Source organism: Scatophagus argus, chromosome 19 (genome assembly GCF_020382885.2).
Source record: "Scatophagus argus isolate fScaArg1 chromosome 19, fScaArg1.pri, whole genome shotgun sequence".
NCBI classification, from domain to species: Eukaryota; Metazoa; Chordata; class Actinopteri; family Scatophagidae; genus Scatophagus; species Scatophagus argus.
The window spans coordinates 5832960-5938048 of NC_058511.1; the positions used below are offsets into that span (position 1 = coordinate 5832960).

General features: G+C 42.3%; 6 protein-coding genes and 1 long non-coding RNA gene across 16 annotated transcripts; 4 read left to right on the forward strand and 3 right to left on the reverse strand.

The window, feature by feature from the left end:
• Nucleotides 1–689: 689 nt before the first annotated feature.
• On the forward strand, nucleotides 690–14318 carry syt14b (synaptotagmin XIVb). Of its 5 annotated transcripts, none has more exons than XM_046373886.1 (10): nucleotides 739–764; nucleotides 3391–3438; nucleotides 6491–6558; nucleotides 7165–8163; nucleotides 8406–8537; nucleotides 9734–9993; nucleotides 10444–10881; nucleotides 11460–11640; nucleotides 12029–12085; nucleotides 12923–14318. In XM_046373886.1, exons 4-10 carry the CDS (start codon nucleotides 7221–7223, stop codon nucleotides 13237–13239), a joined length of 2328 nt encoding a protein of 775 aa, XP_046229842.1. In that variant the 5' UTR covers nucleotides 739–764; nucleotides 3391–3438; nucleotides 6491–6558; nucleotides 7165–7220; the 3' UTR covers nucleotides 13240–14318. The 5 variants fall into 5 exon arrangements, with proteins under 5 accessions (XP_046229846.1, XP_046229847.1, XP_046229842.1 ...); XM_046373887.1 differs by lacking the exon at nucleotides 739–764 and adding an exon at nucleotides 4857–4940; XM_046373890.1 differs by lacking the exon at nucleotides 7165–8163 and having other exon boundaries at nucleotides 690–764; nucleotides 6412–6558.
• Nucleotides 14319–15475: 1157 nt separating this feature from the next.
• On the reverse strand, nucleotides 15476–42613 carry extl3 (exostosin-like glycosyltransferase 3). The gene is made up of 6 exons (XM_046372995.1): nucleotides 42382–42613; nucleotides 22904–25527; nucleotides 21532–21659; nucleotides 20108–20252; nucleotides 19853–19981; nucleotides 15476–18519 (listed from the first exon to the last, which is right to left on the reverse strand). Exons 2-6 carry the CDS (start codon nucleotides 25040–25042, stop codon nucleotides 18310–18312), a joined length of 2751 nt encoding a protein of 916 aa, XP_046228951.1. The 5' UTR covers nucleotides 25043–25527; nucleotides 42382–42613; the 3' UTR covers nucleotides 15476–18309.
• Nucleotides 42614–43262: 649 nt separating this feature from the next.
• Nucleotides 43263–48025, forward strand: riox1 (ribosomal oxygenase 1). Its single transcript, XM_046373331.1, has 15 exons — nucleotides 43263–43420; nucleotides 43646–43792; nucleotides 43972–44120; nucleotides 44388–44487; nucleotides 44962–45075; nucleotides 45406–45512; nucleotides 45645–45752; nucleotides 45855–45889; nucleotides 46111–46289; nucleotides 46596–46700; nucleotides 46801–46942; nucleotides 47077–47197; nucleotides 47318–47417; nucleotides 47515–47601; nucleotides 47761–48025. The coding sequence occupies exons 1-15, from the start codon at nucleotides 43334–43336 to the stop codon at nucleotides 47818–47820; spliced, it is 1641 nt and encodes a 546-aa protein (XP_046229287.1). The 5' UTR covers nucleotides 43263–43333; the 3' UTR covers nucleotides 47821–48025.
• A 47-nt stretch (nucleotides 48026–48072) lies between these two features.
• Nucleotides 48073–49638, reverse strand: LOC124050614 (NADH dehydrogenase [ubiquinone] 1 beta subcomplex subunit 1-like). 3 transcript variants are annotated; one of them, XM_046373332.1, is made up of 3 exons: nucleotides 49509–49638; nucleotides 48437–48581; nucleotides 48073–48264 (listed from the first exon to the last, which is right to left on the reverse strand). In XM_046373332.1, the coding sequence occupies exons 2-3, from the start codon at nucleotides 48574–48576 to the stop codon at nucleotides 48228–48230; spliced, it is 177 nt and encodes a 58-aa protein (XP_046229288.1). In that variant the 5' UTR covers nucleotides 48577–48581; nucleotides 49509–49638; the 3' UTR covers nucleotides 48073–48227. The 3 variants fall into 3 exon arrangements, with proteins under 3 accessions (XP_046229288.1, XP_046229289.1, XP_046229291.1); XM_046373333.1 differs by having other exon boundaries at nucleotides 49497–49594; XM_046373335.1 differs by lacking the exon at nucleotides 49509–49638 and adding an exon at nucleotides 49275–49439.
• A 135-nt stretch (nucleotides 49639–49773) lies between these two features.
• cpsf2 (cleavage and polyadenylation specific factor 2) lies at nucleotides 49774–57768 on the forward strand. 3 transcript variants are annotated; one of them, XM_046373330.1, is made up of 16 exons: nucleotides 49776–49934; nucleotides 50213–50239; nucleotides 50316–50482; nucleotides 50617–50776; nucleotides 50886–50991; nucleotides 51087–51216; nucleotides 51331–51446; nucleotides 51744–51931; nucleotides 52113–52403; nucleotides 52584–52684; nucleotides 52980–53183; nucleotides 53296–53448; nucleotides 53771–53993; nucleotides 54269–54583; nucleotides 55670–55804; nucleotides 57345–57768. In XM_046373330.1, exons 3-16 carry the CDS (start codon nucleotides 50334–50336, stop codon nucleotides 57435–57437), a joined length of 2364 nt encoding a protein of 787 aa, XP_046229286.1. In that variant the 5' UTR covers nucleotides 49776–49934; nucleotides 50213–50239; nucleotides 50316–50333; the 3' UTR covers nucleotides 57438–57768. The 3 variants fall into 3 exon arrangements, with proteins under 3 accessions (XP_046229285.1, XP_046229286.1, XP_046229284.1); XM_046373329.1 differs by lacking the exon at nucleotides 50213–50239 and having other exon boundaries at nucleotides 49774–49934; XM_046373328.1 differs by lacking the exon at nucleotides 49776–49934 and having other exon boundaries at nucleotides 49959–50239.
• A 7604-nt stretch (nucleotides 57769–65372) lies between these two features.
• LOC124050637 lies at nucleotides 65373–68429 on the reverse strand. Its single transcript, XR_006841665.1, has 2 exons — nucleotides 67998–68429; nucleotides 65373–67754 (listed from the first exon to the last, which is right to left on the reverse strand). It is a non-coding gene; the product is annotated as an uncharacterized LOC124050637 (long non-coding RNA).
• A 456-nt stretch (nucleotides 68430–68885) lies between these two features.
• On the forward strand, nucleotides 68886–101077 carry slc24a4b (solute carrier family 24 member 4b). Of its 2 annotated transcripts, none has more exons than XM_046373369.1 (17): nucleotides 68886–69584; nucleotides 74020–74127; nucleotides 84553–84629; nucleotides 86969–87043; nucleotides 87148–87232; nucleotides 87344–87447; nucleotides 87746–87820; nucleotides 87929–87954; nucleotides 88504–88557; nucleotides 90465–90553; nucleotides 93093–93262; nucleotides 93488–93629; nucleotides 94150–94316; nucleotides 95634–95748; nucleotides 96485–96597; nucleotides 96782–96847; nucleotides 97736–101077. In XM_046373369.1, the coding sequence occupies exons 1-17, from the start codon at nucleotides 69422–69424 to the stop codon at nucleotides 97883–97885; spliced, it is 1779 nt and encodes a 592-aa protein (XP_046229325.1). In that variant the 5' UTR covers nucleotides 68886–69421; the 3' UTR covers nucleotides 97886–101077. The 2 variants fall into 2 exon arrangements, with proteins under 2 accessions (XP_046229325.1, XP_046229326.1); XM_046373370.1 differs by having other exon boundaries at nucleotides 93494–93629.
• Nucleotides 101078–105089: the final 4012 nt, after the last annotated feature.

Consider the following 105089-nt stretch of genomic DNA (forward strand, 5'->3'; position numbering starts at 1 on the left):
TTTTTGATGTTTGCTATACATAGCAATATACTACTAATAATACCCAAATTTCTCCAGTGTAAATTGCCATTAAATACTGAGTTACACAGTTTTGACCCTTTTAGAGAGAACTATTTAAATTTATTCTGTTGTAATGGGAGCTACTGCTGCTTTCAGGATGTTACCAGCCTGAGTTATTTTGAGTACTTTACCCCTGAATGTATACAATAACCCAACATTTTGGGAGACATGCTTATTCACTGTCTTGCCAGAGTCGAGTTGTATGAGAAGATTGATACCAGTGATGTCTGTCCATTAAATACTTCATGAAGAACAAGGAGAACATTAGCTTAGCTTAGCATTAAGACTGGAAGTAGTTGGAAACTGAAGGCTTGGTTAAAGCTAATACCACCATGTAATACACATATCACATTGTGCACCCGTGTAGGCTAATGTTTGTAGCCTATTCAATTAAATTAATTCTTAATGTAATAATAATTAAATTAACGATTAGATATATTCTAGGAATCAGTAAAGACTTCTGTTATGTTATCTTATGTTTACATTTTGAAATGCTGTGTTTAATATTAACATCTCACATCGCACCCCAGTTTTTTAAATAGCAAACGCTTACACAATCTCTGTCACACACACACACACACACACACACACAGGCACATGAATGACCTCCCTCCTCCATCACACACACACACACACACACACACACACCCCACCTCCCCCTCACAGTTGGTAGAGTCCGGGACGGAGCATCATGGCGATTGACGGTAAGAACTCGGTCTCAGGTGTACTGCGGGACTCGTGTGAAACTTTGCTCGGGACAGAATGAGAGCGTTGTGTATTAATCACATTTTATATTTAGTCAGTCCTTTTTTCCCCTCTCCACCCAGTTTATTTTATTTATTTATTTATTCTGTAAAATCTCGCCCTGAGTACCGCAGTGCTCCGGAGGTGGGACAGCTAGCTGTGCGGGGCTGATGCTGACACCTGCACCAATGCAGGAATGTTGTGATCCCTTTCACGGGATGCGCGCCTTGAAGTGACCGTGGACAGAGACGAAGACAGTCCCGGTGTCCCCGCTTGACACGCCTTTGAGAGTGAAACGATTTATGTTTTTAAACACCGAAAATCAGTGAAGGATCTTACTTAGCATCACATGGCCGCTACTTTGTTTTGCTGCTGTTACAACTACATCACTTGGCGGATTAATAATGTGGTGCGATATTATCGATCAAAGGTAAAATAAAATGAAACACGTTTGAGTGGGAAAACGACTCGCTGTGCTTTGTTTTATTTATAGTAATTCGTTTATTATAATAATAATAATAATAATAATTATTATTATTTTGTGGGTGCACGTGCGCCGTTGACGCTCTCCCTAATCGTCACGCGTCTTGCGTACAACCAATACGGCTGCACGGCGATGGTGTCTCCTCAAGGTTTTAGTGAAAGTGACCGGAACACGTCGCCGAGCAGCAGTGGGGAGTTGGCGCGTGCCTCATCCGTTGTCCCGTTAGTTCTGATGGTGTCACGTGCAGCCGAGCGTGCAGCGGTGTTTGTTGACACCTGACAGAGAGGGAGAGGGTCCAAGGTTTCGTAAAGACATGCCAGCAGTGCCACGCCACGGGCACCAGCGGTACAGGCACGATGCAACTGGAATTTGCATATAGTAACATGTGATAAGTTGGATTCAGTGTTTACTTACAGATACATTTAAATTTTGTGTATAGTCACGATGCAGCTAAGGATGTCTTGAATTAAAGTTGTATAGTTGTAAGTGCTGTTTCTCATAGCTATTCGTTTACCGAAGGGGAAAAGTTTTTATTATCCGGCTTTGCAGTTTGCTTCCGGTGTGATGTGGAAGCTTGAAACCTCAAGTGCACATTAGAGAATTGACTTTGCAAAAATATAAAAATATGCAAATCAGAGTATGTTTTGTAACAGGGCTTGTTAGATGTTAGAAGGGCCTGTCATTATGATGCTGCACTTCAGAGCTGGACTTGATTTGACTTTTACTGTTTTATAGTCGTGTCATGTCAGAAATCAATTTGGAAAAGGTTTTCCTCTAAACTCAGTTGGCAAATTGGATTATGTTTTAAATATCAGTGGCTTCTTACAGCTGATCTCAAATAATTCACATAATTGAATGTCTTTTATATCTTTTCCTTCATGGAGCTTTTCCTGTTTGAGGTAATTCACATAGCTTATCTTTATAATTCTTCTTTCCCAATTTAAAGACGCTAATATATCCTCTCCCCTTATTACAGTAAGAGAGCCCTCTTGTAAGAATAGCAGTGATTTTATGGAAAGCAGTGATCAGCATATTATCGATTGTGACATTTTGGCAAGTCTTTTGGCTCTGCGAGAATACCCAACGAAGAGTTTCTCTACCATTAAACGAATTGGTCCAGAGAGCGTCTGTCTCCCGCGTGACAAAAAGACAAGACTGCTTCGGAGGTTTCTTTCTATTTGCTCTGGCGACGATTCGTCACCTCAGGCCATTTTCAGCATCCAATCCTTGAGGGAAGGAAGGAAGTGAAGGGAAAAGTCCCCAGATGATTTGTTTACATTTTATGAGTGGAGTTCAGGGGCGTACAATATTGTTTGTCAAAATCAAGACAGGTAAATGAAATGAAATGGAGACACCAACCAAATTCCTCCAGTGTGAATTGCCATTAAATACTGAGTTACACAGTTTTGACCCTTTTAGAGAGAACTATTTAAATTTATTCTGTTGTAATGGGAGCTACTGCTGCTTTCAGGATGTTACCAGCCTGAGTTATTTTGAGTACTTTACCCCTGAATGTATACAATAACCCAACATTTTGGGAGACTGTCTTCCCAGAGTTGAGTTATATGAGAAGATTGATACCAGTGATGTCTGTCCTTTCAATACTTCATGAAGAACAAGGAGAGCATCAACTTAGCTTAGCTTAGCATTAAGACTGGAAGTAGTTGGAAACTGAAGGCTTGGCAAACAAACAAACCACACGAGGCAAACTGTGGCCTTTACGCTTTTGTTTTTGTGTGATTGTCAGCTAGCTGTTTCCATTTGTCTTTGTGCTAAGCTAAGCTAACTATCTCCTGACTTACAGATTTGTATTTATTTACACGCAAACGTGGGAGTGGTGTCCATCTTCTGTAGCTTTCGGCAAGAACATCAATTAAAACACTGACTTTTTGGCCAGAGCTCTTGAACGTTCATTCACCTTTTTATCTCCCTCTTATGGCACATTTATGTCACGAGTTTTCCTAGTTGGTTCCAGCTAATCAGTTTTGTTGGCATAACCATCTGTCAGCCTCTGCTAACCGGAGGCCTGAACATATGCTTCTTCAACACACAGAATCATATTTTAACCTCTGACTCCCAACTTTCATCTCTTTCTCTCCCAGGAGGGGGGAGGAACTGTGGTGTTCACGAGCTCATCTGTGCCAGACGAGGTAAGGCCGCGTTACAACTGAGCGTGTGCTTCCATTCGTGAGATAGCATTACAGGTGATAGCATAAGAGGCGCATTTGAGTTGACGTGCATTCGTTTTAATTCAGTTTCTGGATGGGTCTGTTTGGTTGTACGCTGCTACATCCACGCTACATCCAAATGTGTAGGCCAAACTCTCAACCTCCCTCTTTAATGCGAATTTTCACTGAAGTTATGTGTATAGAAAGTGTCTCCATATAGACTTCAGAGAGCATAATGTCTGTGTGTGAATTATGCATGGCATATCAAGTTTTGGCTCACTTCAGCAAAAGAAGGCAGCTGTTTGTTCATGATTTATTCAGCGCCGAGGTTTTGTTTCGTATCAGAGGTCCATGTGTAAGCAACATTTCCAGATTGCCTACCTACTTTTTAAACAAACGTGCCCTATAAAGTACAGCCAAGTTAAGTACGCGCTGGTCTGCAAGCTTAAAAGTGGGATAAGTTATTACATAAATAAATTAACGGGGGGCTAACTTTCACAGTGAGGAAGGGTGACATGATTTGTTTCTGTGTTGTGTTCCAAAGGCGCAGAAACATGACAGGATCCTTTGTTTCCATTTGTTTTATTTGAAAACCTTTCATCCAAACGAGCTCGTATTTCTTTGAGGTTATTATTCTTATGCTGTTTTCACATTGAATGCTCCAGTGGCTGCGTTTTCATGTTTGTGAGTCAGCTTGTGCTGGAGTTACTGCTTAGAAAAACACAATGCAGACTGAATCCTGAGGCTCAGCTCAGCATCCCGAGTTCAGCCTCGGTTCACATGCTGAAAATAAAACAAACAAACAAACAAACAAAAAAACCAGATTGATTCTGTCATATTTTCTTGTTTGTTCTGTTCAGACACACAGATCGTACATGCACACCGTCAGAAAGGGTGAGGTGGAGTGAAAGAGGGGAGTTAAAAAGGCAGAAAAAGAGAAAGTGGCAGAGAATAGAAAAATCTATTTTAATCTGCTCTGCTGTTAAGAGACATATCAGACTTTGCTGAAAAGGACGGTTATTAAACTAAAGATAACTGACAGCGGGGCGAGCTTTCTCAAAGGCCATCTTGCCACCGTTCCACTTTCCAGTGTACGATGACGGAGGGATCGGGTTACCTCAGGTGTTTAAATTATTCAGCTGTCATTGACATTTACAGAGCAGGGCCATGTATGAAGTGTCATCACACGCCGGGGCACGGGGCCATAAGCTGTTCATCTGGACAGGCGGCTGCCGTGCCCGTGGCTGCAGAGGTCATTCTGGCTCAATCAACACAACTGTCAGCAGTGAGAGTTGATACGTAAGCCTGGCAAGTGCTGGACCTGACTAAGAGTAAGGGATTTATTACATGTCGGATTACTTCAGAGCGGGACAACTGTGTTTTTTCCCCCCTCTTATTAGATCATTTACTATGTACAGAGGCAGAAGTACTGGTAGTGCTTTTTAGGAACAGCTGGCTCTAAAGAGGATATTCATTTTGAGAAGGTAAGCCTCAGCTGCCTCATCAGCTGCTCTCTTATCTCTCTCTGCTGCTGCTCGTGCTGTTCTCGGGGAATTCATCTTTGTGTTCGTCTGCAGCAGGCAGCAGCACCGGCTGGGAGGCTGCTGTGGTCTCAGCCAGTTGCCACGAGGTTTCAGAAGCTATTCCTCTGTTTTCCTCTCTTTCCCTCTCATTTGTGCTCTCAGGGAGATACCAGTTTTTACACTGCTGACCGATTTAGTCAATGACCGGTGATTAAACTGGTTGTTTATTAAAATGTGCACCTGCTACAAAGCACATGCTACAACATTTGGGCTGCGTCAGCTTCACCGGACGCATTGGCCTAAAATTCACCACCATGTTTCTTTTGACAGGGCCAGTGAATATTTTAATTTTCACATAAGGCAGAAAAACAACAAAATCTTGAGCTTCAGCTGACTGTCGTTGCCCCATGTGACTTAGCTCCCTATCAGTCACTACACATATCATATGAGTCTACAATAACACGAAATAAATCACACAAAATCTGTTGCCTTATCAAAAACAAATAAAATTGTAGTTATAAGTCATTGATTCACTTACAAGTCGGAAGGATCAGTTAAACGACACAGTTTAGCCCATTCGTATTTTTGTGTTTTTTATGTTTAAAGGACAACAGCTTCCAGATTGGTTTCTCTAATAAAATACTGGGCGGATTCACTGCTGAATATGTCCATGTAATTGCAGGATCAGAAAAAGGGTATTATGTGCCCCAGGTACTTAAACTTGAAATTCAGATACCTCGTTTCACAAAGCCCCACTTGCAGTGTGCTTCATTTTACAAGCTGCCCTTTCCACTGAGGCATTTGGTCTTTAGAAATGTCGTTCATGCTTCATTGTGCTCCTCTTCTTCGACTGTTGCGCTGCGGCGTGTCTGCGTTGTAGCCTATTAAGCGCAGGCCCGACGCCGTTTGCATGGCGCTCTGAGTCTACGTTTGAGCAAGATACAGTCCCTTTGAGGCTTTCATAAAAATAAAAATAGCACATCGGCAGTGCAGGGCTGCTTGGTTACATGAAGTATGGCTGGCCTACATACGCTGCTGTAGACTGTATCTGGTATGCCTTTGAAGTAGAAAAACCACTGAGTGTTTAAAAGTACCGTAGCTATCACTCCCCTCACAAGCCAGCATCTGAGGAGCCTGATTCCAAAACGAGATGCCCATCATCAAACAGAAGTATTTGTGGTATCAGAGTGGAGTTATTTACAGCCTTGAAAGTAATTTGTTAAAAATAGCATTTTTCAGCCTGCAGCCATCTGCGTTTCTGTTTATTTATAGTCACTGAGACACTGAAAGGCTTTTTTTGGTTTGGGAAGTTGCATACCTCCATGATGTTTGTCTAATTTGGGTTTTCTCTCTTTCCGTCTGTCTCTCCTTCTCCCCACCCCCCATCTCTCCCCTTCCCCTCCCTCTTTATTTATGTTCTTCTTCTCCCCAGTCTCTCCTGAGCTTCTGGGTGTCCTGTCTTCCATTGCAGCCTTCATGGCGTTGATAGCTCTGTTTTTTCTTTACCTCAGCAACAAGCTGTCAGTGGAGAGTCCTGACAATCTCTCACATCTCAGCGGCTATAAGACCAACCAGACAGGTACTCAGCACACTGACAGATTTACTGCATTTTACACACAAACATGAGGACGACTGTTGGCTTTGTTCTGGGTTTATATGAAGACCTCACAGTTGTTTTTCATCCTCAGACACTTGTTGCATGTGAAACTAAATCACATTTAATAAAACTGAGGTCTTTATGATCCATGTTTTAATTTTACAGATTCACAGTACATTAAGGTTGACATTAATGTCCGTATTTACACATGAACCTGCTCTGAGTGAAATGCGTACTTGGAACAATACTCCAAAAACAGAAAAGTATTTCATAATGTGGCCAAATTTTATTTCCTCTCCTGGCCCCACATGCTTCGACTAACTAGCCCGTGTAAAAACAGATTTAAGTCGAGGCGGTTTTGAGTTTTTTTGTGTTTTTTGGAGTGCTGCTCTTCCAGCTCATAAATGAACGTACATTTCATTGTGGTTTCTTTCTAATAAACGTTATGTCTGAGCTTTGGACTCCAGGGTGAGAAAGCTCTTGTTACAAAACACGTATTATTTTAGCCACAATCACCATATTGTTTGGCCTCGGCACACACTGTGATGCTGGCTTCACACTCTGCTCACAACCACATGTCCGTGTCAGTGCCTCTGATGAGCTAATCTAGAGGTCAGCGTGGTGACGGGATCCCTGACTGAGAGATGGCCTTCTTCAAGAGCTTCCAGCACAACCTCCCATCTGTCAACATTTCCTCCATCTTGGACTCGGTCACCAGTCGTGTGGACGACCTGGCCAACGCCGTCAGCGACGTCACTTATGCTGTCAGCGACCAACTGACCGAGCAGGTGACCACCATCATAAACAAGGTGCAAGATGAGGAAGATGTGGGCAACAGCAGTAGCCAGGAGTCGGGTCAGGCTTCCACAGCACAGGACGGGCCACAGACCAGCAATAAAAGCATGTGGCAAAGGTCCAGAGACTCAGAAACGAGCAACACAACCTCAAAGACCAACCAAGCCGGTGATAGTACAGAGGCAGAGTACACTGCGAGCCAGCTGGAGTGGGAGTGGAGGGACGGATGCTGGCGAGTTAAAAAGACGGAGGCCGAGTTAGCAGAGGAAGAGAAGAGGAAGAAAGAGGAGAAAGAGCTGTGGGAGAAGAGGGAGCAGAGGAGAAAAGAAAGGAGACAGAAGCAGCTAGAGAAAGAAGCCAGGTTACAAGAAAACAAAGAGGAATCCCAAGATGGAGGGCAAGAGGAGGAAACTGGCGACAATGGAAAAGATAGACAGGCGAGTGACAGCGGAGAACAATCGGCTGCTCAGCAAAGAGAAGATGACTGCTCGGATGAAGCTCCTCGGCCACCTGCCCACCCCGACGCTGAAAGCAGCTTATCAGAACAGAAAGAGCGAAAAGTGGGGGAGGGAGAAGGAGAGGACGCGAAGGAGGACAGCCTCGAGAGAGAGGGAGACGATGAGGAAGAGGCCGAGCTTTCAAGAGCTTCCTCCACAGTAAAAAAGAAAAAGTCAGACAAGAAGAAAGGGAAAGGAGCAAAAGGGGTTTCGAAGAAATCGGAAGAAGTGTCGGATGTGGAGAAAAAGAAGGAGAAAGGGAGGAAGAGCAAGAAGAAAAAGAAAAGCAGCCAAGGTTAGATGGTGTGCTGCTTTTATTTCACTGCCTGGATCTCCGCCTCTGCTTCTTCTTCTTCTCTCTTCTTCTTCAGATGTCAGGAATCGTAGTTCTTACCCTAAGATTCACCTTTCCAGAGTGCCACTTTAGAGCATCTGCTTCTTCGCTCTTGTCTGCTGCACTTCTGTAAACGCTGCTCATATTATGTTTTGTGAGATTCATGTAACGTCTGAACTGAAGTCTCCATGTGCTCTGTCCAGATGTGGTTTTATCAGACAGCGAGGAGGAGAAAGGCCCCGAGGCTGTAGCCCAGCCGAACACAACCTCCGTGTGGAGTAACAAAGAGTCCACCGAGCAGGGGGGCTACAGCAGCGAAGCCTGCAGGGAACAGGGTGAGAGCGTGGGCTGTGCTGTCTGTGGAACCTGAAAAACTAAGGTTACAAAACACCCAAGACTCCCTTATAATGAATCAGATGAAATAATCAGGGACCACAAAACACAGTATAAAAGGATGGTGTGAGATCGATAAAACAGCAGTAATAATATGCCACAACATGCAGTTTAAAAAGAGATGTGCAGTAGGTTAAAACTCTTATGGATGAATATATAAAATGTGGCTTTATGGGGCCGTGTAGAGTTAAACCTCCAACAATAGGTACCTGTTGGTATGTAAACATTTTACACTTCCTGTCAGTGTATCATATTTCTATGCTCTCGCTACGTTCGATTATTTTGAGTCTCCGTTGAGTTATTTAAGATCTTTTTTTTACAACTTCATCGTGTAAAACCTCTTTAAATATCTCAGAAGTGCTCCATAAATAAAATGTCTTATAAATTTCTGTTTATTTTTTACTCACGTGTGAATTTCAGGTGAATTTGTTATTCGCTAAGCTTCAATAATAACTGATTTACCCCTTAAATTAAAGCAAAGGTTCAGCATTATGGTAAGTGCAGTTACTTTATTCAATATTTAATACGGAGCTTTAGATGAGAGGATTTCATGTCTCAAAATAAGATGATTAGCTTTGCTTAAAGACAGGAAGCAGGAGGAACCCGCTAGCCTGGTTCTTTCCAAAGGTGACGAGCACCTCTGAAGTTCACTGATGGACACATTTAAATGCTTTTGTTTAATCAAAACCAAAGCGCAGCAGCAACAATTTGCAGTTTTAAAGGAGGTTAAGTTCCCCACTATTTCTCCGCCAGAAGGTGCTTGCAGGCAGATTTTAAACGATATTGAGCTTCTCATCTGAAATGTCAAACAGCCTACCTACTGACCTACATGATGATTACACAAAGTAAAATATTCAAAGTCAAGATGCCAGGTTTTTTGACATTCACCCCTTGAAACTTTGGAAAGTTGACAAGAATTGGAACTTGGACTGAGACAGAATTACAACTTGGAAAGTTGTAATTCTGTCTCAGTTTGAAGTTCTGGTCTCACCTGTGGGCGCAGCACAGTTTAAGATGTTAACTTGACTCCATTGGAGTCTTTATGTTGCAAACATAATGAGGGCAGAGCACAGTATGTCTCCAGTGACGCGCCGTTTCATATCACATTACTCCTTCTCCCTCGCTGTCATGGATGCAGGCAACAGCATCCAGAGGATAAAGAAGGATCCCTCCCTCAGTGAGCCCCAGCCTCCTCCGTACCAGGACGAGGTCTCGGCGGCGCACGCGTCCTCTCGCTCCCGCTCGGAGAGAGGGGTCAGGAGGGGGTCGTCCCCACAGCGCTGCGACAGCCCCCGCTGCTCCAGTGAGGCCAGCGTGGAGCAGGACACCGAGAGCTACCTCAACAAAGGCTGCGAGGAGGACATACCCAGTGACAGCACCGCTGTGCTGGGTCCAGAGGTCAGCTCCAGCTCCCTCCACGTTACCTTTTCTGTGTCCTCCTTAAGCAGCAAGTCGCAATTCTTTTATGTCCTGTTTTGCTTGTATCTGCTTTGTAGTTTGCCGTAAGCATCGTATAAAAAGACGGATTTTTTTGTTTTTAGCAATGAATTAGACATTTATGTTAGAGCACAACTGTAACCACATAACATAATCACTGAAAAAAATGTTCCTAAATATTTTTTATGTTGTTTCGGGAAAATTGGTAAAAACCGACAATCTTTAAACCATCAGTGCCAGAAAGCCACCACAAACAAAGTCTAGTGTTTGAAATTAACTGTTTTATTCGGTAATAAGATGTGGCCAACTGATGTAATGCTGTTCAGACGCAGGATTCAGATTCACTTGTCTTTTATACTCAAACTCTCTCTCTTTCTTCACTACTATTCTGATTCTCTCTTTTCCATCCAGGATGGCTCTGGTCCTCAGCTCCCCACAGCCTACGAGCCAGAGCCACTCGCCAAATACGGCACGCTTGACGTGGCGTTCGAGTACGACTCCAGCGAGCAGTATCTGGCCGTCACGGTCACAGCGGCGACAGACATTCCTGCCCTTAAACAGACGGGCAACATCGCGTGGCAGGTCCACCTGGTCCTGCTGCCCACCAAGAAGCAACGGGCCAAGACGGGCGTGCAGAAGGGCCCGTGTCCTGTCTTCACGGAGACATTCAAGTTTTCCAGGGTGGAACAGGAGGCCCTGGGGGACTACGCTGTTCGCTTCCGTCTGTACAGCATCAGGCGGATGAAAAAGGAGAAGGTCCTCGGAGAGAAGGTGTTCTACCTGACTAAGCTCAACCTGCAGGGCAAGATCGCTCTTCCTGTCACGCTGGAGCCGGGCTCTGAACTCACAGTGAGACCACTTTGTGAATTTTCCCTGAGGCACTGGAATATTGGTTTGACAATGAACATGTCAGCCGTAGAGTTTCATTCAGTTGCAAAGTAGTTTGGGGCTTCAGCTAAGGAATATTTTTTTCTCATCAATTAATCTTATTTTTTTCTGTTAGTTTTTTGATCTTTAAAACTATAAAACAGTGAGTTCCCAGAGCCCAGATGTGGCGTCTTCAGGTGCCTTCATTTGTTCAACCAGCAGTCCCAATCCCAATAATATTCAGTTCACGATGTGTAAGACAAGGAAATGCAGAAAATCCTCACATTTGAAAAAATCATTGCTGTTCATAAATATTTCTGTTTAAAATTTTGTGGCACATCTCAGCTAATAAAAGTTGAGATTTTTCTCTCTGAACTAAAAACCAACCTTCATCCCGAGAGCCGTACTGCTCAAAAGTTCTTTATGTAAATGGGTTCTGCGATTCCCCGAGTTGAAGGCCAAACCTAATCCGAATGCCTTCTCTCTGTACAAACTGTACAATCCCACTGACGCTTTCTTTCTTCTTTCAGTAACTCCTCTTGTGTGTTTCATCTTGCCAGGGTTGCGGCTCTCTAGTGAGCGTGTCTCGCAGCGCTGGAGCTCTGTCCTATCGCTCCACGGAAGACTCGTCCTTGCCAGAGATCCTCTTGGGTCTCATTTACAACTCCGCCACGGGACAGTTATCAGCCGAGGTCATCCAGGGAAGCCACTTCAAAACCGCAGCGTCTGATAAACCCGTCAGTACGTACAAAAGCTTCCACGTTAAATTGTTTTAATTCCTGGGCTTTGTGGCAGCTTGGATTGAGGTGCTGAGTGACAATGTAAACTCTCCTCCTTGTAATGTGCCTTCCCGGGAGTGTGATGACACACTAGGCAATTGTTTTGGCAAAGCAGATGGGCAAGACTCTGAGCAGCGTGTAACAAAGGCAAATTTTACACCATTATGCTTAATGTTTTCTGGCAACGGCAACAGCTTTTTAATAAGCTAAGTGATTAAAGAACAATACTGGAGCGATTGGCGCTTATCAGAGTTTTCCCATGAAAGCTCACCTTCTGCTGTGTATCACAAGCTTTAAACTGTCAGTTCTGACTGCTTCCTCTTTCTTCTTTCCAACCTTGTGTGCCACAGATGGTCTGTTCTGTTGTATAAAACACTTTGTAGGGGGGCAGCTTTACATCATGAGAGGTAAGACGGCAGTGAATTCCTTGTTGTCTTTTGGGTATATTTTTGCATAAAACATCTGATCTACTGGCTCAAGTTCTATCAGTGCGTAAATAAAAATAAAACACTCAAAATATTTGTAAAAGGCTGCTTCAACAGGGCAACATGTTTTCTCACTTACCTCCTCTGGGACAGCTGCACGAAATACTTTACTTTAATACTTATTTGTCCTGTTTGTGGTGCTCTCAGTACTGAAATTCTGAATTTATCTGTCATGTCTGTACAGTAAATATGAAGCTAGAGCCTGGAGACTCTAAGCTTAGCTTAGCATAGAGACTAACAGGAAACAGCTAACCAAGCTCTCTACTGTTAAAACACCATCACTGTGAACAATTCTTACTTTTTCATGGTGGAAAGAAGTCCTGTAAAAGAAGAACTGTTCACATTAATGTCTGTGGATTATCAAGGATTATCAAGTTCCTGTGGATTTGTAATACTTTTGTTTTAAATGCTGTAAGCACTACAGACAAAACAGAAATTCTCTTGGACAGATTTATTTTATAAACCTGGACAAATAAAATAGAATGTGTCTTCATGGTTAGGAAAATAGAACTGAGACAATATATACTTTTTTTATTTTTTCAAGTGAACTGAATGTGCAGTAGTGCCCCTCAGCGTCTTCACCGAGACCAAGAGTTCTGGTTTACGTCCATACACTGACTGTGCTTCCGAGGTTTAACCTGTTCTTTGTTTCAAGTGGAAGAAGACAAAACTTGTGCTGCAGTTTGTCATGTTTATTGCAGTACTGATATTCCACCACTTGATGGCACTCTCTCACCGCTCTCCCACACCTCCTTTCAGACACCTACGTGAAGCTGACCATGCTGGACTCCAAGGGGAAGGAGATGTCCAAGTGTAAGACGGCCGTTTGCCGCGGGCAGCCCAACCCCACCTACAAGGAGACGTTTGTGTTCCAGGTGGCGCTGTTCCAGCTGTCCGAGGTGTCGCTGGTGCTGACGGTGTTCTGCCGCCGGAGCAGCATGAGGCCCAGGGAGAGGCTGGGTTGGGTCTCTCTGGGGCACAACAGCTCCAGCGAGGAGCAGCAGGCCCACTGGACAGAAATGAAGGAGGCGGAGGGACAGCAGGTGTGCCACTGGCACACGCTTACTGACACATAGGAGGAGGATTTATGAAGACTGAGCTTGCGTTCACAGCATTCACAGTGTGTGTGATGAGTGTGTGTGTATGTGTGCTGCATACAGGTGTGAGGACAGGCATGGATTCCCAGTCTTCACTGCCAGAGACTGCATGATTACCCTTTAATCTGCCACTTTCCTCTGAGGGAGAGATTTAATTGTTGGAGGTGGGAGGTGGAAGCTCCAGCGTTTTTACCGACGGGGAAAAAAGGAAACGGCAATTAATGACTTTATTATCGCTGAACTAACCAAAAACAGAAGGAAACGGTTTGTTTCCCTGTAATTCTGCCTACAGCGAGACCTGCATGTACACTTACTGTTTACAGGACAATTTCAAAGACCTAACATTTTCTGTCTCTGAATCTTGGACCAAAGAGCTCGGTCCGGGTCTAGCAGACTCCTCCTTGTTTTCTTCTTGGGCTCCTCTGGACTTCAAGCTGCCACCAGCATACCAGACATTTCTCTGTCCGTCACAGGCATTGACAAAAGAGAAGGCGATGAAAAGACTGTTACAAAGGGCCTGCGACATGCTGCATCTGTGCTTACAAGCTACGCTTTGTGCAGTTTGTTAACGTGCACATGACATTATGCAAGATCCAGTGGTTCCCTCTTTTCATGTTTTTGGATTATCAGTCAAATGGTTTACCAGTTTTATGAGCGTCTCTCTGGGGTATGTCCCACACAAAAAGAGATTTTTTTTTTTATGGTGGTCTTGCATAACTCGGTACACTATGCATCTGACGCCACTTTAAACGAGAGGAATGAAATTGTGTCTTGTGCTTGTTGAGTCTCTTACAGAATTGGACACAGCTCTGCATGCCACTCGTATCAAAGAGCAGCTTCCTTTTCCTGTGTAATACAGACTGAGCCTCTTACACCATTCAGCCTTCTGACAACTCAGCCATGTTCATTCATGTGGAAACACGGTGCTTCCCGCTGAGGAGTAATATGCAAAAGCCTGTGCAGTCCAGTAAACCTGAGTGTTTCTGTGAGGCAGTGCTGATGACAGCCAAGGCTGTGCTGGTTGTGATGCGAGTTGGAGGGGCAAAATGACATTACGGGGGGGGTAAAAAAGGTAAATCATATTTTCTCATTACATGTGAATGGAAGCTGTATTATTAAATAAAGGCTAAAATAAATGAAAACATTGTCCAGTGTGAGAAATCATGGTGCTATCTGCCCTGTCCTCATCTGGAACAAAGCCTGTTTTTAATCCTCATCAGAACAAGAGAAAGCTATGAGTCAGAAGAAAAGATTACTGAAGACCACAGAGCCACACCCGTGTTTCAGTAAAAAAGTATGGAAGCCTTTCTCCTCTCTCTGCTGGCTGAAGTGGAGGGGGTGGGACACATTTCTCTCTCTCCTCGTCCCACCGATGTCAGAGCTGAACCCCTCCTCTGGGTTTATGGTGCTTCAGCCACACCTTCAGTTCTTCTGCAGGGCCAAATTTCTACAATGTCAAATTTTATTCACTGAAAGACAAATGAAAACCAGACGTGCAGCATTCCTACCAGTTAAACAACTGGCTTGGTTTCAAATTGTGCATGACCAGCTTTTAGCGTCAGAATAAGGAGATTTCCTGTACAAAGTTAAATAAAGACACCGATACCCCTTCCATGTCTGTATGATAAATCTGGGCGGCACAGTTAGTGCTGTCGCCTCACAACACGAGGGTTCCGGGTTTGAGTCCCGGTCTTGCATGTTCTCCCTGTGCCTGTGTGGGTTTTCTCCGGGTACTCCGGCTTCCTCCCTTAGTCCCAAAAACATGCACATTAGGTTACCTGCCAACTCTACATTACCACTATTTGCAAATGTGCGTGATTGTCTGTTTCTGTGTGTCTGCCCTGTGACTGAACGGCAACCAGTCCAGTCTCACTCACTGTCAGCTGGGATGGGCTCCAGCGCTCCCACGACCCTGCATGGACGGACAGATGGATGGATGATAGCTTTTCTAGCTACAGACAGTAGACTGTTAACTTGGCCTAAAGAACGAACGCCGACCAGCCGCTTTGTTTTTTGTATGAACAAAAGAGATGTTACAAATAATAAATAAAAAACATAAGTGAGCTTTAGGGGTGCTGATAAGAAAGCAGCTTATGTTTAAAAGTCTAACAATGTCTTTAAAGTAATGATGTACTCTTCTTATTTTAAGGCATTGCCACAAAGTACACAAATGCATCTTGTAAAAATGGACAAATGAATGAGTCAACAAGTCAGATAATGTTTTAACAATGTTGCCAATTTTTATTTCCATTTATCTGGCCTTCAATGGTTTGTTTGATGCTGTCATCAGTCTGGTACAGCTCAAGCAGCGCTGCAGGTGGCTGGAAGCCTCGCCCACGGTTGTGGATCAGACCCAGGAGCACATAGTTTCACAAATCTTTACACCTAGCGGAGGGACTGGAGCCTGCCAGGGGAATTTATTCTGCTCTGAGCCACGGAAAACCAGCTGTGCCACAGATCCTAGAGGGGAGGGTGGGAACCAGTTATTGGAGGAATGTGAGGGTTCAAAATACCAGCTAACCCTGTGCATGACCTGAGGAGAGGTTGAGAATCAGCCAGGTAATTTATATGGCCCCTGAAGCTCCAATAAAAGTTTTCAGATGCGATCAGGAGGGGTGGGGGGTGGCGGCAGAGGAGGAGATCTGAATCTGTTTTAGTTGTATTGTTAATTTACAGTTAATAGAGAATATAGTTAATTTTTCTATTGCACTGGTGGGACCAGAGAGCAGCAGCCACCTGGAGCAGGTAGGGACTCAAATGCAAGTCCAATGGCTGCAGCAGAAGCTCAGCTCATCACATTACAGGGCTCCCTTTGAAGAACCACATCGTCTTGCTGTCTGTAAAGCACATTTGCCTTACTGAGTGCTGATCTCAGGTCAGTTACGCTCCCCTTCAAGCATTCAGTGGCACAGGTTTAGTTTAGCACGGCAATGAAGTAAGCAGCCGGCTCAATCAGGTCGGGATCTCTTAATCAGGAATCATAATAACAAAGTACAGTATCTCGTCATGTGTCATGAATAGCTTTTAAAAAATTCTTTTTTTTAATAATATATTTAATAAATATACAGGAACTATGAACTTATGAGAGTTTTTGTTTCATAAAAGCATCCTTACAGTTAGAACCTACTTCGGGGACAAAAGTCCTAAACTTTTCTCAATCCTTTTTGTTTTTAAAGGGATCCTTCTAGATTAATCTTTTGTTCAGATGACAGTAACTAAATCTGATTAGGTCAAAAAAAGGACTTTGGATTTACAATACATGACAGGGAGGGCTATCCAATGGATTCAATCCTGGTAAAGTACCATGCAGAGTGGATATGGGTGTACCAGACTGCATCCCTTCAGCAATCATTCACACTGTGCACCCTGAAAATCGTACTGTAAAGCAGCAGACATCGTACCTATTTGGCAAAGAAAACATTCAACAAGCAATGGTATTTAAACAAACAAAAAGAAAGCAAAGTGAAACCAATATGGCGGCACTGTGAAGTAACGTTTCTGCCTGGATCTTTCTCTGCAGGAGGGTAACATGAACATGGCAAGACATACCTAATACTTATGTTGCAAAGCCAGATCTGACAATTAATTAAAGAGAACAATTTGGGGGAATACGCTTACCCGCTCTCTGCTGGAGAGTTTGATGAGAAGATCTGATCTGATTGTGCCTGTTCATTAAATATAAGGATGAAAGTTACAGCCTACGGCCAGTTAACGTAGGAGGACTGAGAACTGCTGGCCATGGCTTCATATTTAATGGACACATTCAAGAGAGGCATCCATCTCCTCATCAATCTCTCCACCAGAAAGCTAAAAGTTTTCTTTCCTCCAAAATGTCAAATCATTCATTTTAAACCTAAACTTTTTACCTTAATCCTAGCAGTACATTTAACGACACTGAAGACTTTCCTCCAAATTACCATCCTAATTGGACATCCAAACATATTACTGATTTTGGCAGCTGCGATTCTTGACTTTGTTGCACTTCAGTAAGGGACACTGTAACTGTTGACTGGTTAATATTTTTACATTTAAACATGACTATTTCAACCTTGGACCAATTTTACAAACATGAATAAACACTCTATATCATAAAAAACAGGCCATTTTAAACACTCATCACAGAGTGCAGATCCTGTAAGCAGAACAAAATGACAAAATGGTGGCTGGCTGGTTTTCATGACAAGTTCGAGGCATTATGGTGACCGCTGAAGTGAATTCCTTCTGGAAAGCGTCTAACACTACTAAACATGATTAGGCCAACCTATTTTAACTCTTCAGTGGAGGTCGTGTCTCGTTCTCAGACTGAGAAGTCTATGTCTGATCTCCCACAGGCAGAGGCTCTGGAAAATGTTTGTTAAACATAAAGATTTACACTTTTAAAGGACATTATTTTTTTTTTAAAAAAAAGAAAGACTGTTCAATAAAATACTTCTGACCATCAGTGCTTCTCTCACGTACATGTACAAGAAGTACAGTCTGTAAAATAGGGGGGAAAAAAGTGCACTGGCAGCCATGTGCCGTTGCCACGTTTTGATCTCCCAGATGAAACTGTCAACAGGCTGCTGGGCTGAAAGCGGCCTGACATCAGTCTGTCAGCGATTCGGTAACTGATAGCTCCATTGTCAGGAAGGGTTTATTGTGGGAGAGTTTCTGTACACTGTGTACAACCGCCCTCTTTCCTCAGCAGGGCGTTAAGAGGTGCAAATGACATCTGTAGTGGTCGATGATTGAGCGTGATTGAAGAACATGAAAAAGAAGGAGTGACATCCACTGAAAAGGCTTATTTTGTTGGCAGTGGTTCCTTTCAGCTCCCACTCTTCAAATTTTCAGTAGGGTTGTGGATTAGACCACAAGCCAACAGTTTTTAAGGTGAACTTGTCCATCCCCCCCGGGCAAAATCACAACCGCACACTTTCCTTCTGTGCTTTTATCCGGCACGCCATCCATCCATCCTTCTGCATCACTGCTTGCAGTGCTGTTCTTTTGAATACTCTCAGTCCTTCAATCCTTTCTGCTCTTGGCTCTTTGCTTGGTCACTCCAGCCCGATGCTAGATGAACTTGAAGCACTTGGTCTTGTCATGGGGTAAACGAGTCTTAAACAGCACGGAGTCCACGCGAAACTGCGTATAGAGCAGCGGCATGTAGCCGTACACCTTGACGAAAAAGTTGATGCACTTGTGGCGCTCGTGGAAATGCGAGTCATCATGTGAAAGGGCCTGAGGGCAGCCTGGACAGCGGAAAGTCCAGCGAGATGTTACCTAACATAGACACAGAAAGAGTCTATCTGTGAGTTTGAAATGTATTGGTATGTCATTTGTGCATGTGTGCTTTGGAGATTACAAAACAGGAGCAAGAAATCAAATAAACAGCATTAGTCTGCTGCAACTGTTAGCATGTCCAGCTAACTAGCTCATTACATACCAAAGTAACCAATCGTTACCAAGGAACGAAGGCCAAGGAACATTTTATTAGCCAACCACATTAATTTGTGGGGATTCATGGGTCAAGTTAAAAAAAAAATGCACACCCACTGTGTAGCAGTGATCTACTGAAGAGATCTAGATCTACTCAACTGAGAACCGTAAAAAAACAATACATTTAATGATTTACGTCATCAACTTCATTAATTTTTGTGAATACATGCCTATTTTGGATTTGATGCCCTCAACATATTTCAAGTTGGGACGGGGGCATCAAAAGACCAGGAAAATTGTGGAATGTTCTTTGAAGCATTAAACAGGGAAATAGGTTGTGCACGGATGCTAACTTTTTGCCTGGGACACAGCTTTAGTATGCAGCCATCGAGTGCATAATGAAGCCCTTCTTTACAACGTTTTAGTTGTCATTAAGACCACAAAATCAACAGTCACTGACTAGACATGAAAGTCTGCTTTTGTCTGCCTCTGTCTAAAAGCAAAGACTCAGCGCTTTAAAAAGTTACTATCTGCTTCAATTGTAGTATGTAACTATAAACTGCCCATGTGCCACCCAGTACGGCACAGGGTTTAACAAATGGCAAATTAAGAAAAGCAAACGTTTGACTGTTTTTAATTCAGCACCACTGATGCACAAAAAACTTTTTGGACTAAAGAAAAGAAATATAGTCGCCCACCATTTAGGACTCCACAGTCAAACTTGCCCTATATTCATTATTCACAAGGCTTATTCCTTAGCAGTGAAATGCTGTCATGCAGCACACTCCATCAAAGCCGTCCTTAATTCCCCCCTGAAACACCCTGAATATTAACATTCCACTAAATCAAAAAGAACTTTAACTGAGAGTAGTAATGACATTTCTGTTCCAACAGCTTCCCTGCTTGATTGCTATAGTTATTTGTGTAACCATAAATATGCACAGTAAGAAATGTCCTTCCTGTAACAAAATCCGGGGGGGGGGTGTTAATAAATCAGAGGTGACGTAACACACCAATTCGATCTTGTGTTTTTGATTTATCATTTGTGTGGAATATTAGATATGTCAGTTTGAGTAATGGCAGAGCTAAGTGGGCAAAAATATAAATACACGGGCCTGAGGGAGGGAATTTTCTCAATGCTGAGCTGAGCAGCTGGACTCCTTGTTCTGTCACTGACCTTGATGGGTGGTTTGCGGGTGATGTGAGAGACCAGGAAGTTCATGGCGATGTCCTCGCAGTTTATGTATTCATCCACCATGTCCCTGATGGCCTGGGGCATCACGTAGGAGTATAGATAGGCGTAGTACTACAAACCACGAACACACAGGGGAACATGTGAATCATATCGCTATGAGACAGCAACAAGATAAAGTTGGCTGAATGTTGTAGGTTTATTTTATTTTATTTTTAATCTGGGACTACAGGATCTGACCTTGTGGAAGAAAGCTGCTCCTGTCAGGACCATGGAGAGCTCACAGGAGTAGTTGGAGTTGTAGAGCCAGGACTGATGATTGACGTCCCAAGCGTGATACCTCCCAGGGAAACCAACGATGCGATCTCTGGCCTCACGCCACACTCTGTCAGACGCCACCAAACGCACAGTCAGCAGAAAGCCTCTCATTTTAAGTCAAATTTATTGAGACTGACGATGGAGAAGTGGCTACATGTTAAGCAGGTATGTTATTTTTTTTTTATGGTCAGCTACTTGGTTTCCAAGTGTCTCTCTGTGCTTACATCACTTTTATTTTATCCACCCGTTTCAACTTGTCAGCGATACAAACAATGTGATACATATTTACCTCTCGTGAGTAATTCAACAGATCATTCTGCTGTCCTCCATTAGTATGTGATTTGTTTTTAACGATATTTAAAACTAACATGTAACACTTGGCTCATTGTGATGCCCAGTCACTGCTAAAAATTCTTGGACCCAAAAATGTGTTTCAGTTCATCTAAATAGATACTTGGAAGTCCTTCTACAGACATGGAAGATGCGAGAAATTACAAATAGAGGCATTTCATGTCTCAGAAGAGCTCATGTGAGAACACTCAGATGTCTAACACAGTCAGCTGCTACGTAATTTTCCCTCTTGGCGAGACTGGAGGTGAGGAAACATTCCTGGGTAATTCTGGAGGGCCTGAGATAATTCTTGACAAATGACCCCAATTTGTGCCTGCCTGTCTGGACAAGCTGCTGCAGCACCAAGTTGCAGACAAGTTTGAGAGAGGCAGGGGTGGTGCACAAAAATAACATAACGCAATACTTAATCATTTGATGGTTTAAACATGGCCTTCCCGCTCAGCTTATCAGAGTACAGTTAAAAAATGAATCATAAATACGAGGCACTGACAACTTGTTTCCGTTTTATTTTCACTGATTTGGTCTCTTGTGATTGGTTCAGTCTCTCTCTCTCTAACTCAGTTTTTCAGGAATGTGGTACGTCCACATTTTTTGGACATTCTCACTTCCCATGGGAGATGACGCTTCCACTGTTCTTTTGTACAGCATTGTTTGTTATTATCAACTTTCTTCACAGCACTTATGTGAAACAAAAACAAAATTATACTAAATGATGTCAAACAAATAATAGCAATAATTATATTAATATATAACTTTTAAATCAATTAAATTAGTCAACAGAGTTCCTTAAAAATGTGATTAATGCAAACAAGAATCCACTTTAATTCCGTGTTGTACGTCAATACAACATGAACACTTCAAAAGGCGAGTGAATACTTTTCAAAGACACTGTAAAATGCCAAAAATAATTAACAAACGCTTACACTTTGTCAGCAGGTATGTAATGCATATATACGAATCCCTACAACCCCATGTGTTCTGTCATGATCACTGACCTGAACCCAAACATGATCTCATCATGGCGAAGATGAGCATCATCATCAATCGACAGGATGGCCTCGGTTTCCACGGCGTCCCAGGGAAGGAAGCGGTTGTTCAGGCTGTTCTTTTCTGTGCGGACAACCTGCAAGCGCAAAACAAGATTCGTCTTAGCGGCAACATTTCTGGCAGACATTTCACAGGTAACTACTCACAGCAGCTTTAGTTAGTATACCTAAGTACATTATGAGTAATGCTCCACACATTTTGTGCTTCAACCTGCACGTTCTGATTTTTTGGCCACTAGGGGGCAGTGGAAAAAAAGCTGTGAAGCCAATATTAATGCTATTACCTATCACTTTTTACGTATATACTTGTTAACAGCTGATTATATTTACATCGAGGGGGAGAAAAGTACTGATGGTATTCATTTCAAGTTTGTGGCCAGGTGGAAAATGTTCAAATCAAATATTCCTGTATTGCTCTTCTTTCAGCTATTTTGCTCTCCAACAACTCCTGAGGGGAATATTTGTCTTATTAGCTGCTAAGTGCTCCACTGTGTTCAGCAGGTGGTCATTAACTACTGGTTTGGTGCTGGGCAGGTAGCATAGACAGGATTTTGGGAGTTTTTTGCTGAAATCAGCTTCTTTCTGTGGCTGAAAATGACCCTCAGGAGAGAAGCTAGACCTGTTTGAGGGTGAGTAATAATTCTCTGTGGGTTCATTACTACAAGTAAAACTTTTTGACATGCACATATGCATTTGATCCATTGCTATTCTAACAAATCTGAATAAAGCAGCTTTAAGTAGCATCTCTACTGCTGTTGTCCTCTTGTGAGCTTTGTACAGAAGAATTCCATACACACATTTAATTGCTCTTTAGGCTGTCATATGATCTGGGTATGCATGTGCCATATATAAATCATACTGTATAAGCCTGGCCAATCATAGAGATAGGTAGCCGCAAAGACTCTCTTAGCACTGACAAATTCAGAAGCAAATTCACTAGTTTCAGTCTCCTAGCTTAGGACTTGTCCACAAACTCAAACTATTGGCATGAACATGAAAAACATTTTTAAAAATATTTTATTTTTAAGGCTTAATTCAGAAGCACAAATTTTATTATTCATGGACATCTTCACATCCTTTTAGTAAAGCTGCTGCTAATTTGCATGAACTCTTGCAAAGTCTCAAAGAGGTACTGACCCAAACAGCTCAATGTACCTTGCACCATCTGACACATCAGATATGTTATAGATTACCTTTTTTTTCCATTTCAGAGAGACAGGATGATTAGAGAGATGTTTCTTTTTAAATAAAGAACCACACACAATTTATATGAATATGTGAGCATTTGATGAATTAAAGATCCTGCAGAAGGAGCACTCACCACAATTGGCAAGCCGATGTCTGGCCATAGGAGGTCATCTGAAGGAGGCTTGGGTGAGTTCCAAACCACCACCACCTTGTTGAGGTATGGCAGCCCATTCAACCTCTCCAGTGAGTTCATCAGCACCTCCTCCCTCTCATATGTCAGCATGACCACAGTGAATTGTTCTCGAGGTACATTCCCTCCTAGGGCTGCCTGAAACTCCTTCCCTGAACCTCCTGTACCTCCACCGATAGGCCTGAAACCAGTACCCGAACCAAGGAATTTGGCTTCAGATGGCAGCACAGGGTCCAGAGGAGTGTGAGGAAACAAATGAAAAGGCCCAGGAGCCCGATTCCACGCTCCGTATGTGTCTGAAGCTGTGTACGTGAAGTTGCGGAGAAAACGTGGAGAGGCATATGGGGGCTCTGTCTCAACAGGACCCAAATCCAGGTCACCGTTGTCAGCCAGATTGGCATCAGTTCCTGCCAGCTTCCCTGCTTTGTGAGGAATCTCATGGGCTGGCTCTTCTTTGATGGGTGCAGCAGGAACCTGGATGCTGGTTCTGATACTGGCCAAAAGGGTGTTAAGAACGTTCTCTGAGGTGGAGAAGTAGGTCTCCCACAGAAAGCGGCCTTGCCGCCTCATAGCCAACATGTCATTGTCTGACAGGCTGCGCAGCAGGAAGTGTAGCTCTGTGACACGAGGCTTGGGCACTATAATGGCAGCTTCACTCCATCGAATAAACTGGTGATATGGTAGCCTGGAGTGGTCGCCCAATACAACTGGAATGGTCCCTACCTCGAGGGCCTCAAAGAGCCTCATTCCACAACCTGCTGAGGCCACCAGCTGTCCATCCCCTGGAGCTATTACTAAGGAAAAAGTTGAAGCCTTGAGCACCTCCAGCCTGTCCTCTCTCTCTCCACAAAGAGCCCACTCAGTTGAGAGACTGGGCTGTGGGTTCTTGCAGGTGAACTCTACCAGCACCTGATCCAAGTGGCTGTCTTGCACTGCCTTTAAGGTACCAATAATGCGATCATCATAGTCGGCTGGTGGGTCTCCTTCCATTTCTTCCTCAAAAGACTGAGGGGGTGCCTCCTGTAAGCTGCTCCTCAGTGACTCCACCCTCTCCCCCTGGAAGGTGAAGAGGTATTTCCTCTTGACAGGAACTTGAGGAGGCACCTCCAAAAAGTTTGGCTCTGAGAGGGCATGAACCAGAGGGGAAACAACCAAGTCAAAACCCTCACGGTACTGTTGCTCCAGGAAAGTGGACTGGGCGACTGCGGCCCGCCCTGTACTCACATTATACAGGAAGTTCTGTGTCATTGACTTTCTCGAGAGATGCACCAGTACATGATTGTGTCCATCAGATCTCCAGTATGGAAGACCTTTTAACTGCTTCTCTAGCTCTGAAGGAGATGGCAGTGTGGAGGAAGTGGACTCCTGCAGCTCTCCAACCAGCACCAAATACAGGCAGGCAATGCTCGGGTTATCAGTTACATAAATGTTGCTCTTAACAGAAGCTGCAAAAGCCTGCTTCACCAGCGGGTCAATATAGTCCGCCCAAGGATAGGAGCCTGTGTCATAGACATACACAGGAAACCCAGACGTAAGAGGGCAGCGCGCATAGTCAAAGCAGGAGCGTAGACGGCAGGACCGCGCAGACTTGGGTGGTGGCAGTCCTGGGTCCTCCTTGTCTGGCAGCAGTCTGACCGGCAACGATAGCTTGGGCTGGTTCTGGGCCATTAGCTCCTTATAGGAATGCTCTGTCTGGCTGATGACATTCTTCAGCTGCAGCAGATCCTGCTTTGCGCTGTCAATGCTGCGCTTGCAGGCCTCAATGCGCAGATTGAGTCGGGCGATCTCACCGTTGAGCTCCTGCCTCTTAGCCTCTAGCTGCAGCAGCTCCTCGCTGACTGACTCCCGGATTCGGCACAGATCCTGCACATGTTTGGCCTCACAGAGTTCACCACCAGGCCTCGGCCCAAAGATGCGCTTGTCGGGACCCCCAGCTTCGTCTATGGTAGTGAGGTAGTAGTGGGCAATGAGTGGGAAGAAGACCAAAATGAAGAAGAGCATAAAACTGAGCCACGTGAGACGCACACGCCGCAACACCCATGGCTGTCCACCGGCACCCACCCCACCTCCGTTACGCTGCATTGTTGACTCTCTCAGTCTGCTCCTCGCCCCACCAAGGAACCGTTGCTCAGGGGATCAGCAGCAGCCATGGTACGACCTTGTCAGCAAGGCAGTGGGATGATACTAAATCATCAAAGCTGGGCTGTAGCTCTGTCCTTCTGTAAAGGTCATCTGAGGCGGTTAACCTCCTCTGCAAAGTCCTGTGGATATTGGCTCAGCCTCACCTGTATTCTAATATGTACTCTATTGTGTCATAACCCACACTAACTAATGCCATTTCTACTATGAGATTCAGCAAATGTTCCAAACCTATGACAGAAAACAATCCAGCATCTGCAGAGGGAATACCCTCACTGTGTGAAACAGGGACAGCATTGCTGCTCACAGGTCAGTGAGATAGCTGAGTAGGCCAGTTTCTTCCATCTGGGTTGTGCTCATTTTCTGGCCCCCATCAGGAATTCATCTAAAGGTATGATGTCTGGAGTCTTCCTTCTTAAAACAGGAACCTGGGAGAGAATAATAAAAAAAAAAAAAAAAACAATGAGTACAATGATTCAGTAATGATATCAATCACAATCAAAATAACTCATGTTTGCCCATGTGAAAGAATGAGCTGCTCTTAGCTCTCAAAACTTTGACTGAAATTAAAATGTCTTCAATGTATACAAAACAGCATTTAATAAAACAAACACATTAGATACTGCCTAGATGTTGGTAACTTTTTGCTTTTCACTGCACTATGTGCATGACTTCCCTTGTTTTTCTCATCATCCCTGTGCTGCAGAATACCAGGGGGGTATCTGTTTCTTTCAATTTGCTCTCTCCACGTCTCACAGACAGGGTATGAAACTTGGGAGAGCCATCACTGGTAAACTGTGCACAGTAGGCGAGCCAACACCAACAGCACCTCCAGCAAATCTCATTAAAGGCCTCTTCCTGCATCTCAACCTCATCACTGACTCAAATTACTGCACATCCCTGATAAGAGTCCATCTCAGAAAGTGATGGAGAATTATCTTCACCAGCTCAGAAGAGAGAAGGGCTCAAGCTTTCAGCTCAACATTCTGATGTAGACTACTGTACTCTTGCTGGTTTTACTTCAAAGTTTTCAAGATGTTCCCGAAGCCATGGAAGATTAGCTTTCGTGATATAATAGCTCTGGTTTTATCTTCAGATTATTGAAAGACTCAACCACATCCTCCTCTTCAGCTCTTTTCCATCATGTGTTAGGAATTGGTTAGAAAATAACAAGAATGTAAGAAAAATCTGCATTGCTGCGTTGCCTTTTCAGTGTTCAGATGTTTTGAAAAGAAAGCTCTACGCTAAAAGCCACAGCAATACTAGAAGTTTTAGGAGCTCCCCTGAGAGGCGTCTGAAAAATTCTTACATCATGAGCAAAATCTAAATTTCAGCAAAGATAGTTTCTTTCTGTGAGCAGCAGGCAGGCGGCGTTCTGATCTCACGTCACTGCACAAGCCCCGCGGATGTCAACCGGCAGGCCAAGTGCCAAACAGACCTTATCAAATACATCACTAAACTCACATCATCGAGAGCTTGACTTTATTGAGCGGTGTAGTTCAGAGTGACACAGACACCAGGGGCAAAAAGGAAGGCAGGTGGGTGTTTACCTTTTGCCAACATAACAGCTCCTCTTGATAAGAATGTCATTCCCTTCGCTACTGATGAATTCAAACCTCTGTGGTTGTTATGCTTTCATTATAGCCTGGGTTAGATCAAAACGGAGGCAGATACCATCTTAAAAAGAAAAAAAAAAAACATATGGGAAAAAAAAAAAACATCTTTCATTCTGTCTGAGTGAAGTAATCACTTTTCTCTGCTACCGCCATGTAACTGGCATTTCTGACATTTGGAGATTACTGCTCCCCCAACACTCCTGAAAAACAGCGTTTGTCTGCAATACAGCTGATGTGTGCGCGCCTGTCAAGGAGAGAAATGAGGAAAGGCATCGGCCAATCATGTGAGGCCTACCTGTGGGCTTGAACTCATTTCCGTCATCACTGCAATTTTTTCTTTTTTTTTGGTAGGGTCAATTCCACTGCGCACTGCGTTTGAGATCAGAGCCATCACGCAGGCATGCACATCCGGAATACAGTTTCTGACTGGTCGGCAAATCAGGAACACAGCCTCTGATTGGTCGGGAGACTCACGTTAAGGCATCATAGGAATGACTGGCAAACTGCACACTTTTTCAACACAGAAAAATTGATAAATAATCACTCACGAAGTTAGTTTCCAAAGCTTCTGAGAGGGATGCGACAGCACTAACCACCCAGCAGTATTGTTAGCCTCTCCTACTTTGCTTCCAGACCTTACTTTTCCAGCAGTTGGGAAATAACAGACTAGAATTTTCTTGATCTTAATGCTTATTTGCTGCCCTGCGCTCCCCCCCTCTCACTTTCTTGCTCAACCACACACTCAGCAAAACAAGCCATGCTCCACTTTAAACAGCATCCCATGGATAAGACCGTAATTATTTTTTATTTTTTCTCTCTGCAGGAGGTGCAGTAATCCACCCAACGATTTTACACTAGGGTAAGAAAAAACCCATACTGTCACAGCCCTACAGGCATGGGAATTTATCTCCTATAAAATCACTGACTTCCTGCTGGTACTTGTTTCCTCGTTTCCTCTGCATGTCTGAATGAATCTTAAACTTTACATACTATCAGGCTGGATGATGACAACAAACACACCTCTGCCCACACATTTTCCTTTTCATCGCATAAAAATAAGGCCTTCAGTTAATAAATATTTTCATTCTCAAGTCATCTCTTGAGTATTTTCTTGGTTAATGGATTAAACGTTTTGGCAGAACATTATGAAAACTTCACATTATTGCTTATTTTCTCCAACCAAGAATCCAAAATCCAGAGATATTCAATTAACAACCATATAAAACAAAAAAAGGTAGATTATCCTCACATTTGAGTGCCTGAAATCAGAGAATTTTTAACATTCTGCCTTGACAAGTTAATGAAAAGAACAGTTGAATGTTAGAGTTGGCAATTCATTTTCTGATTAACTGACTAATCGTTTCAGCTGGGGTGCAATCAGCATTATTATGTCAGATTAGTCTGACTTTTGTTTTTGCAATAGTTGGTTAATCATTTAGTCATAAAAATATCAGAAAACTGTGAAAATTGCTCATTGTGCGAAATCTATGAATGTCAACACCCAAGGGTATTCACTGTACCATTATATAAAACAGAAAATCATACTGAAAATTGAAAGAAACATTCCCAAACTAGTTGCCAATGGCTCATAAGAATTTTCCAATTGCCAGTTTCGGCAGCAAAAGGGCACCAGTACGCAATAGATAATGAACTTGATCTACAGTGCATTACTAGGTACAAATTCTGCAGTTGCAGTCAAATGAGGAATCAGAGCAATGCAGCTTAACATTAAACAAGAGGTTCTGTAACTGTAAAAGTAACTACAGGCAGGAATTTTTTAATGTCTTTATGAAGGAACATGTACAGTAAAAACCCTCAGGACATGTGACCCTTTGAACATTGACCCTCACCCTGGTGTGTACCAATATGCCTGAGGTGCAGAGTGACCGAGAAGCAACCATGAAAACAGTCTGATTAATTGCTGCATGACTGCCAGTGTCAAAGGGGTAATGGCAGACAGATGTTGGCAAACGTTATTGCTAAGCCTAATCTGGAGCCAAAAACATGCTGGTTTAAAGCTCTGAGCATGGCTGCTTCTGTGGGCACCAGAGCAAACACACACAGACAAAAACTAAATCTCAATCTCTTCGGTTGTAGCTTTCTAATCTGCAGAATGTCTTCTCTCCGCTACAGTCAGCTTAATCTGACTGCTGTCAGCTGCATGGGACAAACACAGGAAAGCTCTGATCGCGCTGGACTTAGTTTGCGTGGATCAATGATAATGCCAGCATTACCTACCACTGAGCTGCGAGGCGGTTTGTTGTTAAGCACCTAAAGGGCTGCTGTTGCAGCCATTTTCACTTGCAGGTTTTAGTTATACAAGGCAGCACAGGTGTAAGAGAGAGCTATAAAAAACGGAGAGAAACTGACATGCCTGTCCTTGCCTTCACATTATACAACACATTCTGCAGTTACAGCATTACGTGAAGCCACTGAGTAACAGTCACTGGATGGCTGCAGTAGCCAAGTAACACTATTACTTTGAATCATTTTGCCAAGGTAAATCACTTGCTCACAGATGACAACTAATCTCTGTTTATCATACTATAAACATTCCATTACTCGTATTGAAAATCAGTACAAATTTGATATACAGTCCTGCCCCTTTTCAGAGGGCAAAACCCTCCAACACTTTCAAATCAAGTGGTCCCTATTTTCTCAGGGCAAAGGAGAAGTTTAAGCACAGCTGCCTCGCTGATGACCCAGATGGAAAACCTTTTGCTCCACATGGCAAGCACTGAGCAAGCAATTACTTAGTCAGCAGATTACTCGTCAGGCCTATGAATAACGCAGTCTGCATTAGTCTGGTATGCTGTTAATTTGATTTAGAGGTATAAGAACTGACGAGATGCATTTAACACCAACTTTAACATCGATCAAGATCAAGTTCTGAGCTCATGCCAAGAGTATGAAAGAACGTAACAGTCGCAAGCACCCAGACATGCATCATGTTGTGAATAATATGAAGCAGGTCTGGGCAAAATATCTTCATCTGAAGTCAAAAGAATAACAGCAGCAGGTGCTGAGCTCAGAGCCCGAATGAAGAAGTGGGACGTTGCTTCCAAGTTCCCAGACATTTGAGAGAAAGTGTTTGCATAAATGTTTGCACAGTCTCTGGCTGTGCTTTCTGAGACAGTCCTGAAATTCCTCCATAAAGAAACAGGGAGCCTGGACAGAACTGACGTCCAAATTTAACCGGCTCTGACATGACCACAATCAATTCACTTTAAAGGTTGCATCTTATGTGGGGAAGACGGTGAAGGGCAGCAGGAGCGGCTCATGAATGAGTGAATGCTGAAATTTCCAGCTTTTCCAGCGACAAAGTTGAGAGTGAGGGTATCTTGCATTTTCCTGCCAGCATACGAGCCATCTTACTGAGCTTTGGACAGACACAGTGAGACGAATTGAGGGATTTGAAGGCCGACAGAAAGATCACTCAGCCTGTATTTTTAATAAGGCCCCAGGCAGCGAAGCTGAAAGAGGTAGCTACGGTACTTCACCAACTGAAATATTAAGAAGACAGATCTTTGATTTTTCTTTTTATGTCTCAAGAAAATATACCTAACTTCTAATGATAAGACTGACAGAGAATTTCCACACCACTTCAAATGCTCTGTTCCACCGTTACCTATGACTCACCGCTAACGAGAAAATAAACTGATTAACAAAGACAAGCGAGCTCTCGTTTGTCAGACAGTGTTCTTTGAAAACAGCCTGGTTGAAATTCTGGTCTTGAGGCTGTACAATGCTTTTAGCTAAACGCTCACATCCTCATGGTAACCATGGTGACCCGTTGATGCTCAGCGGGTATAATGTTTATAATAATTCACCATCTTAGAAATCACATGGAAGCTTTCCAACACAAACTACGGCTGAGGGTGAATCTCATCGGGTTTACAGATAATCAAATAAAAGTATTGGAAAGCTTGTTCATGGTGCTAGTTGAGTCCGGAGATCAAAGTTATTACAATTCATTCTGAGGGGAATATGAATGTCTGTACCAAAATTCATGGCCATCCATTCAAAAGCTGGACCAACATTCTCACATTTCATTCATGTATCTGTGACACATATGAGTTGTGTTCATATATGCCACAACTCAACGGTCTATCCAAACCACAACTGTCTCAAACGAAACTGTGCGGTGTTAGACATCTTTGTAGCAGGGTATTTGTCTTAGGTCTGCTACTTAACACTTTCACTGCAGCAGTAGGAGGGTTATATGTACTGTAGGGCTGGGACCACTTATCTTAAACAATGTGAAATCAATAAGATTTTTTCTAATTTTTCTAAAAATTATTGTTCTGCAGCCATATTACAATAGGTGCTGAGGAAACCGAAAGTGTTATTTTCTTCTTTTTTACATTTTTGACAAATTTTCTGGTCAATGGTCTGAATCAACATTCGTATGGTCACGAACGGTCTTCCTGTCTGCAACATGGAGCTGTACTTGCACAAAAACAATTAATCGATTAGTCAAAATCAAACAGCACCAAGTCTGGAAAAATGATGATTTGTTAAAGTAATTTACAGACAACCCTTCCCACAATTAATTATGATTTCATGGAGAGAAATCGAAGTAGAGCGTTCCCTGTGGAGGTGACTGGAAAAAAAAAAACATGGAGGCAGCTGCGGGGGGAAAAGCACAGTCACAGGGCTGTGTGAGGGGAGCAGCTGTTGCAGCCATGGATCACGGCTCATCTGCAGACGGCTGACTGAACCAGCTCAAGGACCCCTTTTTCACTGGTGAATTACAGAGGTGACTGTAGGGCTGTGGAGTGCTACTCAGGAAAGTAATGAAAAGAAGTCAGATCTCAATCTTCTTCAGGACTTTGTCGAGTAAAACAACTTTGATTTGATTTACAATATATGGACAAAAGTATTGGGGTGGGGCTGTTTTTCAGAGGTTGGGTTTGGCCCCTTACTTCCAGTGAAGGGAAATCTTAATGCTTCAGCATACCAAGACATTTTGGACAATGCTATGCTTCCAACTTTGTGGCAGCAGTTTGGGGAAGGACGTTTTCTATTCCAGCATGACTGTGCCCCAGTGCACAAAGCAAAGCTCCATAAAGACATGGTTGGATGAGTTTGGTATGGAAGAACTTGACTGGCCCACACAGAGTCCTGACCTCAACCCCATCAAACACCTTTGGGATGAACTGAAAGAGAGATCGCAAGCCAAACTTTTTGGTCCAACATCAGTGTCTGACCTCACAAATACTGCTACCCCAATACTTTTGTCCATAACTGAATGAAATTTTATCAGCGACAATTTTTAGAATTCACATCATCAAATGCAACTTCCTTATTTCTATTCATTATATTTCTTAAATACATCATCATCGTCATCATCCTCAAAGGCCATACAGGCCTTAAATAGTTTTCTGAATTACCGTACACTTTTAAATACGGCAACAGCACTGATGTCTTCAAAGAGACGCTGGATCTGCTGCTTTCTGTCGTTGCGTTTATTATCTAATAACGCTATAGAGATGACACTGTGGCTGTTATGATCATCAAGAGTATCGCCGCATTGATGACTTAGTGCAAGAGCAATTAAGATCGCCCTCCATGTGGACAACCTCCTACTCGGTGAAAAATTTACAAGGGTGCTGACCTTTATCTCCCAGTGTGCTCATTACAAAGAAGGAGGAGACAAAGACAAAACGGATGTGGACAGAAAAACCCGACCCTCATTGCTGTATTATTTGGAGACAAACATCACACACAACTTGTCTGCTGGTGCGGTATTTTTAACTTTAGTGAACACCATTTTGCATGAGTAGACACTGAGAGACACTGACAGACAGAAAGAAAAAGAGAGGTGAGAGAGAGAGAGAGAGGGAGAGGGAGAGAGAGAGAGAGAGAGAGAGAGAGACAGACAGAGAGAGAGAAAAGGAATGAGCTCATAATGGTCGCCTTCCAACCTCCAAAGCTCCCGCAATATGACAAAGATTACACAGGAGAGCAAATAAAGAAAAGGTACCCAAGTCCTTGCAGGACTGCACATGTGCGTCTTTCCCAGTCCAATTTAAAACAAGTATAAAATGCATACAAAAAAAAAGTAGCCCAAAATATCATTCTGCAAACTTGAAGGCATCCGTTGATCAATCTGTGCTCATCTTCAGAGACGAGTTCTCGGGGAGTGATCAGCAAAATGCATCACACTGCACTGCACACGGCGAGTGCTAATCTGTCATCGAAGCCTCTGCTGTGAAACTGCTGTGGCACGAGCTGCCCCACAGGGGCGAGGAGAGACTCTCACGGTGTTGGTGAGAATTGAGAATGTGACAGCCAATTAGAGTCAGAGCAGACGTGCAGACTCACAGGACTCCCCCATTTTCAGCACACAACAGCTCTCACACTTTTCTAATGAGCTCCAACTTCTAAAAACCTCTGGAGGGACACTCTGACATTTTTAATGTTTACTTGTCTTTTCTCTACCATAAACTCTCACAGTAGGCAAAAAATTAATTATGTATCCCTTCTGTTTCCCAAAAATGGTTAGTTAGCATTGTTAATTTGCCACCCCTCCTAAAAACAAAAGGACAGAGTTAGCAATTTGCAGCTGATTTTCACTCTTTCCCGTAATTGCTGTTCCTCTGGTATCGCTTTTTGAAGTCCAACGCCAGTGATGACTACCGATTCTTATTTGTAAACCAAATAGCAGTCAAAACATATTCATTTAAGCATAAAAAAAAACAGCAGTTAATTCTTTGAAGGAAGGGCAGGAACGAGAAGTGCATGTTTAAGTTACAGACTAAATGTGCATTAAAATGTATGATACAAGGCTCTGTCAATGTTTTTTCCCTCTACCTATGCACACATATGTTTAACTTCAGAAATTTATGTACCAGCAAGATGGCTTGTTAAGCATCTTTGAGCTCACATAACGCATGTCTGAAGGGATGAAGTGCCAGTGTACACTTTCTGTAATGTCTTCCATCTCTGCAAGAAGAACTGATGTAGCACTCAACCTTGGACTGATTAGAGAGTCAATACAAGCCAGTAGCCATTTATTTACTTGCCTTTCAGTCATTTTCACTTATTCAGTGCTGCAGAAAATGTCTGACAGGGTGACAGACGGAAAGGGGGAGGAAATATAAACTGTTTCCTATGTGTGTGATAAACAGTAAGTTTCTGTGTTATTTTTGGCATGTACATGTTGTTGATGTGTACAAGTTTGCTTTCTGATCCCACAAATAAATCAGCTGACCTAGCTTTCTTGATGAGTTTACAAAGCCGGTGTTGATGAGCTTCCTGAGTTAATCAGTGATGCGGCAACAGATACTGATGACTGATCAGGGGAAGAAACTGCATGGGTGTGTAGTTACAGTCGAAGTCACCGTTGTTGCAAAAATCTCCATGAACATTGGATTTTCAGTAGGGATGAATTGCCTTTTGAAACATACAGGAGAAGCTAGACAAGTCAAGTCTTGTTTCCTTTGAAATTACACTTAGCTTAACATCTCATTTTCACATGACGAAGCTTAATTTACAGGCTTTTCATACCGACTTTTACAAAGTAGTCGTTTACAATGAAATGCGTAGCACTGACCGATAAATATTTACTCCATGGAAGGAAGATTCCAAACATCTGAATAGTAGCAGAGGTCTCTTGAATGTGAAACATCAAATAGAAGCTTTTCGCAAGCCAAAGTTCAAACAAACTTGTCATCCTTTTCCTGTGATAGGGCAAGACCGTGCTCCCGTTGTGGCGAAACAACTGTAGCAAACAGAGGGGAAATTCTGTTCTTGAATGTCTGCAAATGACGTCTGACCCATTCATTACCAAAAATCTAATTACAGGCTGCCACACGGTACTCATTTAACCACTTGTGTCTGCATAATTACTTAAGGCAGAGATGAAAAGGGACAGAGGAGTCTGAGGCTACAAACAGGCCTCTGTCATACACCGTCCATCGCCCTGGCAGAAACGAGTTAAGCGTCACCTAAAATGGAAACGAAAGCCAGTTTCAGGATGAGCGTGGCTGTGTTTACGAGCACCGTGTACGACAACTCTGTGGCCCACATCAGAGCAGCATGTTACTGCCTACATTTATTTTCATACTTTAGACTATGCTGTATTTACACTTTGTACACTGAGGCTGTCACGACACCAGAATTTTAAACGCTGACATGAAACTTAAGATACTTGGTACCTTTTTCGATACCACCGCAGAAAGAAACAAAAAAGTCCCGAGCTACAACAGTTTTTTGCAGACCTTTGCCTGATTCAAAAACTGATTTGGAGATCGATTACCATGGCAACGGGCAAGGCTTCAAAACACTCAAGATGGCCCTAATTAACATTTTGCACACTGTGCTGGTATAGATGTCATACCTGTCTAGCCCTGTGTTGAAAATCTGATTGATGATCTGTTTTCTGTACTTTCGATACTATCAAATGTGGTATCAAAAAAGCATTATATGCTGATTAATGCCAAAATGAGGCAGGTTCTCTGAATTTTTCCATCCCAGTACATATTAGTAAGACCTTGCTACAATTAAACGAAATTCCTGTCATTAATCAAAAATTTGGGACATTCCACAAGTAACATCACAATTTCAAAGGGCAGAGCCAGCCTTAATTAGTCGCCTGGGGTATAATAATGCTTTATCTGGGGCAAAGCGAATCCAGTCATCACAACTACAAGAGCTTCAACTGCTCAGTGTTTTACAGCAGTTTGTTCAAGACAGGAAGAAGAATGAGTGCAAAGAAAATGAAGCCTTTTTCCACTCCAGAGTGGAAGCTGCTGTGATTGAATAGATGTCGAGTTCACTATGACAGAGGCTCTCGTGTGGCAAAAGAAACTTTTCTTTCCTTCTTTCACTGTGACAACATCCAACATAAAAGTGAATAATGTGCACCAGTGTCCAACACATCCTGTCATTCTTTATGGAAGCAGGGTGCACATTAAGAAGAGTACAGGGAGGATGGAAAAACATACACGTCACAACAGAGCCTCCGTCTTTATACGACAATATTGATTATATTAATCAGGAAAATCAACTGAGAAACTGTTGATGGGTAAAATAATCAGAAAAAAGTCTGTACAAAACACAAAAATCATATGATATATACCAGAATATGTCGAGACAAGCAGAGATATTTGAAGCTACTGTGGTATAAATTATATGGAACAATCTCAAATTTATTGACAAATCCCAGTACAGAGTATTAAACATTAATAAAATAACACAAAGAACAACTCTACAAATGTTTTAAGAAGGAGAGTCAAGGTTAAAGATAAAAGAAAAATAACACAAAGAACACCTACACGTTCCCACTGCTGATTACTTGTGCTGATGATTGCTGCATCTGTAGCCAGCTTTGCCCAGGTTTTCAACTTTTGCTAATATATACACTTTATAGACTCATCGGATAAACCAGTCAATAAAGCCATGTGGCAGGAAAACAATGAGAGGTGAAGGACCAGCCAGAACCTGTGAGCGACACGATCCTCGAAAGACAAACACACCAGTACATGTTTCACAAATGCTTTGACATCATGTACCCCCAGCTGTGAACACACTGGGCCACTGGGGATGGACACAACTAACCTTATCCTTGGGAATCTCTGTGTGGTGGCCAACATCTGTCTACATGTGAGAGAGACACGCTGAAAGCTTTGATGACAACAGCTGTTGTCACACACCATCTCGAATTTCTCATGAATACAATAATGCCACATTAGACAGACGTTTAGAGGTGTCTTTCTGCAGCAGAGTTGTCAAACAAAGATGTAAAAGATAATAATATGTCAGGACACTGGTACTGTGAATAATGGATCATTTGCAGGGCTTAGTGGTGATTGTGCATTTCCTGCAGTAATTGAATGTCATCAAAATGTCGACTGAAAAAAAGGGGCTTATTCTGAAGTAAATCTGCTGCTTATTAGGCAGCAAATCCCTCTTAGTTTTGACCATTTCCTCAGCAAATTACATGTACATATGTCACAGAAAATAAGCTATTGTCCCTCTGGTTGATTGATTTAAGGATTATGTTTCTCCTTTCCCCTCCATCTGGAATTAAAAAAAAAGAAAAAAGATATGTACAGCTGTGCAATCTGAACAGTCCGCAAATGCAAGTATGTCTCCAAATGTTTGCTTTGACGACTGCATCTAATTGTATAGTCTCTGCCAATTCCATCTCCAAGCATCAACAACCACTCGGTGCCAGCCCTCCAATATCAGCAATTTGGCTAAGTCCATAAACAGGACTAGTTTGTAAGCTGTGATAATCACGTGGGAAAACAGATGATGTCTGGCTAATGCTGATTTGTATCCACAGAGCTCTGTCCTCCTTCCCTAAATAAGACCAGTTTAAACATATATCACTTTGATGCTGAGAGAGTACATATCGTCACTGCCACTGGTTTTTCCCTGTGGATATGAGGCTGTTTAGCAGAAGAAAGGACTGACTGCGGCTTTGAGTTCAAACTAGAAATTATCGGCACAATATAAAACACGCAGCCTACACGTTCAGACTGTAAACGTAAGTTAAGTCTCATATGAACAGAATAGCTTAGCACTACCATTGAGAGATAAGAAACGTCAGTCAACTTGAATCAATATTGGTTCCAGTTTTTCGGTCCACTGTATTTATGGTTACAACTATTTACTGTCAAAATCTTTGCAAGAATTTTCCAGAGAAAACAGTTAGTGGGTAACACAGCAAAATTAACACGCAAGCTCTGAAATCCAGCCCTCCTAACAAATAAATAAATCCTCTTGTTATCTGCCACAGCAGTGGCAGCAGCCCCGCTTGCTGTGTCCTCCTGAGAGCTCTTCCTCTCCCCCTCCTGTGCAGGCTGGCGTAGACCGTAACAGATTGACTCAGCTCAACAACAGCTGCCAGAACACCACAAGCCTCGTCCTCCAGACACTGATGGATTGTGGGAGGGGAGCCAGGGTGATTAGCCCCCTGACATGGGAGAATTATTGCAGTGTACCACCCCAAAAGAGACTACACCTGAGTGTCAACGTAGGGCATTCCCACTACTTTAAGTCATGTTGTTAAAGCCCATTCGGCCTGCAAACACACTGGGCTTGAACTCGGCATGTCAGTAACAACAAGCAACAGTGGGGGCACTGATCTAACTTGTCACTTTCCAGAGTACAAAAAATAAATCAGGGAGAAAATCGCCTTACTTCATTATTGCTTTGGTGACGTATAGCACTTCCTTCAAGCTTGACAGTGATGTACGCTAACTAAGGTCGACTGCAGGTAGGAAAATGGTGCTTCCATTTGAGGATTAGTTGCTTGGAAAATGATTAAGTCAAAAGAAATCCTACTTGGAGAGCTGCTGTTTACTTACTCTGCCAAAAATAAAACTAGTCTCCCTCTTTTGCCAGCATTTTTCACACAGCTACGAGCTGCTTCATCTGTTCCTGTCAGGACTTTTATTCATGCCATTCATTTAAGCCTCGTGCAATAAAAGAAAATCCTGTTGTTATTCAACAAAAATACAGAACAAGCTGTCCTGGGTTAATGCAGCCTAACTCTTCCTGCCTCTTAAAGCAGATGTTCAAGGTCTCACTACTCCGCACTGGGGACACTCAGTGACTTGCTTAGAGCTAAACCCCTGCACTTTCTCAGACGAGAGCAGCACCGTTTGACTGAATGCAAGCCGAGAGGCAGCAGCTCCATTCGGTGATTCATCCAGACTCTCATTATAAGGACATGGCAATTAATGCCCAAGCGTCAAAGTTCAATACCACAGCCTCATTCTCTCACCCTGTGCTGTAAATTTTTAATCTGGCTAAAAATCACAAATGAGGGCTACAACAAAGACTCCTTGCCTCCTGTTAAACCACATCCCTGCCACAAGCAAGGACCCCCATGACAAAGGGAGCTGTGGGTGGATCTGGTCGTTCTTTCAAGTGTCGAATGGAGAGTAAAAGTGTCCTGTCTGTCCGTGACCTGACTGCTGCCGAACCTCCCCATGAGAGCACAAGCGCTGCGTGATATAGCTGTTTTTTTGGACATACAGTGGATTTTTCATACATATTACTCTTTACAAGCAGCAATGAGTCAGTTCAGCTAATTGGCACTTCCTCTCAGCTGCCTTTGAGAACAGATGAAAGAGGACCTTTCATCATATTTAGCTCATGTTCCATTGGACAGTCACACAAAGTCAAATCGTCTACCATGATGAAACTTGTGAACAAACGGTTGCCTATTCAAACATGCAGAAGTTATGGAGCAAAATCATAATTCATTTGTTCAATAGTCACAGGTCTGTTTTTGGTCTCTACCAACTCCTGATGGAAATACCAGTATCCGACTCTTGAGCTGCTAAATGCTCCACTATCTTCTCCAGCTTATCTTATCTACGGGTGCTTGCTGCTGAACAGGGTTTCTGCTGTGGGTTTTTGGAGATTTTTTGTTGAAAACAGCTGCCTGTTGTGGTTGAAAACAACCCCAGCAGAACAGTGAGTGAAAGAAAGGAGTAGATTTTATGCCAGACAGCTAAACAATGAGCTGAAACTCATTATTAAGATCAGCAAAGCTGAGAGGAGATGCAGGTTTGGGTGACACTTCTCTAAAAGGTCATTACTAAGAGCGACCCCTTTCACATTGGTATGGGCAGTCATATTTTATCATCAGTATCCAGATTTGAGGTGTAATTTGCAAGAAAATGCCTTCCAAAAAGCTGCAAATATTATCTAGTAGTTCAGCGGGATTTATTTTTCCTGAATTACCAATTATCAATATCCCTGCAGGCCAAAATATCAAGCACTGCCAACAGAATGGCCTCTACATATGGAAATTGAGAAAACTGTAGGCAGGTGTCCAAGTGTTAAATGAGGGCAGCACATCTACCCACAAGAAACGCTGATTTTGTCATTACTCTGCATTGTGGCATTTGCTCATTACTATGCAACCACAGAAGGACCAAAAAAAAAATCATTCAAAGACAGCATGGCAATCACCGCCTCTATGAGGAAAAAAAAAATCAATATTCTTGTCCACAGTGGGATACACGAGCCCCAGACAGTCCATATTAATGCATATTGTGGTCAAATCTAACCATAACAAGGAGGGGAGGTTAAATAACACAAATGTATTAACGACATAGTTTGATGTTTGTTTCATTAAATAAATGAGAAATAACATACTGGCGCTGTTTATATCTGAGCTCAGAAAATAAATAGAGAGATCAGAAAGCCTCCAAATAAAAACACCAGGCTGTAACCAACACTAGTGTCTGTGGTGCCTTGGTAGACTGTACTGCACTGAGTGGATGAGAGGCAACTGACCTACAAAAACTACAATCCACACCTCTGAGGAGAGCTGCCGCTGCCCATTTCTCAACATCTCACAGAGACGCTCATTAATCTAATGATACATGACAAATATAACTGATTACACCGTGGCCTGGGCGAATAGTCGATTCTGATTGGCTGCAGGGTGTCAGTTAATTCCTGATAATGGACACCTACTGAGCTGTTCCAGTGAAACTGTCTGTTCATCGTCCTAAATTAATGGGCAAGCTGAGAACACCTCAACATTAATAATAAATTACTTTAAAACAAAACTGAATATCAGCACTGAGTGTAGTCCTTCAGTGCCTCCTACCAAATAGTGATCATCTCACATCCCATCATCTGTTGGTGAAAATCTTGAGATTGATTTGAGGACAATAACAAGCATGAATGTTATGTTGTTGACTGTGAATCCTCCTAGCATAACGAGCCACAGCTGAGCAGGGTAGAAATATCTCCAGCCAACAAGTCGCATCTGAAGTTCGTCCTAGTTACTGGAGCAGTGAACAACATCTCCACTGCATTGGAAGCTTGCGGGGATAATTGTTCTGGGTATTAGTCAAACTTTCACGTGTCCCCAGAGACAAAGTTAGAGCTCTTGAAAAACTTTAAATTTTGATTGTAAAAGCATGAAAATATAAATTAATTCTGATGTAAAGTAAGCAACCATTCTATAACCTGGAATTAGTAGACTCTGCAGAGGCAACTGTCCCTCTTTTTAATTTAAAAATGATGATGATGCATGTTCCCTTTCTGTCTGGAGAATATGGTTTGTAGGTCGCAGCCTCTATGTAGCACCACAGTGCTTCAATTAGTTATCAATGGTATGTTGGTACACGTTTTATCAGAAAATTGCAGCTCCTGCAATCTGGATGTTGCAATTGACCACGCTGTGATTTTGATAATCATTTTTCAATTAAACTTAAATGTGACGAATATTGGTTTGGGAGTGAGGACATACAAATCAAACAGCGATATGAACTATGTAACTTTTGCACTTTTGCTGCTTCTGTACCTCAGGTGAAAATTCCCTGCAATCTCGTTTCAGGTTTCTCTACATCATCAGATTCAGGACAGCGCACAAGTCTGCACTCAGCAACTTTCTTTTCCCAGGATGGCTCATAAAACTGAGAGACATAATTAACAACTAATTAAACAATGAAGTCTGACTCATATTCAACTTGTTATTTATGATGTATTAAGAGATGTGACAAAAACATCCGCCTGTCAGGAATGCATGCATTCCCTTATAGCCGCAAATACAATGACAACACGGCTTTGGGCCCACAAGCTTTGGTCACTTTGAGTTTAGAACTCTGAGTGAAAACTGATTTACTGGTTACTGAAACATGTTAAGTAACCTCAGTGTTCCCACAACATGCTAAGCCTTGCCTTAATAGCATACTGGAGTACACTGCACAGAACCCAGGAGGGAGAATGCTTACAGGGGGTTGAGCTAAGCTCCACTGTCCCATCAGTCACTGGCTGATGACCACAATGCAAATTGCACGACATCTGTTTCCTCACTCACCTTCCAATTAGCAGATACAGTTGGATAAAACAAATGCATTCTATCGCAGCAGCCCTATGAAAAACCGGTCCTTCATGTAGGTTGTAGGTTGTAATGGTCAGATTTTGGTTAACATTTTTAAGGAAGATATTGGTTCAGTTTTCTGGGAATTTAAGAGGCTGTCTTCTCTGTGTTGCATCTGAATTGCAATGCATGACAATGAGAGGTGATTCGGTAATAATCTATCCTCATTTACATAGATGTGATGGCAGTTGAATGTAATCAATGTTGAGTTCAGTCAAAAAGGACATTTGGTAGCTACAAATTATTATGCTACGAGACTTTTAACTATTTTATAGGGGATCAATAGTGCAAAACATTACAACAGCAATACCTGGTGACGTCCTCTATGGCGTGCAGGACGCTCGCAGTCAATGCTTCCTTGCTCAGAGGCACAGGTAAAACATGACTGACCGAGCAAGATGCCAAACCCGATCCCCGCTTCTGAGAGACACAAGCCCTACGCCAATGTGCATGACAGCCAGTGAGGGTCGACAATAAATTGCCAGTTTTTTTAATGAAGTTTGGCGTGACATTTTATTTGTACTAAAAGAGCGGCACGGTTTTCGGTTGTGGTTTTCGCAACCAAAAGAGTGGCCCAAATATTAAGATGAGTTTAGTTGCCTGGAATTCTTGTGCCAGTCAGATATACAGACTGGTTAGACTACATCACGGCAGAGCACCGACTATTGCGGAGGAAAGGCAAGGGGGCCATATGTCTCATCTGGCCAATTAGCTCGCCTGCTAGCCAGCAATGGTCACAACAAAATGCATTTGCACTCTACTACACTGGTAGACCAACGTTAGCTTCAGCAGCTACTCACCCTAGCAGAGGAGTCCAGGGTATCCTTAAAACTGAGTCACAGCGGCCTGGCGGGTTTGACAAACCGTAAAAATCTCGTTGTGTTTAATTTGAACGACCACAGCCACCGGACAAAGCTGCGGTGGTGCTGCGTTTTCACTTCGCACCGCTCACAGCACCATTAAAAGCTGCATTGTTGAAGCGACGGCTGGACAAACAGCACCGACAGTACGCTGCAAAGCATTGTGGGAAACGGTGTTGCTGTTAGTGTTAGTGCCATCAAGCGCTGGAAATATTGGGGAAATGCTTCACCTAGTGGTCAGTGTGGGTACTGTGCAGTGTCACAAGGGGAAATAGCATTTCACGTGATGATAATTTTTTAGATCGATAAATAAAATGAAATTAATGAAATAAATGACACACACTAATTTATATGAGATAATATTTTTTGATACTTCACTTGAAAAAAATGTTGAACTTTTGCTCAGCAATGCCAGGCTTCATCGTTCCTCTGACACAGTTGGTTATTTTGTATTTGTTTATCATTTGTCTTCTGTCTCATGCCATCTTCTATCACAGGAAAAAGTTACATTTGTGATTAAAGCAAAAATACTGGCACTACAAAATCTACTACAGAATCTGCTCCAGAATTACTGCGTATTTATACCACTGGCTGTTGTTTTCATAATGTTTACTTCAGTCAGGTGCATCCTGATGTATCTTGGTGAGTATCTCAGTTTTTGTTTTTGTCTTAGTTTTTGTTTGCTCGCTTGCACGTTTATTTGTTGAGCTATTTTGGAAAATCAAATGAATGTATTTTTAAAATATGCCCTGAAAGGACACTCAGCTCCTTTCAGACTGTAATTTGTAGTACAAGCCTGTAGGTGGCAGTAGTGAGTTCATTAGAACTCAAACGCTGGCAAATAGAAGAAGAGGTATCGGCAGTCGCCGTGTGATGACGTACGTACTTGAAAATGGAGAGAAAACACATGTCAGCTTTTGCTTTGTATCAGTCGATTTCAACCGACTTTTCTCCTCCTGCCAAGAGGGCTTCGCTGCAGGTGGGTTTTATCAAAATATTACAAAAACTGGTTTCTGTGGTGGACATGTTTGTCAGTGCAGGAGGAGCAGTGTTCAAACCAGCACAGACCTTCTGATAGCTAACAGTTACCAAATCTACTGTATATTACCCGTGTTTATCTTCATTTCTCTTCATCTTCATGTGTCCAGACTAAATATGTAGCTTGACCGCGTTTAGCCTCGTGTTAACTTATGTGGTGTTGCAGGTGGCCGACAAGAAGAAAAAGAAAAAGGAGAATGGGGCCAGTAAGGTCAACACAGTTAAAGCTCAGTTAAAGACTGAGCGGAAGAAAACCCGAAAGAGGCTCATAAAGACTGCACACAGAGAGGAGAACCTTAAGGGAAATGCACCAGTAAGCGCATACCTGCTACAATATTCATGAGCACATCTCTGAGATGTTACCTGTTAATCTGATTGTAAGCAGTGTTGTTTAAGTTATGACAATAGATGTAGTATCATGATTTATTGTGACCTTACAATGATCACACTCATTCAGTTTTGGTTCATGGGGTCTTTATGACTCTGATGCAGAATGAGGAAGAGGAGGAGTGTGTAAATGGAGACGGCGAGGATCTAGATGCTTTGTTGGCCGACCTGGCAAAAGTCAACAACAGCAGGGAGAGAGCGAGCAGGTTGTTCCAGTGGCTCATCAGCCCCATTCCTGCCAAATCCTTCTTCAAGTAAGGAAAAGCGTGTGTCAGCATTTCTGTCTGTAAATGTGCGTTCGGTGTGCAGGCTCTGACCTGCATATCAGGGCCAAAAAATATTCAAAAGCAGAAGTTTATTTCTGTAGGCTGCAGCGCATCTGACCCTTGGGTCATACACCGGTCCAACATAAATTTTTAATCCATAATTAGAGAAACTTTGCTATATAGCTATGTAGCTGTACCGGTGCCTGTTTGTTTTTGGAGCATTCCTCAGCAAATATTTTTTCCTCTTTCTGAAAGGGAAACATGGGAGAAGAAGCCAATCCTTGTTCAACGTAATAATCCAGATTACTACAAGGGACTATTCTCCACAGCGGAGTTTGATCGCATATTAAGACAGGTAGGACGCTCATTCATCCTTAATTCACTTGTCATTTCCCCAACCGTGTGTGTACTTCAAGACCATTTTCTTCATTTAATGTGGGAATGTGTTTCCTCTTTGGAAAAAAGATATCTAAACCTCTAGACTTTAACTGAAAGGCTTTGCTTCCTTTTCCAGGATTGGTGGCAAAGTCACTTTGCTGAATGATTAACATTAATCAGGGGTATAGGCTCTTTTTGAACCTCTAATTGCATTCTATTAAGTTTGGTCATAATTGTTGAAAGAAACAGAATAGGAATTATATTTCCTGTTTTAATGTGAAAATGAGACTCTTCATTGTGGTTGTATATCATGTTGCTAGTAGCTATTTGGCCAGATTTGTTCTTATTCATTGGCTTTTTTAAGGTTAAAATAAACAAAATAAAACCAAACCAAAAACCTTGAGCAAAGATCTCTCATACTGAACTACACGTCTGCATTGTTTTATTTCAGGAGAACGTTCAGTTTGGAGTGAACCTGGATGTCACAAGCTACACTAATGGCATGAGGGAGACGCACAATCCTCCAGGGAGAGCTCTGCCGTTCACTGTGTGGGACTTCTATGAGGTAATGCCACACAGATTTGTATGCAGCATGTGATTTATATCTAATGCAACATTACTGTGATTCTGCATTTTTATTGCCCCAATTCCGTTCCTTATAATTGGGCCCTCTGCAGCGAGTTAGCCACACTGGGTTCCTCTGTGGGGGTCATTTAAATTTCTTCTTGCTTTCAAAGTTTGCAGAACCACCTTAATTAAAGAACATTCAGATGTATGTTTATGTATTAAGCAATGTATTATTTCTTCCCGTGCTGCAAGCTAGAAGTTGTTTTAAGTGGATTAACTGTATTGGTGCACTGCTTGCAGTAATCATCATCTTTTCTCCATTTCCTAGAGTGGCTGCTCCCTCCGCATGCTGAATCCCCAGGCTTTCTCTTCTACAGTGTGGAACGTACTGTCCATCCTTCAAGAGCAGTTTGGCAGCATGGCAGGAGCCAACATGTAAGTAGCTGGGACGGTACGTAGAATGGTCTTTATTGTCATTGTGCAAGGTACAACGAAATGGACTTGTCCTGGAAACCTTACTTGGATACTGTCAGCTACTGTTAAATGTGCGTTTTCCTCTCTAACCAGATACCTGACACCACCTGGAACACAAGGCTTTGCCCCACATTATGACGATATTGAGGCATTTGTGGTACAGCTGGAGGGGAAGAAACACTGGAGAGTGTACAACCCAAGGTGAGATGCACGGTAAACAATGTTATCCCAGGAATTTGATTTGATCAAATAAGTGAGAGATTTTTTACAAAGAAACACACTGATTTTCTGCCTTTTTCTTAGGACGGAAGATGAGGTCTTACCTGTGCTTTCAAGTCGTGAGTAAAGCAAAAAATATTGATTTCATTTATAGTTTTTCTGGTGAAATACAAGATTTGTTTATTTGTCTGGTTGGAAACAGGATTTATAGATAACTGCACAAAGGTGAGGGAATTTCTCATACTTAAGGGTTTCCTATCATCATTTTCTTGTGGCTGAGAAACCACGTAGCAGACTCCTGTCATTTCCCAGATCTGACTGCTCTGTGTTTCCTCTCCAGCAAACTTTAATCAGGCAGAAATTGGAAAGCCGATCCTGGAGGTGGTGCTAGAAGCTGGGGACCTCCTCTACTTCCCTCGAGGATTCATCCACCAGGGCGACTGCCTCCCAGATGCTCATTCCCTCCACATCACCATCTCCTCTTACCAGAAGAACAGCTGGGGGGATCTGCTACAGAGGGTAATACACTCTGATGGAGGCTCTAATCAGAAACCAGTATGGGTGGATTAGCAGCTGCCATTTATTTTTTTCTATCAAATATTATTGAGTAAGCATTACAGGTATAGTGTTATAACCAATAGCATTTCCCCTATGATATCAGTGCCACTTTGTGAAATATATTCTTTTTTCTGATCTAAACACATTCTTCTTGTAGAGCTGTGGTAATGCATGTGGTTTAGCAATCCATGAAACGACCAAACTCTTTGGACAGTTAACCAAGTTGTAATGTCATACTTTTCCGCTTCTGAACTGTCACTTTTCCAGGTGATCCCTGCTGCACTGGAAATAGCAATGGAGGAGGATGTGGAATTCAGACATGGTTTGCCTCTTGACTACCTTACATTCATGGGAGTACAGAACTCAGACAAGGTAATTAGTTTGATGTTTGCTATTCACTCGTCACTTACTGTCACCATCCCCATTTCACCAATTACCCACGAAATGAGCAAAGTCCACCTTGTGTGTTTAGGATGACCCACGCAGGACAAAATTCTTCTCACAAATTGACAGCCTGATGAAGAAGCTAACAAATTACGCTCCGGTTGATGCTGCTGTGGATCAGAAAGCCAGAGACTTCCTCCATGACTGCCTTCCTCCCATGCTCACACCAGGTATATAAGGATGCATCAGTTTGGGGGAATTAACTCACTTTTAAATCAGTTAATTCTAAAGAATTGATTGTACTGCTGTCGCTTCATATTGTGGATTTAATTGTGCCGATTCTATTTCACGTCCTGTCCCACAGAGGAATTGGGCAGCAGTGTGAGAGGAGCACGGACGAGGTGGGAGCGTGGCCAAGTTAAGGACGTAGGTGCACACATCACTGCGCAGACCCGAGTCAGAGTTTTACGTGCTGGATGTGCCAGGTAATACCAGTTTTTATTGCATTTCACAGCACATTCACGCCAGACAGGTTTAAAATTCAATTGTGAAAAAATTCATAAGTTTATCATGTCATTTAGCTAACAAGTTTTCTGTCTTCCAAGGTTATGCAGTGATGGAGAAGCTGTGCATCTTTACTACACCACAGAAAACTCCAGAGTTTACCACAAAGAGGAGCTCAAGAGTTTTGAAATAAACACAGAGGTAGATTGGAAGATCTGCGTTTAAAAAAAAAAAAAAAAAAGTTTGTACAATTTATATGAACGTTGTTGTCACTGGCAAGTAATTGTTTTTCTTTCAGCACATAGATGCCATTGAGTTTCTGATCCATTCATATCCCAAATTTGTGACAGTAGGAAGTTTCCCATGTGATTCTACAGAGGACAGGGTATGTTGTCCTCATCCTCATCCATTCTGTAATGCCCATAAACTATTACAACACATTGTCTTACATCTGTTTACATTCTAAATGACAAATATTTAAGCCTGTGTTTTCTGTGAAATTAATGGTCTGAGTTGTTTTTCTTGTGTTTCTTTTGTCCCACAGATCGCTTTGGCTGAGCTGCTTTTTGAGAGGGGGATTATCCACACTGCAGAACCTCTGTAGTGGCCACACTCTTCAGTCATGCTGACTGCATGAACAGATTCAAATTTACTTTGTTAAAATAAGATCCTTCATGCAAAAGACTTCTCGTCCCAAGTACGGTAGTCTTCACCAGCTTTACTGGAATTGTCATGCTGCACAACCTGTTTATGAATGTGCTCTCTGTTCAGCATCAAATAAACCTTTTTTTTTTTCTTTTTACAAGAAATGATGTGATGTATTATGCAATCAAAATCACCAACAAGTAACAGATCATTTAGATGAAAGGGCATGTTTATTATTGGTTGATACAACTCAAAATATTAAAGATTATTGACTGATCCAAGACACAAACAGAGATAAAGAGTCTTCCTAAATATTCCGATTTGAGGACCACCCATCAGTCATTCACACCACAGATGAGGGAAACTCTACTTCCAGGTCACCTCTTCACCAGGCCTCAGCTCCCTAAAGAGAACAGAAGTAACAGCTTATACCTAAAGCAACGTGAATTAACTGTATAGTAGAAAGCTGATATATGTGGAAGCAATAATCATCATCGTAAGACTAAAATAACACTTAATCCTGGATAATGTTAAAGATAGATGGAATACAGGTGCAACATGGTTTGTATTATTACCTCTTGAACAAAGCACTTTTGTTCCTGAAAGCTGTCAGCTTCTGGTCCTGTTGCCTGTCAAGGTAACATCCAATCACGAAACCCATGGGCACAAGGACGTTCACCCAGTGGTCACGGACAAATGCTAAAATATTAACCATGGTATCTACAGAAATAAAAAATACAAATTGTTTACATTTGCACTTAGAGGAACTGGAACCGTCACATACACTAAGCACTGACAGAATCATTACACTTAATCTAAAAACGGTGATATTGCTAGTCAAGATCAAGGCATTACTGTAGCTTTGCTGCAGTGTAGATCTGGCAATCGCAGCATTTCCTACCATTAAAACAAAGCAGTGTAACATTTGCATTGTAAGGAATACTGAAGACATTGCAGTACCCACATAAAATGAGGTCCGGTAACATTTTATTTCAAAAAGCAAATACAGGTACAAACAAATACAAACAAAAAAACCCCAAGCCATATCCAGCAGGTTACTCTACCAACCACTAAATGAAAATCAATGCATTTTAAAAGCTCTTCTACAGGGAGCAAATAATTCTTAACAAAATTAGGTATTACAGTAGCCCTTGTTCTTTTGCATTTGAACAAGCTTATTTGTGTTGACACCTTAAGGAACAGCGTTATGTGCTGACAAAAACATTGAGGGTAAAGTGTTCTTTAGACATTTCACTGTTAAGCTAGCTTATTTTAAAGCAGTCACCATAACAACGATTACTTTAACCCATATATATATATATATATATATGATAGCTGTAATTCCAAATGTCCATCGTGAATTCCATTATATCTGCCCACAAAATGGAAATAAAAAGTTGGAAACATACCCACCTTGCGTATTTTTCAACAAAATTAACGCAAGGTATTTGTAGCATAGCCAGCAGCTATTGGATATCTGTAAGTTAGCTAGTTAGCATTAGCAATAAGTGTCAGGGTTACAGAAACCATTCGCTACGAATGATTTTTGTGAGTTAGTTGCTAGATGGTTTTGTTTAGCACAGTCAACATGTAGTACAATATCTCAAACAATAAAGTGACGCGGCTTTGTAATACCTGAAAAACTACCTTCTGTTTGGAGCAAGTCGTGGCCTTTAGCTCTCCATTCACCAGTCAGAGGACGTTGGACTGTACCAATTGTGAAAACGCAACAGTGTTACTTATAACAAAACGCTATCATTAATATCAGTGACCTTTATAGTGAATTATGATGTCTCTTTCTCTTACAAAGTAAATCATAATATTAAACCATTTGTCAAAGTATATCACGATAAAATAAGTAACTGTTCTTTGTTATAAAATTAGTTTGCATTAACACCGCCATACTTGGTACGCTCCTTTGCCCCTTCACACACGATGATGCGGCTAACATATTGCTAGTGAAGTGTGTATTTAAAACGCTGGTCAAAATGCCTTAACGTTGGGATTATAGAAAATCCAGTTGTAGTGTTTGTAATCCAACGGGAGCAAATTTATATTATCTAACATTTAATGGTATGTTGCACGTTCCTTTGTCGATCCAAGTCACTTACACACACAAGCTAAAATGTAGCTAGCATGCTAAATGGACTTTGCCGGGTAATTCTCTAAATACTGTTTGTGCAAACTATCGTCGGCGGTGCTGAGCAACCAAATAATGTTTACTTTTAATTTAGTTACTGCAATACCAGCCAGATACATTCAATACATCGACGTTTAGCTACAAACGACCACGTTTTTGTTTGTTTTCTTTGTGGACTGAATTGAATGAGTTCTGTGCTCGCTTGTAATAGAAGTTTTAAAGAACCACCTAGCTGAACGTAAGTGATGTTTTGTTTGTTGGGATGCTTGCATTATAATTAGCATAACATAATGCTAATCCAATTACACTTTCAGCGTTACAACTGAGGAAAAATGACGTCCATTATCAAGCTAACAGCCCTGTCGGGGGTTCAGGAGGAGTCGGCCCTCTGTTACCTGCTGCAGGTGGATGAATTCCGCTTCCTCCTGGACTGTGGCTGGGATGAGAACTTCTCGATAGACATAATTGATGCTCTGAAACGGTAATTAAAGTATATTGGTATCTGATTACATCAGTTCACGCCATGTTCTGTGAATTTCCCCAATGCGTGACTGATAAGGGTATATCTTATTTTCTGCTAATTACAACAAATAATTGATCATTTTTTCCCTCCAGGTATGTTCATCAGATCGATGCCGTGCTCCTCTCTCACCCTGACCCCATGCACCTGGGAGCCCTGCCATATGCTGTAGGGAAACTGGGTCTAAACTGTACTATCTATGCTACAATTCCTGTCTACAAGATGGGTCAGATGTTCATGTATGATCTATATCAGGTAAGAAGAGTGTATTCATGCATGTGTTATTAACAAAGCCTGTTTCCGTGGTTATTGTTGTTTTCATGATTATCATTACTTTCTTAATCATTTCCGTCTTTCCACTTAGTCTCGAAACAACAGTGAAGACTTCACACTGTTCACTCTTGATGATGTGGACTGTGCCTTTGATAAAATCCAGCAGCTGAAATACTCTCAGATTGTCAATCTGAAAGGTGAGTTAGTTGTGAACTGTGGTAGGTCAGGATTCATGCCCCAATTATGTATCACACATGCCAAAGTGTTTAATATCTTTCTTTTTGCCTGACAGGGAAAGGGCATGGTCTCTCCATCACTCCTCTTCCAGCTGGTCACATGATTGGAGGCACTATTTGGAAAATTGTGAAGGACGGGGAGGAGGAGATCATTTATGCCGTGGACTTCAACCACAAGAGAGAGATGTGAGCATGGATGAAACATTCACACAAAGTGTCATCTTCTTTTTTACTTTACCTTGTTTCTAGTTTGGCTGTTGGTTTATGCCCTTTTTTCTTTGATCTGTTCCTTTATTCTAGCCACCTCAATGGCTGCACGTTGGAGAGCATTAGTCGTCCCTCTTTACTTATCACAGACTCCTTTAATGCTACTTATGTACAACCGCGTCGCAAACAAAGAGATGAGATGCTCCTCAGTAAGTAAACTTCATGAAACTCTGCAGTAGTAATGTATGTATTTAATAGCACAATCATTTTTGATATATTGCAGTCATTTTCACCATCAAAACTGTAATTCAAAGGAGAAAATAGTCTAAAGTCCTGTCTCTCTGCCTGTTAAAAGAACTTTTGTTTACCACTGTGTGAAAGCTGAGAGGAAAACATATAATGTTTTAGATCCTTGCATTTCAAACTATTAGCACTTCTGTTGAACCGGAATTAAACTGAGCGACATCTTTGCTGTTTATTTTAAACAATAATCCTTTTACTCGCAGCCAATGTCATGGAGACCCTTCGCGGCGATGGTAATGTCCTGATAGCCGTGGATACAGCTGGTCGTGTGTTGGAGCTGGCTCAGCTCTTGGACCAGATATGGAGGACAAAGGACGCTGGGTTGGGAGTTTATCCACTAGCTCTGCTTAACAATGTCAGCTATAATGTGGTGGAGTTCTCCAAGTCCCAGGTATCAATCACATGTTAGAAAGTTTTATGCTGTTCCTTCTGTGTTGTTCAGATTTTACAATCAGAATCACTTTATTTGTCAAATACAATGAATGTATATGTACTGTAGCTTATCTTGGTAACACTGGTGCAGAGACATAGCAGCACACTTTTCATCTAGTTTTTCCATTGTTTTTCTGTAGGTGGAGTGGATGAGCGATAAGCTTATGAGGTGTTTTGAAGACAAGAGAAACAACCCGTTCCAGTTCCGTCACCTGACCTTGTGCCACAGTCTAGCAGACCTGGCCCGGGTACCCAGCCCCAAGGTGGTGCTTTGCAGCCAGCCAGACCTTGAGTCTGGCTTTTCCAGGGAACTGTTCATCCAGTGGTGCCAGGACGGCAAAAACTCCATCATCCTAACCTACCGCACTACACCCGGAACCCTTGCCCGCTACCTCATCGACAACCCCGGAGAGAAGATGCTGGATCTGGAGGTGAGTCCAGCAGTCGTGATGCTGATTTACCACATGGGTTTCCGATTTGCCTTTCCATGTGGCACTCGCCCCATGGGAAGCTCCTGTCTCTCACATTCAGACCCAGTGGAGGAAATAACAAAATGTGTCATTCTATCATTTGCACCACACCCATCTTTCTCTTCACTCTCATTATGACAGGTCAGGAAAAGAGTGAAGCTCGAAGGCAAGGAGCTGGAAGAATACCTTGAAAAGGATAAAATAAAGAAAGAGGCAGCTAAAAAACTTGAACAAGCGAAAGAGTAAGTCCCACTAAAATAGATTCTGGTTGACTGGGTGCTTAAAGGTGTTGTAACTAAACATTTGAGTTATATAATTTGTATGTTTACAGCTAAAAACATAAAATGATATAAAAAGCCAACAGAAATGCAAACTTTGGTCTGGATTGCAAATCTTAGACAAGCTATTTAAATGGTAGTGTGTAAATGGATGATGAGTTATGACCCTGTAAGAGCACATTTATTCTCTCCAGCTGAACAAAAAAACAATCTGTTTTTGTGAAAAAATGAAACTGATTTTTATTTCATGCACTTGCAGGGTGGATGTAGACTCCAGTGACGAGAGTGATATGGACGATGATCTGGATCAGCCGGCCGCAGTGAAAACTAAACACCACGACCTGATGATGAAGGCCGAGGGGAGCCGCAAAGGCAGTTTCTTCAAACAGGCCAAAAAGTCTTATCCAATGTTCCCCACACACGAAGAGAGAATCAAATGGGACGAGTACGGGGAAATCATCAGGTACTGCGATAGCGATACGTGTGAGCATCAGGTTACAGAGAGATGGATGAAGAGAAACTAACTGAGCTTTCTTTGCTCCTACCACTGATAAGCCAATGTTGATCTTTCACAGGCTGGAAGACTTTTTGGTTCCTGAACTGCAAGCCACAGAGGAGGAGAAAAGCAAACTGGAATCCGGGTTGACCAACGGTGACGAGCCCATGGACCAGGACCTCTCTGTTCTTCCCACCAAATGCATCACCAGCATAGAAAATCTTGAAATAAGGTCAGTGACCCTTTCAGTCTGTCTGGTTCTGTGACACGAGCTCTTCAGGTTTAAGTTCCCTCATAAACTTCCACTGGAGCTGATGAACTGTACTGGGCTGTGGTGTGTTGGATGGCCTCCAGGAGTGAATGAGTGTCACTATTTGAATATAAGACCCAGTGCCGCTGAAAAAAAAAAAAAAAAGAAGGTTATGTCTACTCAGCAAACCTCTCCTGCATAAATCACAAGTCCTATCAAGAAATCTTGTCTTGCGCTGGTATTAAACAAAGTCTGACAAATCAGCATTATTAAAAAACTCTATCCTGTCTTCCTTATTCTACAGAGGGAGGATAACGTACATAGATTATGAAGGCCGCTCTGATGGTGACTCCATCAAGAAGATTATTAACCAGATGAAGCCCAGACAGCTGGTGATCGTTCACGGGCCGCCGGAAGCCAGTCTCGACCTGGCAGAGTCCTGCAAGGCTTTCAGCAAGGACATCAAAGTCTACACACCGAAACTGCAGGAGACTGTAGATGCCACCAGCGAAACCCACATCTACCAGGTCAGCTGCAGTAAAGGCCTGCTTAGTGAAGTGTTGCACTAAAACATATCATGTTATCTCCTGAATATGTTTTGTAGATCCATAAATTTAAAATTTGGCGGTGATACAGTCAAATCTGATGAATCAGTCTTTATCAGGTCATTTTTTCACAAATCCTTGGCAGTTGATCCCATAGGTTAACTGCTGCAAGGACTTATTGAACAACGATTATGCTAAAGCATAAAAGCAACCTTCCATGCCAAGCTAATGTCTTGTCTCATCTTCTTGTGGTAAAGGTGCGCTTGAAAGACTCCTTGGTGAGCTCTCTGCAGTTCTGCAAGGCCAAAGACACTGAGCTGGCCTGGATCGATGGCGTGCTGGACATGCGCGTGGTAAAGGTGGACACGGGTGTGATGCTGGAGGACGGTGCCAAAGAGGAGGCCGAGGACGGCGAGCTAGCCATGGACATCGCCCCCGATCTTGGCATCGAACACAGTGCCACTGCGGTGGCAGTACAGCGTGCCATGAAGAACCTGTTTGGGGAGGACGAGAAGGAGCTGTCTGAAGAGAGCGACATCACTCCCACGCTGGAGCCGTTACCTCCACACGAGGTTAGGCGGAGAGAACACTTTTTAGAAAAGATGTGCAATTGTTGCTAGCAAGCTTAAAAATTTCCCCCTACATGGTTAGGAATATAATGTATTTTCTCCTCTAGAAAATATAATTACATTGTTAAAAACTCACATCTGCTCCACAGTTTGGAGCATGTATGCATGCTTCAAGTTCCCACATCACATTTGTGCAACTTGTGTATTTCTATTCAGATTGGCTTTCAAACTAGCTGTGGTATCACAAATCACGCTGTGAACACAAATTTATGGTGAGCACAGAGAAGCTGCCTGATAGCGTCACTCTGCTCATACATCGGCGCCCATAGCGAAGGTCGAACAGCCGAATCGAGCAACAATAAACAAAATGCATCCATGAGTGGAGTGAATTAAACCAAGTCGTCACTTTAACACATTTTATGTTATGTAGTTCCATGTGATAGTTCTTTACATTGTTTATTTAGTCCAGTGCTATGCTGATATTTCATCAGTTTCTTTATTTTAGTCCAATTATCCACGGAGCAAAAGTAGCTTTGACAGCTGCTTCTAAGTCTTCCAAACGTTAAAGCAATGCCAGTATTACAACATATTTGGGTCGGTATCAGTTTTAAAGCGTCTTAGTGTCATAAGAGTCCTGGACTTTGAATGATTGGTAACAATCATAACAAGTGGGAAGAAGCCTAAATAGGGTCCTTTTGTTTTAATTCAGCTTAAAGAGATTTTGTCTACAGGCTTGTCCTGTCTGCTTCCCATTTTGGCAGGTAACCTCATTTCAGTCGTGCAAATTACTAATGGCTAATGGGACAGTACAACCAACGGATGACTTTGAGGTCTTAGCAGCTGCTGCAGCCAGTTGACAAAAGCTCTTATTTTCATGTCCCAAGACTCCATATTGTCAGCAAAGAGGTTAGAGGATAGTTTGTTGAAGGTGAGTCGCGGAGAAGAGTCTGACTGTTCTGAGAGGATACCCATGGGCCTCTCATAGAGGAGGGACTGAAACTTAATTCTGCTCGTATGTCTCCACGAGGGCGCATAAGCAGTTCAGACAGCACTGAGTATGACGAGCACTCCCTTCTATTCTCCCTCCAGATTCCAGGGCATCAGTCGGTGTTTATCAACGAGCCTCGCCTGTCTGACTTCAAGCAGGTCCTGCTGAGAGAGGGCATCCAGGCCGAGTTTGTGGGAGGAGTGCTGGTATGCAACAACATGGTGGCCGTCCGTAGGGTGAGTGTCCTTCCCACCGGCTTGGTGCTAGACACCCATCATCTCCCTGCAACACAAGTAATCGCCAGCCCTCGACAGAGAAAGACATATGGGGCAGGCTGATTTTTTTGTTTTTGCGAAAAAAAAACGTGCAGTGACATCAATGAGCTTCTGTTTTTATTCCATGCTGACTGATATTTTAGGTCCATGTGCCAAACAGTTGTACAGCTGAAATAGATATAGTGTTTTTAATTAAATTAGCGATGTATAATGGGGGGACCTGTACAAAACACTTAATAATGAAGCGTCTGGACAAGATCCCACCAACAAATCTAACTTTAATGGCCTTTGACTCATCACAAAAATCCACCTGTTCACATCTGCTTTCTGTCGCCTTCAGAAACCGAGAATAATTTTTCACTGCAACAAATAGTCACAGAATGAATACATTTCCAGGGACGCGTATTGCCTTAGATTCTGTTGACTGAGTCATCAGGAGTACTGATGCACAGCGGAAAATTGTCCCCGTAAGACACTAATATTGCTGTAAAGACGTATGACACATTCAGCTTCTCCCTTTGTTTGTTGATGGATTGTGCATCCTGAGAAATCAGAGCTGTTCACTGCAAGCAAGTTGTTTTGGATGCTGTAAGAAATACAGCAGCTTAGTCTGTAGACTACAGAAACATGGCCGGAGACAATAGGCTGTGGATGTTGTATATGAATGTCTTTGTCTATGTGTGTTTGGTATTGGCATAGAAACAAAGTCAGGTTGTTAGCATTGCAGTTAAGTGTTGAGAAAGGAGGATACTTTAGTTAATGGAGTTGGATGACTGGTGAGGTTAAGAGAGTATTTAATTATTTACCAGCAAAGTCAGGTAATGTAACATTAATAGACATTGTTGTCTTGGGGATGAAATGTAATTGATCACAATTTAATAAAGCCAAAACCACCAAGTTAATAGTCTTATTTCTACATTTAGCTGAAAATTACATAAAGCACAGGTTTGGTTCTTGATGGTTTACACACTGGAAAATACAATGCCAGTGCTTAACACAAAACGGAACATCAAACACGAAGATAAACAAATGTAGCCCGCTGAGGTTGGATTAAAAAAAACAAAACAAAACAAAACAGCGGCGTATGAAAATATCTCACCTCTGAAGAAAAACACATAAAAAAAAGAATCACAGGCAAAACTTAAGAGCTGAAGTCAAAGAAGAAGTAGGAGTCAGCCAGGATACCAACAACAAAATGCATAATTGACAAGAACTTAAAATAGACGCAACCCAGAAAATGAAATCAAAGAGAACTGAGACTTTTAAAGTAGTGTGTATATGTGTGTGTGTGTATTATTTAAATGGGGGAAACTTGAAGTGGATCGCTTCATTAGACATTTAAATCCCAAGTCTGTGAGCGTCTGTGGGAACGATTTGGAAACGCTCTTTTGGAGGTCAGCAGCGTGATGCGCAGAGCTTAAACGTCAATGCTTAGAGGTGAAACCGTGTTGTACAAAGCGGTAACCCCCGTAACCTGTGCTCCTCTTTGCTCTTTGTCCAGACGGAGGCCGGACGCATTGGCCTGGAAGGCTGCCTGTGTGACGACTACTATAAGATCCGGGAGCTGCTGTATCAGCAGTACGCCGTGGTATAGCAGCAGCAAGAGGAGGAGGAGGAGGAAGAGCATACCATGGCATTAGAGAGAGACAATCCCTTACGAGGACTCTACCCAGAGGCAGCTCCAGCTGTTTCACCAAAAACCTTGTTGTACATTTTCCCTTTTTATAGTTTTTTTTTTTTTTAATGTTACTTTACCCCCACAAAGTGAGAGGCGGATGTTTTCCTCTGGACCAACCTCTCTGTGTGAACAGACTCTCATATTCCTAAAGCTCCTCCTACTGTACAGTGACGTCCTAATGCACTTGATGAACCACTGGATGTGTTTCCCCTCTGATGGTCATTAAAAACAGTCTTTTTCAAATATGCATCACTGTTGAAGATTTGTCTCATGTGTGAGGAGGTATGGCTGCTTGTTGATCCTAAATGGCTCAAACTCTTATCTCTTTTCCAGGTTCACTCATTTACATCTCCCTGTTTAATAGCAGTCTACACTATAGTCAGCAGTAAAATCAAGTTTGGATCCTACACTTCCCATAATGCAGTTCGACTGCATCTTTCATTCAAACTCCAACATTTTCAATTTATAATACAGGATACATTCTGTAAAAAAAACTGAGATAACCGTAATGATCTCATCAGTAATAACTTGAAACAGATGTTCAGGTGAAAAATTAGCTGACGCATTGAGAAAAAAGTTAATATTCCTCTAGCTAAGGTACTGAAAAGTATAATTTTGATACCCTAACTTGATACCCACGTGCTGTTAATCACGACACAAGATTTACGGCCTGCTGGGTCCACCAGTTACTGCAGTAACACCAGATGGAGACATTTTTCAGCTGTGTCTAACTGGCCTCTGAATAGCCATATCAAATGTGCCCATGCAGCAGGACCATCTGTAATACAGTGGTGAGATGACATTGTCCCTCAAGTGATAACTGCGGTTTAATATAATTCAGCCTGCTGTGTAGTGAGCCAGGATTACCGTTTCTCACTTTATATTTTAGGCAACTGTCTCCTGCAGCGAAAAAAAAAATAAAGTTTACCTCTCTGGCTGTTTGTGACAGATTTTTTTTTAAAAATAATAATGAAACGGTTCAGCAATTTGTTTTCTTATCTCTTAAAGGCACACATGGATATACAGCCTCACCTCTGCTGTGCTTCGGTGAGGTCTGACCGGCGTGTTACAAAGTTGGCCGATAAGAGGGAATGTTTGCCGGCGCTGACGATGGAAGGGGAGGCAGGGTGTCACTGCCGGAGAGATGTGTCCGCCGCAGCCGTGGTGGCACATTGGCTCGGTTGATTACGTTTGCAGCCTTGTGTGAATCCCCGGGGTAGATCCTTAACACAGGCAGCTGCGGAATGCCACTTTTATGGATCTACCAAAACACCCCCCCCCATAACTCCTCTTCACCGCCGACCCTCGAGCATCACGTGTGCATCATATTGGTGGAGACTCCTCCTACGCTGATAGGCTGTTGAGCAATCACGGGGGGGTATGTATGTATACACACACACACACACACACACACACACACACAAGTAGGACATTGAAAGCAAGCAGTGTTAGAGTGTGTGTGTGTGTGTTGGGGTGGTGATCATGAACATGGCTGGAAGAGCTGACTTGAGCACGGATGGCTGGCTGACGTGCAGGCCTGTTTTTATACAGTTGCATAACATACAGTTTTGCACTTTAGAAACATTAAAATTTAAATGCTCTTTTTTAATCCGTGGCTCTCACACGCTCACACACACACACACACAGAGAGAGAGAGAGAGAGAGAGAGAGAGAGAGAGAGAGAGTTTCATGTCCAGAAAAACATCAATGATGCTTTTATTTATTTCTTTTATTTTGATTTTTTTTTTACCCACTAAACCTCAGTAACCTGTGACAAACAGAAGCTGAGTGAGAGATACAGAGCTAGAGTGGAGATGATGATGAGGAGGAGGAGGAGGAGGAGGAGGAGGAGAGGGGAGCTCTTCTGTGCCACAGAGCATGCCAGCCCTGCCCAGTCACTGCTTTTCATTTTGATAATTGACCGGCAACGCCAGAAATGTCCATCAGCTAATCCTCTTAGCTTTCATAATGCTGACTCTGTCACAGAAGCCCCTGTTTTAATGTAACGAGCGGCTAAGCCCAGAAGCACAGGGCGGAGTCGCTCTGGGGCACCGGGGCCGCTCTGCCCCCTGGAGGCCAGCGAGAGATTGTTCTCAATTCAACAAGTGCCCTGCCAATCTGTCAGACCGCAAATCAAATCATAAATCCATAACCTAGCTCCAGGGTGACCACCCCTCTGACTTTCACACTGTGTTACTCATTGGCAGGAACCGGAGCCCAAACAGGAGCATCTTGGTCATGTGTAGTCATTCATCTATGTGGATTGGAGGATGAATGAGCTTAATCCCTTTTGAATTCCCGGTCTACTCACTAAGCAGACCACTTAATGCCAATGACATCAATGTAATAATGTGAAAGGGGGTTGGATTTCTATGAAAACTCACAATATTCAAACATAACATAAGGCGCAAAAATCTCATGATACCCAGATCTAAAAATGGAACTTGGTATTGTCATTCTGCCCAAATGGGTCACACTGAATCACGTTGAAATTTCTGGAGTTTTGTTACTGTTGTTTTATGAGCTTAAGTGCAGGTTGTTAATAAATCAGTTTTGATAAAATGATGGATGTGGTGAATGAGGACATGAAGGCAGCTGGGATGAGTTTAGTCTTCTCATAGTCTTCCTAACCCTAACCCTCAGTTTTTCCCACTCTAAAGATCTTGATTTTCCTCTAGGCCCTCGCTTGCTTTTTCCTCCATCTCTTCCCTAATTCCTGACTCTGTGGGTAATCCCCATGTGCCAGCATCTTCCCGAGGCAATGGTCCTTCAGTAAAGGAACCAAGTTTGCCTGCCTGCTCTTTGAGATACCCATTAAAAGTCTGTGTTGAGCAGGAATCCTGAATTACAACATTACGGAGGTGATCCTCTTATGCAACCTGCTCTTCACACCCATCCACAAAGAAGGAATGCTCACGAGCACAAATCCACGAAGGCACTCGCTGCTAGATTATCCACAGCCCACAATACTGCAGCTGCCATTTTTCCTTTTTGATAAAACAATGCCTTTTGTTGTGGACACATTCATGGCTGTGACTGATCCAGCTTGGCTCTTCGGCAGAGACATGTGGATGACTTAGCCATCATGGGTGTGTGACTGGATATTTAGGACAGATCACATGAGATTGTTTTGCTTGGTTTGTGTGCAAACAGCACATTCTTCTCCAAGAGCAAAACAAACCTGACCATTTGGTTGTCCGTAACTTGAGGCGATGCAGGCAACAGGATCAGGAAACATGCTCTTGGATGAAAGCAGTATCAGCCTCTTAGCAAACTGCATTCAGGCTGGCATGTGGTTCCAGCCAGTCAGCAGATTGCAACCTGGCTGGCCTGCTCTTTCTGCTCAGCACATCAGAGGTAACCGGCCTTATCTGATGTGACATGGCTGACACCGCCTTGAGAGCTATGAGGAGACCCTACCGATGATTAATTCATGCTCAGAAAACATGATGAGAATTAGCTCTCTGTGTTTACCCCTGCAGACGTCTCTCCTAAACTCAGGTTGCCTCGCTGGCACAACACAGGGCCATGCAATAAGGCTGAATCATCTGCAGTGAATGATGTTGATGTGAAAACGAGTAGAGGCCAGACCGAGGAGTGTGAATCCAGAGAAGTGACTCAGCATTACAACTGTTTATGTTCGTGCTGTTCACTTTAGATGCCAGCGCTCTGAGTGTTGGCCTCAAACGTCCAAATCGTTCTGCTTGCTTTAACTTGTAGCACAACATAACTACGGTTTTGCTGTGTCTGACAAACTCAGAGTTTAGTTCCAATGCTGTAGACTTGAGACTTAGCAAACAAAATAAATGAGGTCATGCTGGAATACTTCAGTACGGACTCTTATCATGAGCACATAAGTCGATTGACCACGTTTGTTTCGTGCTGACTCCACACACTGGCGTTGGCACGCAACGGTTGACAGTCTGCACTGGAAGTCTTCGAGGGGCCTTCACTGCCCATCGTCGCTCCGGTTATCCGGCTAGCCGCTGCTGGTGACATTCATCCATGGTCAGTAGCGTTTCACACAACTCTGCTGTGAAGAATGTGGGAGGATTCTGTAATAACACTGCATGAAGAGAATTCTTTAACTCTCTTCTGAGGCTGCAAACACAACACACTGCCTTTCAGGAACTCTTAAGCTTATCCAGTTATGTTACGGACGAATAAAGCAACTTTACTTCCCCTCATAGAGTACACTTTTCTGCGAATGCAGCAATGTGGTGGTGCTTCTCCACCGCCTTGTTCGTGACTCCGGCCTTCTGTTAAAAATCTGATGTCCGATGAAGCATCAGTGTTGAGCCACAGAGGAAATTATACAACTGTTTTCTCAAGCTGAGCATCACCCTGCATGACAAGTTAATTTGTATTCACGTGGAAAACTGGTGGGGCGCTACTTTAGAAACACTTCTGATAACTTTTTCATCACATTCATACACGTTCCAGTCCTTGTGCCTGCTTATGAATAATAACACTATGGCATTAACAACTCCTACTCATCCTCCTACTGCACAGTGCCTGTAACTTTTTTTTTGTCCAGTATGGAGGTGTGCAAGGTGACGAAATCGCACAGCAGGGAAATCTACTGGCTCATTGACTTTATTGCACACCACATCCACCCCCGATGCTCCAAGTGAATGAAGTGAAAAAACTCACCCTCACTTGCCCTCTGTTTTAGAGAACTGTTGGCTGGATTAATACAGACTTTGTAGCCTGTCTCTGCAACCCTGATGCTATCTTCCCAGAATGAATGGGCTGTGCGTTTCTGCTGTGGTCAGTTTAAATTGGACTCTCCACTGTTCTTTGCAGGGAGAAAAAGGTTGCTCTTTGCCTGCCTTCCCTTCCTTTTCTTCTCTGCAGACAAAAAGACAAATGAAGTTATTTATGTTCAGCGCAAAAGACTAAGGCTCTCTCAGATATAGATGTTCTTTTTCCTCTGGCGACATTAGGCAGTAGTGCATCCTGAATGATGACACATTCATCCAATTTTGCACAGCTCTCATGCTCAAATGAATAAAACCATTCCAAAAAAAGTCAAATGGGTGTCTTGAGCCCAGGGGACAAAGGTGATATTTTGACAGAGGAACTGCAGTTTGAAGAAGAGAAGTAAGAAAACCAAAACTTAAGATATTTGGCAGAATCGTTAATAGACTTTCTTACCAGAATAATGAAAATGAAAATGAAGTAACAGCTTGCGGAACAATTACCATAAAAGTAAAATAATAGGTGACACGTGGAGATGTTTCATCACACTGTCAGATCCATGTTAACATTTCGCATGTAAACAGTGTGGACAAACAGGTTGCAGGTGAACAACCTGCACCACAAAGCACTACAATACAGCACTGCAAACTACAGAATCACTGAGCATTGCAGTACATTTGATGAAAAAATCTTCTCCAGCTTCTCATGTTCGTGTTTTCTGCTGCTTTCAGCCAGCCTCATCACCGTCTTCAGCAGCCTCAGATGTGACCAGAGGGCCAAATAACTAGTTTCACTATATTAACAAAAACCAAATGAGATAAGCTTAGCAGGACAGTTCACCCCAACATCTGAAGTTGATATTCTTCCTCTTACCTGCAATGCTATTTATCCAATTGAAATGTTTTGGAATAAGTTGGTGAGTTTTGGAGATAATGGCTGTAGAGATGTTAACATGATTATCATCGTGATCCATACCTTCATTTTCTCCAGGTTAGACTACTGCAACTCTCTTCTGAGCTTCTCCCTCAAGTCCCTCTCACGCCTCCAACTAGTTCAGAACGCAGCCGGATGACATCACATCACTCCCGTCCTAGCCTCCCTCCACTGGCTGCCAGTTTTAGAATTGATTTTAAGATTTTACTGATCACTTTTAAAACACGTTTGGGTCTGGCTCCAAGTTATATAACAGAGTTTCTGACCCCCCATGAGCCAGCCCGAAGCCTGAGATCCTCAGGTGGGGACCTTCTGGTCGTTCCAAAGCACAGGTTAAAAACTAAAGGTGATTGGGTTTTTGTGTCAGAGCCCCTCGGCTTTGGAATGACCTTCCTGAGGAGATAAGGCTTTCAAGGTCAGTGACTTATTTTAAATCACTTCTCAAAACACACTTTTACAGACTGGCTTTTACGTGATATTGTCTTTTTTTTGTCCCTTTGAACTTATTGGTTTTAAGTTGTATATTTCCTTTTATTTTTTATGTATTTTAATTTAAATCTTAAACCTTCTTCACTGTTTGTCTATTTACATTTTACATTTACAACCTCTATTTGTGTACAATTTGTCAGTTTTGTTTTTAATGATTGTTAAGCACTTTGGAAACCTGGTTTTTGAAAGGTGCTATACAGTACAAATAAAGTTATTGTCATTATTATTGTTATTAGATGGCAGCGTATGTTGTTACTGAATTTAGAAATGGGAACTGATAAGATTTAATATGCCATTACTGATTGTTCGTAGCTATTTCCTTATTGATTCCTGATCAGTCTTCTTTATGGAAAAATTCTGAACTTGTTGTCCACTGGAATCGGTTCTCAATTGATTCCCATCCCTAACTGTATTGGCATGCATTATATACAGTGCGTGTCCAAGACATTTTGTCTACCCCATGAAGCTACTGAATAAGCATGCCAGACATTTAAGTGAAGACAGTCAGAAGCCGCCTACTGTACACAACTCTGGCACTTACAATGTGTCATGAAACAGAGTTTACTGAAAGACAAAGAAATGATAGTCAGCAGGGGTGAACGCATAATCAGTTTACCGCTCTGTGGTGCATATAAATTATATTTCATACAGTTACTGTATTCAGAGCTCTGTATTCAGACTGATGTTATCTGTCGGGAGTTTTCTTATGGTGTTTACAGCTGCATGGTGGTATGGGTGAGTTTTCATGTCCTGAAAGATGAAGAGAGCAGCGCAGGAGATGACTTCTGCCTCCAGAATACAGAGATTAGACCCTCTGTTGCTCCTCTCTGCCCTGTTTATTCTTCACACCTGAACAGGCATACAAATAAACCTGCAGTGCTGCCACAGAATGCTCAACACTTATGATTAATATTTTATTTTTCCTGCAGCTCACTGAGGAGGTTATGCAAGGAGTAAAATCAGTAGGTCTCCAGGGACATTTCCTGTGTGTCCATGGAATCTAAGCTAGTAGTATACTGTACTATTAGCACCAGTCATTGGCAAAGTGGGCTCAGCAATAGTTGGCAGACTAAGAAAAATAAATGAGTACAAAGCTGGAGGTATTCCTCCTCCATCTGTTTATTTGCTTCAGACAATTAGGAAAATATTAGATGCAATGCCAGCAGTACATTAATGGACGATGTTCCCCTTCCCTCTTTGTCTCAGTGTCACCTTGTCATCTCTATCCACCACAAACGCACCTCAGCAGAATCGGCCTCACTTACATATGGGATATCCCAGCGCTGTGTAGCTATTGTGCAAACCCTCCAAAAGGACATACTGTTCTGCGACTGCCCTTTGTATCATGTAAACGCACAGAATTTAAAGCTACACTCAACCCTCACTTGAAGTTATGTCAGTGTTTTCAAAGTGTTATTTTAACAACAAAGTTTTTTAATGTAAACTTGGAGATTTAGTATGTTTTCTCATCTGAACTTACAACAGACATAACAACAGTCTGGGCAATCTCATCGCATTTCACACCTTGTCGCATCCATTGAGAACTGTACCACCTTAGTGCTTGATGATTTGGTTTAAAATAAGCACTTTATAAAGGTTGGGGAAGCTTCATTGTCATGGTTGTAACCATGAGGTGAAAGTTGGGGAACAGTATCAGTCACGGTTGAAAGAAACCAACAGTGGTGGTCAATTGGAAAAAGGAAATGAACAGCAGTCTCCAATGTTAAAGTCTGACATTTTATTGGCCCATGCATCCATACAAGGACTTTGCCACTCTATAATAACATCAGCTGACTTTCTCCTTTGCTCCCATCCACAATGACTGATGCTGTAGTTTTTCTTGGAAGCCCTTTTGACCACAAGTTAAAGTATACGATATAAGGGCATACTGAATTTCCATTAGTTTTCCTACAATTCAGTGACATCTGGGCAAAATCCATTTGCTCATGGAAAATTATACACAGAAAATGCAATAAGACTGTATTATCAGCTGCTGTTGCCAAGGCAAGAACAAACAGTGAACTTAACAGGACTTTTATTTCAGAACATAACTAGTTCTTGCATCAGCTTGCTGGAGTAATCTAATGGGTCTTTTGGGGCACTTTCAGTCCTTCAGTCATCATTTAAAACTCTATACTCTTTGTGTTAGTAGCATCTGATAATTATTCACTATCTTGTGACACAGACTAGCTATGCAGCTTCATTTTGTACTTAAGCACTGCATACGGCAGCATTCAGAATCTACAGTGCAGTGTTAACTTGGACAGACTGCCATTGCATCCAAAAGACTGCATAGTAAATTTCACATTGAAGAAATATCTCCGCAATTACAAAAACATTATGTAACATTATGTAAACTTGTACGATATCTTAATCACTGTGTTAAACCAGTGAATAAACTGCATGAGTCATCGCAGCAATAATGAAGTTGGAAGCTGAAATGAGCAGCGCTCGTGAGTCAAACAGCAATTGTTGTGCAACACTCACACAGTTCATTGTGTGAGTGTTGCACACCCTTGACATCAACTCATTAGTGATCTGCAGTGCAAGGACACGACGCACACTTGGCATTTATATCAAATAACACATTTGCATTACACTGACTGCTCCTTTTGACATCTACCCACATTAAAACACGTCTACAAAGCCAATTTCTCGCTGTCTCCCTGCAGCCAAAACCGCAGTTCACACACATTATTATCACTGCTGCAGATCAGCGGTCCATCCACTGGGTCCTGAGGACGTCAAAGGAGGCCATATGCGTATGTTTGAACAAGCCACAGAGTGTAAAGCAGTGGCTAAATCTCTGTAAGCAGGCCCTGGCATTACTCCCCAGTTGCCTGCCTGCTGTGTGGGCAGAGGCCTGGAGGGGAGTAATCCCTTTGGCATGGGCACGGGTCACACATGTTAATGTTTGTGTGCGTGCGTGCATGCGTGTGTGTTCATGTTCATGCAAAAGACCCAAGCTGCAGGATAAAGACAAGACATGGCGACAGATTCAGAAAGCCCTCACTAATAACCTGCAACGCCTCTCATGCTTAAGTAGCAGCCTGCACACAAAATCTTGGCTGCTCCTTAGAGATGATGGGTGATGTTTTTGGAGGTCTGCCTCATACTGTATCGACAGGGACGGTCCTGGTCTTACGTAACCTTGGTCTGCAGGAGATTGCGTTGGAGTGTGGGGCCTTTGCCCTTTACATGCTGCTGGGTTTTTGCTCAAGTGGGCGGCTGTAAAAGCTGACATACTGTTTCGGCCTTGTCAACCTGTGTGTAGATGACTGCGAGGGCAAAGCAGCTTTCCTGACTGTTATCTTGGCAGTAAAGGTGACCTGCAGCAGACCAGAAGGCAGAAACAGTGGCCTCCGCTCTGCAGCCTCTTGAGCTCCCCCCAAGGCATGTGCACCGTTTGTAAAATCAAGACAAGATTACACCAGAGTATTAATGGAAATAGTTTCATATTTGGAGAAATGTGGTTGGCAACTTTCTTGCCAAGAACTTGATAGAAAGATCAATACCACTTTCACATGGGTCTGCTAAATATGAAGCAGTCCGGAGTTGGTTAGCTTAGCGCAAAGACTGGAAATGGGAACAGCTAGACTTGCTCCGTCCAAATGTAATAAAACCTGCCTACCAGCTCATCCAAAGCTCACTAATTAACATATCACGGTAGGCAAATTTTTCAGACATTTTCCAATCATTATGCTAAGCTAAACTAACAAACACTTGACTGTAACTTTATTTAAACTACATGATGTGACAGATATTAGAGCGATACTAATCTTCACACTTAACTCTCAGTAACTCTCTAAGAAAGCAAAACAGTGCATTTCCCTGAATGTGGAACAGTTTTCTTTAATGCTCTCGTAAGTGGAAACATCATCTGCTCTTAATTGAATGGGCCAAATGACTGTATTAAAAGTTCAACAGTGGGAAGTGACTTAATTATTTCAGGAGCAGTCTATAAATACAGCTGGGTAATTACAGAGGAGATCTGCATTAGAAAAAAAACAGCAGGACGACATGGCTTTTCTTACCAACACATGCTGTAAAGTCGAATCGATTGGCGAGACTTTCGAACAAACAGCTTTGAATCTCGTCCTTCTGTGTGCTCTGAAAGGAAACAGATGAAGAAAAAGGGATAAAATCCAGTCTGTTTTAAAACCACGACATTCAGTTACACCTCATCAAAGTGTGTCTGTTCACATATTGATCTTTCCATACAAGAAACACTTGGGAGTCCGGGAAATAAAACTGTTCAATTACCTACAGTGACATGGGCACAATGATTAACAAAGTGACAGCTTCAGGTGACAACAGCTAATGCCAAATAATAAGTGAGCAATGACAGCTGACCTCCACCAGTCACTGGACGTCCTCAGGTTGGTCTCCAACACTAACTGCAGGTGTAATAACGGAGCCCAAATCCATTTTGACTCAGCATTTAATTTGATTTTTGCATTTGTAGAAAAGTCATGTGACACACACTTCACTGAATATCCAGCACAATTTGTTTTTTCTCCTTGCAATGGTAATTTTCTGTCTTTGATCACTGACTGCAGGACATATTTTACCCACGTTTAATTTATTATTGTCACACTGACACGAATGTCACCATTACATTACGCACATTACAGGTGTGTTTGTGTGGGTCAGTTTTCTGAAGGGCAGGGCGCGTAAAACCATTATAATCTGGGCAAAAAACCTTTAGGCAATGAGAAATTATTTCAGGATTTGTGTGTATGTATGAGTGCTGAAGATCTGTGACCTCAGTTATTCAGCATGATATCAAATGAGGATGGCAGGTGAGTTGTAGGCCAGTTATTAAAGGGGCTGTGCTCGGGACCCAGAAAGATATTGGATTTGGTTTCATAACACGTTAGTGGTGGGTGTGTTGGGCTTGTTTTGAGTAGCCTGATAGGGCTCGCCTTGCCTCGTCGCACAAATCCAACCCCGCACGTTTGATCTCAACGGCGACGCGCAAAAAAAACGTGAAATATTTCCACTCCGGGAACCATAGTGATCGATGAGCCGCCGTCCGGAGGTTTCAAGGTGGACAGCAGAGAGACAGAAGAAAGGGAAGCGTGATATTTTTTTCCCCTCACTGGCTGTTTGCACATGCAGTCCTCGGGAAAGTTAAAGGGGCCCGGTCTCGTTGAATGGGGCGAAGAGCGCATGGTGGCAGAGCAGCTGATGGTCCTGTCTCATCAGCACGACCGTTCTGCACTGAGGAGGGACTCGTGTGAAGGGGGAGGCGCCCGAGCGAGACGACTGCTGCCCGAATTTAACAATTAACCTTGATGAGCACAGATTGGTTTCACTTAACTGGCGCAGGTACGCGGCGCTGAGCGATTCGGTGTTAATGAGCAGACACTGACGCATTTCATGCCAAACAGAAACTAAAAGGATAGAGGAATTTACAGCTGACATTTTGTTTTCCACGGGACAGGATGCGTGTTGCAATAGGAGCCCGTCCGGTACTCATCCTCTTGCAGAATCCAGGAGCATCACTGAATTGATTTGGAGACCCATATCGGAATTTGACCGCCGTGTCATTGCTCAGTCTGCCAGTCCCAGCAGCTGAAAAGCTTCCTCTCAGCGACAGGAGACGAGAGGAAGGGGGGAAAAACTGTCCGCTTCACTACTCTTCATCTGCGCCCTGGACGGCTTGAAATGAGGACCACATCCCGGCTGTGTTCCGTTTGAAGAAGCGAGCGGGGCAGGCGGTTCTTCGGCTCTCAAGGACGCATAAAAAGTGGCCGCCGGCCAAGCAGCGAGTCATGGAGCGGGACGACACAGACACCGTGAGCGCGTCCAAAAAGACAATAATTTCAAAGATATTTAAAGTTCGCAAGAGGAGGGAGATGCTTTTCGTTCAGGTGTGCTTTATCTGCAGTGTCCTCTTCGTGGCGTGGAGCATGTCGGCGCTGTTGACCAAGACAGGTGAGTGGGGAGAGACTGCTGAGATGCACCGGGGCGCAGGGAGCCGAGGACGGAGCATAACGGCTCAGAAATATGCAGTAAAATAATGCACCCACATGCACGCCAATTTATTGTAATCATAGAGACACCTCATCGATGGACCAATACGCTTTAATGTCAAGGGCATGGGATCATTTGTATTGTTACATAGAAGCAGGTCCGTGTTCCTGTCCAAAATGCGTATGCTATGCTTCTGATTGTGGATCTCTATTTGGATTAAGTGTATAGTTTGCTTAAAATGCAGTAAATACCACAGAATGCGTTCGGTGTTTATTATTATTATTATTATTATTATTATTTTGGCCCTTCTCACTCAGTAGAAAAAGTCATCTGCACACGTTATCATCAGGTCACAGCATTTCCTTTTTAAATCTCATTGTTGGAGTATACATGCGTCTGTTTTGTCTGTATATGCCGCAGTGTGCGCGCCGTGGCAGCGGCACGTTTTCAATTTGAGAGACAGGCTCATAATCACGGCACACGCGCACTTCACGCTCCACATGCGCACAGCCGAGCCCAGATGGAGCACACTTTGGTTCTGGTTTGGTTTGCGCGTTGCCTTTTTTTCCCCCACCCTCACGAGTATCTGGCTTTTTGTTTGGGCGCCAGGCACGTCGTCGGTCACACTACACCGGAGCTCAGGATCGTGTAATGCTGGCATCATCGAGTCTAGCCCGGAGCTTCACACACCATTGCACACACTGGATCACCTCGATCACTCTCGACCATCATCACGCTTCCAGGGTCCGCATGACCATCATGGGATTATTTATTTTGTTATATATTATTGATATATTTACGCAGAGCCCACCGATGATTTTGTGTGTGGGGGGGTCGTCGTTCACTACTAGGATGCTTTTGCTTGAATATTGTAATATTCATAGCTGATGCCCGAGGTGTGTACTTCGCAAACGACTCAGATGGCCGTGCGTGTGATGTCCACACACACACACACACACTCAGTCCAAACACCATATCCTCCCATGCACACATGTCAAAACTCTTACCTCAGGCCCGTGCGAATGCTGCCACGCAGAGCATCCCACACAGCATCACACACAGTTATGTAATCTAACGAGCAACCTTGACATTTTGCTGGTGAAGAATGATATCTGACACACCACGGGGATCAGGGGTTAACTAGACAAAACACGGCCCTAGGACAGTACACTCCATGTGATGTAAAAATGAGACGATGTTCAGTGCCAACGTGAGTTTTTGCAAACATCAGTGCAGAAAACGCTTCAGGGCTGCATTTAGATTTATTTGGATCATTTATTTAGATTAGTTTGCATGTGGGCATGAAAGAGATGAGGTCTTTCTTTTTTCCCCCCCACCACCTCACATTGCCTCTAAACCAGACCCTGTCCTGGGATCTGTCCATCTGCACCCACTTAGGTCCCAGTAGTGAAAGTGGTTGTAAATTCACCACAACTACTGCCTGACTGTAGATCTCTAGTGGATGTATCAGGAGTTTTATTAATTACATTAAAAACAACAAGAGGCTTAAAAGATTATTCTGGAATGATATCATACAGGCGAGTGCAAATCTCTTATCTCCAAAGGCAGGCAATGGGAGCCAAAGTAAGCCCCCCCCCCCTTCACTAATGGCTGGCCTTTTTTCATTTAATCAAGTTCGCCTGACCCACACAGCGATTGTCATGTGGGGGTATTTGACAGAAGGCCTTTCTTGTGAATTTTCAGCCTGTTTGACCAGCAGCAGCAGTGGCGTCAGGGCAGTTGTGGTGATGGTGGGATTTCAAGGTGACATGCGTGAGAAGCGTTTGGTGTGAGACAGAGAGAGAGAAATCCCCTCTGAACCCATGAGACCCACAGCTCGCCATAATCAGATCTGTCTAATTGAATAGCTGTGGCCTTCTCATCTTTCAGCCATCACAACGGCAGCAAGCATTTGTCATGTCACAGTAAAACCTGTGCCCTGTGTTTGCCACCCATTTGATTGATAGTAGCATGTGGGTGGGAGGAGGGGAGGGGGGGCAGGCAGCAAGCAGAGTGTTGTTGTACTGACTGGTCCAGATGGATGGGATTTGATGTGCTACTCCTGGGTTACATCTCTGTAAAGAGGGGTGGGGCGACACATGCTGTCGTGCATGCTGATCTGAGGTGTGTGTGATGGAGCTCTGCATGGGGGATTAGAACAGGTGTTTTTGAGGAGCAGGGCTGTGCTCAGCTCTGACAGGTAGCTGCAGCAGGCTGATGGTGATGGCTACAGGGTGGGGAGGGGGATACTGCGCTGGAGATATTTTATTTATTTATTTTTTAAGAGAGCATGTTCACCAGCACAGAGAGATTGATGGATGGCTGTCCTTGGTCCATCTCCCTGCTCAGCTGATTGAACAGACCAGCAGGATGACATTAGCACTGTGCTGTTGTTGCTTGCACACTCTTGTCTCCCTCTGCTGCTCAGTGTAGTCTGATAGAGGTGAAGGCACAGTCTTTGTTTGTCCAGTTTGAGCTCATTTCTTGGTTTCTGCTTAATAGCAGCAAGTGCATTTAGTGTCTCCATTCATTGACCTCATCAGGTTAGTGTAATGTACATGTTGCTGACATATGTATAAAGGTGCTTCAAGACACGCAAAAACTGAAGTTTCCTGCCTTGTTTAGTCTTAAAGGAAACTACTGTGTTATGAGATTTTCACGATTGTGGTCAAGTGATTCTATGCATAACTCTCTGGAGAAATTGCATTTAGATAGGCTGTCATGACTCTCTTATTGTTACACATAGCAAAAGTGATTATCTCTTGGAAACGTGTCCGCATGCTTGTTGTGTTTGCGAATTAGCATCCATGTCCTGCCCTCACCACCAAATTTGACTGTGTGCTATTCTGAGCATTGCTGGAATAAAGTGAAATAAAAGGTGGGGGCACCAGAGGCAGGAGAGGAGCGAAACTGAGCTGGTTAGGGAGGAGGTTGCGGGTTGGAGCTGTGACTGGAAGGTTTGGTCTTTTGGATTGGAGAGCTGTGGGGAAGCAGCTGCAGTCGCCTTGTGTACAGGCTGCTTGTCCAGCACCTGCTGATCTTCCAGGCTGTCAAACTGTACCGGATTGAAAGCCGTTAAATGAAGACTTTTCTTTGTCAGTACACCAAAAAAAAATACCATTAGATCTTCACAGATTACTTCAGAAAAAAACAGCAGCTGGAAAATGAGAGAGGTAGAGAATGAGTAATGACGCCTAACATTTTTTAAGGGTTTGAATCTGTGATGTAGAAAAGCACCTGGATTCTTTTTTTTATTATTATTATTTGCACTCACTATACTCAATAATCAGAACAATAATGGATTCTTGTATATATTTTGCTCCCTGCAACATTGCTGGTTCGATTGAGTCCCGCTGCTCCCATCAGCATTGCTCCCAGCCTTGCAATGCAGCCAGTAGCTCTGACTCCGACAGACTCAACACTAGCTGCTCCCAAAAATCTAGCACCGTAATCGATGATTTAGCAGCTAGAGAGACCAACGTTTTCCTCAGGAGTTGGTGGAGAGCAGCAGCGAGCAAAAAGGAGAGTGAGTATTGGACTTATGTTTGATGAGTGGGCAGAAACACGACACACGGTAACATATTCCTACATGTGTTTTCATCCATAGTTTCTTCAGTCTGTGTCCTTCAACTTGTTACTCTTAAAGTCAACATTGTCTCAGCCATTAGTTCCTCAAAATAGTTGCCAGAAGGGAAATTAGTAATCATATGGAGATGTTCACATGGTCAGGGAGACATTTATAAATACTGGCATCATGTGAGTCTCCTGCTGCACAGAAAGTCTTTCACAGCCATTGTGTAACCTACAACCAAAGCCGGACAGAGATTCAACATTGCATTTGTCTGGTGACATTTTACAAAAAAAAGTTGTGTTTAAAAGGCTGTTCAGCTCGTTCACATAATTTTCTCATAATAGATTTGGGACTGCAGTTTTTATGTCCTCATTACAGAGGCTTAAGAGCAGTTTAGCAAAAAATGAAACTCGTATGCTCCTCTTCCTCCCACTCTGCTGCCTCGAAACATAATGGCTCAGCAGCTGCATGTTGCTGTGTTTTCGCTGCCGGCAGATGAAAACGTCACAGCTACATAAGTGAAAACTTTTAAAGGATTAAAAAATGCAACCTTGTTTGGATTAATGGCCGTGATCATGGGTGTTCGGGGCATAAAATATACTTGTACAATAGCCGCCATGTTAGTCTTGGTTATTTCTTTGAAAACATGCAAAATGGTGTTTCAGGGTTTCCGTGAAGCAAAAGAGGGGAAAAGCTGCTAGATGTTTTAGCATTAACGGCCAACATGTTGTGCTCTGTCAGCGTGCTTCGCTACATGCTTAGATGTTTTTTGTTTTTGTTTTTTTATGTTGAATGAATGATGAGCGAAACTGTTTTCTGTTGCAGGCCATGGAATGACAGTGAAGGGACATCCGGTGGTTGAAAACTGGGGAAGACGACTAATGGCTTCAGTGCCAGACAATGAAACGGAGCCGAAGAACTGTTCAGAGCCAGGTAATGGTGTTAGATTGCTCTTCATGATGAACCAAAAAAGTGTTTTTAGTGTTGATTGTTTTGATTTTCAACTTTTTTTCTTTTTTTTTTTCACTCTTACTGCTCATCAGTAGCTTCTCGAGCAAAAAAGACCCCGAAACACTGCCTGTACACCGCTGACGGCAGACACAGAAACTTAGTGATGAGCTGATGATCTGTGGCACACTTAGAATCTGAAGAGTCAGCTCAGGAGCAAAGCTTTGGAGAACAAAACAAGCTAGAAAGCAGCACGAATGTCTGGCTCTGCATTCGTCAGGTGGACAGAAACTTAAATTGACTATTGCTCAGTCTATACTGGAGGTGTGTGTGTGTGTGTGTGTGTGTGTATAAGAAACTGCTTGCTAACACTATGAGGTGATAATGCTCCAAGCGGGCATAAAATCAAAACTGCTTTAAGTTATTGTTAAAAAAACAAAGAAACCCCAAAGTAAATCAATAAAAATTTTGGAAAATCTCAAAGTTACACCAAATAGTTGAGGAGTTTTGAGTCGTTCTGCTTTAATCCACCTCCTTGTTGGATCTCTATTATTCTGACTCAGTTAGACCACTTGTGCTGTAATAAGCACTGAAAGGCTATTAAAAGGGTCCGATATTGATTATGTTACAGTATTTAGGGTGCACGTAAAGGAAGCAGCATTCTCTGTAATTGGTCACTATGCTGCATGCTGACAGTTCAACTGACGCTGCTGACAACCGCATCAGGCTACCAAAAAACATTTAAGCTCGATTTTTCTTTTTTTTTTCTTTTTGTGAAGTTATTGGCTGAAATGGTACACAGTTGCAGCAGCAATGGTAGGATGTGCCATTTGTTTGTCTTTGGGTTTCATTTCCATGTCATTTGAATTGCCTCGGTCCAGACTCTTATGATGTTTTGCAACCAGTGCTTCACAAGAGCTTTGTGTGACCATCAGAGCATTAAAGCTGCCAGTGTTGGTTTAGTCCCATTAGGCATTTTCATAATAAATATACATTATATAGACAAAAGTATTGGAACAAACATATTTATTGAATTCAGGTGTGGTATAGGGATGTTTCAGGTGTTGAGCTTGGCCCCTTACTTCCAGTGAAGGGAAATCTTAGTGCTTCAGCATACCAAGACATTTTGGACAATGCTATGCTTCCAACTTTGTGGCAACAGTTTGTTGAAGGCCCTTTTCTATTCCAGCATGGCTGTGCCCCAGTGCACAAAGCAAAGCTCCATAAAGACATGGTTGGATGAGTTTGGTGTGGGACAACTTGACTGGCCCACACAGAGTCCTGACCTCAACCCCATCCAACACCTTTGGGATGAACTGGAACAGAGATTGTGAGCCAGACCTTTTGGCCCAACATCAGTGTGTGACCTCACAAATACTCTACTGCATGAATGTGCAAAAACTGCCACAGAAACACTCCAACATGTTGTGGAAAACCTTCACAGAAGAGTGGAAGCTGTTACAGCTGCAAAGGGAGGACCAACTCAATATTAATGTCTATGTTTTTACAATGCACTGGTTGGTGTAATGGCCAGGTGTCCCAATACTTTTGTCTATGTAGTTTTTGTCCTTCTGGACCTGTACCATTAGGAAAAACCTTATAAATCTAAAGTCATAAAGTAGAAATGTGGATGGAAAGGATACCTGTTGTGGAGGATTTTTAAGCCCCCTGAGAATAATTATTTTGCTCAAATAGGGTGCAACTCAGTAAGAGGGATTTGTGTTACTATTTGTATTTGACTGGCACACAGGGGATGACACCAGGGTGCAGACAATTTAGAAAGTAATTTGAAAATGTCTGGTCTCTTTTGTGCAGCATCACAAGTGACCCAGTAAGGACTAACTGGCTATTACTTCATTACTGGTCACAGCAGGCAGAATCCCTCGGGGGATTAGTGAATCACTGGTGCTGTAACCTGCTATTTTATACATAATCAAGCAAAACAAGCATTTTTACACCTGACTGACTTTGAACTGTTCAGTATTATGTCCATTTTCATTTTTCACAGTCACAATGGGGTCTTATTGAAATGAGGGCCAAATGACAAGAAAGTTTTTCTCCTAATCCTCCCAGGATAACCCCCCCCCCAAATTCACTGGAGGCACAAGACTGTACTTCACATTCCTCACATTTCTGATGGACTCTAGTCCACCCAACTACTGCTCTGCTTCGTCAGTGTGAGCTGATCATATGACTACTCTTTGTTCTTAGTCTCGTGAATAATCCTTTCATAGTGGTGGACTTCAGGCACCTTAGCTGACAGATTGCAGTTGTGGGGAGTATGAGTGCCTCAGTTTAGTCTGTTGTGTAGCCTTAAGGTATTTTTTTATTGCCTTAACATATTATACTGCAAAAACAGGACTTAAACATGTCATTTAGACTTAAAAGCTAAATTCTCTTAAAACGGAGAGGGTTGCCAACAGGTTGAGGCTGACTATCTTGAGAAAAGACATGACATTAAAATAGCTCTTGAGAAACACTGCCTTTTTGGTGAGATTAAAATCACATAATTTTAAAGAGAAATCCTCATTTGCCCGTTTCATGGTCTTATTCTCATTTACTCAGCTTTGCAGAGATTTGAGAAAATGTCAAATCAACAAGTCAAGGAGGCAAAACCAAGCAGGATGAGCTTCTTAAAAGAGAAAAAGCAGATCTTACAGAAATCATTTAAAGCACTTGTCTGACCAACAGTAATCACAGATATTGCCCGTCTAAATTAGCTCTTGTTACTAACTCCGCAGAGAATCTGCTCGTCAGGCAGCCAGTTGAAAGAGTGTATCTAAAAAAGAACGTCACACCTTACAGTCAGTGTAAACAAACTTGCCGTGATGAACAAAAAAAGTTGTATCGTTTGTAGACTTCACTTGTCATTCGTGTTGTCAGGGGAAATTATTGCTAATGAAACAAAGTTCCATCTGGGACACAGGGAGGTATGTATCAGTGGGGCTGCTGATGGTTTGTGTGTGTGGGGAGTCGTTTTCCTGGGATGGCAAACCTGCTTACCGTCTACACATTCTCAGTAACTGAATAGATGTCTTGGTTTGTGATGACTGCTTGGCCACAGGACTCGTACACCTCACTCCCGTACCACAGAGCTGTGTGTTTTGACCTGAGTCCCTGGGCATTTGTTGGTCCAAAGCTGATGATCCAGCAGTGGGCCTGTGATGGCACTGAGTCTGCACCACTCCGGGGGAACACGCTAACCATGAACTGGTCCCAGGCTTGATTTGGATGAAGATTATTATTGAAGGCTTTTTGTTTTTATGCTGAGTGTGTGCAACATCTGAAGCTCTGTTTTAATTAAGCTGCTGTTTGTGGGATGCATAGATTAGTCAGCTATTTTTGCTCTCTCTGCCTTTTCCTCATCGTTATGTCTGTGATCAGCAAGGGAGCCCTATTCTGGGTTCACAGGGTGCTAATGTTTTGCTTGTCCTGCTGCTGTTCCGGCAGCCATTCATCATAAGGACCTCTTTTATTGGCCATTATAACTCCAGGAAAGCACAAGGTGCTGTCCAAACTATTTTTTATGCCCCTGCACACTTGTGATCCACAGTGGACTAAATCGCATTGCAAGGGCCTCCAGGCCTCCGACAGCCTCTGAATATTCCTCAGTCATATGCAGACCTCAAGTCACACCACTGCTTGAGATGCAGTTCCTCTGTTGCAATCCCATGACGAGTGAAAAGGACGCACGTTCACTTTTTCACTTTAGTTTGACAAGTTGCTGGAACAAAAGTAGGGCCTGTTTTTATTTCACAGTTTAAATGTTTCATGAGCTCTTCCAGGCAGCGTGAGGAGTCCAATCAGAGAAATGGGGTTTACTTGGGGATGCAGAATATTAGATTTTACCACAGAATCTAATATTGGATAATAATTAAATGTATATCCGCAATATAGACGGTTTCCTGTTTAATTATTTAATCTTTCTTATTTTATTATCACTTAATTATTTTCATTTGCACTGTCAGCTCAACAGAGTCCCAGAGGCCGTTTTGCTTGTTATTGCATATGTCTCCTGTATGTTTTTACTTATAAACTTCAACATGTTATCCACACATGTGGGACCAATTTATGCCAACTGAGCACCGTGGCTAATGTTCTGTAGGAGGAATAATTCACTCTTTAATAACAATGCTACTAATACCATAAATTGAAAACTCCCACTGGAGTGGCATAATTGGCCTGGTAGAAGCAGACAACGGCGACAGTCGAAGTGAACAACAAAGCGAAGGTATTAGTGTGGCTCGGTTTATACTCTGACTTAATCCAAGGGGATGTGATTATAGTGGTTTTAGATATGGCATTAATCTGCTCATGGACAGGGGCTGCACATGTTGCATGTTCAGCGTGTGGTGAGGAGCAGCTGCAGGTAACTCCGGCCCAAAGGGAAAAAGGTCTGCCCAATGTGTCATCACCCTGCAAAAGCTTCTTCTTTTTTTTTTTAAATGTGGTGTAAATATTTGTTTGTGAGTAGAGTGTGAATTCTCCCATTGGCAAAGACACGGATCAGTTTTTCCTTTTTTTTTTTTTTTTTTGGTGTGTGTCTGTGTCTGTGTGTGTGTGTGGGGGGGGGGGGGTTTATTTGGCTGCAACATTAAGGATAAATCTGCCAGCATGTAGCAGCCAGTCCATGTTGGAATGCGGGTTCGTCAACCACAGGGAAACACCAGAAGGAGGCTTTTTAAAAAGGAATTACACAAGCGGGGATTATGCTGCTGTGCATAATGGAAACTGACCTCCCTTCTCTTCTCGCTTGCATGCCAACGGTGGAACAATGCAGCGGAGAGGAGAACGCAGGCACGAGCACCTGCGCTGAGCGCACTCAGCACTGTGCAGTTCAAACACTCCTGACCTTATTGTATTTATCTATTCACATTCTCTCCCGCTTCAGATTTACTGCCCTTTTTCCCCCCCTTCAACTCAAACTTCCGTTCTGTTCTGCCTTTGGCTAGCATGTGGTACATTCGGCGGTTAAAACTGAGGCTCTAAGGTGCAGCTTTAAAGACGCAGCCACAGCAGTGAGGTGGCTCTGTTCTCTCATTCGTGTTGCAGATCCATACCTCACCCTGAGGGATTTGTTTGCCTATTTCTCCTGCACACAGCTGAATGCATACGCTTCGCAGTGGTGTCCCCTTTAGGTTGTTGAACCAGGAGCCTTCTGGTCCAGCAGCGAGGCTTCTTGCAACAGCCTGACAACTCACTCTACACACTAAAATCACAAAGGCTGAGGGGAAATCGTGCTAAAAGTATAAGTGGAGTAGGTATGCGAGTGTGTTCATGCGGTCGAAATGGCATGTGTTTAAGTGCTTACATGGCCATGTGAGTGCAGTCGTACATGTGATGTTTGAGCATGTGAAAGTACTGACCTAACAAGAGGATAAACGTGTGTGTGTTTTGGGTAAACCAAGCCCCCTACTTTCTGCACGACCCAGCGAATGATAATTCCAATAAGGAGACTCGTGACGTTGTCATGTTTACAAGATGCTGATGCCAGTTGAGTCATGCCGCTGACTAATGTCTGCTGGAGCAAGCTAATTATCTAATGGACTAATAATGACCCAGAGGAATCCTTCTCCTCTGAAGAGTCTCTTGACTCTACTGTACTGGAGTGTCGACTGTATTCTGTTGATGACCTGGCTGGTCAGTGGGTTGGAGAGCAGGTTGTGACAGAAGGTGGCACCAGGCTCACTGCCAAAACATCCTGCTAACATCATAACATTGGCAGCATTATGTTTTTCTCTAACAGATGCAGATGATGTAGAAGTAAGATTTAACAGACACAGGATTGTTTAAAAAGTGCTCTTAGCCCGGCTCCATCTTTGTAGTGTATATAATAACTGTTTTGTTTTCTTTTTTTGGCCCGAGCCACCACAGTGTTGGGTGAAGACTGGCCTGCACTGTGCACAGTCCCATCTCTGGGACAACAGACGGCACTCGATACTGAGCTGCGTTATGCAACAGCGCCGTAATATCTGGAATATTAACAGATTATGGAGTAATAATTGCACAAATGTAAAGAATGGCTGGCATGTTCTCGCTTTAATACGTCAATAAATTAAGGTTATCTGAGGGGATTTTTTTTTTATGCTAAGCGAGACTTAAAACTGCTACTGTATGTGTAGACAGTGCTGTAGGAAGTATAATGCTTGGGAATGTGCTTGTTTATAGTTTGTGGAATAAAAGCAATTACACAAATATAAGCAATTTTCTGTGAAAACCTCTTTTGAAAAACAAACTGCAATGAGCTTTTTCCAAATATCACAAAAATAATGAATCAACTACAAGAAAACAATGGCCTAAAAAAATTAAGTCTCCTATGAATAATTTTCACATATCTGTCATCAACATCAAAAATTTCATAAGCAATGGACGACATAATAAAATGCTCAACACTGAGCGCTCATGTTAATTTAACAGTTCAACAAGGTGTAACATGTCAAGCTTAACTTCAATTATATTATGGGTTAACATTAAGTTCTTCTTTTATTTCCCCCTTTTTGTGAAAAACTGCTGTTCTTGCACATGGTAGAAGGTCCTGCTCACACTAAAGCCACCATTTAAACTAACTGATTTATTTAGTTTTTTCATCTTGCAATGGAAGGTGAGAAAAGAGAAAGAAAAACACCTCCCTTGGTTTCAGATATCCCACAAAGTCTGACCTTCTTTACCCTCCCGATGATTTTCATACCGACCCTGAGAGACCACACTTTAAGCAGTGATGGCAGCTCTGCATCTCACAAAATCCTCCCAGTGTTTCTTGTGAGGACTCTGTGTGGACTTGTAATTACTTCTGGGGTTGAGAAGATGAGAGGGAGGAGGAGGAGGAGGAGGAAGAGGGCGGGAGGGGGAGGAGGGGGTTGGGGAGACAGATGAACAAAAGTGTTGCCAGTAATTTCTTGCATAAGCGGCACAGTCAGGTGCCCAAACAGAGAATCCAGGGCTTATTTATAGATTTGTAGCTTAGCTTCTGAGGAGGACTTGTTTTTTGCCTCACGCCTGCCGCGTCAGTCCAGACATCCTCTTTCATGTCCTCCCTCCCTCATGCCTCCAAAAAGGCAGCAGTCTTGTGCAAACACGAGAACAGAGGGATAGATGAAAGTTGCGTATCCCCCCCTCCACCCTTTGTAGAATCACGAGGCCTTTGTTCAGGAGAACAGAAACGGCTTGCTTGGCACCACTTATCTTAAACATATTCACCTGAAGATGTAGAATGGATGGAAGTAAGGACAAATTGGCATGAGTCATTTGGTTGTTCTGCGTCTGACACAAATTTGCAGTGTTCAAGGTGTAGATATGTTTAGATGACATGGTGAAAAGCAAGCAAGAGGTTTGAAGAGCTGGAACAGTTCTTTAATTTGTTGGCATACAGAAAACAAATCCACAACAATTTATTTAGCAAGTTATTGTTTTTTTCTAAGCAAAACATTCCCATGTTTGATCTTCTCTCTTATGAAGATTTGCTGCTTTTCTATGTCTTTATATGATACTTAACTGAATATATTGGGCTGTTTTTAATCGCAGATTAAATCAGTAATGAAAAGTTATAACCTACAAATGTTTGGTAATTATTCTTCTTGATGCCTTCGTCAACAATGTGTCTACCATTTCTTTTTTTTTTTCAGTTTCTGTAAAAACGATGCTTTCAAACGGGCGATTCAGCTGCGCCACGTATTATTTATGATTCTATTTATGGGCCTCATTTGAGATGCATCACTTATGCAATCTGTCTGTCTGCTCCTGTGTGTGCATCCTGTCCTGTCCATGTGTGGCGAAGCGGCTGTGGGCGCATGTTCATGTCCGGGTTGGCCTCTGCAGCGGGCAGACACGGACGAATCCTGTAGACGCCGTCTGAGTGGATGTTTACAGGGACTGGAAGGTGACCTCTGCCTGCCTGTCATCTCTCAGCTGCCCCACTGCTGGCGCCCTTTGAAACACCTTTTCCCATCACCTATTTTTAACAGGCTCCCAGCCAGACCAGATTGTATGCTGTGACGAGGGGGCTGAACACTTAACTATAGAACACGGATAGCAAAGGCATTTAATTATTGATTAATGGCAGAGCTGCAGGTTGGGTTAGCTGAACATGGGAGCGGGATTGAAAAGGGCTCTGACAGCAGGAAATTCAAACCCTGATACTTTCCCCGTGGTTTTCAGTTTTTGTGCTTTTTTTAGAAGCTCAACAGGCAACCTTCAGTAGCTGGAATAATTTATGGTTGTGGGGTTGTTTTGTCCATGAGGTATCAGTAAAGCTTTAGCCTTCTGCATTGGCATCAGTTTGTTTTCAGTCACCTCTGAGGGCACAGCTGACAAATCCTGTAATTGATTGCGCCTTAGCTTGTGGCCGTTGGCTTTCTGACACGTTTCATTCAGCACATAAACCTGTCAGAAATGAAATGAGCTAAAGCTGCCTGGCACAGTCAATGTTGCTGTGAGGTCCCAATGTCATCCAGGTGTTCTGCGGTTTCTCATTATACTTTCAGGTCATAATCTAAATTACTCGCCCATTCAACCTTTTTATTATTCTGTCCTCTAATCAGATGCATTTACTGTGTCATAAAGTGCCGTACGTGAGACGACAAAACCCCCAACAAATCAAGGTTGGATTAATTTGTGTCGCACCACCGGAAATAGCGCTGCAGCCTCTTTCATGTCCTCGCTCTTTGTTCTGCTGTAAAGACAACATGTTGAATGACACATGGAGAAACCAAATATACCACATTTCCATATAGGTAATGTAATTGCATCCTTGACGCATGCAGTTGATTAAGTGGACTCGGGCTACATGATTTGCCTGTGCAGTGTTCCAAACGCTGCTCTGATTCAGTCATGTGTGCACACTGTCGAATATCATAAAAACGGGCAGTGCTGAGGTTGGGACAGATGCAGTGAGAAGTCTCAGGTGAGCACTGTTCCACTTCATGAGTCCATATGTGACAAGGGCCCATATCTTGCCTTTATCCTCTGTTGTAAACAGCATTGTTCTGCAGGGTAAGGCTGTGGCACTTTGTTCTCATTTCGTTTGTGTATTTAAAGTTTTCAGACTGTACTGCGTAGCACGACAGCAGTTCCAATCTTCTTGATTATTATGGTGAGGTTAGTGGAACCACGACTTTGATCCAGACTGAACTGTTGGGTAGATTAACATAAAATGTTGCACAAACATTCATGGCGGCCAGAGGATGACTCCTACGGACTTTGGTAATCCTGTACCTTTTGAACTAGCTCCACCACAAGGTTGACTTTCATTTTTCTGACTGTCTCAAAAACTATTGATTGTCATTAATGAACAGTTGACCATTTTGGCACGTACATGTCATGTCCCCCTCAGTTCTGTTAACTTCGATGATCCCACTGTCATCAGGTAAGAATTGAATTTGTTCAGTACCTGCAAAGCTAATATTGATCAGCCTCAGTTGTGCTACATATCAAATTTTGGTGCTAAGAGTACACAACAAAATGAAATAGTGAAAGATATATCGTAGTGACAAAATACCACCCCATGAAAAAAATCTAAAAGCTATGAGTGTACTGCTGACAACCCCTGAAACTGTAACAACAACTGTTTAAAAACTCTCCGGTGTAAAATCATCATTAATTGTGAGCTTATTAGAATGCTGATGTTAACATTTATCTCAAAGCACTTAGCACTATGCCTTTTAGTTAGATAATTTATTTTGCCTACAGGATCAGGCTGACTGTAGCTTACAGATCGCTGTTGCTTGTGTAAGGAAGGAGAGGCTGAGATGTGAGTGTGCAGCGTGGCCGGACAGGGGCCCCTCAGGAAGCCGACCCGGAGAGCTGAGCCTTATGGTGGTACCATGATCACACTGTGCTCCAGCCGGAGCTCTGGATGATGGATGATGAGTCCTCAGCTTGGGAGGTTTTTCTGCCTGCTTGCCTTAATTCTGTATGAGTTCAGACTCTTAATATAGCCCGAGCTTTTACATCAGTATTTGAGGAGATGTGATGGTTGACTGTTCTCGTTCTATTTTTTTTCCCCCTCATCTTCCATGAATAGGTATGAAGTCATTGGTTGCCGAGCGGTCTGACATACTGCTGGCTGCCGATGATTTCAAAAAGTGTTTGAAAGCGTTTCAGTCCTTTTTCAAAACTTGAAGTCCTTGATGTTTGAGCTTCCAGCTTTTTTGGAACGATGATCAGACTGTCACTTAATTTGCATTTGACCCCCTCTGGCTGTGGTGCCCAGTTTTTAAGAATACAAGGCATGAGAATTCAGATGAAATGAGAAGAGAAAGAATAATTCTCCCACATGTACCACGACCAAGCTTATTCATCGTAACGCCTCTGAACCAACGGAGCATCCGGGGCTCCTCTTGGTGGGGTGGGGACATGTTGCCTGGCTGTCATGCTGCTGGCGTGGGGTGACTGTGGCATTTTCTTTCTCCTCAGCAATACACGAGTTCCCCGATGACCTTTTCACCACCCGAGAACGGAAGAGTGGCGCCGTTCTGCTGCACATTGTGGCGGTAAGAGGCCTTTTTTTTTTCTTTTAAGATGCTGCACCTGTATCTCCCATCCCCTCCGTCCCCAGCCAACGCTCAGCTGGTTGCAGGTGAATTTAAAATGGTGGTGGTTTTGCTTTGTATTGCTCAAATGATTCTACACTTACAGTCATATTAAAATCAAAGCGTAGCCATTTTCATGTATAAAGAACTTCATATAAATTTAAGCTCACACTCAGGAAAAAAAACAATCCAAAAATATCTGCAAATCTTTTCCTAAATGTGTTGTGTGGGACAAGACTGGACAACTCAAAGTAACATTGTGTACAGAATATTATATCACACATGTCTTTATTGTAGCCAAGGCACAAACAAACACTTTTAGCTGGGCTTGTACAACCCAAAAAAGTTTGAACTCCGTTTAAAGCAAACAAACACAGACTGTGATCATTTGCTAATTTTGCTAATTTTGGACACTGAAACTCCATAAATTTTACTTTTGTAAATATATACTTTTTCTGAATCGAATGAAAGTTGTGAAATGCTCCAAAAACACCTGTTGGACAGCTCCCAGGTAAACTGGTTCATTGGTAAGTGGTTATAGTGTCATGACTGGGTATGAAAGAGGAATCCTTGAAAGGCTCAGTTGTTTACGATGAAGGACGGGGTGAGGTAACAGCTTGTAAAACTGTTGGTAAACAGTTTTGTCACTGAAAATCAGCACAAGATGCAGCAAAAAATTAAAATCATTTGATATATGCCTGTTTTAAAGTTTTTGAATACTACAAGATGTGATTAACTTTCCCTTTGTGGGTGTAGTTTCAACTTCAAGGATGTTCTTAATTGTGGAATGTGTGCAGAAAGCTTCATAAATAAGTTAGCAGAGTGTTTTTAGTCACACTTTAAATTTAAGCATGTGATTCATTTGAACTAAAGCTGAGAGGCTTGATAAATACACACCCGGGGGTGGAAATCAGGACAGACAAATGTCCTTTGTTTATATTGAATGAGCTGCTTCTCTGTATGAAATACTGATTGTCTACATCCAGTCTTACTAACCTCCACTCAAGCTACGTGTGGAGTCATTCAGTGCTGTTCAGCCAGTATTTCCCCTTATGCTGGATTTAACTGGTTTGAGAAAGGGTTTTTGGGTGTTTTTTTTGTTTTGTTTTTTTCGTACCCCAGACTGAATTTTAGCTGAATTTTAGGATTTTGGATATACTCAACAATTTTAATGTAGTACTGCTGGATTCTGGGATAATTTCACAATCTTTTTGGTATTTTTTTTCAATTACTACACTTCCACAGCAGCTCAACAAGAGAACACAGGGAATCTTATACTGAAGGACAGTAACTTTAGCAGATACCCTGTTGATTTGTCTTACTCTGGATGCTAAAGCCTCATATTAGATTCAGATATAATGTTTAGTATACTTTTTGCACAGAAAATGGGCTTTTTTTGGATTGTGTCTTCCTTCTCTTATACTGTAAGCTCGTTAGGAATCTAACTCTTAATGGCCAGTAAGAAAAAAAAATAGATAAATAATTAAAAAATTAAAACAAAAGAAATCAAAAAAGGTAAACAGCAAAGTTTTTCTTCAGAAATCATGAACTCATTATTCAAGATAATCTACAGACCTTGTTGAGAGTAGGAGGAACTATTTCCTCACGCACATCCCAGCCTGAGATACTTGCTGTGTGGAGAGTAGTAGCTCTTCTAAAGCTTTTTAAGCTTTAATGAAAGCTGAAATACACCAACATTTACTGCATCACCAGCACTGACAGTGGTGGAGAAAGTATTCAGATCCTCCAGTGAAAGTCCAAATATTACATTCTAACAAAATAAAAAGTGTTTTTTCTTTCTTTCCTTCTTTTTTTTACTTGTTTTTTGCTTTTACTTAAAGTAAAAGTCATGATAAAATGTGTATTTGGGGGTGGTGGTAGAGGTCTGGTCATTCTGCAGTCCTACGCTGCCCCCTGTGGATGGCAAGGAACAGGACATGCATGATGATATCACACCTGATCTATAATTTATAGATCTCACCTCATTTGCTGAAATAGGCTGCACACGCATACACACTCCCAGCAGTGTGACTGTGCAGCAGACCCTGTCAATTTAGAGTCAAATGGTTTGTCAGTGAATTGACATTTGATTTTAATGCAGGTCATTAAGTGCTGCGCTATAAGATTCCCCTTTACCTGTCCTTTAGCCTCCCCTGCCGAGGCTTTATTCACTCTGCTAATTCTAGTAACTCAGCGGATGATTAAGGTCTATCAATACGTGAACACACACATTATTCTTGCTGTGTCTTACCCTTGTCACACACACTTTTCAAACTAAACTCTGCTCATTCTGTCCCAAGGCACTCTACATGTTTCTGGCCCTCGCCATAACATGCGATGAATACTTTGTGACATCGCTGGAGAAGATCTGTGAGGTACCTGAGAGTTGTAGTCTTTCATTTTTCAGTCTTGCAGTTGCACAGTTGTGGTTTTTCTGTGCACGCTGTGCAAATCACTGATCTTTGCTTTATTTTTGCAGAAATTAGATCTCAGTGAAGATGTTGCAGGAGCCACCTTCATGGCAGCTGGCAGTTCTGCACCGGAGCTTTTTGCATCTGTCATTGGTACACACACACACACCCACACACACACACAATACAGTGTGTGCATACACTCAGACATTCCCAGATGCTTTGTGTCGCCACTGTTTCTGATTGGCTGCTTCGTGTGTGCAGGTGTTTTCATCACCCACGGTGATGTGGGGGTGGGGACCATTGTGGGCTCAGCAGTCTTCAACATCCTTTGCATCATTGGAGTTTGTGGGATCTTTGCTGGACAGGTGTGTGTGTGTTTTTTTGTGTGTGACTTCCTGCTGCAACAGCATCATTCTGTTTATTTAGACTGCAAAGCAGCACATGTGTAGGAGAAGTTTTACTGCTGAGGGGTAACAAAGCCATCTGCTTCAGTTTCCTCAGAACTGGTTTTAGTGGAAAAGGAGAAAACGTAAACACATAAATCATAAATCTGTTCAGTTCCCTGTTCAATTTTATTTATATTAAGTGCTTTTACTTTACTTTGAAATACACTTGAAACAATTCTTTTATGCACAGATGCATTTTAAAAATGACTTTTTTCAGGTGGTGATATTGACCTGGTGGGCAGTTTTCAGGGATTCCTTCTACTACATCCTGTCTGTTGTGGCTTTGATTGCAGTAAGTTGGACAAGTTCACCACACGCATTCATCATGAAAACTTTTTTTTTCTTTAATTAAATTTGAACGTTGTTTAATCTATGAGAAATGTTTCCCTTTACTTTACAGTTCATTTATGATGAGAAGATCGTTTGGTAAGTTACTGATCTAGTTAAGTGTTGTATGTGCACATTTCTATTATGACTGAAAAGCTGAATTCATAAGTAATAAAGCCTTGATCTTTCCCAAATGCTCAAAGATTTTGCTGCCACAGTCTCACTTGTTTTGATATGACCATTTGCTTTTAGTGGCTAACATGGGCAAACTTTACAGAGATACTACAGCTGGCTGAGCTGATTCAGTTAGCTAACCTACAACTCCACACTGCTAGTGCTGCTGTTACGCCACAGGTTACTGTTGCTCTGTAATTGGTACCACAGCCATTGTTCATCAGAAGTTACATAGATGAGCTTTAAAGTTTTAAAATGTAAGCTTTTCAGTTTGTTTTAATGTCAAGCTTAGTTGCTGGCTCCAATTAATAATACTACCCAATACTGGTTGCAGCAGGCAGAAGGAAAGACTGTAAATATTAATGGAAGTTAAAAAAAATGACGTATTCTTTTTATTTCTTAACAATAATAATAACAATCTTCTTATTTATTGTCATTTATCCCTCATCCTGCATTTCTTTTCCTCTTCATCAGGTGGGAAAGTTTGGTGCTGGTGGTCATGTATGCTGGATACATTCTTGTCATGAAGTGAGTTCTGCACATCCTCTAAATGTGCTTAGAATATGAAGTACAAGTACATAGTCACTTAGTAAAAAGCCCCCTGTGACTGACACAATATTAGATATATTTTAGATTATTAATACAGATACAGATCAATATATAACCATCTCACTAATGTAGCTGGTTGAGATGAGGCTAGTTTTAAGTACTTTCTATGCAGTCAGGTAGCTTAGTGCACTGGTTACCAATCTAAGCATCAGGGTCCTTCTAAGGCTTTGCAGGTTTAGAGGGGAAATGTCTCTTGAGAACTGCTAACGACTCGTGGAGACGCTTAAACTGCTACACATTAATACCTGGGTCTAACTCAGAAGTTAGCTGGCAGTTCAGCTCAGGAGCCTTCTGGTGGAATAAACTGCACCCAATAATGAATTAGGTGCTTTTTTTTCTTATGCAATTTCACACAGCTGGTTAGTTTCTCATTTGAGTGTCTTTGACAGTTCTATGAGATACAAGCATTTGTGATTCATTTGAAATAATAATTGATTTAACTCCTATACACATAGCTTCACACAGAATCTTCCAGTTCACAGTCTGTTGAACTCAAACCACTAAACACCAAAAAATTAACATTAAATCCTTACTTCGGATGTATTTCATTTCATTAAACTGAAATACACTTTAATCTCTTGTATGTTTTTTTACTTTTCTTTTGAACTTGAGATTATTTAAACGGATCATTAGCAATGCCTGTGTCAGTTTCTAGTAACTGTTTTGGGTTAAAATCTGAACATTTTGTCTCCTGTTTCTTTTACTGTATCATGCAGGAAAATACAGAATCCCTCCTTTTGCACCATATTTGCGTCTTTATACTCCAAACTGCATAATGCCGACCATGTTGTCCTGTGCCACTGTCTCTGTCCAGCTGGTAATCTCCGTTACACTCAGCAGCAGTCTGCTCTTTCCCTGCCATAAGGGTTTAATCTTTCTCCCTCTGCAGTGGCTAAGAGCACAGGCTTAACCGGATCACTCCTCTCCTTTTTCATTTGGAGGAAAGAAGTGCTTACTGTAGGATATGCTGTCATATGTCTCCACTCTCCCAAAATATCCGCTAACCATTCTGGGCTGTTCCAGTCAAAATAGAGTAGAGTGGGTTTTATATAGCACGATCAGTTCTCTGAGGTGACCTTCCAGGGCTGGGATGTGATTCTGTTTCTTTCTTCCTCAAATAGCACACATGCTGACAAGTGTGAAACAAATAACAACATAGGGGGAAAAGTACAACAACACAAAGCAACAAAACTTTCAAATAATTTATTCTTAGTTAAGTATGCTTGGGCCTAAAACTGACTAATTGTATGGACTCCTTTGTAGCAATAGCTAGCTAACTTTGTTAGCATTTGCCAAAATGTCATAGCCATGAAAGTTTTCATTGTGATGCTAAAGAACAGCAATACACAGTATGAGCCGTGAACATTAGATATAATGGCTGATATAGTTTTAGAATGAAAGTTATAGCTTTAGATAGGCAGCTACAGCTATCAAGGTCTGTGTGACTGATGAAACTGTGTGATTAGCTTCTTGGAAGGTTTTACTTTTTCTCCCTATTTTAGTGCAGAGCAGCAAATTTCAGCCGTTTGCTTAGTGTAATGCTGATGCTGTTCTTTCTTATTTTTTTCTTTAGAAAGTAGGCCACCTTAACTGTAAATTCAATCTATAGAAGCATTGAGAGTACATTGTTTATTTTGACTAATTAATATGCAGCTTATCTATATTTCAAACAAGTTGGAGCCTTTCATGTGAAGCTCATAAATCTGTTTGCAAATGTAAATCTTGACACTGAGTGTCCTACCTTGTTTATGTCTTTCGTTTTTGGACTCAGGGCTGAACTATTTCAGTGACTCTAATTTGAGGATTATGTTCCATCTGTTTACCAGATTCAACTCCAGCATGCAGAAATTTTTCATGGGGAAGTCGAAGAACGTGGCCAATGGTAACGCTGCAGCCAGCAGTGAGATGGAGGACGGTAATACTAGTTATGACTATGTTTGGGATGACGACCCGTCATCGCCTTTACTCTCAACAGGTAAGGTTAATCAGACAGGCTGGATACCCAAGACTATTCTCTGCCAGGAAGTTAATCAGATGCTGTGTACTTTAATAAGATATGGAATATATAAGGCGATTTGACTTTGATTCTCTGGAAGGCTGTAGTTGTTTCCTTCTGTTAGGCAGTCAGTGGCTGAGGCCTTTGTCCCTTTCTGCTGAACTACCTTCAGTAGCTTCAGCTTCTACTTTATTCTGCTGAAATCTTTTTAAGTAACAATTTGATATTTTGAGAAATATGCAGATTTGCTTCCTTGCTGACTGGTGAGAAGATATAGATACGTCTCAATTGCCTGTTAAAAGTTAAGCAACAGCCAGTTTAGCAAACAGACTGAAAACAGGGAGATAAATCTAGCCTGGCCCTGTCCAGATGTGGTGAAGCAAGCCAGAAAGTGGTCTGCCACAGCTGTACAACCACGAGTTGTTCTACTTTTAACAAACAAGATAAAGTGTTAATCTTAGAGGTGCTGGTAGATGTCTTTTGTTACCTTTGTACAGTTTTTTTTTTCACTCTTTCTTGTGGTTTCCAGTCCTAATGTTGTGCTAAGCTAAGTGGTTGCTGGCTCTTGTTTCATATTCAGTGTACAGACATGAGTGGTATCGATCTTCTCAGCTCTTGGCAAGAAACCACTTAAACACATTTCCCAAATCTCATTCACATTTTTGAATATGGTTCTGCAGAAAGACTTTCCAAAAGTTCAAGAAAACTTGAGTCCTCTGACACCAATGAACTGCACTACCTGAGGGGTTAAAAACTTCTCTATTAATGTTCTTATCTGAGCATACGGGGGCACAAAATTAAAGACTGTTGTTAAATATGGTAGCAGCATAATGAAGATATTCTTTATCTTCCTTTGGTAGTGCAGTTTAATGTCAGGGGAGTTTCTTGTCTTTGGTTTCAAACTTCTAAAAAAACCTCTTAAAAAAAACAAAAACAAATAAACTTCCTTTTCTGAATGACATCTTTTTACAAAGTCATGTTTGGGTGAGATTTCTTCTTAGCCGCAGCTCTCCTGTTTTTCTCTTCTTGCTTTTAACCTATCAAAAACATCTGATCAGTGACATTTTAACCCCTCTGAGAGATTTAATCCTTCTCACTCTGGCTGCGTTAGTGTTAACATGCCTGTCTGTTTAGCCTTACTAAACCTACTCTTGCTTATTGTCAACAGTGTGCTGCTGTGTGCCAGTTCTTTCTGCTTGCATACTACTTTTCCTCTGCCGATCTCTGGGGTGTAGACCCACTCACTCCTGAAGTGGTAATGAATTTCACAAGAGGAAATGTTTATGCCGGCTCTGTTTACACAGTTAATTAATGTGCATTCTTGCATGCATAATAAGTCAAATTAAGGCTGAGTTAAACCAATAAATGTACTGTAGAAGTTTTTTATTCCCCATACACTGCATCTTATACTGTGAGCACAGAGCAAATGAGGACTTATAGGATGCCAATAAAAACATTTTGAAGTGTGAGCACAAATCGTCAGAAGTGAAACGGCCATACGTTTGATGAGTCAGCCCACCTGCAAAACAGTGTGGAGATTTTGTCTGTTCAAAGATGCCAGAGGTTAAACCTTTCATGTCACAGATTTTGAAATCAATCTCGGTTCACCCATAAATATTCAAAACTGGCAGAGAAACTTCAAAGCTGCAGCAGGCAATTTGGGGAACTATTTGAAGTCCAGTACCCAGAAATCATGTGATGTCAGTAGCTGCACACAACACACTGGTGGTGTCTGATGTTTCATACCAAAAGGATAGATGGAGACTGAGGGTGTGGGGTCAGGGTGGTGCAGCACTGGTGAGTCCAGGGGTGATTCCCTCAAGATTTTGCACTGTTTTCCGCCACGGAATGAGGACAGAGTGAAGTCAAAGGAATAAAAATGGAATTTGAGGCTGTTAAACTACTACTGTACCATGTGATTTTAAATATGGTGCTCTCTGACTCTCAGGTGAACCTTTCTCCACACATTTAGAGACACCGTGTATCTTTAAATTTAGAGATTTGTTTACTAACTTCTTTTCCTCAGATTATTTTAAAGTGTAAGTATTTTTGTTTTGGTTTGGAAAAACATCTTTGGTGTATGTTGAAATAAAGCCTTTGCCTGCTGCAGCTTTAAGTCTTAACATGCTGTCAAAATGGCTCTGGCTCAGCATCTATTATTCCTTAGTAAGCTGGCCTGACTGTAAAACTTCAGAATACAAATTGACACTACAGATGCTTATAGTACAGTACAGAGTTTCTGATGGCCCCCTGTGTTTGCTCTGTGTAGTCCTGTTAAGTTTTATTTGCATTTGAGGATGTTCCAATGTGATGTAATTAAGTACATGTGCTTGAATGAAACAAGTAAATTGGACAGAAATGGAAAAATACAGTTTGATGCTCTTCTTGTCTGGTAGATTGATGCACAGCTCATTCATTAGTTCTTATATTTGTATTGAATCCCTCCAACCCCCCTCAGTTAAGCCCAGCAAGGCTTACAGCCGCGGATCGGTGGTGATGGTGGACGAGATCATGAACGCCAGCCCTTCAAAGTTTAGATTTCCAGAAGCTGGTCTCCGTGTCATGGTCACCAGCCATTTTGGACCCAAGACCCGCCTACGAATGGCCAGTCGCCTCATCATTACAGAGGTACACCTGCTCGTTGTTGCTCCAATAAGAGAGTCTAGCTGCTACTGCGGTATGCTAAGTTTACTTTGAGGGTAGACTATTTTCACATGTTTTTGTAGGCCTCACTCACATTGTTCATATATGTGTTTGTTGGTTTCATTTGTGACTCCAGACACAAAAATAAAGCGTCAGAGCAGCAGCGCGTGAGTTCATGTGCTCTTTGACTTAGTTTCTTTTTTCTGAAAGCGCCAGAAGTTGGTCCAAGCTGCCAATGGAGTGGAGACACAAGTGATTGACGGGAAGATTGAAATCGAGAATGGAAACGTGCCAGAGGACAAGCCCACTGAGGCGGAGGAAAACGACACCATCTCGCCGTTTCATATTCCAAGTATGTGATTAGTGTGTTTACTTGATGAGTTATGTGGAATTTGGCATAGCTGGGTGGATACTTTTAGGGCATAAAAATTATACAAGAATAATATTTTCAAAGATCTTTGACATTTCAGGCATATTTATATCCTTTATGGCCCTGTCCTGTATGGCTTGCCTCAAACTGAAACAAGCGATGTTTGACATAAGCAATCCAGCTGGAAAGAATAGATCCACATAGTCAGTGAGAGGAAGCCAGATTTCATTATTGTTTGTAAAGTGAAGATTTGTGGGCCTGACCAGGACCACTGAATAGAAAGTCTGCAGCTCAATCTTGATCGTGATAACATTTGTTCACATGGAAATTTTATTTTTTGAATATAATGTACTGGTTGCAAAATGTGGTTGTACTTTTGAACTTGACAATACAGGTTTTCCTACCACATTACTTAAAAACAAGCATACTGTAAACTGCTAAAGTGTTTTGATCCAAAGCTGAGGAGGCTGATCACATGTGCTAACATGTATTTCTGCTGCAGGGGGTATTGGCAGCAAGGTGAAGTGGCTGATCTCGTGGCCTCTGCTCCTGTTGCTCTTCCTTACCATCCCAAACTGTGCCAAGCCCCGCTGGGAGAAATACTTCATGCTTTCCTTCATCCTGTCCACTCTCTGGATTGCCATCTTCTCCTACTTCATGGTCTGGATGGTGAGTATAGTGTGGAAAGAGAGACATTTACCAGGTCTAGTGTCACTGAAATGATTTGTCAGCCAATAGATGGGGAGGGGTCAGTGTTTTTTAAAATATATTTCTGGGGTGTTCTGGGGTCACTCCTCGCTGACTTTTGAGGAGGTTTAATAATGGGCTCGCACTGTGCTGATTGGACAGTACCTATTTCAAAGCATGTTTTGAAATGATAGATGAGTACCTCCTAAACAATAAGATTTTATAAAAATTAACAGAATTTTGCAACATCTCTGGTTGTGGATGTCGTCTTCAATCTTGCTTTGTGCACAGCCATTACTCTTCTTGAGTAAAGTCATAACATGCAATATTGTAGCACAGATGCAATTCAAAAATGCGTGACCAAAATCATTTCCTGAAAATAAATCTGCGATGTGTTTCTCCTGTTTTCTAAGTGCTGTCTCTGTTTTCAGTGACACTGTTATCTAATAACATTTCCTTGGGGTATAAGTGGTGGATTTGTTTGTTCTAACTTCTGAACTTCCTTTTAATAGAACCATATTCTCCTATCAGAAATAGTTTGCCTGTATTTTTCCCCTCACTTCTGGTCAAATGAATCTTTAACATTTCCTTTTCATTTATCTGCTGTGTGATATGACTCTCATTCCTGCTTTCTGATCTGTCTCCCTTTCTCGCTTGAAAAATACAGGTTGTATTTTGCCATGTATTCATTTCTCTACACCTCAGGTATAGTGTATGATATGACTTCCTAATAAATTTCTGGACGTACTCGCAGTTGTCCTTCAGTTGGAATGACCACCGTATCAGCTGTGGAAGAATACATTTCAATTGGACTCAGATATTAAATTGATCAGCTTAAAATCAGTACAAGAGTCCTGACAGTCATTGGGGCTTATTAAATAATCCACAACAACTTTATCTCTTGATGATATTTACAAAAAAATCCCATTAGTAGGGTTCAGTCTACCATTATAAACGTTAAAACATATAAAGCTGTAATTCTTGAGAAAATCCCAGAGCGACTTCCCCACAGCTGCATATGCACTAAGGTTTCATCTATACCCGCTCAAGATGAAACCTTATTAATATGGCCTTTATCTGAGAAGCCACTTTAAAGTCTCCACATAACTAAATGGCAGCAGTTTAACTGTCGTCTTGTAGATCCCTCTAGTGGCAAATGGCAGGAAAATAGCCAGACTACACTGCGTCTCCTGCTGTTCCAAGCACACTCCCATTATGCCATCCATGGTTAATAGTATTTTCCTAAGAAGAATAAGAAGAATGCTCTTATTGAACACTCTCGCTGTATTTTTCTCTTAGGTGACAATAATCGGCTACACTCTGGGAATCCCTGATGTCATCATGGGTATCACTTTCCTGGCTGCAGGAACCAGCGTCCCAGACTGCATAGCCAGTCTCATTGTGGCCCGGCAAGGTATCTCCACCCCCACCCGACACATTTTTAGACTGTGCTCTTGAGGATTTTTTTATTATTGTTACACAGTGGAGGGACAAATGGATGTTGTGGTCATGTGTTTTTTTTATACCACTAGTCCACCAGGACATTTTCATCGATCAGTGGAATACAAATAAATACAAATACAGATATAGCTACAGTGTCTTGTTTGGGCTGAAAGTGTTCTCTGGGCTAACCCCTGGTTTTTAAGTGGATGGGCAGATATCGACAGAATCCCTGAGAGGCAAGCAAGGAAAAAAGAGTTTTGTGATCCTTTTTTTTAATATTATGATTACTATTATATTTGTATTTTTAATTTTGACAGGTGGAAAAAAAATTCACAAAATAATATTCACCTGCCAACACTTTCATACAAGGCGTTTAGTGTAGCATACTTGCAGATTGGTGTCCAGAAGTGTGTTGCCTTCTAAGTGCATAGAAAACAGTTGAACGAGTGGGGATGTGCAGAGTGTAACAGAGCACAGGAGCAGGAGAAAATGGTGCAGAGCTGTTTATAGACATCACAGTGTGGTCCTGCATCACAGCCTTCCCAGCTTAATGAGGTTCGGGCTTTTTTGAATATTAGAAAGCACGGAAAAACAAAATGTTAATCTTCATTTGGAAACAAAGTGCTTTATTTGACCTGAAAGTCTAGCTGGAAAAAAAACTACACATCCTTACTTAAAATCATGGTTGCTATCTGGTTTTGTTGCAGGTTTGGGAGACATGGCAGTGTCCAACACTATTGGCAGTAATGTGTTTGACATTCTGGTGGGGCTGGGGGTCCCCTGGGCATTACAGACCATGTGTGTCGACTATGGATCAGAGGTAAGCAGCTTGTTTGCCTTACAAGTACTCTGATCCTTCCAATTCTGTATGGTTGTGTGAGTGTAAGGAAAAAAAAAACAAATTCCAGTTGCCCTTTTTATTTATTTATTTATTTTATTTCTCTTATTCATTGAAAAGAGTGACGAGCTGCAGATGAATTGCTGATCCGTCTTGTGTGTTGCAGGTGATGATTAACAGTCGGGGCCTGGTCTACTCGGTGGTGCTTCTGCTGGGCTCTGTGGCCCTCACGGTGAGCAATAGTTGATCGCTTCCAGGAAGGCAACCTGTTTGGCTGATGTAGTGCGGTATACATATTTAAAGTGGAAAGTCTGGTGGTTTAACTTGGATAAATAACAACCCAGTTTGGCTCCTCACATCTTGACTCATGCGCTACAGTCGTGACTGAACTTTGATTCATCAAAATGTTAAATTGTAAGTCTTGTAAACAGCAGAGGAAGGATTGTTCTTTTTGGCATAAGCAAAATATTTTATCGAAAAGTTCAGTCATTTTGGTTTGGTTTTAATATGTTTTTCGGATGACGATGTCTCAAACGCAGATCAGTAATGTACAGAAACTTCATCCATAGAAAGATGGGGACGTTGCTGCATTGTAATCACTGCTCAAAGAAGACAGAAATGCCTCTTGTGGATCATAATTTTAGATTTGCTTTTTATGCGTATCGGTGGCACAGTTAAATTACATGATACTCAGTGAGTTCAGGAATGCAGTGCAGTATAATTAAGGTATAAACACCAATCAGCCACAACACTGAAACCTCTGACTGAATGAGTGAGTGATGTTGACGGGAAGAGCTGTTGCCATCAGGGGGTTGGGGGGTTGGGGTCTGCTGTATATTTGCTCTGCAATGTTTAGGTGGTTGGTGTGTGTGTGAAAGATCATCCACATGATTGCAGGGTTTACCTGCAGAACATTGCACTGTAAACGGAAGATTGATGTTATTCACTTCAGCTGTCAGTGGTTTTAAGGTTGCAGCTGATCAGTGTAAATCAGTGGGTGCAGCCTTGACCTCATGCCAGTGCATAGTGAGACGGTAGACGGTGTCCTGCACAAGGCAGACGGTGTCCTGCACAAGCCATCCTGATGTGTGTGTGTGTGTGTGTGTGTGTGTGTTTGTAGGTGCTGGGGATCCATCTGAACAAATGGAGGCTGGACGTGAAGCTGGGAGTGTACGTCCTGGTCTTGTACGCCGTATTCCTCTGCTTCTCTGTCATGATCGAGTACAACGTCTTCACCTTCGTCAACCTGCCCATGTGCATGGAGGAGTAGAGCACAGCGGCATGACTCGGATACCAAAACCTCAGCGCTCCCATAGCATCCCAAATCTTTATCCTCTCCTCTCCTTTTCTTTTTTTTTCTTTTTCAGTAATACTGGACCTATCTGCAGACTTGTCTCTCTCCTCCCTTGCGCTCTCTCCCTTGTAATCCTTTTAGCCCCAAATATGAATCCCATTTCCTCAAGAGGCAGAATACACTGAAAGAGTGGACTCCATTCTGTGTCTCAAATTTGTCCTCTTGTCACACAGTGCCAGTCCTTAATGCCCATTATTTGGGGCACTGCCTGTTATTGCAGTAAAGTCTTTATTTCCTCTGTGCGCCTGTTAACTTTCTACCCATCTAGCATGCCTTTAGATGTCGGGGACCTCCAGAATCAAAAGTGCCCCCTGTTGGTTGTTGGTGTGTGTTTTTCACTGTTTTTGCATTGTAGATTTTCCACAAAACATTTCCAAAGCTTTTCCACAAACCAAACCAGAGTCTGCAAAGAAAAGAAATCTTAGGACTCCAACCAAACCCAAACACAAAGATAACTCCCCTTAAAGTAATTCCTTAAAAAGAAGAAGAAAAAAGCAGAGTTACCACCCTCCTTACCTTCTCTCCTCTTGACCCCATGGAGGAGGGCTTTGTCCTCGGCAGCTCCCCTCCTCCAGCCTGGACCCGACTCCCCTGGCATGGCCTTTGGCATCAGGGAGCAGATACTGTTAGTGCTTCACTTCACTCACCCTCTGCAACTCTTCACCTGCTTGATCAAATTGTTTTCTTTAAAAAAAAAAAAGAGAAAAAGACATTTTGTCAGGACACTTTGTGTTAAGATGCGTCACAGTCCGGATCAGTCGACTGTGAGGGTGTTATGCTTATGCAGCACGGCACAATGTAAACTTGTAAACACTTTTTTTTGTATTTATTTTTTCAAAACAAGGTTTTGTCAAGTATGAAATATGGAGGAGAGCTTGTTGCAAATATAGGACATTGCCTGTTTTTCCACTGAAACAAATTGCACACGCAGATGCTTTTCTTGCTTTGTGCTGTAAGGAGATTTGACCACTCAGAGGGGTTTCTGGCTGCTGGTGGTGACTCCACTGCAGTGTTATTTTCAGTGATGGGTCAGTTCACTTTACCTTCTGCACAACTTCAAAAACTGGCTCCAGATCTGTCGGATTCCTCTGATATTTTTTTTTTATTTCCATCATCATCATCAGGTGACTTGTTCTCGTCTCGAGACAGCAGCAGAATGGAAGTAGTTGTTCTAAATATTGAAAAAAAATGCAAAGAAACCAGACGGTTCTCAACACTGACTGTCTGCTATAACACCCTCTGGCCAGCAGGGGTTACTACAGCCCCTCTACCAAGGACAGGGGTGCCAACCACAGCTGTCGGTTATCAGGGAAACTCGGAGGAGGACAACTCCTGGAGGTGTCACTGGTGATGGTCTCTTGATTTTTGAGTTACATGTAGATATTGCACTTTAACAGCCGTCCTCTCATTCTGAATCAACTAGTGCTTCCTTCTGTGGGTGTGTATTTTCAGTGTATATGTGACTGTGTGTGTGTGAGAACATTGTATGTGTGTGTGCGTGTGTGTGTGTGTGTGTGTGCGCTCAGTATGGGCCCACGCTAGGTTTTCTCACACTGGACTCTTGAACAGACTGGGACCTCGTTAACACCATGAGCACACCTGCCTCTGTTTGCAGTGCATGCTGGGACATTAAAACGCAGCTCCTCCACAGCACAGCGAAAGGCTGAGGGCTTCTTGGCATCTCCATCGAAAACAGCCCGACCCTCTTTACAAAAATCGGCAGCTACGAGCCACACTGCAATCCAGACTTTTTTGACATCATGCAAAAATACCTGCGAGGCGTCCACAGGTGAGGTGCAGAGACTTAAAAACTGAGTGTGGAGAGTGTTTCAGTGTTGAAAATAATTCCTCTGCCACGCTGTTGGCGGTGGGCACTTGTATATGCAATCTCAATTTAAAGAATTCTATGTGACAGAAGGCCCCTGCAAGGTTGCCATATAAAGACAGGGGATCCTGTGGAGATGTGATGTCGGTTTGTCTCGTAGTACTTGATGTGTGAGCTCACAGGTGTGTGTGTGTATGTGACCTGAGCCCAAAGGATGGACATTTCTGGAACAGTAGCTTTGAGGGAATTCTGATTTGTATCCCCCCTCCTTTGTACACACACACACACTTTTTTTTTCCTATCTTATCCCCTCTTGCACAAGGGCATTAACTCTCCACCAACCCGAGCTGAGGGAGCAGAAGGGAATGCATGGATGGATGGGTTTGCTCCTCTGCCCTCGAGACTTTGTCCCTTTTCAGAGGACCCGGATGAGAGCAGACTTTAAGGAATTAAAAAATAAATAAATAAATGGACCCCCTTAAGCTTCTATTCTATCGGGGCTCAAATGGCTGTGTTCGTTGGATGGAGGTGACCACACAGGGCCTACAGACTCTGAGATCCATCAACACCTCCCTTCCTCGTCCTCAAACTGTTCAGTGGGTCTTCTGTACATACAGGAACCCAACATTTCTTGATGCTTTTTGTGAGGAAGGCACATCTGTACTTAAGTTGATTCAGAATGTGCAGTTTTGAGGTTTATGGGGTTTTTTTTTGTTTGTTTGTTTGTGTGTATTTCTGTTGTTGCTCTGTGTGGTCATGTCCCGGTTGCCAGGTTTTGAGTGGTGACACCACAGCAGGGATTGGGAACAACAAGTCGTGCGTTCTCACCAGTTGTCTGATTTGCATCTTTGTTACCAAGTCACTTTTTTTTTTTTTTTTGGAAGAGAAGGAAAAAAAGAAGTTCGGAGTTCAGATGCCATACTTGTTGTAGCTCTGCATAAATTCAGATTGTATGGAAATCAATTGTACAAACAAAGCGCACACACTTTAGAAAACACACGTCTGAAACGACGGTTGAACACGAGAACTGTGTGTACTTCTTGATTGAATGCGACCTGATGCACTGTGAGCTCAATGTGATGTGGGAGTTGTTTGTCAAGAATAATAAATGATTAAAAAATATATTTAATGTAAAGTTAGTTACTATAAAACATTATTGAGGACATCTGTATAACTTATATGAATGTATTGTCTTGCTATACTGGACATATCCAACCAATGCATTTTACTGTAAAGCAATAATGTCAAGAAAAAAATAATAAAATGGCAAAATAATTCCTGTACATTTGTCTCATAAGTTCTTGGATTGTTTGTGAAATACATAAATTAAATGAAGCCATTTGTACATGTATCTCTTGCTTGTGCTGTTCTGTTTTTCACAGCATGTTTTTAAGTTTAAAAGTGATTTAAGGCTCTCTGACTTTACACATCATATTCTAGATAGTTTTGAGGTTCTTCCAAGTATTCCTATTTGATGGTTCTTCGCACTTGAGCTCCATTATATTTGAGAGGAACGTAATGTACTTTTCACTCCGTTAACTGTAATTCACTGCTGTAGTTATTACTTTTCAGATTAAGATTTTATATTAATACATTCTTTTTTTTTTGGTGAGTGAGTACTTTTGATCTCTAAGATAGATTCTTATGACAATGCTTATGTGCTTATAGGGATTCTCCAACAAGTTTGCGGTGCGTTCCCATGAAGTTGTGGAGTTTGATTGGAGAGTCACAGAAGCCAGCACAAAACTATGTGGATGGGCTATTGTATACTCCAAATCATGAATAAACTGAACTTCATGTGTTTAAAAAAAAAGTGACGTGTACATTGAAGTTGGATTTTTGCTGCAGGACTTGGAGAACAATGTATTAATTATCTCCCACCAATATTGTGTACTAAAAATGGTCTTTTCTGTAATTTATTCTGATTAATTGCTGTAAGATTTAATTAACATAAGGTGACAACACCGGAGGACAACTTCAGAATTTGCTGACTGGGAGTTTCTTCCTTAAACCAGAAGCCAAATGGCACGGGGAAGCGTTCACGTTTTTGATATGAGTAGTAAATCTTTCCCGGTGAAATGACCCTCAAGGTAAAGTTAATAAGTTTGATGTTCTCCTCATGGCCAGGCTGTTGCACCAACAGTGATTAAATCCCAAGAAGAAGAAGTTTGTCCTCTCAAAAAGTCTAATATATTCAGGTCACGCCACTCTGGCTTGATTGCGTCCTTTCTGTCTTTCTTTTTTTTTATTCTGCCACTTTTTCTTTAGTACAAAATTTACTGATTTTTAATTAAAGTTCCAGCAATTTCCAATCACACCAGCTCTCAGTCAATGCTCACAGTAATACCATGCAACAATACTTTTAATTTTTGGGACATGTGTGAGAATACATAGCGAATAAATCATCTCTTATTTGGTTGAAGCATCCCTGAAAAGAATATCTAAATGAATGAAGCCCACTTATGATTGAGATGTTGTTGCAACAGCATGTGTTTCTTCCTGAGTGAATGATGAATAGTGATTTATTGGTCTCTTACTGGAAACTTGTCTTGTGCAATAATCAAGCTGAAGGGCGCTGTGCTTAGCCAGACAGGGTGATTGCAAACAATTTGTTATTTATAGGCAACGTGTCAAGAGTCCGTTGAGGGGCGAGTGATTGGGAAAATTCATGTTTTGATTGCATCTTGCCTCCATAAAAGTGGATTTTGTAGTTATAGGCACCAGCAGGGGGCAATGTTGCAAAAGGTTCCACATTTCAGTGATACAGACAAACTTTATTACAGCTGAGAATGAAGGGAAAATGGAGCTTCTTTACCCAAGTGAATAAGACTCTGACAGTATTTGATATATAGCTTCAAACATTCAAGTGTGGCATATTCAAGCTTTGATTGGACTAAATGCTTTTTATGTGATGTGAGTGAACAAAAAAACATACACTGCCCATAATTTGTTAATGACGGATGTCTATATCTTTCATCAGCCAGTAGACAGGCAGCCATCTGGTGAGACCAGCACGGCCTGTGCAGGCTACTGGTGCTTCTCCCTAATGAGCCACCCTCTTGGCTACGATGCAGCAGCTAACAAGCTTCTCTGTCAACCGTGATCTTGTGCACTGATGAGTTCCCTGTCTGCTCCTTAACAAGCCGGTTTGGGCAGCTATTTCGTGTCTCCCGTGAACGCCAGCTTAGCTCCCCTCCACTGTTTTGCTGTGCCACATTTAGAGACAAGTCCCACGCAGGCTGGCCTCGACACATCCAGCGCCATAATCCTGCTTTGAAAAGTTGTTTATCTGTTCACCCTGCTGCCCCCACAGTCACAGTTTGGGGACATTTTTTTCCCTTGTTTGTGCCTTGCCAGTATTTTTGACTCTCCTCTGCTGATGGGTAAATTGCTGTGCTGCAGTGATGGATGATGAGCAAAGTGGGTTGCTGCTGCTTGCTGCAGTCCCTCAAAAGGGACTGCTTTCCCCACCATCAGCAGCCTCCACCGCCCAGCTGGACAATGTGCCCCATCACATTTCAAAAACAGCTCAGGAACATCCCAAGGACAACAACAACGGCCTGCAGATCCCGGATTTCAACCTGATTGAGAATCTGTGGGATGCACTGGAATAAGCCGAATCCGCCCTCCCACCTGGAGGCTCCACCATCAATGCACAGGGCCCAAAGGACCCAACATTCTGATGTCAGTGACCACACAATACCCCCAGAGGTCCCGTGTCCCTCCCCCCTCACAGGGGCAGGCAGCACAAGGGGGACCTACAAAATATTAAGCAGGTAGTTTTAATGTGGCTGATTGGTGTATACACTAAGCAACTGGACAAGCTGGTGACATATGACCGTTGAAGGTATCGGGTTTCTTGGAAATGGTGTTTGTCGAAGCAGTGGCTCCCAGTCCTTTAGGCTCATGCTCTGCACAAGAAGCCGTGCTTGTCTTGCCACCCTTTATTGCGGATTGTAAATGTCACTGGCTGGTGCTCAGATGTACCCGAGAGGGATTTTGCCCTCTCAGATTGGTTGAAATGTTTTAGGTGCCTTATTACCAAGTAATTCATGACCAAAACAGTTTAGGAAAACCTCAGAAAAATCTTTTGACCCTGTGGGCAGACCTTAACCCTGAGATTGGGGACCATTGCATTTCAGCTCATTAAAAACACAGGCTTACCATTTTGCGTCTTCTTTTTTTTTACATTAGTTTAAGAATTGCGTTTTTGTTCAGCAGCCAAAACACTAAAAAAATCCACCAGATGAGTCCATTTAAAGTCTCTAATCTGACAGTCCAAAATCCTTCAGTGGTACATTGCTGTCGTATTCCATTACCACCATGTGACCTTTCCTTGGTATTTAAATCCTCTGCAAACTTTGGAACTCCATAAAATTAAAGTAAACTGAATAATGATGAGGACAGTGACATTATCAGAGCTGTAACCTGTGGTCACTGGTTGTTTGGGGTCTTTCGTTTCCAGCTACCTAGCCAACAGTGAAGACTCTTTTAAAAATGGCACATAAATCAAGCCATAAACTTAGGGGACAGTCAGCTGTTCTCATATCTAACAGCAGGACTTTCTATCACGCTGCACGCTCAGCTTTCATTTATGCTTATATTGTTATGACAGCTCCCACAGACTGTTCCCTTATGCATTGTGGCTCAGTGATTAATCCATTCTGCACACTCTGAGCAGTTCATGAAGGTAACACAATACCTTCTTATCTAAGTATGTATGGATATTAAGTAGTCAGCCTGGGTGAAGCTAGCAGTGTGCAATGGAGACTGATAGTTCTGATAACACTGTCTGGGAAAGCCAGCTAATGGGGAGTCACGCTTTGAGACTTTTAATCAAGGTAGGAGTTGGGATGTGTGCCATAGATCACCCAGTGCGTTGGACTTTTGTTCGGCTATTCCACAGACTTCCGCCATTACGAGAACACATTAGTGTTGGAAAGAGTCCAAGGTCTACATTTATTATAGGCTAAAATATAGATTCACCCTCAGATTCAGATCTAACTTGAAATTAAAACTGTGAAACTGATGCAGTGTATTATTATTCATGATTAAAATGGGATCCTTCCTTCTTTATTAGTGAATTATATGTGATAAATGGTTAAACCTATTCAGCGTGTGTGTGTGTGTGTGTGTGTGTGTGTGTGTGCGTGCGTGCAATTAATTTGTTTGTGGACCCAGACATATATGGATTTATGTGATTGTAGGGTATGTGTGTATATAAATAACTGCATGTATTGTTTTAATTTAACTTGATTCAGTATAGGTTATTTTATTTTTTTGTACTAATTTTGT

Coding starts and splice junctions, on each gene's coding strand:
- syt14b (XM_046373886.1), top strand. CDS start 7,221: ATGGCCTTCTTCAAGAGCTTCCAGCACAACCTCCCATCTGTCAACATT. Junction 8,164..8,405: donor GAAAAAGAAAAGCAGCCAAG/GTTAGATGGTGT, acceptor TGCTCTGTCCAG/ATGTGGTTTTATCAGACAGC. Junction 9,994..10,443: donor CCGCTGTGCTGGGTCCAGAG/GTCAGCTCCAGC, acceptor TTTTCCATCCAG/GATGGCTCTGGTCCTCAGCT.
- extl3 (XM_046372995.1), bottom strand. CDS start 25,042: ATGCAGCGTAACGGAGGTGGGGTGGGTGCCGGTGGACAGCCATGGGTG. Junction 21,660..22,903: donor ACATCGGCTTGCCAATTGTG/GTGAGTGCTCCT, acceptor TTGCGCTTGCAG/GTTGTCCGCACAGAAAAGAA. Junction 20,253..21,531: donor GAGATCATGTTTGGGTTCAG/GTCAGTGATCAT, acceptor GGCGTCTGACAG/AGTGTGGCGTGAGGCCAGAG.
- cpsf2 (XM_046373329.1), top strand. CDS start 50,334: ATGACGTCCATTATCAAGCTAACAGCCCTGTCGGGGGTTCAGGAGGAG. Junction 53,449..53,770: donor ATAGAAAATCTTGAAATAAG/GTCAGTGACCCT, acceptor CTTATTCTACAG/AGGGAGGATAACGTACATAG. Junction 54,584..55,669: donor AGCCGTTACCTCCACACGAG/GTTAGGCGGAGA, acceptor TTCTCCCTCCAG/ATTCCAGGGCATCAGTCGGT.
- LOC124050614 (XM_046373332.1), bottom strand. CDS start 48,576: ATGGTTAATATTTTAGCATTTGTCCGTGACCACTGGGTGAACGTCCTT. Junction 48,265..48,436: donor AAAAGTGCTTTGTTCAAGAG/GTAATAATACAA, acceptor TGTTCTCTTTAG/GGAGCTGAGGCCTGGTGAAG.
- riox1 (XM_046373331.1), top strand. CDS start 43,334: ATGGAGAGAAAACACATGTCAGCTTTTGCTTTGTATCAGTCGATTTCA. Junction 45,076..45,405: donor CTGTGTGGGACTTCTATGAG/GTAATGCCACAC, acceptor TCCATTTCCTAG/AGTGGCTGCTCCCTCCGCAT. Junction 46,290..46,595: donor GGGGGGATCTGCTACAGAGG/GTAATACACTCT, acceptor TCACTTTTCCAG/GTGATCCCTGCTGCACTGGA.
- slc24a4b (XM_046373369.1), top strand. CDS start 69,422: ATGGAGCGGGACGACACAGACACCGTGAGCGCGTCCAAAAAGACAATA. Junction 69,585..74,019: donor GGCGCTGTTGACCAAGACAG/GTGAGTGGGGAG, acceptor TTTCTGTTGCAG/GCCATGGAATGACAGTGAAG. Junction 87,233..87,343: donor GCTTTTTGCATCTGTCATTG/GTACACACACAC, acceptor TCGTGTGTGCAG/GTGTTTTCATCACCCACGGT.